Below are 144179 nucleotides of genomic sequence, written 5' to 3'. Positions count from 1 at the left end.
TTTAAGTTCAGCAGCCTTTTAAATCAGCCAAGGATAATCAGGAAGATAGATAGAAAGAAAGAAAAGAATCCATTGAAAGTTGATCTGATGCTTTAGTTTTCAAAATACAATCACTTGGTGATAGGACCTTAAAGGGCTTGGAATGGCAATGCTAAAATTCCCACACTGTGGAATTAAATGGCATACCTACTCAAAAGGAACTTTCAACCCCAAATCCTCTTACATGTGAGTGTTTGAACTGGAAAATTATTTAGGAAGAATAGCCTTACGTGGATAACATATCATTGGAAATTGCAATAATAGTTGATGTGCAGTGATGAAAGAAACTATCTAGTAGCATAAAACAGACCTGGTTAGAAAAATATTTCATGCAATCTGTTTCCTTGGTTTTGCCAAAATCACATTTCAATAAAATGTTAAGGAAGGCATTTTGAGTGGTGAAAGGAATTATTTCCCTGAGTGGTATTTAGAGCAGAAGAGTGGGTGTAAGGTCTTGTACCAAAAGCGTGATCTTGAGAAGAACTGAGAAACCAAAATTACCTTTCTTTTTAAATAAGATTCAATGAATTCAATGAATTATTCTTATTCAAAGAATAATAAAAAATTAAGTTAGGTTGCCTAGATCTGCACCAAAACCCCCTTTGCATTTCAACGTTTTTAAAAACCAGGTCACTTAGGCAGTGGCTAAATGTAGACCTCTGGACAACAAGGGTTTAATGCTCGGCCTTAACTTTTTGTTCTTATGCAGTAGAAAAATGAATATAATCAAGGCTATTATAAGACACAAATAATGTTCATAAAGCATGCTGAGAACTCTTAGCCAGTAGAAGTTACAGAATAGCAAAGTAATATCTGTCATTTAATTTTTATTATATGAAGTTCATTCTTGCTGTACTTTCCCAAGGTGTATATATGAAGAAACTGCCTTCCACAGTTGCATTAGAGCCACATCAGTGTATTAACACATTTTCTCTGTTCTTTATGGTTTTTAAGAATACGTTTCTTGTTCTTATGTATCACGGAAATAAAAAGAAAATACTATCTGCAAGATGGCACCTGCCTGAAGTTGTAGAGAACCTGAAGCAATGGTTCTGAGGGGAATTTTTACCATTTGATGGAAATTATTTCATGCATTTATCAAGACATATTAGTGAGTAGTGTTGTATTATTTACCACTCTGAGATCTTGATGCTTTTTTAGGCAGAGCACATCACACACATGCAAGTACTTTATACGTTTCGCTTTTTCATGTATGCTGAACTCAATATGCAAGGTATTTCATGTTTCTCTAGTCCATGAAATACCCAGATACTTTATAATTTACTTCAAACTATTTGATATAACATTTCTGGACTGTTTTTTACATATCTCAGTAGAACTCCGTCTACTGACACCAAGAATCTACAGGGAAATGATTACCTTGCTGCAAACTGCCAGATACCTTTGAATTGAATACAGGGTCTTGCTAAGCTTAATTGGTGAGGATTTTTGCGATATATCTTAAAGAGAATATAGAGGAAGATTCTATGGAATTGGAAACAACACAATGGATGCATATACTCAGTATGCAGATGCCAACAGTCATAGAAAAGAGAGTAAATATTTGGAGTGGGCAAAAAGGCATGTGGTTCAATTTTTTTTTCTGAAAGATGTATCAGTTTCAAATAATTGGCAAACTCTGCTTTTTGGGAAACTCAAGAGAGGAGCAGGGGAAGCAATGTCCAGGAGCGTTTAAACGCACTGTATATCTTCATTAAGCGCACTATATAAATCTAACTGCCAGCTACCACAATGCCTTTTGCAGGTTGTATTAATCTCAGTGACAGTTAACACAATGCCCTCAGTATGAATCTAAATGCCAGTTGCATTTCTCCTGCTTAACTTTTGAGTAGAGCTGTGCAAAAGATGAGAATTCTGTCTGGGAAAGGATTGAGTTATCAGCATATGTCTTCATGCCAGGTAGGACAAACTCACTAATTCAGAAATTCTCTGAAAAAGAAAAGGGGAAAGAAATTTCAGATTAGTAAGTGGAAAACTTTGATTAAAAGATGACAGCAATAGTAATTTAGATAATGCTTTAATCTTTTATTTGGTTGTACTATATAATCTAAGTAAATCAACTAAAGTAAGCATATCATAAAACAAAATAGGAATTTTTCATTCCAAAACAGTCTAGAGAGTTTCTTTATCTTTTCTACTACCAGTATTTTTCCCTTAATTTTCCCCCTAATTAAAATTTATAACCATATCATTACATATTTTAACCTTAGCAGTTACTAAGTCCTTCTTTAAAGGTGATTTAGATGAAGATCCACACTTTATGAAAGCGCTAAGATTCAGAGCTTTGTAAGTTTTCAAAGCCTCTTTAAGGGAAATGGGAATCACAAAATTAGTCCTAATTGAACAGTAGAAATTACAGGCAACTAAAACTAACTTCCCTACCTAAACAAGATCACTCTTTACCTTTTAGCCCATTATCTTTTGCTTTGTGTGCATTGGTATTACATTAGTAAATAGATGGCAATCCGATGCCTCTTAAAAGAATATGGGACAAATTCAGTGACACCCCACCTGCCCCCATCTGGCTAAACACTACTCAGTGTCAAAAAAGACAACTTTTTTCCAGGGACTGGCCAATTTTGTGCAAGTTTGAGAGCAGGCCAAGCAAAGTATGTATGAATTTTGGTATATTAAATTAATTCTGATCAATGATTGCTAAAGCTTTTCAAATACATGTATGTGTGAAAGCTCAGCAGGAATAGTTATGTAACATAGTGCTTCCTTCTGTAATACTCATTTAAGAAAAAAACGCTGTTCTTCTGAACAGTTTTTAAGCATGTCTTCTAGAAAAAGAAAATTGTGCATGGCTTTTAGAAAAGGCACATGGCTGTACATTCCCTATTCTGGTGTTAAAAAGGTTTATACTAGCTACTCAATGTCTTTATTTAATCACTTTGAGTAGTTTGGGAAGATAAAAGTAGTGACGAGAAGTGTTTTAATTAGTCTCCAAGAAGCCTTATAAAATAAGACTTCCAACTGTTCTTGAGCTAAATAGGAAGCCCTTTAATATGAGGTGTACAAAACAGTTTGTCCTATTTTTTTAGACTGCATTGTTCTATTCATTTCCATAAAAGACTTAACAAATATAATTAAACATATTGAAGTAGTTTAAATAAACAGGCATTCTTTTTTGCTTCAGTTTGATCAAGACTTCTACTGAGAAAAGATGTACTTTCCTTTAGATAAGATCCACAGTGTAAATGCAGAATGCTATATTCTGAAGGTCAGCTTTGAATCACATGAACTTTAGCTTAAAAATGCAATCCTAGTTCTAACATAGTAATTAGTATTAAATTCTCCATTTTAAAATGTGTGAATCCTATGAGTTAGATGCAGAAGATCAAACAGGGGAATGCTTTTGTCTTCCATGGCTGTTTCTTTCAATTTTTATGGTGTCTAGACCAATAGGTCAATCTCCTTGGAACCAAGTATGAGAGGGAAGGCACATCTCATGGAGTGTTTACTTGATTCTCTCATTTTATTTCTGTTTCACAGCATGGGATGTTCTTCTTGTCTGAAAGTGTATCTACATCTATCTCTAGATATAGGGGTGTGTATATATATAGAGGTTTATATTTATATAGGTATACATGTAGGTGTATATGTATAGGTGTGAGTATATATAAATACATATTTTTTTGAAGGCATTGCAGTGCATTGTGCTTTCGTCAGTGGATAGGAGTTTTCTGCCTCGTTATTCTCACTGTCTTTCAAATATTCCTGGCCTCATTGTGTTCTCACTGTCTAGCATGGGGGGAAAATGCTGCCATGAGTGAATGTGCTTTTTTTTTCTTGTCTACAGTTTTCATTATAACTCACTCAACATGAAAGCATTTAATTTGGAGAGTACCCCCTGTGCAATGGCTGTATTGTAAAGTTATGCTTATAAAATAGGAGTGCTGTTTGGGTACTGACTGATGTTACAGTTTAAGAATGGAAGAGTGGTGAGTGCCATGTTGACTCTTTGTTCCTCAGAAGCACTCCGGACTATGGCCAGAGCTGCTCTGAACTATAAACCATGAAAGCATTTCCACAAATACTTAAGAACTGCCATTTCTCTTTTATATCTCTTAGATTTTACATCATGGTCCGTGCCTGTATTATCTGAGCATCTTCCAACATTAAATGCGGGACCTTCATTCTGACTTTTCTTCAAAAAATAGCTCTTTGAAATGTTTTTGGTGGTGGATGGAAATCTTTTTCTTAAAATATGTCTTTATTTCAATTATCTTTCTTCATACAAATGTCTGTAATTCCTGGCATAAGCCTCTTCCATAGCATACTGAGTTGATGAATCTTGTTTCACGTTAGGTCCTGAAAGTGATGAACTCTGACAGCTCAAAGATGTGATGGTACTCCAGTTTGTAGTTGCTGGGCAGCTGTCAAGGAAGGCCTGTCTCCCCTGGGAGAAAGCAGGCAGCTCTCTTCTCCCCAGGAAGCAGAACAGTCCAGGACAGATAAGACACTTGATACCGGCTGCAGCTTCTTTTAAGGCTGGTGCATAAAACCCCAGATATGTTGTTTTGGACTGAAGAAATCTAAGGATAATTAAGTTCTAAATTATGAAGAAGTTATAAATTGCATTTAATAAAATTGTCAGGAGTTAGGAAAATCTGTATTGTGTAACAAGATTGACACAGTTAAAACATATTTGAACACACACAGAAACACACACATGAGGTGTCTGTGTGTTCATACGAGTATGTATATACACAGTAGTCCAAGCTACATGGTTACTATCAGCATCAACAAGAAATCCTGAAATTTTTCATGGTAGTTAGGTGGTTTGCAAACAGATGTTCTCCACTGAAGGAAGCACGCAGTGCTGTCAAGTGTTTCTTTCTGAATACTAACATTACCCATGTCTTGCTTAGATTTACCAGCAAGATATTGGACTAGCTGGTGGTACTTCATATGGTGTGAAAGATAAATAGAACTGACTGCTACCTCCATATGGTTGGGATTTGACATCAAGAAATCTCTCAAGTGCAAATAGAATTTGTGTAGGACAGAGAAGCAGCATAAACTTAACTGAAAAAGTAAATTTGTAAAATTGAATACTCTGTCCTCTGAAATATTTTCTGTGAATAAATGACTTATTTTTTAGACAGGGGCTAGCATTCAGATGACTTTTGTCAAAACCTGATAGTGTATGTGGGCTGAATGACCTCTAGCTGAAGTTGATTCATTAGTACCATTATCTGTTCATATCCAGGCCTACTCTATGGCTGGAAGAGATGTAGAAGGTTGGCAGAAGAGTATATTCTTCCATGTGATTCTTGCCATGGTCATGGAAAAGGCATTTAATTCTGTTTAATAACTGACAAGTCCAGTTGCATCAGACAACAGTTTCTTAAAAACTATGTTCTATTGTAGAACTGTTTTTATTAATTGTACAAGATTGATGTATTTCCCATAATATTTGCTGTTCCATAGCATTTTTTGTAATGCTAACATTGCATAAGATACCACATACATGAATGCCTAGTTGCTGCAAGAGAACTGGAATTAACTAAGCACTATAAAAGTGAAATATGAACAAAAATCATATCAGTGTGTACTCTAATTGTACTGAATCATTTACTAAATCAAAGACTGCTGAGTAAATTGGTCATCTCACTAGTAATTCACTATTAAAGGAAAATGTCACCTAAAAGAAAAATGGAGAAGTTTAAACATAAAGATACCTTTGGCATCAGTAAACCAGGACTGATATGTTCACCAACAAAGGGAATTTAAAAATTCTCTTACAATTTGTGAATGGACTACTTTGTTTTATTAATGATTCAAAAGAGATGGAGTGTTGGGGAAATAAAAATTTCATTTTAGTTGGAAGAAGTCTTTTCAAAACAGGATTCTTCAGCTATCATGATGATCTATCTTCCATGGACTTACTTATTTTTTATTATAATGTAGCTTTGGAAATGTTTATGTCAGCTGTAGAACTGAAAAATTTTGCATCAGACATTTTCACCAACTTTCATATAGGTTAATTTTATTCTCTGATCTTTTACTGCGTAAAATAAAGCAAATGTTTTTCTCACCTTTATTCTTTTTATTTTTTTTCTGGAGGGGAATGGTTGTAGATTAATGAAGCTAAAGGGAAACAGACCCTTTAAACCTTTGTTTAGTATTTGATCTTCGAACATATATAGCAACACTTTTCAATCACCCGCTGATAGTAATTCTTCTGAAAGTTTCTGTGTAACCCAAAAATCAATATTAACAGATGTTGTTTGCTTAAGTCTGAAAGTGTTCCAGAAAAATGCTCGTCAAATGCATCCCATCTATGGTTTCATAAAGTTTAGGATTCACAGAATCAATATCAGCAGATGTTCACTACTTTTATTTTATTTTTTCCCAAGGCATTGCAAAGTGCTTCTTCCAGCATAATTTTGAAAGAAAATTGAAACCACCGAGTTCATGACAGCTTTCACTGTTGCCAAAGAATATGCACTTGTCAACTGCTTGAGAAATACATTGTCTTCATCTAATATCATTAGAGACCAATCATTAAACAGAAAAAGATGGTTTTAATTAGTGCATCATGAACGATTGTCTAAATCAATCCATAGTGTAGTCCATACATGTTAAATTCTATATTAGGGCTTGATTAGGATTTCTTTATCTAGTGAGAATGTCAATGCAGAAAGGAAATATTACAAAGGTAGGTAGGGGTAAGATAAGAAAAACCTCGCTTCAGTGTGCATTGGTTTGTAACAGTGGGTTTTGGACATTTTACAGTTTAGCATTTGTTTTAAAGGGCTGACGTGAAATCTATTAATTTCTGCATAGAGTATGATAAGGCCTCTGTTTCAAAGAGTGTGTCAAAAGATTCCTTCTGCCTGCATAAAACAAAATAATAATAAAAAAAGGAAACAAGCCCCCAAATCTTTTTATTGGTCAGTTTGGAGAAAAGAGTTCTTAGCTTTTTTATCCCTCTTTCAGTATGTTAAAAATGGAGTGGTTGAAACTTTGAAGTTGGCCTATGTAGTGGAGAAAGTGTAATCCAGTGAGGCTTGGGATTTGCTGTGTGGGGTGTTTTTTCTGGTTAAAATAAAGTACGTATACCTCAAATCAGTTTTATAAATGTGTATGTGCCTCTCTACGTATACTTATAATAATTTCTGATGGCAATTAGGCAACTTCGTAGAAACAACAGCATGTATCTACTGCAAGTTCCGGTAGAGTGATCAGCACTAATTATAAAATATATTTTATATTAATAAATATTTTTGTTGCCTATCATAATCTTTATGTGTGTATTAAATATGCCTCATTCTCAGTACTATATTAAAATGACAATGACTTTTCGTAATAAGTAGGAATATAATAACACACTGACAAATTGCAGCAAGAGAAAGCCTGCAGACAGATCTGCTTCAATATGATTATGTATCTCATGTCAGTAAGTTTTCTACAAATGGCATCATTTCAGTAGGAATAGCAGTTGGTTTGTGGAATTGTACATGCAACATCTCCAAGCTGATTACAGGTTCTAGTATATCATGGTTGTAAAAATGTGGAGGGTTTTTTTTGGTGAATTTAAACCGTTGGTATGTTTATACCGTACATCTGGGATTATTCTGTGTGAGCTCTGAGCTAAAAGAAAACTGTGCAACTGTGTTAGCACAGCAGCAAGTCTACACAAATAAAGCTGACTCTCAGCAGGGTTTATTAATGTAGGCATCACATCATGCTACTGCAGTTATAGCGCTTTTTTTTTTTCAGGCTCAGAGGGTAGGCAGAGTGTGCTTACATCTGCCTGCAATACATAGCATAAACATATGCCAGGAGACTTGGCCCTGAGTTGAATTTATTTTAACAAAATTGTGGCAGTTATGATGCGTGTTTATTATATTCAGATTTAGCACTCATCAACAGGGAGCCAACATTCATAAATTAACTGGGTTTTTTGTTGGATGGAGTGTAATAACAAGTGTACAGTTTTACAGTAGCAACTTTTTCTTTAGACCCTTTTATATATTTCTGTCTGTGGCAGCTCCAGTGTGACTGTGGGTTCTAGTATATGATGTGTTTCATTTTCATTGTTTCTTGTAGGATAGAATAAAAAGAGAAAAAATATAAAAACCTTTTATATTTCCTCGGTATTCCTCAACTTGACTAGTGGATTATTGATTATAAAGTTTCAGTATTTTTAGGACACTAATCAGTGATTTTTTTTTTTTTTTTTTTTGTTTTCCTCATAGATATAGTTCATTTCCATAATGAACAGTATAATTTTTAGTATGTACATACTTGTAAATAGTAAGAACAGGAGAGTAGGATGTGGAGAAGCATAAAAGTATTGCTACTCTTCGGACACATTTTGTTTTTCTATTTAAAAAGAAATAAAAAGAGAATTTCCCTCATTTCATTTCTTACCACAAGAGGTAGAATTGAGGAATTTTCTGCAAAAAAAGAAAAATCTGCAAAGAAAAAGAAACACCTGATCTAGGCTGTAACCACAAATCAATGTCCTTCATCAGATGGCTTAGCATCTCCATACTGTGACTTTTCTGACTGTGCTTAGCGCAATGCCAGCATAGCCTTAGTAAAACCATATGGGCAATTCCTTCCAGCAAAATAGGCTTTTCTGAAACAAAAGGGAGCCACAAAACCTTGTGCTGTTGTTCTTAGTCTAATTGCTACTGGTTTGGAGAATAATAATGTATAACTCCAGAACTTCTCTCCATCCTTTCACCTAATGCAAGGAAAGCTCTCTCCATCCATATAAGGAAAGCTGTATACCCTTTTTCCTATCATAACTGTCTATCATGTTAGTAAAAGAAATTAATTTGGAATGTTTAATAGTTCAGTGGATTTTGCAGGTGCATCTATGGCCAAGTGGAGGAATTTTCGTTATATCCTTACTCAAATATTAAAATAGGGATTTTTTTAAACATTAAAATACGTAAAAACCAATGATTTCACAAGATAGCACCTTTGAGCAGTCAGTCCATATTTAGGAAACAAGAAATGTTTAATATCTATTATTAAAATAAGTGTCAGCACACAAGAGAAATTTTAACAGACTGGTAATCTATGACAATGACAATGCCATCCTGTTTTCAGCCATGAACCTAAAAAATAATGTTCATTAGTTTCAGCTGATGGATGACTGCACTGCATATGATTATAAGAAATAGAGTAAAAGGTTATTGAGAAAAGTATATAAAGTATATACCTAGCTGCTAAAAAGTAGGAACATTAGGATTAGCTATGCATGTAGAGAATATTTGAACTGAATTTTATTTTTCTAAGCTTAGAAAAGTATGTTTATTAAGATTCTAATAATAGTAACATAAATGGATTCATTGCCTAGAAATTCAAGCACTTATTACAGTTCTTCTCACAGTCACCTCTGTCATTTCTGTCTGGTTTTCAACCTGTCTTAAATTTTGCACTGCTGGCCCATTTCTAGGATAAATAGGTATAATTCACATTACCAGCTGCCGGGGACTACTGTATTTGCCAATAAATGGGTATCAGGAATAGCTGAATGAAGAGATCTTTGAACTGAGAACAGAAAGTTTAAAATTAGCAAACAAGATGAATGCTATCAGATCTAAACTAATTTCTATCCAGATTCATCAAGGACACAGCTGCTGGAGTGTGTGACATGAGAGAGAAAGTCAAGGAATGTTTACTTGATAGAATGAAATATAGCAGGAATTTGCAGATTACATTAACTGAAATAATGTTGCATGAATTTTTTTTTTAGGGATTGTGAAATAATCAGGAAGAAATGGAATAAATATTTCACAAATAAACCCTCTCTGTGACAAGTAGCGTAAATATAATGTTCTGTACTCTAAAAAGGTGCTGCAGAGGAGAGGATTAGCTAAGGCCAGTTTTGTTTAGAGAATGGATATCTTGGGACTTTAAATCCAGATTAGTTGTAACACACAAATAGCAAATTTATTCTTTCAAATAATTTCTATAAAGACTATTTTTCCTATTTTCACAATCAGCTGAAATAATCAGCTAGGATTGCAGATATCAGAAAGTTTTAAGTCCTTGACACTTCAGATTTGCCTTCAAAATACTGAACCTAACTGTCAAATTTTGAACTTCACAGATTTTGAATAGTTTCTTCTAGACTAAGAAATTACTTGAAAGGAGGGGGAGGGGAGGGAAAAGGAAAAATGTCCATCTTTAGTTTAAAAAAATAGTAAATTTTAGAGGACAAAGAAGAAAGTCCATGAGACTTTGTAATATTACATAGTTATGGAGCCTCTCAAATCAATGGGCATCTGCCTGGTAGTATTGTTGGCAACATATCCTCTGGCTTAGGAGAATAATTTTCAGCCACAGAAGAGAGATCTGTGACTGACAGGCTTGGCCTCCATTCAGTGGTGAGCTACAAAATCAGACTCTAATAGAAGAATTTTACTTTGCATGTGGATCGGACAATACATTGAAATTAATTAACATTGAAACTGAATATGAATGATGAGTTTGATCTTTCAAAGGAGCATGCCCTTGAAATGGAAGAGATTGAGAGAAAAATACGTTTAGGATTAAACAGTCTAAAATGGATTATGCAAAAAGCATGATTACTTCTTAGATGAAATTATTAGTTCTGGAACTTGAATAGTGTAGAAATGAAGTACCCAATGGTGGTGTGGGAGTCTGGGGCTGTGTTGACTTCAGAACTTGCATAACTTTTGCAGGATTCTCCATTATGTCCAATTTCTAGTGACTGTCATTTGGAAGATTATGAAAATTACTTGCTTTGAATAATGGACCTTTTGATGGTGATATATCAGGAAGTCCTGTAGAATTCCTACCAAGCAGGGTTTAATCATGAGAACAGGTAAGGAAAAGTGATGTAGGCCACAAAATTATATAGATATAGCATATATATGGTGTAGCCTTGCTGTAACCTATGAGGCGGATCCTGCATTATGAAGCAGGATAATCTTGTCAAGATGGGCTGATGAACCTCACATTTAAAGAGCTGAGGAAGAAAAAACTGTTCTTTTGGGTTTTGGAAGTGAGAATAGGGATATTTCTAAAGGACAGGAGAGAATAATGAAATCAGTAAAAGTCAGAGGAATTTGCGCTGCTGCTTTGTTATTTATCAATTAACTATACGACATATTTGAGAAAAGGATATATCTTTGAAAAGTTATGAAACAAGTAAAAATAAGCTGCCATCTCATTTTCTTTTTATTTTGTTACTGCTGAATAGCTCAAATCACAGGCCAGCTGCTGGCCAAAACAAAACATCCTTTTTTCAAAGAGCTTATCCAATAGGCAAGTGATAGAAAACTATTGATCCATAGTGTCCTGTTGCTTTTCCAGATACTCATTTGAAACCATAAGACTCTTCCTCATGTACTTTTAGTATTTTATTATTGGATTTATTCAGGCAGAAGTTTTGTGTTTATTCAAATTGTGCCCTGAGAGAGGGGAAATGGAAGTTCAAAACAGCTTTGGGAAATGAACAACTGCTCTGTGTTTGACTTTCTTCATATTTTTTCTTTTTTAGATGAGAATCCTTGATCTTCTATATTGAAGAGACTTTTCAGATACCTGTTTACGTGCCTAACAGAATTTAGTGTTCTATTCCTGTCTTTTCCCCTCCAGGACACAATTCATTCATTCTGGAGGGTTGTACATTTGTTTAGATAGGGTGGTATTTTCAGCATGATGCCACAGCTGTGTTGCTCACAGTCACTCTGAACCACAGTTTGCTGAGGCTGTCAGCTTCAAATCATTCATTTAAACTATCTATTCATCTCTGCCACAGGTCTCAAAATGAGATGTACAGAGATTTTTACATTTTTTGGGTGTCTAATAAGAATGATAAAAATATGCACATGGTGGAGAATGACCACATATTTTAAGTGTGATTCATTACAGACTCTTGTCCAAAAAGACTTCTCACTTCAGCTAGCATCTTCTTTAGTCTCAGCTGCTGCAGCTGAAACTGTATGGTTGGGGTATGTAAATTCAAGGCAAGCTTCTTATTTAGCATTTCTGCCTTGCCAAATGAATCATAGATAGGAAATCACTCAGCTTGCCAAAATTTATCATACTGTGTCTCCAAAAGTGAAAACAGGTTTTTCATATAGCAAAGCAAATGCTGTGTTTTGCCACAGATAATATTTTGAAAGTTGGTACAAGGTATCTTTGTAGCACAGATATATTTTTTCCCAAACTGATTACATACTTCAAAGTACCAAGCTTTTTGAGATCCTCTTAAAACTAATTAATCAACTTTGCAAACTGCATATCTTCCTTTCAAGTAGAACCCACAATCCCTCTACCTTGGGGAATAATTTTCTTGTTTTCCTAGCATTTTCCCAATCTAATTATTGTACCTCTATAATAGGAGATTTGTTATTACACAACATGATTAATTAGGTATGTTATTTCTTTATCAGGTGAGAAATCACCAAAGGATTGATGATAAGCTTATGAAATCAACAAAGACTGTATAAGGCAAAATGCAATTACTTCTCAATTAAAAATCCATTTGACGTATTTGAGAGATTAGTAAATAAATTGGATTTGTTTCTAACAAAAATGATTGGATTTTTAAAAAAGATGAATCATATTTGATACACCTCTTCTGAATCTAAAGCATAAACCAAAGCAAAAGTATAAACTTGGTCAACTAGAGGTAGCAGAGATTTAATTTTTCAAACGTGAACTCTAAAATGACTGAGTCATAAGTCAATATGTAACCCGGACTGTGCTACATTCATTAACTTGCCATTTAATCACATTTAAACTCTTTGTTTGAATTAGGGCATTGCATTCTTCCCCCTTTAAATTCATAAAATGCCTGAAATACAAGTAGTCTTTACTACTTTTTCTACTTCTGGGTCATCTATATACATGGGATAGAGGTCTGTGAAGTAAAAGACAGTATATTCAGTTTAAAAATATAAGCCTGAAAGTATTATCTAGTAAATAAAGTATTATGTTCATTCTGGAAATTAGGAGTTCTTAAGATATAGGAAATCAGCTGTTTGCCTTCCTAAGCAGCTGCAAAACAATCCTAGTGATGCTCAGTGTTACAAAATAGTACTTAAGCAGTTGACAGCGTGAACATTTTGTGTTCTCTCTTAAAAATATATACAGTAATGTCAAAGATCCTCTCAGCTTCATCAGACAGCCTCCTTCTTTCACCCTGAGTTCCTACATATAGCCTGATTGCCAGTGATTTGCTGTACTTGCAACTTCCACTGACTTCTTTTGTGCTATTGTGTCACTAAAGTGTCGAAGTAGGGCCAGACTATGCCTGTTTTCACTTACAAAATCAAACAATCCATTTGATATGTCATTTAGGAATCTTGAGGGACTTTTAAAACAAATTGATTTTTGCCCATTTTGCAAAAAACGGTAGGAAACGGAAACCCCTTTCTATAGGCCTGGTGCTTAAATCTGATGGAACATATTTCCATCATATTTTAGCGGAGTTGAATCTTTCTTGATTCCACACTGTGGCTTTTCCAGGGAGAGGTGATTCTTACTACAGGACTAATTTCTTGACTTATGAAGAGCCTGGCAAGCACAGATGAATGTTATGATAATAATTGACCATCTTCTGGCCAAATGAGAATGTGTTTTGCACAGAAAACTTGTCCTGAATTGAGTCTTGTTAATGCAAGTTTCAGGGTGTGAGGAGAGCATCTGAAACTGTAGGCTTTTCAATCAAAGAAAACTTTCATCATATTCAAACATTATCTGGAGAGCCATATGGATGACTCTCTGGCAATCTACCATTTATCAAGCATCTGATCTATCAGTTTCTATGTCTTCTCTTGAAAGCCTTATAGTAAAGGCCCGCTGATTTTTCTTTTCAATCCTTAGCGATCAAGTAGGCTTTAAAACAAGAAAAGACATGATTTCATTATTTTGGATTCATAAACTCAGAGTTAGTGAATAGCTTCTCCCAGATTTTAGCTTTAAAGAATGGCAAAAGACTTTAATCAGAATATAGAAACCATAGCATGTGAGGAGAAAAAAAAATTATTTGGTAGGATTGCATCCTAAATTTTAGTCCTAATTAATCTTTAAAAATACTGTACTACAGAAATGCAGTAGTATTTGTTTCCAACATTTTCTCTAGGGTGTATAGTATGTGGAATTATTGACTTTTTAATTAAATATTTTATTAGATTAAAAATGAAGATATGAGCAGATCAAAACTATTTAAAAGTTTCTGTCAAATTTTTTAAACTATTCTAGATGAAAAGGATTTTTGCTGTTGTGAAAATCCAAATATTCTGATGCTTTTAAGTAAATATAGTAATTTTAAAAGGGTTAAAAGAATAAAAAAAGGAAAGGTGGGTATTTACTATTCTGTTACTTACTTCCTAATAATAATAAGTAGAACTTCAGTGATTTTACTTCTATACAGACTGACTGATGTGGGTATTTGTATAGCTTTTTATGTGCCAGTTAGCAGGCTGTAATGTTAATAATCTCCCTTTTAATTTCCATCTTTGTGCTGTATGAAATATTTTATCTAATGAGTTTCAAATACAAATGAGCAGTGGAACCATTCCCAACTAAAATCTAAAATGGGGTACTTTTCAAACTTTTAATTACTGGAGCGCCAGAAATATTCAAGAAAACTAAATTATTTCCACATTGTGAATATCTTAGTTAAAAGACAAGTAAATAACTCTAGTAGCCGGCTGTCTTATCAAAATATAAATGTTCTAGTAGAAAAAGCTTCAACCTTCCAGATTTAAAATATATTGCATAGCATTCACACTTAAGCCATTGATAGAATGCTTTAGAGAGACAGACACACAGTCAGCAGAATAGATAACCTTGGGAAAAAACTTGTATGAAATTTCTATCCCTCCACACCAATCACACTTTCTGAAGATACATATCCAGCAACAAATGCCCACATATTCTCTGGACTTAATCTCTCCAATATGCAATAGCAATAATCCAAGGCAGTCCAGGACAATAGTCTGGGACATTCATTACATAACCAAAGTGGCCGTAACGGGGAAAAAAACACGAGTGCAGGAGAACACATTTTTTTCATATGGTGTTTTGTAAAGGGACCCCTGAATACTTAGCAAAAGGGGTCTTGTGCTCTTTAGGCTAAGTAGAGATACCTGTTGGGAGGAATGGTGGTGGAAGCCCAAGCATGATTTTTCAGACTAGCAGCTCCTAACAAGCAAGTATAGGAATCCTGTCTGAGTGGCATGTGTTCTTCATTCCTAATTCCTAAATTCTTGTTTAAATGGAGAAAATTTGCATGTCTTTGCATATTTATTTCTCCAAGAGTTCAGGTTTTTCCACTGGGACCTGATTGTGGTTTGCATGTGTTACATTCTTACATTACTTACATTTCCTCCATCAAAGGTGGGTGACAAGTAGCCTATAGAAGTAAAGTGGAAATTATCTGTGCATTCAGCATGGAAGAATATCTCAAACTAGTAGAATAAGGAGATTTAACTTTTTTTGGCAAAAGGGAATTTTGTCTAAATTTCTTTAAAAGGTATTGGCTAATCTTGAGATTAAAAAGATCATAGTTCAGTCTAACAGCTGCCAGCATCTGACATCAGAAAGTATTTTGGTTCATTCAAGGGTTTTATATAGGATAAGGGCTACATATTTTCCCTGTATGACAATATTCCTGTTGCTTCTAGTATGCCTAGCGCTATGGCATATTTTTTCCTCTATTGTACTGTGAGTGTTTGAATTTGATCTTGCATTCCACTTGGACCATATTTCACTGGACATGATAGAAAGCCTGTGACTCTGAGTGCTGTTGCAGTTTCAGCTGGCTGTTTGATAAATGGCAGCATGCATAAGTGTTCTGGGATTTTGTTTCACTTCAGTTTACTAAAGGCCTAATACAAAACCTATGGAGGCAACAGAAAAGCTTTTGTCTTAGGATTGGGCCCTAAAGAATTGCCAATATCTATTGAAAAACTGTGTTGTACTTTTCAAATTAAAAGATCAGTCATGATTTCTAACTGACTGCAGCCAGTTAGAAACATCTCTATTGAAATAAGATAACTTAGTATTTTCTATTATTAAAAAATGACTTTTGCCTTTGAAATTTCATAAGAAAGTACAGACTGAACTTGAATTTTCTGCATATGAGCTAATCACATTTTCTTTGTAGTCTTAATGGTCTAAAGCTCTGGATCTTTGCTCCTCCGGTTTCAGCAAATGAATAATACCTGGAGGGATAGAAATTTCATATACTTTTTTCCCCCAAGCTTATCTATTCTGCTGACTGCATGGCTGTCTCTCTAAACCATTCTATCAATTGCTCAAGTGTGAATGCTATGTAATATGTTTTTATCTGGAAGGTTGAAGCTTTCTTCTCCTACTGGGAGTTTCATATTTTGATTAGACAGCCTTAGTTTCTTTCTTTTTCTACCTCCTAGGAATTCCTAAAAAATGATCTTGTTGTACAAATAGTTTGGCAACTGCAACTTTATAGTCACTTACGTTGTATTTACTTTCCTCAGTAAAACAATAGAACTACCCACCAATTTGAATAATCTTCCAGATCAGTAATGGCAGGCTACAAGTTATTTGTCGTTGCAGTAAATATTATACGCAAATATATATTTTTAAATACTATGTCCTTTAAAGGTTTTGAGCTTATAAATATGTTAACTTGTTTATTTATAGTACATGCACACTGTTATACTATTTAAACCTTCTCTTGTTCAGCAGCAATCTAAGATTAAAGAAAATTGTCTGTAATTTAGAGTTCCTGCATTGCAACTGCACAGAAGCAGATCTGGGAAGTCTGGTTATTCTGATTTATACATACCAGAATAGAGGAGTCTTGGTCTACATGAGGACACAATTATTTGGGTGCAATGCAAAGAGTAATGAATATGTGAATAGATGTAGCATTGGACTTGGCACTTATCCAACCAGCAGGAACTATGTTACTACTCTGGTCACTTATGTGGTGAGTAGATTTCATTAATGATTTAGTCATACTTAAATGCTTTATATCCGTGTAATCTCAGAAGCTATGAAAACTATCATTTCTGTTTTCTGGCTATGTTCATAGTGGCTCAGAAAAGACCAGACAAGTTCATGGCAAGGAATTCCTGAGAGGGTTATTAAGAGATGATGTGGAGCCGAGCAGGTCGCTGAGCTGAAAATGGTTGGAGGCTGAGAGTGCATGAAAGGAAAGGACTGTGTATGTTTGGCCTGGCCTTACACTCATCACAAGACATTCCTTTGTGGCTGTTTATGGAGAAAGGAGAATGAGCTTGGTGAACCTTTGCTCTGACTCAGTAATCCTGTCCTTTTGTTTATCTGTGATAACGGGAAGTAGAAGGAAGATAGGAACAGTTATAATATTTAAATGAATTCAGTTGTTGGGACTTGTTTGGCTCCTGACTTTTTAGTGACTTCAGGGGCTTATCTGTGGGCATTAATTAAGGAAGAACTCTCCAAAAGTGTCTGTTTCCCCAGAGTGCTCACTACCTGCTCAGACAGACTAACATAAGAGCAAGGAGATCCTTGTTCCTGGAGTCAAGCCAGCCTTGCCCAGAGTCCTTCTGTGTTGCTGACTGGGAGATATCCTAGTAGAGGAGAGGCTATGTCACAGCACAGAGGGGTTTTTGCCACCAGCAATGTACACGGTCACTATTGCAAAGGGAAAGTTTTGTCTATGGACTGCTGACTTTGGAGTAAGTAGTGTAATCTGATAGAGGGTTAGTTAATGAAACTGGACAAACTGCACTCTTAAACTCCCTCTTTTGATTGTTACTGTCAAAAAAATATCAGATTGAAATGTTATTTTTAAAACTGAAAAGACTGTGTTTCAGTTATTGACCAAAGGAAAACAATTCGTCAGTTTCCATAGCAGCTGAAAAACAAGGGTGTTTTGGCTTTCAGTGTCTCTCTTTTCCCCCTGCCCTCCCAAAACATAAGTAGTCTAAGTTATGTTAATTATCTACTAGCAGTGCCTCTATTTCAGTGCTTTGTCTGGCAGTGGCCAGTACTATGTGTTTTAGAATAAACATACTGTATAGCATGAAAATAGCACTTAGGAAATCTTTTGTAGTCACTGAATGGATGGCTTACATCTTTCAGCAGGAGTTTATATTAATATACACATTTGTAATTCATTCCATTATGATTCTTTTCTACCCAGTTTGAATACACATGTACTTTTTTCTAGCTGGTCTTACACAGGCTTATATGGCAATTAGTTCCACAGGTAAATTGATGTAAGATGGAATGAAAAAAATTCTTTTGTTTGATATTTAAATCAGTTCTATTTACTGCCTTCTTGGCCTTGCAATCAGAGAAAAGAAACAGAAGTACCTGAAATTGCCTTTTTGATATCTTTTATTTTCCATGACACTGTGATTTGTTCCATGCCGTATATATTGTCCTGTGCATAGCACCCTTTCTTCTTTCCCTGGGTTTGGGTGGGATTTTTGGTATTACTTGTAATTTTTAAATGCTGTGTAATTTACAGAGTTTTAAATGTGAGACATAAGAAAGATGCTTTCCATGAAACAACAGCCAAATGTCTCCTTTGACTGATGTGATTGAGAGCGGAAAGACGTAATTCCTGAAACACAAATAAGCTTTTTAGTTTGCTTTTCTGAAGAAAACAGATGTCAATTTTAGCACTATTTAGAACTATTGCTTTCATATATAGTATTGGAAATAATGTGATTTTTAAGGACTGTACTATTTGTAAAGAATGAAAATTTGAACTCTGAGGAGATTAAATCCACTCATTTATAACATCTGCCACATTAAAGGAACTGAATGTAAATTGATTGGATTAAGCAAATATAATGTTGCATTCTTTTCAAATGTGTTACGTAAATACTCTATTTATCATTATAAGCAGATTTTTTACCTTTACAGTGTTTGCAAAAGATAAATTTGGTTTAAATATTTTTTGTATTCAAAATGGCACACATATTATAAAGAATATCTAGTGGGGAAAAAAATCTAGCTGCTTAGACTGGGTCAATATATATTTTAACATAAAGTGAGCAGTATATTGGGTCCTAAGTGTGATTTGAGTTTGCAGACAAGGAGAGCTATTCATCCCAGAAATATTAATCCCAAACATACCTTACTCACTCAAGATTATCTGACCTCATCAGTTCTTGAAACTAGTTCTTGAAACTATTTTTTGAAACTATTTCTTTGCCTCTTCCAAATGTCAATAAATCCAGCAAAGGTCTTATCTGGGTGCCAGCTGCCACAATCATGTGGCTCTCTAGTCACAGTTTACCATGAAAGCTTTTGCTGATATGCCTACACAAATGAAATGCATATTTTGAATGGTATCAAAAGACTCTCAAAAGTGTACAGGGATTTGAGAGCAGAATATTTGGCCATGAAATAAGTGGGATGGAGATGCTTAGCTATAGCTGTTTAGGAAGCTAGCAGGTTAGATTCATTTATGTCTTTTGGGAGAGATGGAGAACTTAGTAGTTGATGCAAACCTGTACTTTTCTGTGGCACATAAGGGGGATACTGGCATTCAGCAAGAATGCATTGGTATGGTGATGCTTATTTTTCTGATGCACAGAGAACGTAGGATTTTTAATGAGTGGTGGTTAGGAATAGAAAAGCTAAGAAAATGCATCACAAAGCCCACAAATAAACAAAACATCGTTGTTGTTGTTGTTGTTGTTTATGCAGTGTCTGACATAGCGATAATGCATATTGTGGGGGTTTTTCCCCAGGACCGTGCTGGTTTACCATATTGAGGACTTCTGTAGTAGTAAACCATCTGCAGGGTTGCTTCCAGATCAACCCCTTGTGAAGCCCAGGTAGTGCAGTAGGAAAATTATCATGTTGCTATAGGGTTCTCAGAAGTTTCAATCCCTCTGCTTCTTTAGGGTAAAGCTCCTTAATGAAATCACAATATTTAGATGGCACAATCCCCAGGATATGTAAACATGCTGCCTAAACAGCTGTTAAATAATTGTCAATGTTTATTCAGGCACTCAATCAGGGAGAGGTAGATTTTAACACACTTTATGGTGGGATCTCTGTAGAGAACAAAGTTAATCCTTCCTGCTATGGATGTATTTCAGAGCTGCAGAGCTCTTTTCTGATGTCACTGATTTACTGTGTGCCGAGACAGTGATTTCTATCCATTTGCACCCTACTTTGTTCAGAACTTCTGTACTAATGTTGGATTTAGCTGATTATTAGGTATATTCAGAGAACTCCATGAAACTGTGTGGTTTTAACAGAAGGTGCAATCAAACCTGACGTCTCAGCACAGTGATCTCTAAACAAGGCATATTTGAACCAGTTTGTGTCCAAAATTGCATGCAAGAGTTTGCACTTGTTCAAATGCCATGACACAGCATGTAATAGGGATATTTGCTGTAATACATCTGTACAGTTCTATGCTGCTAGATGCCTAAGGTTAGGCTTGATGCTCCATACAGAGCATAATTTATTTTCAGACAGAAAGATGTTCCAAGAGATAGAGCATGAAGTTAGGAACAATGTGTGAACCCACTAAAAGAAAAACAGGTTTTAGATATGTATTGTGTGTTTATATCTTTGCAGCTTTGCACTTTATATTCATGTTTTGTCAAGTGAAAATAAGGACAGAAAAAATCCAAACCATTCTCTGGATCTTGTGGGGAATTCCTTTATAAGTGGAAGATCTAGTTTCCACATTAATATCAAGTATCTGATCACTACTTATGGCAAGGTTTTGAATTGGTATAAAAATTAAAGGTTTAGTTTACCTTGCGCTTGTGAAGTTTTCATTAAGAGTTAAATGAATACAGTAAGGTAAGACATGCTTTCATGTCTTAAAAGTCAAGATCCAAAAGGGTAAATATAATATGAAAACTGTTACTGCATATATGATCTAAATATATGCAGTGTGATTGCTCTTTTCTAAATATTAGCTGTCTGACTTAGTACTTTGCACTGTGGCATCGTGACAGCATGAGGCCTGATGTGATATAAATGATGCCAATCTATGCACTGTTGGCATGAGCATCTGTCTCCTTGGCAGACTCCAAAGGCAGCTCCTGGCAGCTTTGGAGTTGCCTCTAGGTCTATCATATGGTTAAGCTTCTGACTTTTCCTCTTTAGCTAAAGTCCACTCCATCTGGAACATAATTAATTCTCTTTCACCTTTGATTCTGGAGAAACACGTATGGTAACACTGTACGTTCTGAACTGAGGACACAGGAATTATTTAAATGCTTATGGATGTTACACTTCTGCTCAGATCTGAAACAAACTCTGGATGTTACACACTAGAACTGAAATCTGAAAAAGGATGAAACCAAAAACACCATTTTGTGTAAAACTAACAAGGACATTTCAGTACAATTTCTCTTCTCGTTTTGGGTTTTGTTGGTTTTTTTACAGTCAGTTCAGTAGTATTGTAGTGGTGTTTTACCTCTCAGTGCTGACTAGGCTGCCAATCTGAAATATATAGTCAGCATCAAGGAGTGGGAGGAGGGTAAAACCAGGCACAGTAGGTCTGATAGAGTTCTGGATTGACCTAGAAGGTTGTTACAGATCAAGGCATACTGCAGCCCTGAGATTTAACCAACTTACGCAATGGTTTGGTTCAACTATGGCCATTCAACCTTAAAAGTTCTAGCGTTGATCAGGGTCATATTGTACCACATACCACAAAATTAAATTATTCTCTTCCTTCTTGCTTCTTGGAACAGTTTCTTTGGTCTAAGGACCAACTTTGAATAGTTTCCAGTCACAGCTGTAGTGGGATCTGGCCTTCTTAGAGACAGAGATATACCAAAGAAAGTTTTCCAAAGAGATTAAGAAACTGTCAAAATAAAATGGTCATTCATTTTTTAAGTCCTTTTCTTTCTTTCATGCTCCTATATTTCCATTTAAACAATCTTGTTCCCTTGCAGTCTCCTGGTAACATCAATGTCTAGCACATGAAAAGGGGAAGGCACATCAGAAGTGGAATGTTTTGTACTCATAGTTACTGAAATACGCTACCTTTGGTCAGAGGTACAAAACCAACAACAACAACAAAGTCATATGCATTGGAAAAAACAAAGAAAACAGAGGATGGGAGGAAACAGAGCTTCTTTGTGGTAAAAGCAGACAGCTTGTTCACTCATCCTCTGGATCCCAGCACACTTCTTAGGGTCTCTGTGACATCTGGCTCACTTGCTTTGGTTTCTCTTCACTCTTTCTCTCACACCAGGAGAGGGCTGTACATGCTGCTCCATCCTGCCATGCCAATTACAGCAAGGGGATAATGACACTGACTCCACTCCAATGCTGTCTAGGCTTATAGCCGATTAGACAGATGGGCAAAAACATGGGAAAGACTTGACTGTAACTTTGAGGACTGTGATCTGAAAAGCTAGAAACTTTTTTCCCTCTTGCTTAGGTGTAGCATAGACTTTCACATGCTTTTCTATGGTAGAGTCAGATCTTAACCAAAATCCCAGTTAGTGGCTCTTTTTCTGGCTTGTCTGACATATCCCGGTTCTTCTGTCTGTGAAGATGACTTATGTAGACCAAGAAAAATGCTTTTGGGAGCTACCGTGTTGATAAGCCTTACCTAAAGTTCTTCATTATGTCCTCCCAGGCACAAACAGTGCTTCTCAATGCTCAGACATCAATTTTCTCAGCGCAACTTGAACCTCATTTGATTCTGTTAGTCTCAGGATAGTGCAAATCAGTCCAAGCAATCTGTGAACCCTGACATCAATTTGTCTGCCAAAGTCACCAGTTTAATAAATAATGGTATTAACCAGGTAAAGGTTATGTCCCTTTAATATTCATATAATACTTCACTATGCATTTTTATATCTTGTTTGAGCAGTCACCTGGAAAGACAGCAAGCTTGAAAAACTTCTTTTGAAGAGTGCAGTGTCAGATGCCAGGTTGTCACACAGTATGTTGTTTCCACTCCTCTGCTGCATATCTAGGAGGTGAGCTTCTACGATGGAGATGACTGAAGAAAGACAGTAATTTAGGGTTTGACATTTGACAAACAAAAATAGATGCAAAATGAAGAATGTTGTTACAGGTATAAAAATAAGCAAGAAATAAAAATGATCAGAAACAGAGAGAAGCAGGTGACTCATTGTGAAATAAAAGAAACCATTAAGGATAGCTTACTTTTGAGTCTTCTCTTGATTTACTTTGGGGCTTTCAAACCAGTGCTGATTCCTCCTCTAAATCAGTGCTGATGATCTTGATACTTGGTAATGAAAACCTTTTTCTTATCCCTCACTGGGTTTAGCATCTTATTTACTTGTAAATGTAGCTGCCGGATTATATAACTGCCAGATCATGCAACGCCTACACAAATTCCCAACAGAAACAGGATTAACTGAGGAGGTAAATACTTCACCAGTCCATGTCTTTGCAGACCACGATTGGTAAAGGTAAAACAGAAAACTTAGTCCATAGTCTTTAGTCTCTGTATTGCTGTCTTGTCACTGCATTGTAAGAAATGGTTAGAAAATTAGAATATCTGTAAAGTTATCATATAAATTAACTGCCATTTGTAGATAATTGTAAGATCAGAAGACACATGGTTACAAAGCGATGTACGCATACCCTTTGAAATACAAAGTTGGCCTGTTTTATGAAAAACAGATATTTAAGAAGGGAAAAATACTTCAAGAAACCTAACAAATATTGTTTGAATACTGATTACTCCCTTGTACACTCAACCTGGGAATCCTTTGGTGTAGATCTGTCACTTTTTTCTTGATGGATGTATTTTGTTTAAGGCATGTTCTGGTAATAGATGCTGTAAGCGCAGCCTCCTGCACAACACCAAGGGCCATCTCAGAATAATAGAAAGTTTAGAGCTTGAATCCATCCATCACAAGGAAAGACTACCTAAGATGTGTGAATCAAATAAATGTCTGTATACGACTCAAAAACTGATAACAACTTCATTTCTTTTGTGCTTTAAAGAAGATTAGGATAAATTTCACCCTAACTTCACCAAAATAGCCCTAGCCTTTAAGTTCGTATCACAAAAGTCAAGAGTGAAAGAAAAGGGGACATTTTTTGCGCTTCATGGATTGATTTATGATTGAGATGAGAGTCTCCCTTTTTAAAACAAAAAAACAGCAGCATGAAATATGCAAGCAGGTTTTTTGTTCTACAAATGATAGTCCTTTTATGTAGCAAGGGGATAAGTCAATTTGTGGTATTTGAAATAGGAAAGAGGAGGAAAGGTGCCTAAAGATTTAAAGGTTTATTATTTTACAATATGGGCCCCTGGTAATTTCTATGAAACAACTAAGAAATGTTAATGGAGCATGCTCTTCAGTTTGTATTCATTTGTCAATATTCATCTTTTGCCATTTTGCTGGTATTCTAAACTAGCTAATTTAGAATGTTCAAACCCCTGCAGTTATGGCCCAGTTCAGGTGTTTTGTGTTGTAGTCTGTCTAAGACTTAACTCCATGAAACTGCTATCCCATTAGAAGGAAAGGCACATTCTAGCTCTGAATTATTATTATTTTCCCAAAACAGATGACGAAAGTGCTGCATTTCTTCTATGTGGAAATATTTTCAGTTCTTAAGGTGGCCTAAGAGAAGTAGGACATATTTCAAAACACTTAGAATTTATTAAGTAACATTACACATATAATAGCACACATCTAATTAGCACAGAGACATTTCTACAGAGATGGCAATAGAAAACCTTGTGTAAAATGCATTTAAGCTACATGGACTTGTGCAGCACAAGAGCAAGAAGGTATAACAAACAGACTATATACTTTTTCAGACATTGTTTTCTGTCCCGTTCGTTAGAATAAAAACATGATCATGAATGACTTTGAAGCTCTATGAGTTGCCAATTTAAAATCTAATTATTATTATAATTTAATACTTCTATTTTAAAAGTCTGCAAGGAGTCAACAACTACCTTGTTCTTGCCCCACAGATCTCACACTGTAGATTAAAACCAAATGAAATACACAAAAAGGGCTCAGTGAGAGTAGGGATACAAGGAAGACACAGCACAAGGATAACTTCTTGGATGTTCTGGCTTGTTGATTCTCTTGTGGTTTGAAAACAGGGGAATCTTAGAATAATTATACTTGGCAAACTCTTTTTTTGTCATGGAAAACCAGTTTCAGTCTAAAAAGTAAAAATGCCACAACACACACTATTACCATTCCTTAAATATTCCTGATAATTTGAATGTCCTTAACTATTTCTGATAGTTAGAAGTACTTTACATTTCTAATTTAAAGATGTATGAGGTGAGGGAAAAAAATATAAAAAAATTAACCAAAACAAAATAAAATTACAATATCCTACCTACTATGTGTTGTTTCAATTAATAATGTAATTGAATGAATGTAAACAACTGGGTTAATAGCTCTCTTCTCATCACTAAACATGTCCATAAATAAAGGGAGAGAGTGAGAGTTACGACCTTTACATGAAAAGCCTTCTTATAGATGTTTGGGATTGAGAATTATTAAAAAAATCATGACTCCGACAGGTATACAGCATTAAGTAAGGTGGATGTTCGAATGTTTTTGAGTCCATGGCTCAGGTCTTCTACATAAGAGGGATGTTCTATTCTACCAACCTTTAAAAAAAAAAAAAAAAAAAAAAAAAAATTGTTTCTTTACACTAGAAGCCAGTGGAGGATGTCTCTAGTCTGAGTTCAGGATATAAACAAGTTTGTTCTGTGATCTTGCCTGTGCTAGCCTTTTGGAAAAAAAAAAAAAAAAGAAAAAAAAAGTCTCCTTTTATGCTGGTTGAGAATGAGAGAGTAAAATATATTTTCTTGGGGAGTAAAATCTTAACGCTTAACACACGTTTTCCTTTGGCAAATGATCCTTTGGCTAGTGATCTATTTTGAACACATTTAGAAAAAGTAGCTTCCCAGTAGGAGACATTTATAGTAGAAGACAGAGAGTTCCAATTTTGTGAAGTGTTTGATGAGGGAGAACAGCATATATGAGGAAAGGAAAAATACCTGAGTGTTACCTCGCTCTCTTAAATGCTTAGATAAACAGCAAAGATCCTACTAAGCCAATGTTTCTTTTTAGATGTGGATAATACACAGTTTTGCTTTCATGTTTCAAAGAGGTTATGCTGCTTGTACAGGACCATGCAGACAGTCGATACTAGAGATAGAAACAGAATTCCTGATTTTTTATCCGACAATATGCTCAAGTCACTATAGAACAGGGTTGTACAACAGGGCCATTAATGAGCTCTACACTCAAAATACAATAAATCCCTTGGGATACATCTTTCTTTTGAAATTATTTTGATTTCCCTTGAATTAGCAATCCTTTTTCATAGTAATTTCTCTAATCATTGCTTTATGGTTTTTTTAGAACTTATATCAAAGATGGAAGAACCATAGGAATAAAATCCATGTGTCTTTGGAACTTTTATTTCTTTAGATTTAAGGTAAGTGAATATCCATGTGCCTAACCAGGTCTGAGCTCTAAAAATTAGAGTAGAAATTAAAGTGATAATAAGAAATAATTGAAAGTGTGGAATTTGAAGTGAGATGAAGCGTGTATACTAACATATGGGAAGAATTGTATGCAGAATGTATGGCAGTGAACTTTCTGCTAAGAATAAGAGGAAAACTCGGCAAGTTCTGCAGAGGGGGGTATTAGAGTTTACTGAATAAATTTTCTCCATGCAATATCTCAAAAAACAAATCCTTAATCAGCTATATAACCTGCACAGCACACAGTGGCTAAATGCCCTGCAAACTCCCTGTCCACCAAGGACAATGGTTTATAGAAAGCTTTGACTGAGACCCCAGTCACTGTTCTCTCTCTAGCTCACATACTGTTTTGTGTCACCTTAAGCAATGAGTCCAGTACTAAGCTTGCAAGGAGGAAAAAGGAGGGCAGATTAGGAAAGGTTTGCAAGAGATGGTGAGGCTCTCTCTGGCCCTTATATCTCCATTAAAATAGGACATTAAAGATACTTTCCAAAGTAGAATGGTGCTACAAAATTATCAGCCTTGCCTTAAGAATAACATCCTGCAGCACCAGGTAGTATCTCTAATATTAAACTAATTTCCTCCATTATAAGAATTGGTGACCACTGATTGGTGGTTATTTTTGCTGTCCCATGTTTCTGAACTATGAATTCCTTATTAATCTGTGAAAGAATAATAGTTACAATATAGGAACCAAAATACTTAGCTGCCATATGATGGAACATGAAAAAACCCCGCACAGGTTCACATCATCTATATGGGCAAAATTTAACTTGTCTTTTTAGAGAAGAGAAGGCTGTCCAGGTCACATATTATCCTAACAAGTATCTCTTGCCTGAAATACTAATGTCAATATAATGGATCAGGACAGCAGTGTCAAATTCAATTACTCATTTAGGTTAGACTCAGTTTCCTTGATGTCGGTAGGATCATTAGGGAACAGAAACTTGATATGATAATGAAAATAAGTTTTGATATAGGGAATAAACTGAGAAATCACCAAAAGATTATTTTGTGGCTAGTTGACATAGTGGCCTGTTAGTAGCTTAGTGGCCAACTTGATACCTTTTTTAGTAACTCAACATATTTGGAAATTAGAGAAAATTCTTACAGACAGGTAGGATTTTCCTGCAACTCTAGAATTACTTAGATAACAGACATTTGGGGTTATAAACAAAGAAACAGTGATGTTATCACAGGAAATAGGAAAGCACCATGAAAAATCATCCATTTATTTCCAGTGTACCAGGAACGTTAAAGGGCAATGGCCAGGTAAGACAGGGATATAGATATGGTCTGGCCATTTTGTGCTGTGGAGAGAACCAACTAGGTTGGGAAAGTAAAAAGAAGGGCTCCTAAACTTCACATCTTAGTCTGTGATCTTTTATCAGATTTTGACTGAGTAGAAGTTTTTTGTTGCTGCATATTTATTACTTCATTTCTTTGATTCTAAGGATTAATGTAAGTGCTTTTTGCTTGCATGGCAGTCTTTCAGCCAGTTAGAAATTAGGACTTCAGAATTGAAGCTTATTGGAAAAATGAGCAAATCTCTAGCTGTTTCTGAACTGGCTATTTTTATGTCGCTGAAATATTGCTGGTTCACACTAGCTGAAGTATTTGGGCTGGAACTAGCAACCGAGAAGCTATAACTAATGTGACTTATTTCTTCTTGACTCTGGGAAGGCAAATTGTCTTCCTAGCTATTTGTGAAATATATACATGTCTGGGAATTAAGTAATGCTGTTTGGCCTTACTTTGGCTGTTTCCAAGAACTCTGGAGTCCTGAATGCTTTGGGCCTATCCCTGACACGCTCATTACATATTCCATCTTTTAGTCATTGAAGGACAACCATCTAACCATCTTACATCATTCTGGTGCCAAACTGATCCACCCTTGATCATAACGAGGGCTCACAAATATTCTCATTTCACAAAAAGGATGGTAAGGCACTCTCTTTTTGGATTCGTCGGTTCAAATCCTATTAGTATTTGTATATCCTGGCATTGCATAGCATAGAAAGTAGAGATGAGATGACCCGAGAAAGGATATTGAGAAAACAAGGCAAGAGATGACAAGATAATGTGTAGAGTCAAGGTCAAGGAGACATTTCTGTGTGAATCAGAGATGTTCTGAAGCATGAATACATGGAGGAAGAGTGGAAGGAGGAGGAGGTGGAAATAGCTGATAGATTATGCCTTTTTTTCTTTCAGGAATTAGTGGGCTCTTGAGTAGTTAAAAAAAAGGTGGCTATACAGAAATAGCTGAAAGCCATTACGCTTTCCTGAACAAAGAGTTAATTGCTTTGTGAGAAATGCAGTCTGTGAGTGTATACACTTTATAGTTGGGGCATATATTTTGCTTGAGTAGTCATTTGCAAACAAAAGGAAGTTTCAAGGGAATCAAAAGAATCTGTGAGTTCAAACTGAATTCAGGACATGGTTTAAATCAAAAATGAAGGAAGAAGGAAATTGAAAACATATTGTGAAATAATTATGGTTTTATTTTGGTACTGCTATACTGTTCCATTTCAAAGTGTTTTGCGATTAACTTTTTCACCTGCAAAATAGTATTTTGGTTTTAAAGCTTAACAAAAAGAGCAAAAGCATATACTGTATTTTTTGGTTTAGATCAAAAGAAAAGTTTGGCTTGGTCCTAAAATTCCATTGTATGAGATTTTGTTTTGTTTCTCTTAAATAAAGTGGGAGGAAAGTACTTCAATTTCATGCTCAAACTGTTTTTCTCGGACACAGCTCTCATATTAAACTTCAGCATGTAGTTGCTTATATGTACTATATGTACCTGTGGCTGTCAAGGTAGGAAATTCAGGAAAAATGCCTTTTTCTGGGAAATCCTCTGAAAAGAAAAGGAGGATCAGAGTACTGAATTGTACAAAGAATGCTAAATGCTCATATATAATATTCTGAGTACGGTAATAGTTATCTAGTATTGTTCTCAATCTTCCACAGTACAATAACATACTTAAAATTGTGAAAAAGGGAAGGAAGATAGGTCATATTTCTGAAAGTTAGAAAGTATTAGGAAATACTTTAATCCTGTCTTTGTACTGAACTTTTAAACTTCATAAAAAAAATGAATCTTCTTTAAAGGAGTGCAGACTGTTCATACATCACTGTAAATGCTTCCTGGTTTCTGTTTTCTCAATTATTCTAGCTCGAGATGTCAATTGCATACATGTTGGGAATAAAGATAGCATTTCCTATTATGATTTGCAGTTTATTCCCCATAAGCTTACATAATTGTCCAAGTCATGTATGATGTATCATTGTCATTGAATTGAATTGGGGGAAAAAAAATTTTCGTGAAAATACACATAATCGTGAGGAAGCCACAGACTCAAAGAAATTGTTTGATTTTCTGAATATTTTACAAGTATTTATAGTGAGTGTCTCCCCAGCGTCTGAATGCCTGACACACAGCTAACAGCAGAGTAGGTAACATTTGCTACAATTCTGAAAGATATTTTGATTATATCTTCTGGTGGTGAATGGTCTGTTTCACCTAGTCAGATCTGATCAACTGCCAGAGCAGTCCTCTTCTCACAATCAGTGCTTTTGGGGGCTTCCTTCTGGAAGGGACAGGCAGGATTTACCTGAGAACTCATACGTCAATTGAAGAGTGAGGAAGTCACTGTCCAGTATGTTTTGAATTAATGCCTTGGTAAATTCTTTCTTTTTTGTGTTGGCTTCTTAATTAGTAGCAATAAATAGTAAGAAGAAAATGAAAATCCTTGTTTCTTCCAGTAGTTTTTTTGGATCTTTTATAACTTCAGATTTTCCTTAACAGTAAAAATAAGAAAACAGATAACTATACCATTGGAATTATATGTGCTCTCTTACAAACTGAGCATGTACACTCACGAAGTCAGAACAAATAGAAAATTTTATGATAAATCTGTCAATTCTAGTAGAATAGACAAAACTAGATATTCTGATATTTTATTAAGCAATTAAACAAATATTTTAACCAGTGTAGTTTAGTGGCAAAAAAATAGCAATTAAAATATTTTAATTAATATTTTATTAAAGATACATAAAACCAAAACTACTAAAACATTAGGACTATTGTATTAAAATCTACACTTTAATAGCATCTCTCTTTCTTAAACTAAGGCAAGCTTTTGTATGGACAAAATACAAAACACTCATTGACTCTTTTGTCCCATGTTGACAGTAGTGGTGGTGGTAGAATTTGCTCTTCCAGTGGAAAAATAAGAGGAAGACTGGAGTTTCTTTGTTTCATTTGAAGCCTTTTACTGCCAAGCTAAACATACACGAAGCAAGAGGGAAAAGAACAAAGCAGATGAAAGTGGTTTCTGCTTCAGGTAATCCACTTCCTACATCCACTGCTGTGGTTAGTAGATAGGTGGAACACACTGTCTTTTCAGGCGTACAGAGACCTTCAAAACTTGTTGCAGAACAAACTTGTTTGAAGTAATAATCTGTATTGCTTTTCTTGTAAGGAATTCACAGAGGTCTTGTGAGAGCTGGCTTGCTAAGCCATTAAAATTAGACTGAGAAGAGGGAGGAGTAGAAAACCTTAGAAGAAAAACATGGTGTAAAGAAAAGAGACTTAAGGAACAAGGTGTAAAAGTAGTATAAGGCTTATTTCATCTATTGTTTAGAAAGACTAGGGCAGACTAGTTAGCGATGTTGCTTGTATGATATCTCTGTACTTCTGTGAAAAGATCTCTAAAAATCATGTGATAAATGCAGCAGTAAATTCCAGAGTCACAAAATGATGATATACCGTGCTCTGTTAGCCCGTTCCTTCTTTTCCTCCTAAATGCAAAGAACAGTGGTAAGGGGGAGAAGAATATCCTCTATGTAGTATGTATTTGTGACTCACACGTTTTGGGTCACTGAAATCCAGCTCCTTATTCCTTACTTTCAGAAGTTACAATTTTAAGTCTTCTGATGCACATAGCAGATGGATTTGGATATGTTATCTAGGACAAAATATCTAGGACAATTTAAAATACAGACTTGCACTAAAAAAAGCAGACTATTTAACTGGAAACAGATGTCATTAGCCTTTTTCCCAGTCAATTAAAATTTACCCTAGAATGATCACAGTATATCAATAAATCTGATCAATGGAAATCTCTTAGATTTCTGATCATACTTCTGTATTCCAAATCTTATTGTACAGATGTGTTTGTCCATTAAACTTGAATTTCTAGCATTAAAAATATATTAAGGTAACCAAATGTTCATCTATGTGTGTATGTATATACATATTTGTAGCAAAGTTGAAGTGTGTTATGGAGGTGTATTGCCTGGATGAAATGGCTGGTTTTACGAAATCCATTATACAAATATGATAGAAAAATTCCAAAGCAGAAGGAACACAAAAACAAATGTCCAAATGTTAAATGCTGTCATGAAACAAAATTGTAATAGCCATGGGGGAGAACGGCATTAATCTCCCTATCAGTTTTCTGTAAACAGATTAGAACTTTTCATTTGGAAATTCATTGCAAAGTAAAGTAAGGATGATTCCCAAAGTGCAAATTTAAACTCCTATTATTATCAGTGGAGAATGTGCAGTGAGTAAGAACTTTAGCTCAATCACACACTGGAACGTGCAGCTCTGCTGTTTGCAAAATCATTTAGACAAAATCCTGCAGAATCTCTGCAGTATGCTACAGAAACAGCGGTGGAGCGTGGGTCAGAATGTATATGATAAAAATGACTTTGTTTAAAATTCTGTGATCATGAAGAATGAATGGATTTTGGACTGGAAAAGCAAACAGTCAAATAATTTCTATCATCTTTGCAATATGTATGGTGCAGCTTCTAACGTTTCTAATGTGTCACAGATGGTCTGGTTGGGCAGAAGGACTGCCAAAAGTGAATGTATGAAATTAATCTCTTTTTCACCATATCACACCATCTGTTGCCAGTTCATTGCGTCTGTTACTAATAACAAATAATTAATAATAATTCCAATAATTTAATTAATAAGTTCCTGCTTAATTTGAAACTATTTTTATTGGGGTTTACTGTTTTAGTCCCCTTTTTTCATATGTGTAGGTTAAGTAAAAAAGATGTAACCTTTTTTCTGAGTGATAAAAACATCTGCGTTAATTGGGTGTCTACTCTTAATGCTTGTATATAAGCTTTAACAAAGTATCTTTGTCTAGAAAGTCACTGTTGTCACTTAGGCTGAAGAATGGATTCTAGAGTTTTGCTGGATTTTGATTATAATGAGCGTACTCTTCTTGTTAATATTAGGTAAAGCCTAGCTTCATGAAGGTGATGCTCACTAACTGGCAGTGTCATTGTTCTAATATTGTTCTTTCAGAGAAAGAATTATATTCAACTTGTAAAAGATAAAATTCTCTTTGAGATTATTCTCTTTCCACAATGTATTTCTCCAATATTCCTTTTGGTTTTCTCTTTTTTTTTTTGTTTCTTCCCACAAATACAGATTTCTCATTCATTTTTGTTGCTTACATTATGCCCTTTTCAGTGTTTTCTGATTATTACCATATTAACTCTTCACCTTCTCTTAGCAAATCATTGCTTAAAAATTTCTGATACCATAATTTTTTATCAGTGCTACAGGTTTTCAGGCATCTAAAATAATTTATTATGGGTAATAACTACAGTTTTTACATCTTTTTTCTTGTAAGTGTGTTTTCAAACTTAATAAGGCATAACCATATTTATAATGAGATTAAAGGTTCCAATAATAACCTCAAACACTGTTCTTCATGATTTGACTTCTTCATATATGTATGTTAATTCAATAATTTGCCCTGGGCATATTTAGTTACTTATTTTATTTCCTTTTACATGAGATTTTTATTTTTTCCTATGTGAGGCTTTATGTCTATTTGCTCCTTCTAATACCAAAGCATTCACAGTTGTGTCAAACTGTCAAGCAGGCTAACCCACTGCCTGGGGCAGAGAGAGAAAGGAATATGGCTTGACCTAGCTGCTGTTCTTCCCCTCTTCCTCTACTCTACATCCCACTCTCCCACTCCGGGCAGAAGTTGAGAAAAAATAACCCCTCTGCTTCCAACCTGGGTGCACACCAGCCACCACCGTACTCATATGATTACTTCTGCTTTTGTGTTCTTTTATGAGGGTTTGTAGGAAAGGCCAGGATTGAACCTTTCCCTCGTACTTTACCATCTTTTACACATTCACAATATATTACTGTGGTATCAGTTTTTAATGTATGAGCATTGTTTGCTTTTTGGCATATATTTAAAAGTGGTCTGATTGATGTCATGTGAAACTGGGAAATGATTCTTCTTTGATAGCAGCATCTGCTCCTTTTTTTGACAAATATTTACATCCAGGAATCATAATCCCATAAAAACCCCCTCTTTTTAGAAAAGATAAATTAGTAATTCTGTGGTATATTCAGTGCAGTTTACTTTATCATAATCAAACTCGTCTGTTTCAGGTTAAGATGAAGGAAATGCTGAAGTTATTTGTCAGGTAGTATGTCTGAAGAGAAAGTTTCCCTTCCTCTCTCCTCCCCCACACCTGAATTTAGCTCGTAACTTGGGAAATGACATGGAGGTTTATATGCTGCCTATATATTCCATATCTGGCTGGAAGTTCTTGCATCAGAATGATCAGTAGGTGTTCTGCTTTTGAATTTAGAAGTCCCCAAAGAAAGGTTTCCTGGGATTGTTCTTTTTAACCTTCAGCATTACATCTGCCCTCAGTGTAAATACTCACTTTTAAAAATCCACTTAACGTATGGCCTAGATACACAGCAGCAATGGATCCCACATGTTACTTATGCATAAATCAACACAGAAGAAAATTGATAGGTGTTCTAGGTGTCTTTTGCATTGTTTCTTGGCCGCTTTTTTACAGTAGTATATAAAGTTTGATGCGGTTTCCTAAGAATGATGCTGCAGAAAAGTAATATGGGAAAAGGGCATCGACCAGCAGGCTAAACAATTCTTGGTTTTTATTTTGTAGCAATGTATTCTTATGAAATTTTATGACTATGTTTACAAGGATAGTCAACCTTACCCACTTTCTTTTAAAAATGTTTTTTCTACGAATATAAGATCATATTTGCAATATATTGTCAGTGAGCATCCTCAAACGGTAGTCAATTGTGCAAGGTTCAATATGCTTTAAGTTATTATGACAAATCAAATTATTAATATCTTTCTCTTTGAAAGTAGTTGTCTTTGAGAAAAAGTTTTGTGAGTTTCCATAATACAGTTCTCAGATTAATTAATATCACGTGTTTGTGTATGTGTGCTTTTCTGTATAGAGCAATTTCTAAACCCTGAGCCTTTCTACTTTATAAGATACATCATGGCAACAAATGATTCACGGATCGCATAGTATATGAACTAAATGCATGTATCAAAAATGTTCTTCAGATAATTACTAGAAAATGAAATATTGTAGAGCTGTCATGAAACTCACTATACCTAAATGAAGTCTCACTCTTACATGACACTGCAAGAGACTTTTGAAAAATCTCCTATTCTATAATGTCAAGTTTGATCATGACTGCCTATCATGTATTATTTCTGAAAAATGAAGCATGACTTTTATTTTACCAACAAAACAACAGCAAATAACATAGCTGGTTTTTGTAATAGTGGTACTATATAAAGGTTGTAAAGACTCAACAGTATGATTTTTTTTGGAAAAAGGTGGTGGAAGAAAGATTTGCATATATCCATAGGGATCTTCCTACTTACTTCAATCAGCTCTGAATTGTTCCCATCTGCATGCTGTGCTGAGGACTCTAGGACATTCTGGATGTCTCACTACAAGGGAATACAAAGAAGAAATTAATTTTTTTTTTTTACTCAATAAGTGCTTGTACATCCCAGAAAGCAGGGCACACCGGAAAAATGCCTTTTCTAGTTTTTTGCTTTTGGGAGGCTTAAATTTAGATACAATGCAGTAATCTGATTCAGAATAATGTAAGTGTGATTTTAAAAATGAGATCTCATGTTAAAAAAACATATTGAAGTCTTGTAAAATAAGTTTCTTGTCTCACCTTATGCTTAGGTTTTAGTAATACTGGTCACATACAGTCCTTGTTTTTGTCTTCCAAGCCAGCTGGATTTTTATCTGTACATACTCAGATGAACTGTGTGGAGGAGGGTATCAGAGTTGAGGAGCAACATGAATTGGATGTCATTTTCCGTGCCACTTGTATAATCTGTAGTAACAGAGGCAGCTAATAACCTGCATTTCTTACTGACAGCTTACTGAGCTGGGAATGCAGGTTCTTGCTGCTACCAAGGAGCTGTTCTGTTGACAGAACTCTGGAGAAGTTGTCTTAGATTTAAAGGTATGCTGAATTATAGCAAATTGTGCTGGTGGAAAGAAGTTAAGTCAAAGTCCTCAAAATCTGTCTTAATTATGGAATTTACCAATACATGAATGCAGTGAGAAAATCCCACTCTTTCCATTTGCTCACATGAAGGAAATGTAAAAAAGATTAAAGCATGGCTGATTCTTACAATTCTGGGTTCTTTCTCATGAAGCAGTAAGGTAATTGTTCCACAGCCTGTGTATTGCGTTTCTTTTCTGAAGTGGTGTGTCACTGTGCCAGCACAGGAAAATGTGCCTTATGTACTTTGTCATACTGTTTTAGTATTGTCAATGTTAGCTTTATTTTCTCCCTTAGACCTTAAGAGGAAAGTTGGAATTTTATTCCAAATCTTGATGGCAAGACCAGACAGTTGAATCACGGACAGAAGTCCCATCTTCTTACACAGGACTGTGTGTTTGGTGGACTGGTATAGCATCCATTCAAGGGAAGTTGATGGGAAAGTTATTTAATAAGATTTTTTGAAAATATGAGACTGGAACAGAATATAATTCGTAGCAATATTTACTTGACATAACATTTTCAAGCCAGGAAAAAATACCAAGCAATAGACTGTGACCTGTAAATGTAAATATAACTTAAGAGAGGCACTTAAAAACCTGCAACTTAGCAGTCTTCTGGCAATTTGAGCTTTTGTGGAGACATTTGAAACCCTGATTATTTTCTCTGTAATTTTGTGTGGTTTGTTGCACTTGTGATTTGATTCAGACCAGAGGTGCCTTTGAAACTTGTCGTTTTTGTTCATTCCATTGACATGGATGAATAGTTTGCTGCATTCTGAGGGCTGTGCTTGTTTTGTAAGTCAGTCAGTCAAAGGGCTGCCTGTCCCCTGCTCTGCTTCCTTACTTCACTGTGGACCAGATCTTCAACAACTCTGCAGTTGGCTGACTGAACTGTCATATATCCAACATCCTTAGGGTTTAAGTGATGAGGAAGTCAGAATTATGACTGTACTATAATCACTTCACCTGCACTCAATTTTTTTTTTTTTTCCCACACAGTCTTATTTGGTTGTTTTAATAGCTGAGCTCTTTTCTTCTTACTTGTTTTTCCTCTCCAGAAAAATGAATAGCTGATGATCAGTGCACTTCTCATTTTTAACTGTACTATGTTTTAATCTGTTTCGTACTTGCTACAAATATGAATACAACCTTTGGCTTCATAAAGCATGATACTTAATTTGTCATTCTCAGCTCCTACTGAGACCGTGTCCTGCATAGAAGTATTCTGCTAATGTTACAACTAGCAGGACTGCAGCAGAGTTTTACCAGTACTAATAACACATGTTCTATGGTTTGTTACTTGATGTGAAGTAGACTTGGCAGCAATCACTAAAATAAGTGATTTTTCATTGTATAATAATAAAGTTGCCAAGTATCTAATTGAAGTTTAGTCCAAAAATACATGTTAATTTTGGAGTTTAATCCAAAGATACATGTTAATCTTGGAATGCTATTTCGGGTAGCAGCTTTGGCTTTCATTTCAGCTGAAGGTTCTTAACCCATCTCAAGGTTAGGTGTCTACCTGAGTTAGTCATTTGGACTTCCTCATGATACAATGTGAGATGTGAGATATACTTACCTCCTGCAGGGCATCCATTTTACCTTAGACATTTACTTTCAGAAGGCGCTTTTCTCTCTCCATAGATACCAATATCATGACTAACTCAGAAGAGATACTTAACTTCTAGATAGCTACAGTTAGATGACAGGATTCATAGCCATTTATACTTATATATGTATGTATGTATACAGAGCTTTGCAAAATATGGACTCCTTGCCATCTTGCCCACCAGGGTGCTCAAGTTATTCAGGTAATGTTCAAGCAGTCTGCTACTGTTTGAAGGATTCTTGCTAGAGGCGCTGCCCTTTAGCTGCAAAGTATAGCAACTCAGCATATAAGTTTGGTCAGTTGTCAAGGGTGAAGAGCTCCATTTTTGGTATATGAAAAAGCAAACAAAAAGGAATAATCAATATTTCAAAAGTTTTCAATAGGAATAGATTTGCTGATGAATTTGAATTGATATTGCTGTTCAGTTTTTCCTTGGAGTATTAGCATTGCTCATGACTATTTTTTGTGTTCAGTCCTGTATATGTACATACGTTCATTACCATTGAAATGCTCTTGAAATGTTTGAAGAAAGGGACTATTGACTCAGGAAGAATGTGAAAAAGGTTTAGTGCTTTTCCAGCTTCCTATACCTGTTTTATATGGAAGTAATAATTCAGTCACTAATTCATAACTTGGTTCTTTATACACGCCACCAAAATAATAGATAAATATTAGTCATAAATCAAATAGCTTTGTGTCATGTAGAGTTTTTTCCAACAGTTTAATTGTTCTTATGTTAGATGTTGTCTTTGTGTCATTTTATCCTATTAAAATTTGCTCTCCTAAAATACATTCTTAAAAAGTTTTGGCAGCAAAACAAATACGAGACTCACTCTGTTTAAATCTATGGCGAGGACAAGCATTGCTCTCATGTTAATGCAGGATTTCATTTGACATGCTTCACTTTATGCCAAGTAACAGCAAATCAGTGTCTTGTTCCATGCTAATCTATGCTCATGAGCAACTTCTAACAGAATGACACAAATATAATAAAAAAGAAAGAACAGAAAGTAAAATCTACATTTGAGAGAGAGAAAAAATGTCTGTAAATAAGTAACTCTTGATGGACTTTGCATATCAGAAAACTGGGAAATTGCAAAGACAGATATAGTACAGATCTTACGTTTCCATACTTCATCTTTCTTATAGCAGGAACATGAACAAATTATTATTTTGTAGTTGCTGACTTAAAAGGCCTTTTTCCTAATTTTCTTTACTTTGAACCTGGTTTAGGTGCTATTTGAATAACTATTTAGTAAATACAACTGTTAATTTTTAATTATTTAACTATTATCCATAAATAACTACTTAAATAGAAGGACAACATAAAATGCTTTGAATTAGGACCTTTATGAAAAATGTAATTTAGCTAGAAATTAAGTTGCAGAGTGATTGCTGCCTATTTGATAGGGCTAATAGAATTGTGGATCTGGAAACTCAAATCCTATGATTCAGGCCATTACTTATTTTCAGTTAAAATGGCTATTCTTGGCATATTGACAGGATGAAGCTAACACCATTAAGTTCAAAATAAATGCTTTAATGGGTAAGTTTCCTACAAATTATTTCATGCTTAAAAGGATTCTCTTTATTTTTTTAGAAAAGACTGAAGTGTCACAAACCAGGCAGCTCAGGTTTGCACAGTTCCCATCTCCATATAATCCTTCATTACACAAAAGCTGCAAAATTAAGGAAGAACTAGGAGTTTTTAGTTTGAAATAAAGTTATAGAAAAATATCAAATCAGGAGGATATAAGGAAAGATTTTTCCCTTTCAAGTGACTTTCAGAATTAAATTAGTAGCCATAATCTGTTCTGCAGGATTATTTCTCACAAAATCCTCTCTAACATAACCTGCTAGATAGTATTATTTAAATATTATTAAATAATATAATTAATATCATTACTATTGTTAACTATTACTACTTATTTTAGTATTATATTAAGTTTTGCTGAAATACTAATCTGAATGTCCCTGTGCCATCTCTTCAGGTACTTAAAGGTGTTAGTATTTACTAGAACAGTTCTTTCCCTTGATACAGTATTTTACCTTTAGACACAAATACATGTGTAAGAGAAATCTTGTACCAACGTATGGTGGGTTCATCCCGTCTGGCAACTAAGCACCGGTCAGCTGCTCGCTCAATCTCCTCCCCAGCTGGGTAGGGGAGAGAATCAGAAGAGCAAAAGCGAGAAAAACTCATGGGTTGGGATAAAGACAGTTTAATAAGTGAAAGAAAGAGAAAAAAGCAAAACCAAGAGATGCAAAGGCGATCACTCACCACCTCCCACGAGCAGACTGATGCCCAGCCAGTCTCTGAGCAATTTTACTGCTGAGCATGATGTTATCTGGCATGGACTATCCCTTTCGTCAGCTTGGGTCAGCTGTGCTGGCTGTGCCCCCTCCCGCCTCTGCCCACCCCAGCCTACTCGCTGCAGGGGCAGAGAGGGAAGAGAGAAGGTCTCCAGCTGTGCAAGTGCTGCTCAGCAGTAGCCAAAACACTGGCACGTTACTAACACTGTTTTAATCCCAAATCCAAAAGAAGATTAACTCCATCCCAGCCAGACCCAACACACGGTGCCATAACTCACTCACAGTGGGACAGTATTTGTTTTGAAGTCTTTACTTTTGTATGCAGTATACAAAACTGACAAGTTTCATAGGTGCATTTTCAATATTAGGGAAAAAAAACCCAAACAAACAAGGAAATAAAATAAGGTTGAATGTGCAAAGTAAGTTTGTTTTGACATGTAATATTGAAGTTCTTCATTATTACTCTGAAGGAGAATAGTAATTTGATCCTTTACTGAGTAAATTACAATTTTTAGATTTTGCAGCAAATATCTCACGTTGTACAAAACCCATAATATTGTTTTTTGAGCATTTGTTGTGTCTCCTTGAAATTACACTTTTGAAATGAGTTATTGTCTTGTTTTGATGGAAGTAGAACATTTGGTTTCCTTGTTCTCGAGGCATTCTTTGAATGCTCTGCCAGTTTTGCATAGTTACACTGAAATATTGTTCATATATTTAATGTTTGTTTCTGACATTTCAAAAACCACTCTGAATATTCTCATTGTGAAAAGTTTTGCAGGCTTATTTGACCATTTGCACCAACACCAAATTAAAATATCTATAAGATTTTTACAGATCATCTTATTCCTTCTTATTTCTACATGAGGAAGCATTGCCTTCTAGAATGTCTGTACTTCCTGGAGACATCTGGGTGGATAATTTACATATACAAGTTCAAACTGATTCATATTTAGACAAAGAATATGGTTTATAACCTCTTTTTGCAAGAAGAAACAGTTTGTTTAGTACTTCTTGATATAATACATTTTCCATTGTCAGATAAAATTACCTCAGTCTGTTGCATGTGAGGAGGCCAAGGCTGACTTTTGTGTGCGTGATGCTGAGTATAACTTCATCTCTAGGTTCCTGGGGTCTAAGTGATTTACATGACTGAGGCAAATGTTTGCAGAAGCAAAATTTCAACAACAGGAATTTCCATCACACAAAACTGAAGCATGAGTAAATCATAGCTAAAAATTTGACCCTAAAGATGTAATAACCACTGATGAATAACCACTAGGAAATGAAAGCTCTTATTTCTCTGATATTTGTAACAGAGCCATTCCTATATTTTATTTTAAGACACTTTTAAAGACAATTTTTAAGACACACTTTAGTGGCATTAACAATGTGTGGTGGATGGAAGGTAGTGGAAGATGTATGTTCTTTTTCCTATGCAAAGTTTTGAATAATACCATGATTTTCACCTACTCTTATAGCTACTGGGAGCTTTCACTTGTATGTCCATACTGAATTGATAATAATAATGATGATGATAATTTTGTGCTGTTCACCCCTTTGACTTCTGCTTGCCTCTAGCTTTCCTTTTCCGTGTATCCTCCATTCACTATAGACATAAGAACTGTTCCTGTAATGAGAGGCAACTGAATAATCTTCAAACTGACACTCATGCATTTGGTGACTCTTCCTCTTTCATTCTGGTAACTTATGTAAGTTTTGATTTTAATTCTTTTCAACTTCATGAAACATTTCTCATGTAAAGGCAGCAATGGATAAGAAAACTGAGAAAAAAATGGGGTATGTTACAGCTTTTTGTAAATCATGTGTTTTAATCATCTAAGCCTGCAATCTGTAGAAATATGAATTTTAACTTCCCCTTTGAAAAAAGATTAGGAATTATTTAGGACTTATGTTTTATTGATTATTCCCAGCCTTTATCTGTTTTCTACGTGACTGTTTTTGTATCTGGATTTAACTATAATATTTATTAGAAATACAAATAAGCAAAGTGATTTCAACCTAAATAGCTCAGCACCTAAAAACTGGCAGCAACTGGCTTAAAACATCAACAACGCTGCTTTCTTGGGATACCTCCTCACCTGCGTGGGTATTTGTGACTAAATTTACTATCTGAGAGAAACAAATAAAATGGTATTCCATATCTTGTGCTTGCATAAATACATTTTTCAAAAGAGCATTCTTTCACGCCTAGCAGGCGTCCTGGGCCCAGAATCATCTATGTAAAGTGGTAGTTTTGAAAAGTATTCTAGTAAGTTGAACCAAATTCAGGGATGATTGGAAGGGTAAATTGGTGGAATTTGATCAGAATATATATATATATATATATATATATCTCAGTGCATGTAAATAAAAGTCATCTCCCCCATGCTGATGTGCAACAGTACAATTGCACAATTTACATGATGAAGACAGAATTGAGACTGCTACTGAGAGGTGCTATTGAGATGCTGTAATAAAGGCATGGAAATAGAAAAACACTGAAAAAGTTTGAATAGCAATAAACCTCCTTATTTTGTTCCATAAGGGAAAAAATACCATTAAAAGGGGAGTAATTACTTTTAAAAATTATGTATCATCATGAAGACACTGAAAGAGAAGTCTTATTAGACAGGAGAAGATTCTGTGGTTTTTAGATATGTCTGGATTTCTTTAGATAATCATCTACTTATCTGCTATCAAATAGACCCACTAGATTTTGTTGAATGCACTTAGTTGCTAATCAACATTTTAACCTACTCTTAACTTTCAAACATAGGAGTTGCATACAAGACTGGACCTTTGGTGTGTTTAGCCATTTTGTGATAAAGGTCTGAGATACAACAAAAGCATTATTAGTGAAAGTAGCTTTATATCCCTGCAGTTTTCTGTCCCTTCTAAGATTTAATTTCCTTTGGTTTCATTGTTGTTTTGCTTTGTTTTACAAATCCTTGCTCTATCTAATTTATCTTTGCTAGAAAAAATTTAAATTCTGTTACTATACATGAATTTGTCCCAAATCTAAAATGGGTCTGATTTTATTTTCTAAAGACAACTGTTCTTCAGCAATGTATTGATTAAAAAGTAAATGAGAGTGAGAATAAACAAAGTTATGCATGGATCGACAGTCTTAGTTCATAGCAAAAATATACCATGATTGCCCTGTTGTTTATTGAACAGTAACTGCTACAAAGGACAATAAAAAAATACGCCTTCCCACATCTTCTTCTGTTATGATCATTTAGTTGAGGTGCACTAGTGTAATGATTGTACTAATACTCATTTTAATGCAGTCTAGGATTATTGCATTGTTTCTCTTGTGTGGTGAATGACTAGTAGCTTATCCTGAACAGTCAGGAGTTGTTTCTGTTTTACCCTTACTTATGCGTATTATAGAAATCCACACCAGCTATTCAGTGCTCCCGTAGTTCAAAGGAGAAGCTATTCTTCTTTATGACCGTATCTTCTTATTGCCTTACTTTACCAATTTTCCCATCCAACATCTTCACTGTGACAAACTCTAAAGGAGAATCTGACATCTTTCTGTTCTTCCCTCTGAGTGGATGTTGAATGCTATAAATATCGCCTTGTTTTTTAATGAATTCTTTACTGTTGGATTTTTGGAAGTTGAAGTGTAAATCATTGTAATTGTTGATTTTATGGGTGACTTACCAGCTTTAAACGAGTTGAGAACATTGTCCAAAGTCTTCACTTAAATTATAGGCTTATATTTAATGTGTACGTTTTTCAACATTTTAGTGCCGAGAGTTGTGATAGTCATTCATTTGGTATGCATTTTAGAAGTTCCAAGACTGTTCCTATCAAAGCAAATGGGAGAAGGAGTGAGCTCCTGGTAGGTCCAGCATTAAAAGATCAATGAAATCCACATTAGCTCTTATTTTTGCTTTTTGTGGTAATGGAACTCCCTCATTTTAGTTATGTGCTAATTTTATTTGGAGATACTGTAAATATTCTCTACTGAAATTTAAAAATCCATTTTAGTCCTGAAGAGGCTTACAGTGTCTTTTTAGTGGAAATATTTCTGTTAGCTAATGCTAATACTGAGTCAGCTAACGAGTAGTCACAAAGGATGAAACTACCAATTCTATACAGAAGGGAATTACTAATATTAGGATTAAGAGAAACTGATGCCAGCAAATACATATAAGAAAGCCTGTTCTTTTGTTAATTTCAACAAAGCAATCTCTGGGTGAATAGAGTATGAAGATTTAGAGCTGAAGAGTTCAATCTTACCTTACTTCAAGCACTTATAAATATGCAGTATGCTACAAAGACTGAAACTGTAGAGAGAGGTGATAAAATGTATTTTGTACTGTTTTGTCCTCATGTTATTGCGCCTTGCTCAGCAGATTATTTATTATGTTAGTTCTTAATAAATAATTGATGGAGAACTGATAATACAAAATTTACTGAATATGTAGAGTGTTTTATTGTAACATTAATATGCTACAGGTGTGTTTTATTGGTCAATTAACATATGCCTCAAGGTGTGGTATGATATATGAGGCTGCTGGTTAGGTGCTGTGTGAGGTTTGGATTAGCAGGTTGGTAAAGCACATCCTGGAGGGTCTTAATGGTGTTGTATAGTGAGGAAAGATGCCCTATATAGAAATTGTACTGTGGTTTAGATATGCAAGCTAACGTTAAATGAGGAAGCATGAGTTCTGGAAGTAGGCTAACAATAGCAATGTGGATCTTTTATGTAAGTTAATTTACTCTGCTATTTGGGAGAAACTATCTTAGGGCTAAGGTGGTTTCCATTAATTTCCCAGCTTTCCTGGAAAAGTTGTAAAGGTTAGTTTATCACCTCCCTCATACTTTATTTACAAGGCTGTGTACCACACAAGCCTACTTGTTACCTCTGAGCGCTACTCTTAATCGAGTAATGGTGTGAATATAGCCCAGAAAATTTAAATTGTATTTAAGCTTCTTTTAAAAGTCTTCATCTAGTAATAGTTTTCATTATACAAAACAGATAAGCATTGTGAGGGTGGGTTGTTTTGGGGTTTTTTTTGGGGGGGGGTTGGGTCTTTATTTTTGTGTTTGTGTGTTACTTGTTGCTTATTCTATACCTTTTGGAAAGGCTGACTTACACAGTATCCCTTGACTATCATTAGTCTCTTCCTTCCTTCTCTCTTGTCTTATTTTCATTCCATGCACAACTGAAGATGAGTAGCTTTAGGCTCGCTTTTTGAGAAGAATGGTTGTGAGGGAAAATGGAAAACTGCAGTGTTGAATGCCTGTATATTCGTAGGTGAAACTGTCTTAACTGCATGCAAAGGGCAGAGAGCTCCAAGAGCAAAAGGATATCCGCAATAGATCAGACCAAGAGTCCAGCTGACCCTGGAGAAATCAACAAAGACAACAGGCAATAGCAAATGCTTGAAGAAAAAGTGTAAAAGCAGAACAAGAGTATTGATATTTCTGTAGGTATGGCTTTTCCTGTTTTTGTCTGCCGTATAAGAACTTCTTAACCAGACTATTATATTCAGACCATTTTGCTTAATAGCTCTTGAGGGAGTTCTGTTCCATTTGTCTAAAAAGTTTTTAATCTTTTTACATATTAACATCCAACCTGTCATTTTGGAATGTATTCCATCATTTTAATTCTGAATTGTGTGGGAAAAGTTTGATTTACATCTGTACTCTTTATTTTAAAAGTGCTGCCACATGCTCTCATTGCACACCCTATGGGTCTTGTGCTACAAGGTGTGGTGAATTACCAATCTATATTCAGTCATCTTATGCTCCCTCAACTGTGTTCTTATCCATGTTGAAGAAGCCTCAGCTGTTTTCTGCTTTAAGCAAATTTTGTCACCTTATTCTTCATTCTTTTCAAGTAGCTTATGAATATATTCAAGTATCAGGGGCTCCAGCATGAACTTCTATGGAATGTTACTGAGTTTCTCCCTCAATTTTTAATCCCCATTTATTCCTAGCTTGTTTGTCCTGTCTTCTACTAGTTTATTAGCATACAAGGGAAACTTCCCTTTTACCTTACACTAAACCTGTCTTTATTCTCTGGTATAAAGTAGGATTTTTGGGAATCCAGATGTTATCAAGTGCATGAACTTCATTTAAGGTGTAATTGGCTTCTTTGAAGAATGCCCTTAGGTTTTAAAAGCATGGTTTGTCTTCAGAAATCAGGCTGGCTTTTTGCCTCTTATGTTCAGCCACATCAGTAATTTTTTTCACATATTCAACCACTTTGGCCAGTATGGAGTCATGTTTACTCATTAGTATTTCTACACATTCTGACTAGAAACTTTTCAAACAACTGATTCCATCTTCGCCATGTTCAAGTGATATCATGTTGCCATATTCAACTGCAGATGAGAATGTCCTGGACACAGTCACCAGGTGTTCTGACAGTCAGCACTGGACATTGCTGCATGCTGGAGCAAAACAATAGAAATATCATGAAACACAGTGTTTATAACCTTTTTTTCTCTAGAGGAGTCCCCAGAATTTCCTGTCTGCTCTGTAACAGAATAGGAAGCACCACTGGAGGAAAAAACAGGTTTGTTTTCAAGTAAATCTCTTCACTCAACTCCCATTCAAACAAGCTGATCATCGAAGTAGAAGCACTGCATTTGCACTTCAGCCTACCTGCTCAAAGCTGTTTCTTTCTGTGCTGCAAAGGCAAATGGACTGCTTAAAACGTCATTTTTTACTTCAGCAGGTGATTACCTGATTAAATGCTATACCTGATTAAATGCTGTAAAAAGTGTTTAAGATCATTAGGTGTAACAAGACTAACAGAAGAGTGGTAGCATGTGGTACCATGTAGAATAAAAAGAACCTCATCCCACCCCAATGACTCTTCTGTAAAGAGGCGGGTTGAAAATGGAGATTGTGAAGCAAGAAACTGGACCAGTATCAAAAGCAGTATGACTTGCAGAATTTCAAATCAATAGCTTAAGCCAACAAGCGAGGTAATGAATGGAAGTTAATGTAAGCTGATTCTCCTTTTTTGTGAGAAGTCCAGAACATAAATATTGCTATGACTGAAGTGCTCACTTAGTGTATAGAACTGGACTCTCTACATAGTGATTTTTCTGGTTTGTTTATTCTTACTTTGCCCTGGGCTTGCCAAAATCAATGGAATTATTTAGCAAAAAGAGGTTCTGAGTAGAAACCAGGGGACCTGGCCCTGGAGTTTGGATGGGAATACTACCTAGCAATTTCAGTGCATATAAGGCTGAGTCCTTCTTAAAATTAAGGTAGCTGGAGAGAAAAAAAGTGCCTCAAGGTTCGATTGAATGTGGTTGGTTTGGGCTGCAAGCTTGTGCTCACCTACTGAGCACTGAATTCTTGCTGCCACAAGGATGGCAGCTGCTGCACTTCTCCAGTCAGCTCTTACCAGCCTCAGTTCTGACTCCAGGCATGAAGACAGTTTCTTTTATTTATTCATTCATGCATTTATATAGTTTTGTCTATTGTTTGGTCTTTTCTGGGAGATAGTTTTGTTTGCAACACTTCTGGTAATAATCCAAGTTGTGTATATGTGACCACCAATGTGGGGGGAGCTGACCTCTCAAAACTATGTGTAGTTTGCCCTCACTGTCAAAGGTTTTGTTGTTACTGTGTGGCTGAAATTAACAGGCTATCTAGAATGCAAAAGTCTCTTATGAGTGATCTGAGTTACTCCATTCTTCAAGGTCAAAGCTCTACTCAAATAAAAACGTTGTATTCAGATGATTATTTGAGACTTCTGATATTTTAATGGGGGTGAAGATGTTTGTGCCAAAACAATGTGCTGTATAAGGAAGTACCTCTAGCAGAAAAAAAACTTGCTGCTGAACGTTCATACAAATCATGTTGTGACTGACTAACTTCTAAATGGAAAGTATTGTGGATAATTTATTGGGCTGGCAAGAACCTTTTCTGGCCCAAGACTGTCTGAAAGATGAAAGGGCGTGATGGGGAAGGTGGCTTAGGAAGGAAATGTGAAATCTAGACCAGATATACCAGTACTGCTCTTGACTACAGATGAGCCAAAGTTGTTTATAGCAGATACCACTGAGCAGAAAGTTTTTTGAGGAAGGCTGGTATTTTGCCTGTCAGAGCTGCTTCAGGTCTAGTGATTATCAACATCTTAGCTGCTTCAATTCCCTGATGAACTGCCTTGAAAACATGAGTTTTATAAATCACCTCACGACACTGTACTACAAAGCCGTGATGATCAGCAATGCAGTGACCACATTTATGGGAAGAAAAGACATAGTTTCTGGGAATAATATGAGAACGTATCAACTCTACACATCTTGATTGCAGACTCTGCGGGTAGCCAAGGTTTCTGTGGCTTACTCCTTGACCTTCACCTTCTCTTTCACAGACTGCAGACTTCTCAGACACATCCATAGTGTGAACTGCATCTTAATAGCTAGACTGCCTGATGGAGAGATTTCCTTCCATTCTTAATTGGGTGATACCTGTAGCTCTGTCATCCAGGATCATAAAAAATTGCTGTTTCCTATTTGCAGTTGCGTAGTATCTCTGGGAAAAGTATAACAATGAAAAGTGACTTTAGGGTGCATATTTACGTTATAATATTCTATAAATATTCTGCCACTTTTGACAAATGCTAAGTGAAGCAAAAGTAACACAACTTTTATTTTATCTCTTATCTCTGTACTCTTTTAAACCTGCAATAATTTTTGCTGCCTGTTAATGAATAATAAATAGTAAGTTCAGTCCAGGTTGTTCTCATAGTGTGCTTTCCTAAGGAGAGGGCATGGACTAGGTGGCAGATCGGATTCCTTTATTAGACACATATCTTCACCATGACAGGAGGGACCAAGTAACAGATTCCAAATCAGTCTGTTCCCCACCCTCTCCTCTCCAGCACCCTTCCCACACCATAGGCATTTCTGTAGTGGTAATCAGAGTCTGGTACTGTGTGCATTACTGGTTATTGGTTATATTGCCACTGATGCCTCACCTGCTTTCTGCGCTCCACTTGTATTTGTATATTCTTGCTACTTTTTTATATTAAATTAGTTACTGCACTTAGTTACTTAATTGAATGCACAGTTAATTCCTTTTTCTTCTTGTGTCTTCATGTGGATGTGCTGTTCTGCATGTGTTTTGACCAGTTGTGACTCTACAGCTGTAAATTTTGGTAATTTGAGAACTGAGATTTTGCTGTAATTCACCTGTCAAAGCCAATCTCAGAACCTCATAGAGAGAAAAAAAAATCATGGATTTTGGAGAAGAAAAAGATGACCTAGGCCTTCTAAGTCATCTTCATGCTGAAGAAAAATTAGGCTGCTTTATTTTAGTAGTTTGGCTCTGGTAACTTGAAATACCCCAGGAAACAGCCATTTCCTCTGTTTTCATTTTCATACAACATCTCCCATTGAAATTACTGGGGAAGTTGGACAAGTTGCTTTGCCTTTTGTACTGGCTTTGGCTGGGACAGAGTGAAATTTCTTCATAGTAGCTTAGATAGAGCTGTTTTGGATTTGTGACAAAAACGGTGTTGATAACACACGGATTATTTTTTTTTAATTATTGCTGAGCAGTGCTTACACACCATCAAGGCCTTTTCTGCTCCTCACACTGCCCCGCCAGTGAGCGGGCTGGGGGTGCACAAGAAGTTGGGAGGGGACAGAGCTGGGACAGCTGACCCCAATTGACCAAAGGGATATTCCAGACCATATGACGTCACGCTCAGCAATAAAATCTGGTAGAAAGGAGGAAGGGGGGACAATTGGAGTTATGGCGTTTGTCTTCCCAAGTAACAGTTACATGTGATGAAGCCCTACTTTCCTGGAGATAGCTAAACACCTGCCTGCCGATGGGAAGAAGTGAATTAATTTCTTATTTTCTTTGCTTACATGAGCAGCTCTTGCTTTACCTATTAACTGTCTTACCTCACTCCATGAGTTTTCTCACTTTTACCCTTCTGATTCTCTCCCCCATCCCACTGGGGTGGAGTGAGTGAGCAGCTGTGTGGTTCTCAGCTGCCTACTGGGGTTAAACCACAACACCTTTAAAAATCTCTGCTCCCTGGAAAGAACAGTAGCTGGCTCCTTTGTAAGAGGCAATGAAAGCTATTGATGAAGACTGTGTATTAATGATAGATATTATTACTGTACAGTTTATGAATGTGTGCATCAGAGGCCATGAGGCTGTAAGACAACCTAAATAATACTATTTCCACTGTTACGCAATTTGTTTTCTACTGTTTTTCTTATTTCTACAAAGTAACATGAAAGAATACAAATTTTTGGAGGTGCCTTGATTAGCTCTGCTTAGTTATCAGTATGGTAAATTCCATTCTAGAGGTGAAAATACTGCTGGGCTTCCTGTCTAAATTTAAAGGAAAAATTTCAGTTTTACGTTCTTGTGCCATGTGTTACTGCACATACATATCATCATGTATGTCAGATTTCAAGATACTGTTGAAAAAGCGGTGTATTACGTGCATTACAGTAGCTGTCAGTTCAGTAAACGCAAAGATTAACAAAAGGCAATGCAATGAAAAAGCTATATAGATTAATCTGGGTCCATTTAATTTTAATTTTTTATATCTATTAACACTTGTTAGTGACACTGTTGCTACTGGATCAATTTTACTTTGAAAGCAATGATCAAATTGCGTAGATCAATGTAAGAAGATTTGTTAAATCTAGACTATTGACAGGAAACTCTATATTTAGAAGTAACCTATCATCTTGTAAGTTATCATCTTACAGGTGGATTGTTACATTTACTTGCTATGATTTTCTGTGTAAGAGATCTTGGGAAACAAATGTAGGCTATCAATCTGCAATTACTGGAAAAGTTCTTTGACATCAGCATTGAGCTTTACATTATCTCCTTTTCAAAGGATACTGGATCCCATTTCATTTTCATAGACCAAGACTTTAAAATTCTTTGTTTGGGGGCAGAATACCTTATTTTTATCAGTTCCAGCTGTTCTAATGTCTGTATCTACAGCTTTTCTTCAAGACTCAATGAAGCTTTATTAATGAAAACTTTTAACGAAAATTATTTCTGCAGAATTCTTTTAGTAAGAATATATGGTGCACCCATATTCCTCACTAAAAATATATTTTATAAAAATAATGTATCTACACACATTATGGTGTATTTTTACAAATCATTCTGATACATGTGAGTTTACCTGTAAGTATCTGTCTCATATCAACTGTACAGGCTGATGGGTTATTGTCCTCTTGAGTTACTCTGCTGTTACTCCCGTTCCCCCCTTTACGTGTAGAAAGAGAAAAGGCCTGATTAGACTAAGCAGAATCATCTGCAAATGAACCAGGTAGAGTGACAAGAGATAAACGAGGCTATTTTATCTTGATCCTAAAAATAGGAACCTGCAGAAGGAGCGGAGACGGGGAAAGGAGAGGGTTGATGCAAATGTGGTTTGAGGCTGTGAGAGCTGTTCAACTTTAGACTGGGTAGAGCTATTGAGCAGATGTTAGTTGAATTATACTATCTGTTCATCCTAAAATTCATGGGATACAGCAAAATTCAGGAAAATGTTTTAGTCAACAAATGTCAAGAAACTTTAATTAGGTATTTGGACAGCTGTATATTAATTTTTTCCAACAGCTTTATTCTGTTCTAAATTGATTGTTTACAACAGAGCTAAATATCATCTCAGCATTAAAGGACAAATAAAAATTATTTTTTTAAAGGCTGAAAAGAAAGGCAGGGCTAAGGATATCTGTAAAGAAAGAAGCCATAAACCATTAGAAATGAGTTGTAAAGGCAGTAATAACACGATAAAGTGACTTTAGTTATGTTGTACTGCAGTATAAGGCTAGCGCATACTTTACTAGAAGTTACGTTAGTCATTGTGGTTCTGCACAGCTGCTTTTCCTCCTGAAAGCTAAGAGAATAAGACTGAGTAAGCAGGCTTCCAACACTGCAGTACTGCAGTGAACATATTAAACAAAGATTTATTTTCAAAAGAAACTGTAATGTCTCACCTCTTTCAGATTTTTTTATTACAGGAATCTGTAACTTTCTTAATAGTACAGGTCAAGTTACAGTTTTTTGGATGGTTTATTTGTACACAATGAGCAGTTAATCGATCTTTTGGCTTAATGCTTCTAGCCTCTTTTACAGCTCATCCTACCTCAAAGGTACAGTTCCATATGTTAACTAGACATCAGGTTAATGGACTCTGGCAATCTGCAAATTACATCTTTAAATCTACTTTAAACTTAACTAAAATACATGATATCTACTTTCTTTTTAAAAAGCTCTGTTAAATCCAAGTAACATACTAAAATGACAGTAGTGTATTTCGAATGTTCATTATGTTGGTGATATTTTCTGCAGGGTTTTCTATTTAGGTAAGCTACAGGCAACTCATTCATACCAAAAAGAGAGTCAATCAATCATCGTTAGATGTCTGTCATTTCGCCCATGTTCCCATGGTACTTGTTGCCATGATGAAAACTAAAGTCAAAATTAAACAAGCTCCTGAACTGACTCTAAGAAAGAGAATCTTCAGAACTTAGTGTTTCTTCATTTTATCTGGGTTTTTTTAGCCTGAAATGGTGAAGTTGCAGATGAAGTTGCTAAGCCACTATCCATCATATTTGAGAAGTCGTGGCAGTCCAGTGAAGCTCTCATTGACTGAAAAAGGGGGAAACATTTTTACCTCCATTTTTAAAAAGGGAGAAAAGGAAGACCCGGGGAGCTACCGGCCAGTCAGTCTCACCTCTGTGCCTGGCAAGATCATGGAGCAGATCCTGCTGGAAACTATGCTGAGGCACATGGAAAATAAGGAGGTGATTGGTGACAGCCAACATGGCTTCACTGAGGGCAGATTGTGCCTGACAAATTTGGTGGCCTTCTATGATGGGGCTACAGCATTGGTGGATAAGGGAAGAGCAACTGACATCATCTACCTGGACTTGTGCAAAGCATTTGACGCTGTCCCATGCAACATCCTTGCCTCTAAATTGGAGAGACAGGGATTGGACAGATGGACCATTCGGTGGATAAGGAATGGGCTGGATGGTCGCACTCAGAGTTGCGGTCAGTGGCTTGATGTCCAAGTGGCAACCAGCGATGATTAGCGTTCCTCAGGGGTTGGTGTTGGGACCAGTGCTGTTTAACATCTTTGTCGTTGACATGGACAGTGGGATTGAGTAGACACTCAGCAAGTTTGTTGATGACACCAAGCTGTGTGATGCACACTGGAGGAAAGGGATGCCATCCAGAGGGACCCTGACAGGCTTGAGAGGTGGGCCTGTGTAAACCTCATGAAGTTCAACAAGGCCAAGTGCAAGGTCCTGTATGTGGGTCGGGGCAATCCAAGCACAAATACAGGCTGGGCAGAGAATGGATTGAGAGCAGCCCTGAGGAGAAGCTCAACGTGAGCTGGCAGCGTGCGCTTGCAGCCCAGAAAGCCAACCATATCCTGGGCTGCATCAAAAGAAGTGTGACCAGCAGGTCGAGGGAGGTAATTCTCCCCCTTCTGCTCCGCTCTCGTGAGACCCCACCTGGAGTACTGCATTCAGCTCTGGGGCCCCCAACATAAGAAGGACATGGACCTCTTGGAGGGAGTCCAGAGGAGGCCCATGAAGATGATCAGAGGGCTGGAGCACCTCTCCTATGAAGACAGGCTGAGAGAGTTGGGGTTGTGCAGCCTGAGGAAGAGAAGGCTCCAGGGAGACCTTATAGCAGCCTTCCAGTACCTGAAGGGGGCCTACAAGAAAGCTGCAGAGGGACTTTTCACAAGGGCATATAGCGATAAGCTGGTGAGGGGTCTGGAACACAAGTCTTATGAGGAGCGGCTGAGGGAGCTGGGGTTGTTTAGCCTGCAGAAGAGGAGGCTGAGGGGAGACCTTATCGCTCTCTACAACTACCTGAAAGGAGGTTGCAGAGAGGTGGGTGTTGGTCTCTTCTCCCAAGTGACTAGTGACAGGACTAGAGGAAATGGCCTCAAGTTGCGCCAGGGGAGGTTCAGGCTAGATATTAGGAAAAAGTTCTTTACTGAGAGAGTAGTGAAACATTGGAATAGGCTGCCCAGGGAGGTGGTAGAGTCACCCTCCCTGGAGGTATTCAAGGAGCGTGTGGATGTGGCATTGTGGGATGTGGCTTGATGGGCATGGTGCTGTGTGGTGTTGGGTGGGTTGGTTTTGGTTTTGGTGGTTTTTTTTGTTTGTTTGTTTTTTTTTAAGGTTGGACTTGATGATCTTACAGGTCTTTTCCAACCTTAGTGATTCTGTGATTCTCTGTGATAGGCCAAGGCGTAATGGCTTTAAGCTGGAAGAGGGTAGATTTAGGTTAGATAAAAGGAAGAAATTCTTCACCATGGGGGTGGTGAGGCACTGGAAGAGGTTGCCCAGAGACGCTGTGGATGCCCCAACCCTGCAAGTGTTTCAAGGCCAGGTTGGACGGGGCTTTGAGCAACCTGGTCTCGTGGAAGGTGTCCCTGCCCATGGCAGGGGGCTTGGAACTAGATGATCTTTAAGGTCCCTTCCAGCCCAAACCATTCTATGATTCTATGAAATACATTTTTCTTTTTTTATATTTTAGTAATAATAAGGTATATTCATGTTTTGTTATAGTATACCATTGGAATTGCTTCACAGGCTATTTCAAAAGTGAAATAAGCAGACCTGCCACACAACAAATCACCTAATCTAGGATATTATTTTTCATCTTTTGCTAGCCAGTGATTCTAGCTTGACCAGTAAAACCATATTTGTACCTAATCTGAGGAACACTGACAGCTCTGAGGGGAGTCTCTGAGCCCAACTTCTGTTTCCTCCCTGGCACATGGAAATGTGATAACCAGCAGTACACTTTCAGGCCAGGTAGCCTTACCTTGTGCCTCTGCAGGCTGCTGGTTGGAAATTTCTGCTATATGATCAGAAAAGAATGATATAGTGTTCTTTCTTTGGTATTTGTGAGGGGCATTGTATGTATGATAAAGTCATTGGCAGCAAACTGTGATGGAGCCAGGGTAAATGATTTAAGATATGAGGAAACTCCTGTAAAGATATTTGTAGCTTGATCAAAAACACTTGTGATTTTTGGAACCGACCTTTCAATCTCAGAATTGTGCTGCGCCAAACCAGAGGGCACGATGAAGAACAGTGCCCTGACATCAAACTGAGCACTTCCCATTCCACTCAGACCTTCATCAGGTATTATCAGAGTATGTCTCTAAAGCCACATTTTTCTGTTTAAAATGTTGTGTACCTCTACTGGCACCTGCTGTGATCAGAGAAAATGGGATTATGTGTAATCCTAACTCCTGTGGTACAGACAATGAGATTACGCATCTCCTGGAGCTGTATGTTCTTGCACTACCACAAATTATAAAAGAGCCCAGGGACTAATCAGTCATCAAACTCATACAAAAACTAGGGAGAGAGGAAAAAGAAAATAACAAAAAGATTTGTGCTGCTGTCTTAGTGATAAGCATTAGTAGAATAATAGCTAAATTCTTCCCCTAATAAAATAGACAGAGAGTAGAATAACTCTCTCTGTGAATTTTTCCTGCGAACAGTAACTGCAGTATTCCCATTAAAGAAACAACCCAGACCATTTTCAGAGGAAAATTTCAACTGCATTTCTTTCTTTCCCTGAGGAAATTTTGTTTCCTGGTTGTTTATTCCTGGTGTTTAATTTGGAGTTCTAGAAAATAACTATCAACCTGTATATCAGATAATCAGCTAGCTTAATTTAAGTATATGAATCATTCACATATTGTTGTGTGATGTGTACCAGCACAGTAAAAGAACACATATACACATCATGCTAAAAAGAAATTTAGAAATTTAATAGGTAGATTGGAAGAAACTCGATGCTGAAGACTGCAGTAAAGATGAGGCTGATGAGAAGTCTGTCCCTTTGAGATGCCGGGTGCTCTTACAATGTGTTTGATAGGAGCTGAATATACAGAATTGGGCACTGAATGATTTATTCACTGGCTTGTTTTCTAATGAGGCAGAAGAAAAGATCACAGATGAGAAAAGTAAAATATTCAATAGTTTTGTGATTGCTCTCCAGAAGATAATCCTCACAGTTAATAAAACATGGTGATTGCTCCCAATTTAGGTTAGGGTTTTTCTTTTTTTTCCTAGGCTCTTTCAGCCATTTAGCATGAAAAAGCAAAAATTAAACATTAAATAATGGGGTTTTTTTTAATAAAAAAAGTAAGATTAAAATTCAAGTTCATTAGGTTTTCTTATAGAGCAGAGAGGCTGTGAAACTTCTTTTAGTAATCAGTTTCTTATCTCTGTTCCACTAAACACACGTGTTGAGAAGAAAAAAAATTCTCTTGGGAGAAAAATCTTAAAGTAATCTTAATTTTTACTTTTCCTCCCTAATAATGTCACAATTTACAGTTTTGAGATTATATATATATTCTGCTGGGACTATGCACAGAAGGGACTTGATAAGTATCTTGCTGGATCCCTTCATAAAGTTCTCAATAAAAGGTAGTTGGTAGTTGGTGTTCCTTAAAGCAAACGTACTACTGTAGCCGTGCTGCCAGCCATCATCACCCCTGCCCTAGGTAGTCAGCAAAGAAGCCTCTGGGCTGACAGTACCTCTCTTCTGGTTTTGTTTTTGTTTGGGTTTTTTCTTCCAAGAGGTATTAATTTTAAAGACCTTCCTAGTGGTAAATCTGGCATTAGAAAAACCAGACAGAAAAAATACAGAGAGTTTTGTGATAATCAGATTAGTACACACTGTGCTGTATAGTTTTTCCTTGTGCATTTATTGAAAGATAGGTATAGATATTGAAATTTTTATCAGACATCATTACATTGCAACTCTCATCCAAATCTTTTTTTATAAGGCCATTGTAATACTAGTAAAGCCATGTTGCATTATATAAGCAAAACAGGCTGCTTCTGGTTCTTGCAATAAGCAGTGGAGATTTTATTACAACCCTACTTAGCAAAATGATAAAAATGAAGTCGGCTTTTTCTTAAAGGTTCTTTTTTTCCCTAAATTCTGTGTGCGATTTGCAGCTGTTAATGTTGATGAAATACAGATACAGATGAAGAATTGAGGAGAAGAAGCTGCACTGTTACCCCAGATAATTCATTGAACATGTACTTCCAGGTAAGTTTTCCTATGATAGGAGTGAAGGCAGCAGCACCTCAGGAACTCATGCAAAACTACAGAAGGGTGCTTTCTTAGGCAGTCACACATCAGCACCAGAAATTCAAATTAATTAACTGCATTTGTTGAATAACAAGTTCTATGATAATAAATCAGATACCATCGTAAACATTGTTTTGTCTACCTTCCTGCTGAAGAAGTTAAGCTCCACCGGAGAAGTGCAATATTAGACATGCGACAGCTGAAGTATGAGAAATTGAGCAAATGTTGGGCCAAAATACCTGACTAGCATGTCTACATTTCATTCATCAGCCTGTTCTGTCATGCTGAATGCCTTTTTTTCCATATGATTAAGGTAAAGAACAAACTTATCAGTACTTCTGTGAGGATTTACAAGCTTTCTCAGAATCTCCTCAATTTTTTGAAATGCCAACCTGGTATTTGCACTGTGCACAGCTAATCATCCATCTGCATTCTGTCATAGAGGCCACTTTCCAGCAAAGGTGTGTGATTGCTGGGGGAGAAGAAAAGGAGTAAAATGTCTTTTATGTCAATCTGGTAGCTGCAAGTATGATAGCTTGGTCAGTCTTGCACAATTCAGTCAGGTCATGCTCACTAATCTTAGCTGGAAACTCAGACAAACGGGAAACCAATCCACTAGGATACATTTCCTGAAGGCTTTTAATGTCTCATTCTCTTCTGGATCCTTCCCTTCAGAAGAGCATCTAATAAATACTTCACCAGTACAAGGCGATCATGTTCTGTGTTACATGCACTTGTGAATATGCTAGAGACACTAGGTTTATCCAAAATTTGGTGATACATGGGATGTAACTAGGGGTGAAATCTTTCTGTCTGCTAGCTTTGATTTAAACAGTTTCTTTACAGCTAAAGATCTGACAGATTGCAAAGTAACTGTAGAAAACCTGAAGGTGCGTGAACAAGGGAACGCTTGGGTTGCACATCCATCATTTCCATTGCTGCTATTCCCCCAAATCTCTATTTCTGCTTTCCATAAAGTATGTTTAAATTAGGAACTCAAGACTAGGATGATAATGATCTGGCTGACCATCAGCACATCCAGTATGTGACATGTCAGATCAGTTATTCCTGTACTGCTCCTCTCTCTCCCAGCTTATCCTGGCAACTGTCACCATCATAGCCACTTTACAGAATGTGCATGTCGGGAATAAATTTTGCCCTTAGATAATATTCATATCTCCATGATCAGACAATTGTGCATCAAAATGTTTAAACTAGATGCCAAAAGAAGAAAATAAAGTGTGTGTGACTGATGAGCCAGCTGAAAGAATATAAATGGAGAGCTTTCAGGATATTACGTAATGTGGACTTGTCTCAAAGCCAGTTTCTGTTAATGACGGAATAACATCTAGTAATGGCAGCACGTTATCAAGTTAGTATCAATTTTTGTGAAATCATTAACTTCACAACCAAATTTTCAACTTTTGTATGTCATTGGGAAAGCCTCACAACTTCAGGGGATCCTGTTTGCAAGGAAGCGAAGAAGATTAATTGTTCTGGGAGACAGTTGCTACATTGTTTCATGTGGATAAGACTAGATTATTTTGGTTTTGTTAGCCACCAACAACAAAAGATTGTATGGATATATATGGCTGAAATTAAGATGTAGATTTTCAGAGAAAGGAGGAGTGGTAGGAAGGAAAGACTGACAGACGACTTGTGTCATGCTCTCCTAGGGAACAAATTATTCATGTTTTCAGATTTTCTTTATCTGTCCTTGGGATAATTTCTTCGCTATTGCATACCTGGTTTTGTTTTCTTAATATTTCTCTGAGAAGTTTCTGAGCCATCAGGTTGGAGTTTGTGAACATAATGAAGTTTTGTATCTGGCCAGTCAGGAGGATGTTTAGGCTTTGTTAGGTATAGCAGTCTCCTTGCTGCATCCACCTGCTCTTATCTTTCCTTGTTAGCTGCTTGCGAAAAGAACCATTTCCCTTAAAAACACGTATTTACTATATTGCGGTACAGGGAAATCTGGTGATTGGTGCCTATACAGACAGCAAATTCACAGACAGCTAAGTTTATAAACACTACTGAAAAATAAAAAATAAATTATAAAATAAGAGGACACTGTTAAATTTTGTTGCCCTGGAAAACGTGTCTTGTGCATAACGTGCCTTTAAAAATGCTGTGTCTGATACCAGTCTTTTCTTTAGATGTGCATTGTTTGCATGTAAACATATCACTAAAGTAAGCTTAAAGATATTTAGTGATAATCAAACAGCATTCCAATGTAAACACTTTGGCAAATCTTCCCAATATCATAGAAAAATGGGAGGAGTTTCTTAACAAAGAGATGCCCTTGGAATAAGGCTGCTAGAAGATCTCAAGGATTCTACAGTTCTTTGTCTTTTTTGCACAACGTAAGTTTGGATTTTTCTTCTTTTCAGGCATGCATGTTGCATGTACATCATCAAAATGTCTGTCTGAATAACTCCTTGATACTATTTCATATAGCAAATATTTTAAAAACATAGGGGTTTTAATTGTTATACTTTTTAAGGCTTGTGGCCTATTCTAGGGTAACTACTGATTATTCTGATCATTAAATGACAGGAAGTATTTCACTCCCTCCCTTCCTCGTGGCTCCTTCACTTAGCTAGATTTGCAGTAGATGCATTTAGCTAATAGAACAAGAAATTGCAAGTGTTTGAATAGTTGTATATAAATGCTATTTAAAATACCACATACATATAGCATGAGTTTCCTGGAAATCTTTCCGTATACTCTTTGGTAGGAGATAGTTTCCAAGCAAGTTACAATGTTAATTTGATAGCTAAACTCTACCCAATAGTCATGTACTCGATTTGCTTATAAAAGAAATCTCATTATAGGCTGAGTGATTATAATCAATTTGCTGTTACCAAGTTATCAGAGAAAGGAGCCATACCACATAATAATATGAAAAAACCCAAACAATTAATGTTAGGAAAAGCACTCTTAAAATTCAATTTTGAAATGCACAATTTAGGTTGGTTTTTATCACATCTACTCAGTAAAAATCCAAAGAGAGGTTAATATGATAAAATACGGGACTACTTAAGCTGTTAATTCTCTAGCCAAGTTTAGATGAATATCATGGACTGGGATGCTAAAAGCCATTTAACATAAATGTTTAATGAACAAATAAAGCTGTCGAAGGCAAATGTGCATTGCACATTATGTATGTATTTGATCTGGGTAGATTGTGCAATTAGAATCATTGTCTGATCTAGGCTTAAAGGAAGTCTGTTTTCCACAACTTAGAGCTTTACTATTTTTTAATAGTCTGCTCACAGTCTGATTTTGTAGGCATCTGCAGTGTTGTATGGCCTGTTTTTCAGGCCAGAATTACAGAACCAATGATCTGATTCTTCAGGCTTTCCAGGCTTGCAAATATTTTTATCAACTAGACTAAATTTCAGGTGTAAGCCTTCTACTGAACTTCTAAAAAAACACAGACAAAAGGACAAAAGTCTTCTTTTGCATCTAAATGGTGAATCTCAGTGCTGAAACTTCCCAGCCTGGAATATTTTAAAGGATTTAACAGCAAGTAGCAAATTCATGTGTAGAAGAACATTTTGTTTCTACTTCAACTGCTTCCAACAAAATCCACAAAACATCACTGCCACTAACAAATACATAGAAGATCTGCATTCTCTAATAAGAAACCTTGAAGTGATTTCTACAATGTTTATAACTCCCTAGAACCCCATGTTTTCATTTTTATTTGGATCTATTTCATAGAAGGCATTACTGATTTTTCAGCCAGCAGGGATCTTTGGGCAAAAAGGATCATGATAAAATCTTGCACTATGGATTCTTCTCATCTTTTTTAGAGGCATGTAGAATGCTTTATGGAATGCCGACTTATGAAGTTTTTTCCAGGGAGGTCTAATCCCTAGCAAAAGCCTTATGTAGTAAGGAAAAAAAAATTTTTAAAAATTGTGTCCTGAGTGAAAAAATTTGTGATAAGCTCTGGTGAAGGTGATTATATGTATATTCTTCAACACATCAGTAGAAGTCTTAGAAACCACAGTAATTTCAGCAATTCCTTCTGTATAAAAGGGCATCATTTTTATTTCAGCCCTCCTACAAATGTTTTAATCAAAAGAGGTAACTTTAAGCCCAAGGACTTCATTTAACTAAGACCTTCTAAAAAGAAATTGAACGTTTCTTTGAATAGAAAGATAATGTGACATTAAAGTCTGAGAAGTTGATGTTCAATGGTATAGAAATAAATGGCCAAAACCTGGCAAACAGCATGTTCTACAAGAAAATAAATTAGACTGGCATAACTATAGTGACTGCTGAATTTGTACTAATCATTTGTAAATGAAATCCTCTTTTCATTAGCATTTCCATGCTCACATGCATAATTTACGACAAAGGTTTGCAGGCACTAACAGTTTTCATAAATTAGTGGTAATTTTGTTGTTGCTGAAACCTAGGAAACTTTTTAATGCAGTAGGATTTTTACATATGAAGAAAACCGTAACCTTGATTGCCTTAAAGTCAGATTTAGTGTTTAAAATGTATGTAATGGGCCTGATTTCCATTCTGTAGTCCTTTTTGTACCAGTCTGTTTGAATGCAAAGTAAGTATGAAAAAATGACCAGAGCTACCAGAGCAAAAAGGTAGGTTTAGGCCCATTTCTCTGTAAAATGCTGGACTAATTTGCTAGGTGGGCATAGGCTGAGAGTTTAATTTATTTATTTGATGGCTGCTACAAAATCAATTAGAAGTCTCATGTGACAGGTGTCTAGCTAGCGAACGCCATATATCTCTCTCACTCACCTTGACCATGTCTTTTTTTTTTTTTTTCCTGTCCCCCGCCATCCCTCAGTCCCATCCCATTCACTCCTCAGGAATGTTTCCTTTCCATTGGATTGGGGCACACTGACACAACAGTGTAGGGAGACTTTAAAGCTTCTGCTAGCTGATAAACTGAAGACTAATTTCCAAGGCAGATCTGACAATGTTTCATCTCAGTGAAACACTACAAATTACAGAAAAATCAACTCTGTGAGTGAAGAAACCAGGACTCCAGCTATCTGGAGGCAGGAGAGAAATATGGAGGAAAGAAAAAATATATAATCCATTTGTTCTTGGAGTAGTTACATAGCTATTGCAAAAAGTTTGGAGTAGGTAAGCAGCTCCAGGGATTCAATACAGCTTTACCCAATAGGAATAGGAAATTGTACAAGCCCCTGAGATTTTTTAAAAGTTCACAAACATTGAAATTAATGCTTTTAAAATCATCTGATGTTGAGAATGCTGATAGTTTTCTATTATTCCTGTAGCAATTTTAAAGGGAGTAGTTCTTTTAGGGAATCTCGCCAACTTTATATTTTGAAAAAATTGCATTGCGGTTCTAGTCCAGAAGTGCTGGATTATGCTTCTAGAAATAGACTGAAAACCATAACTATGAATATTCATTTGACCACTTTTTGCAAATTAACTACATAGTTTGTTATCATTTTTCGTGGTCCCTTTGCACTTGCTTTCACTTCTACAAAAGTCCTTGAAATAATGGGGCAGCTTCTTGGAGCTGGAGTGCTGCACTGTCAACATGGTCGAACGTGGGCAGGGTGGCCGGGTTCTTCTTTACCTCTTTTCTGCTCTGCTATCTCTTTCTGCTCCCAGTATTTATGCAATGGAGGGGAACAGAAAATCTTTTTCTGTGTTTCCATCTTCCAGCAAAACCTACAGCAGACCAAAAATGGCTGGGACCAAATGGCTAAACTCAGTCAGAATACGATGAGATAGAATTGCTTTACATTAGAGAGAACGTCTAAACCCTCTGTAGTGTTAGTAAGAAATGGCTGCTCATGTGCTTTATGTGATTAGAGCACTGCTCTGTGAACTGCTTGGGAAAGAGTTCATTATGTATTATGCATATATGATGCAAAGTCCATTTAGAATTTATAGGATGTCTGCACTGTTGGTTTCAATGGATTTTTGCTTAGTAGGAAAAACAAAATAATACAGTATTATAATAGCACTGTGGCTGCTTCTGCATCTTACGAGATAAGAGCAGTATTCAGGCCCTTATGAAGTTATGTGACCATTAAAACACAAAGGAAATTAAAGACTGGAGAGCCTTTAAAATAGCATTATGATTTGATTCATGGAAGTGAAAGCACTTTGGATTATGGAAACAGCAACTTTCTGACAAAAAGTGCTTAGAGTGGTGTACAATGGATTTTGTAGATTGGGAATGTGCATGACATGAGATATAATACCCTGCACAATGTGATTTTTTTGAGAACAGATTTAGATCCTTCTCATCTGCTTCTTTTGACTCTTTATTTCTTGGGGTTGTTTGTTGGTGTGAGTAGAACAGGCATATTACTCAACAAAGAAAGCAGATGTATTTATTCCAAGAACATTAGAATTTTAATTTCATAAGGAAAGCTGGAACAAATCCCTCTCTAAAGCTCTGATTGGGAGCGGGGCGAGGGACAATTTCAGTGCCCCTTTGCTATCAGCATTAGCCTCAGTCCACCTGCGTGATTATCCATGCGCTAGGAACCAAACCTTCCTGCCAAGCGATGCCCTGCAGTAGTGGTATAAGTCAGACTGGGGTTTCTCCCGTTATTTAGTGCGTAGTGCCAGCTGACTTAAGATGCTGTGCTGATGCTGTGTTAGTGGTGGATGTAAATTGAATTGTGACAAATACATAGAGAAGTGTATTGCCTGAAGACTAAAATCAATCTTTGCGTGTTCTCAGACAAAGTTATTTTTTACTTGCACCATTTTTAAGTGAAGTCATTTTAAAGGGACTGCATATTTTATGTTTTATATACATTGTTTTTTTCCTGCAGATGAATATCAGAATAATAAATCATCACTAGAGGAAGTTTTACCATGCTTAGTGATTTCATTAGAAACATTTTTCTACCTATATAACATGCAAATATTTCTCAGGAATATAGGAAACAAGTAAATTGGCTCATTTTATACTGAAGATGTGAGTGTAAAAAGTCTCTTTCTTTTTTCTGGACTGACTTTACATACTGAATTGGTTAACAGAAATGTGTAAATGGAATTTTTATAACGTTCAGAACTTATATCACCCATTACTTCCAGTGAAAGATCTGTCTATGTTTTTTGAACACCAAATTTCAAAGTGTTATTTGGGCAGCCTTAATATAGGGTAATAAGGAAGGATTTTAGTATAGTGGTAAAATCTTACATCTAAGATAACTGCTTTATGTGAAAGACTAAATGTAGGTTTCTTAAGCAGCATAGTATCATGTAGAATGCTTATAATGTTTGTTAGAAAATCAAACTTAAAAGACTGTCATTTTCTTTTGGGAGACACTTCAGATCACTACATTACAAAAAAAATATATCTTATAACTCTAGTTAAAGTTAGTAGAAAGAACTCCCCCTACAGTGTTCAAGTAGTTTAAACCTATTCTCTTTAAAATTTGTTACTTAAGTGGAGATGAAACAAAGCTAAAAGACCTACAGCCAGATATTAAAAATCTGAGAAATTAAACACTGAATCCTTCCTCTTGCTTCCCTTGAAAGAATACCAAAGCCGAACTTCAAAACTGTTTAGGACCAGTTTAATTGGCCTCTTAGTATTTTAAAGCTTAAAATACCTGTATGAATATTATACAAGATTAGTTTTCACATGACACTTGGCAGACATTGAATTGAAGTCTGTACTCAGAATGACACTACTATACCCAGTGAAGCTGTTATGCATTAGTAGCAGTAGACCAGTTCGGCATACCGACATTTCCTATGGAGGCATCCTGGAGAATTTATCATAAGATGAAAGTAATATTTTTAAAGCATCTAAGTAATTCAGAAGGAGAATGAAATGCAAGACAAAATCTTCATACACCACTTTTGAGAAGTATTTTTGTTCTCTGCTTGGAATGGACACAGAATCTTCTGTTTTCATGGAAACAGAATTGTCTTCAAGTATGTCTGGCTGTGTTAGCATGTCTGGACTCATTGACTTAAATTTTTGAAAAATTTGCCCAAACCAATATAATTCCACTGAAATGATAGAATGGCTGTATAACAATACCTGAGGTCAGCCTTAGTACTCTGAATCAATCTATGCCCTGGCAAAAGGCATGAGGAAAGGAAGTGTGTTCAGCAGAGGTGCTGCAACTACATCTCTTGGCCACAGATAAGAACAAGGGCGTAGAGAAGTACAAGAAGTGAGTCAGTGTAGCTAGTACTTTGCAGCATAAATATACCAGGATACTGGACAACAGATACTGTACTAGACATAAAGTCATGCATTTAATGAGTTTGATGACTGCAATGGGCATTGTTGCGCTACATCTTGAGTAGCGAGATTCAGGCAATCACGATGTAAACTTAGCAAGCTGGCAGTCTAAAAGTGACTCTGGTCATAAAATGTGTACTTTCTGAGAAAGTTCAACCTAATTTAAACATAGTACAGTAAATGAACTTTTCTGTTCAAATCTGGACAGTACTGCAGTGGGTGGGTACTGTGGGTGTTTGCATATGAATGACTGCAGAAATATTAACTTTGATATCAAAGCTAGTATATGGGAAATTACAGCCTTAACTTGGAAAGCTCTCCCCACCTCATATTAAATTAATTTGCTAAGCCAAAGGCTTTTTTTCAACATACTCTTTTAGGCTTAGATGCTCTAAGGAGGGGAATTGCCATGATTTTTCTTAATATTCAGCTTGTAATTCCTTACATTCTACTTTTCTGGTTTTCTAATGTGAAGAGTTTAGTGGTTAGTTAAAATGAACAGGACAGTCCCACAGTAATAATAATAATAATAATAATAATAATAATAATAATAATAATAATAATGAAAAAATATGGATATTGAAATGCCTCTAAATTTGGATGCCCAATTTTAGACTCCTTTAGAAGACCTGCATTTCAGTAAAAAGCACAATTGCTTCAAAAATCAAGCCTTTAGGAGAGGTCTCAAGGTGCCCACATTAATCCAAAGCTTGTTTTTATGATTTAGAGCTACACCCCTTAAATTAAAAACTGGTGTACTGGGCTTCAAAGGCACTCTTTTTTCTCTCATTGCTGACCTTGTTCTTAAGTAAGAAGAGTTGAATGAAATTTATTGGCAGCTTTTATAATTGTTTTGAAACCACTCTGCCTTCTTGCTTTGTAATTGAATAAGTTGGCAAAGCTTTTCAAAAGAGCCTAGAAGGTTATTGGAAAATAGCTGGCCTCAGCCTTACTTAAAACTAGATTTGTTAACTTATGTTACATTTTCTCTTAAAAACAGATTAACAATTTAAAACAACGGTACACTGATTGGCCAATTATAATGGAATTTCTGTGAAGTATATACAGCATTACCACCTCATTAATAACACATTAGTTCTTCATTATTGCATCATTACAATGAACATCAGAAGGATTAATAATGTCTGGCCATAGCAAGAGTTACCAAAAATCATTCCCAGTCTCTGAATTTATTTGGCCCATGGTCATTCCACACATGCATTTTTTTTCAATGATGCAGGCTGCTCTTAATAAGGCAAGAAAAAATTAAAATGCTACAGTCACGTACCTTTTGAGGCATTAGCTATATTGTATCCAAGGAAAACAAACTGTGAATACGTGCTGGGTAACCATGAAATCTCTTAGCCCCTTCCTTTTACTTTAACTGAGGTCCACAGAGCTATGTGACTGGAGTTTAAAGTGCACTAGAAAGTATTTGGCCTGTCTTTTTCTAGCAGACGATTTTCATTGGTTTGTAAAAAAGTTGAAGGGCATGGACAGCTGCTGAAATCAATTCAGTGCAATTTTTTAAAAAACAGCAATTGCTGTCAGTTCCTATTTTAAAAAAGAAGTTTACACAAGCATCAAACCAGTTGAAATCTCTTTTGCGTTCTACAGAATTGGAAAGATGATTGGGGAACACAATACTGTGTTTGGAAATAATACAAATTATAACATGTTTTGAATTTAAAAAATCAAAGCATTTCTTTTTATGTCAAGATGAAATGTTTTAACCTTTTCAGCATTATTTTGCCTGGTTTTCTTACAGGGATGTTTTAGCAAACGATTTTAATCACTGCATCTGCATTTTTCACTGCAAGTTTCTGATCAAAACCCCCCACACTACTCCTCATAAATCTACATTCCCCTTCATCCAGCTGATGGATTTGTAGGCTATGCAGTGCTCTTAGAAATGCAGTCTCTGCTGCTACTGAGGTGAAACTTTTAGGATACGACTTTATCCAACAGTGGGTGGCAGAGTTAATACAGATGGTAAAAATGACAGGGCTAAATGGGTTCCTAGGAATCTATAAAGATGTCCCAAACAGTCAAATTTGCTATCCAGGAGCGGAGGAAGCTCAGTTTGATTCCTTGCTACCACCTCGTTTGGTAGCCTTCGGTGCATCACCCAGGGAGCTGAGGCATGGGGAGACTCTCTGCAAAATGAGGGAAAGTGTGTGTCCCTGCCTCGGGCATTAGCATAATCGCTTTACAGTCTGCCAGTTCACTTACTAAAATACTGGGGTCTGAAAACATGCAGACAGAAAGGAGAACAAAGACCACAGATGAGAGGATAGGAGACCCTGTAAGTGGGGCACAGGACTTGTAACTGAAAGACAGAAACGATCTGCCAGCTCTGCGACAGGCAGGGCGAGCTTGGCACGAGGAGATGAGAGGGAGAATCAGCCTGTCATCTGAGAGGGAAAGAGAGCTGACCTGGCAGCCAAAAGAGAAAAAGGGCAAAAGACCTGCAGATGTAGCAAGCTGCGGGGAAGAGAACTGCCCAGCTGCCTGCCAAATAACACTGCAGAGGGAAACAACCCCAGGTGATCTGTCTGTTTGAGTGTCTGAGATCATTTGTATTTTTATTCATTCCAGGGACTGGAATTTATGGAGTTCATGGGGAAAGGATAGTTATCATGACTCCATTCTCCAGGATGCCTCCTAGAGAAGCTTCTTTATATGAAAAAGAATGAAAATGTTTCCTAAAAGTGCTCCTGAAAAACTCTAAAATAACTTTTTTGCTCCCAGCTTCCCTCCTAGCAAACAATCTCTTTGGGTTTTTGGTTTCTACCTTCTGTATCATGGAAATGCTAAGCAGTAAAGCTGAAACCTTATCAAATTCATGAAATAAGAAGTACAGTGCACAAACACATTCTCTTACCTGAGTAAGCAACACACAGATGGAGAATTTCTGCTTAAAAAAAACCACACAGAAACAAGCCCAAGCCAATGAATAGCTAATCCAAAGCAAACTACTCTTGCTAGTCAGATGTGTTTTCTAAAATGTTCCAAACAGACCCTGAAGGAGTTATAATTTATAAGGGAGTACCTGACAGAAATACTTGATGTTTGGGGTTTTTTTTTAATAACTAAGCACACTCTGCTTTTTTTCAGATCTTGATTTAATTTGTCTCAGTTTTGATATAAATTATTTGAACTTGTTTGTAAATAACAAAAGTGTCAGAACTGATACATTAGTTGGAAAAAAACCCTGTATTTTTTCAGTGGTAATGGGGTTTTATTGTTATTATTTTTCATTTTTTCAGAATGTGTAGCAAGAACCAACAATATTTGGTGTTGTTAGTATAGTGAGGCAACTATAAAGGAAATGATGTCTGTCTTGCCTAAAGTTTCCCAGGAGAAGTATTAGGAGAAAAATACTCACCCTAGGTAGGGAACAAATCAGACTAACTCTAGGCTAGATAAAACAATTTTGAGTGTTGTATGATGCATAAGCTTAATTAGGTTATGGAAAAGACAAACTGCAACACCATCCCAAAATCATAATAAAAATGTAATTTATTGTCAGTTTATGCCTAGGAAATCTAGTGACAGAAATACTAGATGTCTAATATAATACGGTTATTTGTATATGCCATGATTATAAGCTTTAAAGTTTCATGCTGCTGCAACCTTTTTGTTTGTTACCTGAATTACACAGAGGAATTATGGAATTATTCAACTATCTGAAAGACCGTTGTAGAGTTTTTCGACTGAGTTTCCTAACTGAAAGAGCATTTGCTAAATCTTGTTAGAATTGAGCACAGCCATGAACATACTGAAATGCCATCAGTTTGCAATATTTCTCTTTTGAAGCCTCTCCAGAGGTAAAAATAGTTGCAACTTTGAATGCCTTACAGAATCCTTGTTTCCATATGCCTAATTCCTCTAGAGCTGGGGGTCGCATGCACTGAGATAATTAGGATTATTTCAGACTAGATCAACATTGCCAGTGGAAACGAGGAGAATTTACTCAGATAAAAAGGCAGTACTGATAAGGTCATAAAAATTGGAAACCATAGGGAGCATAATGGTGTAAAAAGGGTGATTTAAGACTAGGTTTATGTCTGAGATTTTTTTTGGTGCACAGTAAGAAGTTTCACATAATGGCTAACTTAGTCTTGCAGTTAGACATATTTATAGACCTCAAAATCCTAGAAGAACAAGGATTACTCCTTTAGTTCTTTCCTTTAGCCTATGGGAGAAGTAGAGACTAAATAGATAAATCCCTTAAAGGCAATGTAGAGTTTTGTGTATGCATGGAAATGATTCAGGAAACAATTCTCTAGCTTCATATGAGACAATGTACGCCATCCCTTTCTATTGGCTGGTGCCTATAAAGTACCATTCAGTTATTGTTAGTAACAAATGATCCAAATTAGTAAAAAGTCCTACACAAATTTGTGCTCCTTGATTTATTTTTTTCTTTGTGAAATAAGATGTTACGATCTCTAGAGATGTCCTGCATCATAGCATCGGTAGACTTAGTGTGAGGTCATTTCTAGGTTTCTTATAAATCTGTGGGGGTGAAAAATGTATAAAGACACACTTCTGTCTATCTATACATATGTATATGTGTGTATATTTTCTTGCAGAAGGGGGGGATATGAGAAATGTTTATAGCAAAATTGCAATGTAAAACTTTCAGGTTTACTTACTGCAAGCCTGGTCAGACTAACCATATAGTTACACTGGCAAGCTGGACACTGAACTGCCGTCTTTTTGGCTGAGGATACTGTCAGCGTAGTAAGAACAGATGGAGCAGATGTAGCTGTAAAACCACTCCAAGCGCTTTTGCCAAGATGCTACTTGCATATGAGGCCTTGGTTCTAGGATGGCCAGAAAGGAGAACTTCTTCCCTTCATTTTACTGGAGTGGTTTAAGTAATTTGTAAACTGGAGGAGTACAAATTTTTCAGACAGTAACAGGTGCAGTAGACTTCAGGGAGAGGCCAGAGTCAGCAGTAAATGGGAATGAGGATAAAGAAGCTGGCAGACAAATCTTAGTGTATTGATTTTAGCCTGCCAGAATGTATATTGGATGAGGCTGGAGACCTGCTGACTCTGTCCTCTTCTAAAGATTGCTGAAACATTTCAGATTATGAGGCCTGTGAAGCAGCAAAATCAGAAAGCCAGATTCTTATCAGTAAAGCCATTCTGATTTTAAGTGATAATCACATACGCAGAGATTTTCATTTTTTAGAACATAGGACGGTTTAAGGAGTACTTAAACTTTTTGTTGTCGCAGATTATTCTTGATGCTACGGTTTAAATAATGATGTTGTCTTTCTGATTAGCTGCTTGGGATTGCAATTTTTCCCTGTATGTGACTGTATAATTTCCATTAATGCAAATGGGAAAAGGATACGTGTATTGCAGAGAGAACAGTGTTCATGGCTTTTAGCTTGTTATTGTACCCTGCTGTCAAGAAACAAGGTGAGTTTCTGGTCCAGGTCTGTTTTTTGCTGTTTAGTCAACCACACCACAATGTCTTACTGGGTCTTTTTCAGAATGAATATTTTCAGTGACTGAAGAGAATGTGAGTCATGAAACTTAGAATTCTGTCTTGATTTCAGATTTATTGACAAATTTGGTCCATGTATCTGAGAACAGAGAACAGTACCAGAGATTTTTATGAGTAATTATGAATGGGAACTTACCATTTTAATTAGGGTTTTTTTTTCTTTTTTTTTCTGAGATATCCCAGTTTAAGCTATCCTGCTTTATTTTAGAAATTAATGTATTAAACTGTGGGATTGTAAAACAATATGTGCTTATTTAGCATGCCTTAATGTTCGTCAGTATACTAGGGCTGTAGTCAGAACGTGAAAGCCACTTAGGTGGCTTTCGTTAGGTGTCATTATCTTCTTAACAAGTTAAGTAAACTGTCAGATTCATGTTTATTCATGACATAATCAAGTGAGTGATTCAGAACCATTGTTTAATTCACATAGTAAGGGAAATTTTTGCAGTAAGGTCCTGAACTGCAAAATTGCAAAGGTATTCTAGTTCCATGGATTGCTACAGAAATTGATGCAAAGCTAATGTTGACCTCCATAGGAGCAGGCTACCTGTGATTAATGTGTTTAATTAGGCTTAACTGTCTTTCCTGTCTACTCCAGGTATCCTCCTTTTTTCTTGTTTTTAAGTGTTGAAAGTTCTGAATAACATGCACATTTCATCTTCCACACTGTCTTTTAAACAGCCTTTGTAACATAATCTTAAATTGTCAGTCATGTATATTCTCCTGTTTAGTAATTTCCCTCAGGTCAAGTGGTAAAACATGTGTTTCCTTTTAAGAATAAAAGCTCATTCACCATTCCTGATTAGGTAGTGTAGGTAAGAACTCTTCGAACAGCTTCTGGTTTGGTAGTTTAAGGTAGTAGAGGAACTGGAGATCCACACTTGATGTCTGTGTCTGCTTTATACCGTCAATAACTGTATTTATTGATGAGAGGAACCTATATTGTCTTCTGAAGTTATTTAGTTACACAGGTATGATTACATATGTGATTCTTTCTTAATAATTGTTAGTGTTTTCAACTCAAAAAGTGATTTCTTTCTTATTTTACTACTATAGACTTATGATTAAATACCAATGGTGTTTTGTTAATGAAAGATAGTTTTGTATTTAAAGGGTCATCTAAGTAGAATAGTGAAACTTGCATGCTGATGTAGCTGAGGTTAGTATGCCTCGCATCAGAACAAATGCTGTGTTGCTGAATGAATGAAGTCTCTAAAGAACGATTTAGAGCTCATCTCCTTGTAGCAGACTCTGAATAGTCCCCCTGATCAGAAAATCCAGGTTTCTCTTTATGTCTAGCGTTGCTGCCCTACCCAGAAGGAATACAGGTTTGTGCCACAACTAACAGTTGCAGTATCTTGTTCTAAGGAAGCTCTCTCCTTCACAGAGATAAAATCATGTCTGTATGTTGTAGTTGCATTATATCTGAGACCAGAAGCTGGAAAAATGTGCTTTAGTTTCAGTAGTATCTCTTAATCAAACCTCTGCCACTGAAGTACAGATTATTTCTAAATTGCGTAGTAACAGTTTTGTTATCCTTTAATGAAGAAAAAAACTATATACATATGGGAGTTTCAATACATGTTGTGCTTTTCAATTTAGGTATAAATCATATGCAAATTTTATTTCTATTACTGGACCTTTGTGGTGGCAGGGGTACTTTTTCATAAGTATTGGGGAAGTGTTGTAATAAAACAAGTATTTCAACCTAGTTTCTAGTATAAACAGCTCTCTCTTCTCCTCCTCTAACTCTGTACTAAGTAATTCCTAATCATCTGACTGCAGTTAAATCATCTTTTGAGCTTCATTTCTCCTTGAAGATGTCTGTGTATTGTTTAGTGTCCTACACAGTAAATGGTCTGTAAGGGAAGCATCTCAACAGGAATGTCCAAGTTGCATTGTCACAGGTTCATTTGTTTACTTATTTCTGAGAAGGGTGTTGTGGCAGCTTTTCATGAAAGGCACCCTGCAGTATCCGTTAAGTCATGGAGATTCTCCCACGTATGTGAAGACACCAGGAGGGAACGACAATGGCAAATTAGACTGATGCTATTGAGAAATGCTAGCTGGGATAAGTGGCTACCTGTACACAAGGGCTATTTGGTGAACTGCTGGTCATGCGGTGCTCGGGATACTGAATGAAACTCAGCACTGTCCATCTGCCTGACTTTGCTTGATCGTAAGGCAACTCATAAAAGACTCTTTATGAAAGCACAGAGAACTGCAAACACTCCAAGTATTGTGGTCCATCTGAAAAAACTGGGGATTTATTTTTTTCTCTGTAAATGTTTTTCCTTATAGAACATTACTCAGAAAATTATTGTAGAGAATATTTCTGTGGTGTATAGAAAACTGTACCTAACTGAGAAAGTAAGTAATTTAATTTTGAATAGAGGATAACAGAAAAGAAATACAAAAGCAAAATTGAAGTGTTTAATAACATCAGAACATAATGGTTGGTGATCAGCAGTTAAACCAAGTTTTCAAAGTCAGCATGATTGCACTCTGTGACAGTATGTCACAGCATCTGGAAATCACCTTAGAGCAAGATTTGATGAGAATTGATTGTAGCCTTATCATTGCAAGTTTGTTATCAGATGGGTGCTAACTCATGGCAGGTGTTTGTTTATCTTGATTAGATAATACTGCAAAGACTTTGTCACATAGCTGGAAAAATGAGAAGATTGCTTCATGGCAAGAAGTGTATGCTATCAGAGCTAGTTAAAAGAGAAGGGAAGTTGTGTTTTGATGCATTTTAAGGAGAAAAAAAGCATACATTTGGAACACTCACATTGCTGAGGAGTTTTTTTATCCATGCTTTCAACTTAAGTAGGTTTGCTATTTGTTTGTTTACTGCATGCATCAGATATAGGAATATTATATACTTACATTTCTGTGAATGTCTAGCAAATATACTTGTGGAGGGGATTAGTATATGTACATTAATGTTATCAAGTTCTTTTACCGCTATCAGCATAATAGAGTCAGAAAGATGGAAAGAGTTGAGAAAAAGTGGGTAAGTAAAATGATGATTTTCTTTTTTAGCTTCCCTCTTAAAGGTTTTTATTCTTATGTCATAATGGTCAGTATGAACCTGATGCAGTAAATGATAGGAAATAATGGAAGATACTCTGCACAGTGATGGAAAACTAATTTCAAATCAAGTTTCTGGCACTGTAGATAGCTGTATTGCAACTGTAATTCAGTGCCCCAATTACACTGCAGTAGCTATTCTAATGTGGTTGGTGTTTATATACCATAGTTTAAACAACTGTCTTTTGACAGGTAGAACCTAATTAGATAAGAGGTATTCCTTATCTCCTTATAGATTGCCTCATTGTCTCAGAAATGAAAACACAAACAGTTTTATTTGAAAGAAAAATGTTATTTTCCCTTAAATAGAAATGTTAAAAACTGAACCTGTAAAAATCAGATCTATTTAGATTATAAAACTCCCATTACTTTATTTTTTAAGAACACAAATGAAGCCATAGAGAGCTGTACTTTATTCTGCATAAATGGTAATGATCACAGTTGTTCATTTAATAACCCCAGCCACTAGCCAGAGATGTCTATAACAAAAAAGAAGTATTTTAAAATATCCCATGTGCTCTGTAAATGTAATTAAAGATAAAGCCTTGTAAATTAGTTCTCTAAACAGATTTTTTCCCCTATGTTTATGAAGTATAGAGGACTAGAATTTGGTAAATTTTTATTCATAAATATATAAAAATGAAAACTTTTACAGAGATTATATAAATATATCTTTATAAAACACTTATTAAAGTAGCAGTTAGGCTGTATTATGAATATTTGAGGCTAGAAGAATTACTCCCATCAGACTACTCTGGATTTTTCTGAGAAAATATCTTTTAGAAAATTTAATGGTACTTGAACCTACATTATTTGCAGAAGTATTGCCTACTTCTGCCTGCCTGCTCGCTCCCTCGATTGCTTTCTCATACATATACAGGACAAAATAATGTTCTTCATTAGTTAAGCTACCACAACACATTTGTCTTAACACTTCGGTCTTATTTTCCAATCTCGTTATATACAAGTGCTGAATGATATGAGCTAGGAATTGTCGATATTTCACTCTGTGTACTGTCACAACCCATGGAAAGGGAAGAATGGCTTCTCTTGAACAACACCCCAGAAAATAAAGCAGAAGAACCTCAGAAAGAGGTTTGGTTAACTGTATGTTAACCATAGATTTTCTCAGGCAGTCAGTTTGTAAAAATAAGATGTAAAGGAATGTGTTATTTTAGCTCTGATAGCAACAGAGTGCAAATCTGATGCTTACTGTGTCCATGGAATAAAGTGCCGAGAGTCCTACCAGATACATCTCTTTGTGCCCTCTAGGAATATGTTTGAAGAATGTATTAAAATGCAGTAACTTAGCAGACTTCATAGGCAATAGAAAGCAATGGAGATACTTTGCTACAGGTCATGTTAGTTGCAACACCAGCAATACATACTAATGGTGATCTTTGGAATCTCAAGTTGACATAAGAGCCAAAAGAATCAAACTATAGAAACCAGATTCCCCTGTGTTGCAAACTGGCGTAATCTGAATGGCTAAAAGCAAAAAGCATACAAGTGAGTGATGAGATTTAAAAAGGAATGGTGGGATATCTCAAAGACCTGTCAAAATGGTCTGGAGCTAAGAACAGAGGGACAGAATAGCCCTGCTTTGTTCACTGGTCTATTTTCTGGTTTTGTCAGCCAAGGTCTTTATGAACAAGTTAAGCACTTGGCAGAATGCTTTGGATGTCAGTGATGCTGCCTAGTCGAGCTTTTACAAGTCCTTCCAGCTTTACTGTGGTGCTTTGATCCTTTAAAACAAAAACAAAACCAAAAGAACCCAGCTGTTTCTCCTCAGTTAGATAGCACCCCTCCAGCCAGTGACTACCTCCCTCTTGGGCCTTCTGAGTGCAGAGGGCAGTCTGTACTTTCTTATTTTTCCTTGATCCCTTGCATTTCCAGGATGAGTTGACTGGGTAGCCACCGCTTTGTTTGTGGAGCAGCAATGAGTGTTACGGATTCTTTAGTTAGGAATTTGAATTATTGATTCGTCACACATAGAGCTATATCCCAAACAAAACCTGGGTCTGAAAGCCCCCTAGTTTTGAGGAGGTTTATAAACAGGTTCTGCTTTTCAGATTAGCTACCTTGTTATTAGAGGTAATCAAATCCCTTAGCTTCAGAATTTTTTTTTTCCTCCTTTCTAATCCACAAGTAAGGGCATTATAACCTTTCTGACCAACATGTTTTCTTCCGTGTGTCTCCCCATGTGTTTTGTCTATTCGCTTCCCACCAAGTTTGCTTTGCTTCTATTTCTACACCGACTAAGAAAGTCAAGAACCTGGTAAAGTCTGGATTACCAAGCAAGTGTAACTTGTGGCCCCAGAGCCACCTTTAAATACGTCAAGCATCAGCAATAACAATCTTGACCCACGTCCTCCAGAGAGTGAAACATAATAGTATTCACAAAGACTACACTTTGATTAGGAAATATGCTCTTTCTACAGTCAGCAGGGACTGAGAATTTCATACAGACAAAAGCTAGCTCCCAAGTCATCCTGAAGGAGATGATCTCTGTGACGATTTCAGCATGTCCCCAGAATTTATTTTTCTTTTTTTTCCTCAGATTCTCTCTGTAATCAATGAATGTGTTTGCTTTTCATTAAAAGATACTTCCTCTGAGCACAGTAATATAAGAACAACTGTACTGGGCAAACCCAAAGATTTGCCTAGTCCCCAGTATCCTGTCTCCATCCATGGCAATCGCAGGTGACCGAGGAAGAGTGAGGACTTGCAGTGCTTATGTCATACCTTCTGCATTCGTGTTTTCATGGTGACTCAGGGAACACTATATCTTGTACTGAAAGGCTGCAGGCCTTAGAATGAGCTTTAATCAAGTAGGGTAGTATTTTCCCTGTTTATCCATCATGGAAATCCATGCTGCCATAGTTCATGTGACAATGAATATGGCTTACAGCTTTAAAAAATGTGCAAATTACATGAAATGTCACCATACCAAGATATTTTGTCTGCCGTGTTTATTGTTTAGTTACTGATTCAGGATTTTGCATATTTTTAAGTCATTAAATTTGAATAAAGCTTAAATATACCTAATGGCTAACTAAATTGGTTATAGGGTTATTTACGTCAATAAAGAATAAAATTATATTACAGAACAACATGAGTAGACTAAGACAGCTCAAATTGTCAATATGATGAAAATTACTCAAAGAAAGCAATTAAAACTCAAATCCATGACTAAACTACTATTGGTTCTAAGTACAGTGAATCTAATTACACATTGTATTATAGTATACTATATGGTCATGGGTACAGTAGCAGAGTGTCTTGTCAATATACTGTCAATAGATAATTAGAAAAACGAATCTATCATTGCACTGAAGTAATATGCAGAACCCAATCAGCATTCTTACAAGCTATTAAATGGCCAGAAAAGATGGAAAGGAGCTGAAATCTGCATATGAGCTAATCTTACAGTCTGCGCTTTTATATACATTTCTGAGATGAGGACCAAAGATAAACTTATACACTGCAGTTTTTGATTGTACCCCACTACAAATGAAAGTACAAAAGAGAATATTTGTGAGAAATTATGTCAAGATTAATATGAACTTAGTATATGAGCCTTTAATTCAGGGTCTTGCAGAAGGATGCTTATATTGTTTAGTATAACTACAATACTGATATACCTATATTCCCATGGCCTGATAGAAAAAGAAGAAAAACCAAAACCATTCATGGGCAAGGCAAAACTGAGTCTCAGATTGCAGCACATACATTTTGGTGTTTGATTGTACTCTGTCCATATTGATGGAAAGTACTTACACAAGTATGTACTGCCAGCCCTGCATAAGGCATGGCTATCAATTACACAGTGATTCTTCTCTTTCAACAAAACATAAACCACATTGCTATCGAAGTCCTACAGATTTAGCGAGCTTGAGCTTTTCGGGGTTGGAAATGATATCAAATACTGGAACCTGAAGTGAATGATTTAAAATGGCCTTCTCAACTAAACAGCAGGGTTATTACTGATTTTGCTATCATGATAGGCTCTGGTTTTAGCATTATTTTCTTTTACAATCCATACTTCAGTTCAGTGTCTTGAGATTTCTGTTTATCTCTTTTTCTTTTTTCCTGTGCTTTTTCAGAAGTAAACCTTGCAGCCCCCAGGTCATTCCCGTGAAAGCTAAATTCCATGTTAGCAGTGATTGCAGTGGATGGAATTTCATTTCATAAATGTAAGCTGTAAATAAAAATAATGATGTGACTACAGCTTTTATATACTGAAAGTCTGAAAGCAGTGTGAACACAGCTGCTTGTCATATTTCTGTAAGTCATGAGGACATACAACATAATGCACTAAAATTAGTGTTTGTTACTTGATTATTTTTTTTTTATGGATTATGGCACTGAAAGAGAAGGACCATAGAGCAAAACTGTTAAGTAAGCCCCCAATCGCCTCTTGATTTATTTATTTTCCTTAATGAAAATTTAGTAATGCTTATGTTTTGATTGCATCTATTCAAACATAGCAGGATATGAAAGGATAGAATCTGCAGGAATTTCATGCAATATCCAAATAAATTATTCTATAAATTAGGCATATCACAATAAGTCTTGTATTGATTTTCCTTTAACTAGTGATGGTATAAAATATTGGGAAATCTGGAACACAGGCTATATGTGTCAGAACATGCATTTTTCACCAACTCACAAGCTGGTTGAAAACTGTGTGCATCATTTTAGATCTTATTATGACAAATTAAAAATGTAACAGAAAAATTGCAGCACTGTGCAAATCAAAAGGGTGACTTCATATTAGAGACCAAAACCAACATGGAAATTTGTATACCACGGGCCTCTGGGTAAGAAAATGTTTCTGATAAATTAGGAAATCATATTTAGCAAACACAGATGCCTAATATTTTTGTTTAAACAGTAATGTGTTTTCTGAATCATTGCATTACTTTTACAGTCTTGCTTAAGATATTTCTACAGTAATGGAACAGATTATTTGCATGTTATGCCAAGTAACCGATTATGCTTACTTGCAGATTGTATGTTATGATGTAAAAACTCTTTTGATATATGATAGAACTCTGTATTATTTACCCTGACTTGTTTGAATACTGTCTTTTTAATTTTAGGGTGTGTGGGGCTGGAAATATGAATAAAACATTAAGCAATACTAAGAAACAGCTGCTTTTTCATCTTAGTATTTCCTTAAAAAGGGCAACTAACACAGCAACTGTAGCATCAGATGAATATTCTCCATTTCTGTAAATAGACACAGTATACTTAGTTCATGGAACTAAACCAGCAAAGAAACTGGACTGTTATTTCCTTTTTTCAACTTTCCCTTCAAGAAAATATATTAATGGAAAAATGTCTCTTTCTGCCGTTCATCTCGCAGATGATTTGTAAGTAATGTCTCACATCTGCCAAGTATATTTTCCATTTTTCCTTAGCTTGGTATTCATATTTCTAATCTCTTAACCTTTATTTCTGCAAGGTCTTTCCTTGATAAAAACCATGTCCTATTCACATCAGCTGGAGTAATACGTGTATGTCTTGGGGAGAATACAGCTTACCCTAGTGTTCAAGGGGAAGATATAACTGCACTAAAATTTTTATCTGCACAATTGCATGGAAACCTACTATGGTATGAGAGGATAAGATACCTCTTCAAGAGACATCACCTCTTTCAAAGAAACATGTCTTTGGTAAACAAAATGAACATTTTAAAGAATTCTTTTTTCAAAAGTGGTTGGCTTGGTTATGTTTATATTTAGACATGCAAAAAAATAAATCATGCAATTTGTCCACTACATCAAGCAATCTTTGGTCTGTCCTATCTACACTTCTGCATATCACTGACATCTCTAGAAAATATACCCAGTCATGGAAAAGTGAAATTTACAGTGTTAAAAAAGAAAATTACTTTATGAAAATAAAAATGATGACAAAAAGTTGGACTTCCCATGCTGTTCTGTTAAGACAGAAAATATCATCTTCCAAAATAGAGGTTGCTGTGATAATTCAATATTCCTTGAGTGGAATGCTATCAGGTAATGCTATTAACTTGAATTCTAATCTTGGTAATCTTCTTGTGTTGTGGCTTTCCTTCAAAAAAGCTTATTCTACCATTAGTCTGATTCTTCTTATACTGCCCTGTGACCAGTCTGTATTGGGTTGCAAGAACTATGTTTCTACTCAGTTTAAATAAGGAATAATTGTGTAGTTCTTAATTTATTTTTTATTATGTATATTGAATATATTGGTCTAGGGGATTGACATTTCTTTGACCTTGTACAAAATGTAGCATCTGAAGGTTTTGTGGCTTTTTCAAGCAGCACAGAGCCTAGATGACTAGTTCATTTTGTAAATCAGATTTTCTGTCTTGCAAAGATTGTGTCTGGACATAACCCTGGCATTGGAGCAGTTCTGCAGTAAGTGGTTACAATGTTCTAGCCTGTCTGCAGGCCAAGTAAAAAGAACAGAGATATTCGGAGTATTCCACTGACTTGCATTTACAGTAATATTTGGAGGGATATCTCCCTATTTGTTTGAGAAGAATTATAGGAGAAAGCTAATTAACCTCTATAAACCTAATTCATTAGGCTTGCGAGGCACAACAAACACTTAAGAAAAAACAAGCTACTGGTAGCATGCAAAGGATAGCACCTTTCTTTTTTTTGTGATCTGCTGAAGAGGACAAGCTTTAAAAGAAAAGACGTCTTTACAGCTGTGGCAACAAAATAAGTCAATGCTTTATTTTGATTATGTCTGCCTAGTTTTCATTAGTTCTGTATAGGTTTTTTGAATCTTGATTTTTTTTTTTTTTTTGACTCTGCATTTGATTTTTCCTCCAGTATGGAAAAATTGATTTATTGTAGAACAAATTTATTTTCTTTTCACCTGGTTTACACAATGAAACCTGGGCAAATTGGATTTCACTCATAGCTCAGTCACAGGAACAAATTGATGTGCACCTCTATTCATAATGGTCATGACTACATCTCCTGATATCTATTTCCTCTATACCTTTTTTATGGTTTTCTCCTCATTACCTGGATTCCCTCAGCGAAGTCCAGAAAATAATACCAGCAGGTTCTATATTGTGCAGGTAGTCCAAGATAAAATTGAACTCCACAGAATGTGTATGACAGAGCATGAACATAGAACAGCATTTTGACATCTGTGAATGAGCCTAATTTTGAAAAACAGTTCCTTGTATGAAATGCCAGTCCTTCTGACTCATTAAAATAATGGAGACAGGAGTTCGGAGGTTGTATATGCAGGTGTTTTACCTGTAATAATGACTTTTTAAAAGAAACTAATGTAGACTCTGATTCATCTGCACTACTGAAGTTAAAAGTCAATTTTATCTTGCTTTAATGTGTCATCTCTCTTGGAATTATGTTTCTTGGCATCAGGGAGAGATTGGCCTTTAGACTTTGCATCTGAAGTTGCTGGAATTGAGTTTTCTTTGTGTGCATCCTCTAACATGAATGTCAATATGTCACTATGTAGGCTTGCACAAAGTGAATACACAGTTTTTGAGCATTTAGTGCTGTTGGAGCTTTTGTGTGTCAGGTAAGTGAGAAGCCTGTTTTAAAGTATTGAGGGTAATAAAACTTAAGAAAGGCATTCTCAGAGTATTTATTTTACTTATTAATGAAGATAGCAAGTCTCTTCTGTAGCTTTTTGCTTTGGCCTTTAACTTTTCATTAATTTCCTCTGTGTAACTAGCCTGCTCAAAGAATTAGTTCAAAACTGTCTTAATTTAATTGAATTTAATATTAATATATTTTTACCTTTGATGTTTAATGTACTACTGCTATTAAAACATTGACCTTTGCTGGGGGTATTAGCAGACTGGCAGTTGTGTGATAATTAAGGGGTGTTTTGTGGATGTACAAATAGTTTGGAGAGAGGGAGTAATAAGATTACATTGCTATTCCCTGGAGTCCTCCAAAACTGTAAATATTTAGCTGGCAGTAGATACCAAAACAAAGATTAAGAGAATTTGCTGTCCTAAATCTCCTGATGGGTCCAGGCCTACCATTCTGGTCGTTGATCAAGAAGTACTGTCCCAGCCAGAAACAGGATGATTTGTCAGTGTTTATATCCCCAGTGATCTGTTATATATGGCTCTAATTAAAAATAATCCCAACCTATCCAAAATGCTTTTTTTCCTGTTACTAAACATTCACGACTACATTTAGGTGTCCACTCTTGCCAGCTGATTCTTATAATAAGAGACTACATTGGATGATTTGCCTTAGGGTACATTTTCTCAGTAGAAGAGCAGCACAGCTTAAGTCTAATTAGCTGGTTAGGTTTTGCATTCTCTTTCTTTCTGTCTACCACACACAAACTATTTTGTGTGACTACATCAGTTCGCCTCTCCTCATAAAAGCTTAGATATGAGGTTTGCTTCCATGCTCCCCCTTGAGAAATGTACTTTTTTTTTAAAACCAGAAAAGGGTCTACAGCCATGTGTGGCACACAACCAAAATCCTTTCCAGTAGCACATAGCTAAGTGACCAGGCTGGATTTCAAGGGCTTCCAAAGGGACTGTGGAAAGTGCCAATGCACCCTTGTAACTGAGGATTAGTGAGTGTTGTCTAATGTTTAATACCCTGAATAGCTATCTGCAGTCCCTCTGCAGTAGGTTATGAAGTCCTGAAGCTATCAGATGTGATAAAAAGCATGTCTGGCCACAATTCTGTGCCTGCTCTCTACCTTCCCCCTTTCATTTAATATGAGAAATGCAAAAACTCTTCATAAGGCACATAGAGGTGTGCAGGCGCCTCTGTCTAATGCCCTGTGACCCCTATGTGTATAATCTTTTCCTTATACCGGATGTCCATGATTGCCTGATTTTCATCATGCATTAATGGCACTAAGCTGCCCATGAGTTCATTGCTTGATAATAACATTTCTGCTTGCTTGAATTCATGATATTGCCACTGTTGAGTGTGTGCAGACATGCTGTTTCACTTGAAAGTAACTAGGTCTTTTAAAAAGAAAATATTTGAGGGAAGGAGATTAAATGATACAGGGTTTTCTTCTACAGATTTAACACTGTTGAGTAACAGTACATCACAGTTGAGGCTGTTTATAGATGCATTATGCATTAAATGCTTGATGACCCTTCTGTTTCATCCCTAAAATGTCAGCAAATAATCTAATTTTGTAGATTAAAAAACATGGAAAACCTATGCTACTATACTGGTTCCACAATGGTCAGAACGGAAGAACAGACCTCCTTTATGGCCATGAACAATATAGCCTGGATATAGTCTGGATTATGCAATGTGTAATGTATAGGAGGGTACTTCTCTCCTATACACTGTATAATCTCTCTTACATTACAATAACCATGCAAAAAGTATGTTTATCTTAGTTTTATATTGATAGAGGCTGTATTCTTGTTCAGTTCCTTAGACATTGGCTCTATTTGGAGTCATTCTTGTCAATGGTGTTTGATTTAGTGTGTATGTTGAGGTTTGGAGGGTGTTTCTTCACTGTAGAATCACTCCAGATCTTTCATCTTCAGCATTGGAGGCTACCTGCGAGGACAGTGTTTTGTTGGTTAGACGCCCTTCTTGATGGAGCAGAAACTGAACTCGTCTTTCCATAGCTATGACCATTGGATAATTCATTCTCTCTTTGTGATCCTTATTATGAAAGTGCAGGTGAGGGAGGGGTATAGCAGGTGGGCAGGAAAATGTCAGCTCCCCCCGAAAGAAGCTACCAATACCAGAAGTAATTTTGCAAGAGAAGGTAAAAATCTTGTGGAAGGAAATGAAGCAAAAATAAGAGACAATTTTGACTTGTGCTAGAATTCATGTGGTTTGTCAAACATTTTTATTGCCTGCACCGTAATAGTAGATGAGCAGTCCTCAATCTATTTCGGTTCTACATGAGTCTTGTACAGCACTATCTGACATCACATCCCCGCTGTAGGGATGAATCTACTTCCTTCATTTAATACTTTCACATAGCTTTAAAATGTTTGGATTAATATTACATAAAGCCAATTCCCTTCTGTTCTGAAGAATGGTATCCAAAGGCAAATATTTCATTTTGGTGCATTCATGTATATATTTAAAGTGCATTTAAAATCTGTAACTGAAAACATTCGTGAAAAAGCTGAAACTTGGTACGGTCTGCTTGCATGTATATGTATAGTAATTGTAATATATGAATTAATGTTCTTAGAAATGCAGCAGTGTGGAAATTTATAGCATCTGTTCAAAGGGAAGATATGATTTCTAACAGAAACTAACCTCAGACCCTGAGTAGTGTGAGGGATTAATATAGGAAACTACTGCATGTCGTATAAGAAAGTACAAAAGACTGGAAGAACCTGCTCTTTGAGTCCCATACAAATGAAAAAAGCTTCATTTAAAAATGAGCAAGAATTACTGAAAAAGAAGAAACTGGCAAGAGATGAAAGAGACTGATGTAGGTGTTTCCCTTTTGAAGAGAGTGGAGTAGTGTTTTCTGGGAATGAGAGAAGTCTGCCTTTCTGCTAGGAGGAAGAGGTACTGTGAGTGTGAATCTTTGGGAAGGATGAAGTGATACCCTAGGGGCGGTGACCCTGACGCATGTCTAAAAGGGATGTGCTTAAGTTTCAATAGGCATGCCGTCACAGGGAAGTGGATGTGTGTATGTGTTCATGAACCTAGCTAGGCTGGATGTCCACAGTGTTTTTATGCTGAGCTGAACATGGAAAGAATCGATGAACGAGCTGTTTGTATCTGAACGTCTCACAGAGGAATTCTAATCCAAGGTGCTGTGTAACCTTACCTGAGCAGTTCACAATCTATGAATTTCTTCATGTGTATTAACAAAGCTCTTTGAAAGTGAAGGTGTAATGAGAGGTGAGAACTTCATGCACATTTTATTTTTTTAATTTTTAATTAATTTTTAACTTTCGGAAGTTTTTACTAACAGCTCTAAAATGCTCTCATTAAGCTATATTTCAGAGGTTTAAGGTTTGTAGCCCTAAGAAAACTGTTTGCTACACACAGGTTAAGTTTACATAAAAAAAATACAGGTTTCTTCTAGATACAGCCTCTATTTTTTTAAATTTTGGAAGGTGCAGGGTGTTCTGAAAACACTGAAAAGCTGCTCTGATGTTACATGTTAGATTTTTTTTTGGGGGGGGGAGGGAGTGGGTAGATTGTAAAGAAGAAATTGTTCTTTTTTATTATTATTTTGCATGTCAGACTGTTTAATTCTAGATGCCCATGAGAAAAACATGGAATTAAATCAAAGACATAAGATGCCAAATTCATTTTAATAAGAGTTCACTGAAAGCCTGAAGGTGACAAACTTCAGGAAGTGTTAGGGAATATGTGCAAGCAAAAGGAAACTTGTGACTTCAATAAAGAAATCTCAGCAACATGCCCTCCGAGGAATCTATAACAGCTTCTCCAAAGATTTATACCATCACATTGCTTTAGCAGAGGCATGCCATACAGCGTGCTGTACAACAGTCATACATAAGCATTCAAGATGGAAGAATCTTTCTACCTGTGATCTCCCTGTGACCAAAATGTGCAGTTTGCTGGATTCACAAATTCCTCTCAAGCCAGATTTTTTTTTTAGTGTGGCCACTGTATGGTTATTGCACTTGCACTGCAGCTGGCTCAAGCTGTGCATGAGAAAAATAAAAATTCTGTCCTGTGGTTCTGCTGGTGTTAGATTGCGTGGAAAGAGGGATTTTTGGCACGTGTAGCTGTCAGCTCACCACATGGGAAACTTTCATGCACTGATGCACATTGTATGAAGGTTAATGTAAAAACTCCATGCCGAATAGCAAAGTTTAAGTCTGGTGGAAAACCTTAGGGCTCACTGTTGTTTGATAAGGCTGATGTGGATAAATGAATGCTGAAAGACTGCACTGGGGTGGGGGGGCTGTATGTCATGTACAGTCTTTCTGAACATGAGTCAGCCTGCCTCTCTGTACCAGCTGACATGGGCAATGATTTAAATCAGCTATAAATTTGTATAGAAAAATAGCTGGAAACAAGCAATTGAACACTCATTTCAAAAGAGTTTGTGTCTATTACTACAGATTCATTGTAAAATATATTTAGAAGGCTTGTTTGGTAAGCAAAAACATTAGAGCTACTCAAGGGATTCTGAGCATAGAAGATCTGTAATAATGAGGTTATACTCAGCCCCAAATGCTGACTAAATAAGTCTTCACTTGCCTACTTCTCCTTCCATTTGAAAACCAGAATATAAAAAAAAAAAAAAGTCAGTATAACCCTTATATCTAACCAAGGCTTTCAACAGATCAAATGTATTTCCCAAAATAAAGATAAAACAGAATGTTAGTTTGTGAAGCCTTGAATCATTCTGTATTTCAACCACTTAAAATACTTCAAACACATATACACAATCAGGACAAGAAAGCTGGCTCGGAAATTATAAGCAAATTGCAGCTCTGTGAGACATCCTATAAATTTTTTTCCCAGCTGTATCTAAATAATAAGAGCTCTTCCTTGTTTGGGCCATCATTGTTTTCATGTCTGTTTTGAAACCATTTATTCTAAACATGAAATTGAATAGGCTAATAATTAGAGGATTTCAAAGCTGTGTCTTAACTTTCCTAGTAGTCCTTAGCTGCAGAATAATCTTTGCATATATCTTGCTGCATAAAATTCTAACCAGAAGTTCACCAAAAAGTTGGGCACATGCCATCTAGTGATACACATAGGAATTAAAACTTTGACTCTTAGATGTGGACACATAATATCCACTGAGTGAGTACTTCTCAAATAAAATAATGTGGTCATCAATATATATTGAGAATGTGAAACCTGTAATTTCTGTTAATTTTTCTTTAATGAATGATAAACTGTGCAAAGGCTTTTCAGTCAAATGTAACTTTTGGTTACTCAGTAGCTTTCCCTAATGTAAGGGGCAAGGAAAATTCTTAAATGCTCAAACATTGTCTGTACATTTGAAAAAATTTTGCCTGCTGTACTTAAAGTGATAATTGCATTCTTTTGAAGGTAGTTCAAATTTTATGACACGCTGTGCCAGTTTTAAAAACAATAAAATGAGAATTAGTTTGTGAAAAAAGTAGGTTTTGACTGATGAAAACTCTCTTTACAACCCAACTATAAATCTGTGCTTCTTCTCTTGGACAACTTTTGAAAATAGTTCTTAGTGGGTTTGGTATCAGGAAGTGTAGACTGATACACTTTGTGGTGGCAGAAATGGACATTGCACGGCTGAGAAGTAAGGTGAGATTGCTTTGAGTTGACTTTGTACTTCTGTTGCTTCTGGATCTCCTGGGTTCTTCTCTGAAGTCCAGCAAAATTAGTGTTCTTGTAATTAAATTTGTTCTCAGTAATTCCCAAGGCCACAGTAGCACTAAGAGAAATCTTTTCACATTGAGTTTCTCTCCGCTGCCCCATGACTAGCAACTCGTATAACTTCTCACAATGAAAATATTTATCTTTGAGGAAACTTCCAGGTACCAATTAAAACTGGACCAATTTAAGGCTTTCCTTGGGCATTAGGCTGCATACCTGTAGTAAGAGATCCTGTGCTTAGGCAAGTGTTTTCTTTTTAACCTAACAAATACAGCACCTTGGAATTTCTAATTTAAATTCCTTATTATTATTATTTCTATAAGTTAAACATATATTTACAAATATATACTCAGGTAGAACTATTGTTCAGTTTGGAGAGTTTCTAAAGCCTTGTGATATAAAAGCAATTTACATGGAGAAGCTATACAGTCTTTTTCTTCTGTACACTGTGAAATATATAACTGTACAACTGTGAATTCAGTGTGAGAGGTGTGAAAGGGGAGAGAATCATTACTTACTGCAGGAGGATTTTATTAGGCAAAATGCAGTTATGCTGCTGGACAAAGTGCAATAGATCCCTATTAACTATTTAACAGCTATCTACAACAGCAGACACCTTATAAATTAATAGGCATGCTCAAAACACAAAGTGGCTCTAGAGGAAAAGCTTAGAAGAGGGCATAGATGAGCATCCAATTTAGTGGCTACTGTTTAATATTGGATAGCACAGTTCTGTTTTTTCTAAGTAGCAGAGAAACATGTTTTTGTGGAAAATGCTAGAGATGATCCACTTCCAAGGTCTGTTCAGTAGCTCATTTTACTAAATGATGAATGTCTATTATAAAACTCAGACATAAATTATTCAAATGAAGAATCCATCACTATTCTGCAGGGAAAGATGCAGCTACTGTGTGAATGGATAGTGTAAGTGGCTGATGTAGATGGGATGACCTGATTGAAAACACATGTGCTGCACCTGGCAGTGCTAAAGAAGAGATGACAGCCAGTAATTCCTGCCTGTTATTTAAGGTTAAAAGTAGGGACATTAAATTGTCAATAATTAATTACAGATTTATTGAGAAGTTAATTATTATAGCCTTTCTGGATGCAGAAGGCTGCATGAATCTTCCATACTGCGGTTTAGTAATTGAGATGCAGTTTAGCATTCCCATCCTGACACAGAGCAGAGTGGAAGATACTGCTTTATAAACAGAAATGCTGATACCTTCCTGCGCCCTGCATTAAAATAAATATCCTGCTTAGTTCCAGTGACTACTTCCTCGGGGAAAAGGAAAGGACTACTTTCATCAGGAAAAGTTGAAGCAGAGCAAAATACATTTCTGTCAGCACTAGTTGGAATGGTTCTGGGTGTAAGAAAAAGATTAAAAGAATGTGTGCATTTGAACAAACTGAGGAAATACTGAAACTGGGACACTTTGTATGGATGGAGTCTCTAAAAACATATCTAATCTCATAGGAGGCAAGGACTGCCTGCGGGAAAAGTGGACCCAAGGCAATGGATATTCTGAGAAATCAGAAAATTATTCTTATACAATTGAAGGACTCAATCACTTCTGAAAGGGTGATACAGCTTTAATAATAAGGTTATGATTAAAAGCACTAAAGCAAATTGGTGGTAGTACATTTCCCATTTGCAATAAAAAATGGTACAAAGATGTTACTTGGTTATGTGTTAACTTGTCTGGAAGGGTTTAATTTACATTTCTATTCTTGATCCAATATGTTGCACTGTGTCACGTTTCATCAGCCACATCATCTTACACCACAGAGAGCACACGGGTGTGATGGGTACAGCCTGGCATCATTCATGAGATAGCATGAGTTGTATAGATTTTTAGTATGAGGGTTTTCTTTAACTTTGTTACCAAACTGGCAAATCTATGGCTTTATCACTTTATCAATCCATCAATTATACCACTGCCTGAGTTTCAAATACCACCTAAATTGAAGTCTTCTGTAGACCGTTGAAAAATGTAAATATATAAATGAAAGGGAAGTGGACCTGGAAGTTTCTCCTCTGGGGTGGTTTCAATGATGTTAGTACAATTTGATAAAGTACTTGTCTTGAGTATTTCTGAATTGAGAAGCTGCTCTTAATATTTTAATTTCATGGGAATAATAGTGAGTGGCTAATTTAAGTTTTAGAATGATTGCTACTTTAGACTCCCACTTGAGCTCACTTATGTCAATAGAAAGACTCCTAATGACTGTATCGTTCTTTCTATTTTTCACTTCTTCGGTTTAACTTTCAAGCTATAATTTTCTGGTTATGACTCATTCTAAAGTTGAATTTATTTGATTTTATTCGTACGAAATTTTATTTTGGGAGAAAATGTGTCCTTTTTAAGGACATCAGCAATCATCCTGTCTTAGACCGGAGAATGAATACCTTAGACCTGAGAAAAATAAGCCATTGGACATAATTCATTAGCTAGTGGAATTTATTCTGCGAAATAGTCAAGTACTGGGATATTTGTTTCTTTCTGAATGACAAAAGAAAGCCAAAATAGTAATTTTTTCATTTCACTGGAACTACATTTCCAACAGAAAACTTGACAAGTTAAAATTTGAAAAGCTCTGTTTCAGAAGGAAAGCTAAAGTTTTCTTAAAGTCAGTTTTCCTAAGGGAAGGAAAGTCCTCTAGACACAGTGAAGCATCTGCACTTGCTAGGAGAATAAAACTGGTTTAGAGGTGTTAGACTAATTTAGCAGGGAAATTTAGCTAATTTTGTTTGTAGTGAAGCATAAAATTAGATCAGACTAAATACAAACATAGCTCTTTTGTTTCTTATGCTCTTTTTTCCTTCATACTTATTCCAACCTCTGAATAAAAGCACTTGGCTTTAGTAAAACTGATGAGTTGCATGATCACAGGCTTCCAAATAGGGAAAAATCCCTCTGTGATTGGCCGATGGGAAAACAGCACACTTAAATCCTGAACTAAGAATACAGTGATTTTGCTGATCTGCCCCCAAACAAGTACTGGGAAGAAAGCAGCAGCCAGGCAATGGTCATGAGCATACCCAGAGACTGGTATAAGTCAGGCAGGTGTGCCAATAGCTCTGTGAAATACCTCTGAGGCTGTTGCAAGGACCAGGTCTTAAAAATTGATGGCAGAAAGCAGGGTGGTTCAAAAAGTTTGGATGTGGAATTTTAGTGAGTGTGTCATCCACGGGTGCAGGTCAAGCTGTCTAGACAGAAAGAAAATTCTAGCTCTCTATTCCTCCGCTCCTCATCTTTGAATACGGTGTTTTAAGGTGATCATGAAATGCCAGAAAGACAGACATTTTAGTCTGGGCAGATAGATACAGGTCTAAAGCAGAGAATTAGATCAGCAGATCATCATCGTTGAGATTAAAGTTGAAATTGTACTTATGAAAAAAGATCATTTGATACAAGATTTAGAGCAAAAGAATCAGGGAGCTGAGCCCGGAGCCTGCAGAGCCCCAATGAGTACAGTCATTCTGAGGGCCCTGAGGGTTCAATTAACCTTGACAGCCTGGAGTCTCTTAAAAGGAGCAGAGCTTACGAATGAAATGCAATGAAAAATTACTACTTTTAAACTATTGGCAGTTTAAAACCTTGTCTCGACAGCAAAACCTACTCGGCAGACACCTCTAAAATGCTGTACGCTAAATGTGCTGTAAATTTATTCTTCTGGCAGGTTTATTTCTTCATTAAATATTTATGTTAGATGGGTTTTAGCATATGCATGACGTTGCTGTAAATTGAGTTAGAAATTTATCAGGTTAAGTCATGTTTGAGTCTAAAGGTCTCATTCTTGAATGTTCAGTCATGCAGCAAAGAAGAGGGGATCTACAAATAACAGTCCTCAAAGCAAAATGTAATAAATTTGAAGAGGCAGCTCTTTTTTCCAGTCAATTCATATAGGTATCTGTTTGGGGATTATTTTTTTTTTTCTTTCTTCCCTGTTCCTATATGTTACACCTGATTGGGTACATTTTTCTTATCATGTTCTGTGATATGAGGTTATTTTTTAAATTTTATGGATGTGCAATTAGTATACAAGAAGATCCAAATTTTCAATAGTGTGTCTCTTCTGTTAAGTGGAAAGGAAGGAGCTATTAGCAAGTTGTTCTTGAATAACTGTTTTCTTTTATGTTAAATGGAGGACTTTCCAGCATCTTGACAGATGATCTCTTTGGCTTGCTATGATATATACAGAGTATTACGAAACATTTACCAGATAAATAGTTCTCTGTTAGTGGGTAGCTCTATGAGTTTTCCTTTCTGTTGGATCTATTTTTGTGCTATACAGCTGCCATCACATCTATAGCACTGTACTGCTTATATTTCATGATTAGAGAAATTAAATTCATCAAGTACTGGAATGACAAACAGGAGAAATAGTACACAGCCAATTCTAATACGGAGCTCTTGCTAAAAAATCATAAACCATTTGGAATATATGAAAATCTTCTGTAATGACCAATAGTTGTATGGATATTTGTCAGTAACAAGTAACATGACCACATGAGTTAAAGCACATAAATTTATGTTTTTATCGGGGGGGGGTGGGGGGGGGTGTGCAAGGGGGAAGGAGACATTCACGAATCAATGCATTTAATATTTGACCAGCTCTAGCTGACATTCTAGTGAATAAACTTTGCAGCTGGGCAATTCCCTACAGGATCTTTGCAGAATGAAAGAATTTTGTAACATCTTCTAGAAATCCCATCTGTGTTGCTGATAATATTCTGGAACAACTTCAGTAGTGATCTTAAGATCCGTATGGATCTTATTATAGTCTTCCTGCTTGCTATGGGACGTTCTGGGAACTGAGGTGAGTTGTAAAAGATCATTAGCTAAACTCAATGTGATTAATTAAAACTTCAGATTCCTAGCTTTAGTGTCCTAAATGTATCTTGTTAATTAAAAGGAAAAAAAGCTTACTTGAATTCTGATAATTTTTTTAAGAAATATGTGATCTTTGTAAGTGGCACAATTTTTCCCTCTTCCTTGATAGCTAGGTATAAGATAGCTAGAATAGAATAATGGAGCATTCATGTTTATTGATTTTTTAATTTTTTTTTTTTTACTTTTACTTTAACAGAAGAACTTTTACCTTCTATATACTGGCTGGCATTGCCAGCAGAAAAATTATGCCAGGGTTGGGGTTTTACCAAGGTAGTTTCTCCCTGCTTATGATTTAGCAAATTAGTAATGTTAAGGATGAACTAAAGTATGAATAGGAGGAAACAGCTGTAGAAGAAAAAAGGTTTTGTTTAAAATTTTGTTTAAAATTACTATTTATTGAAATCCGTACATTTTAGTTGTCTTAATTAAAGTTATTAGAATATAATTATTTGCAGCTAGCCTAACCAGTACCTCCTGTTCAACTGCCATGCAAAATATTCCTGTTATCTTCTTAATCTCTCTCCCTGACTCAACCTCTTATTCCCTGCTAGATTCCCACAGGCTATCAGAGTATTGTGCCATAGGAGAAGGAATAGAGAAATTATTATTGTGATGTGCACTATAGCAATTCCTTTTCTGAAACTTCCAAACTCATTTTCTGATGAGTATCTCAAATTGTGGCATTCATAGTTACATTGAGGCTGAAAAATCCAAATGTAGTGTCTTTCTTGACTTGTCTTTCTTGGGTTTTTTTATGTCATATGAGATGTCACAGAGCATTTATCAGGCAATAGCTTTTATGGGAAAAGGGACAAATGCAATAGAGACATTGGGTAATCTAAATGCCTAGTTCCCATTCTGGATGTGCAGTTACCCCATATGCAGTGATTTCCACCCAAAGAAAACCTTATTCTGCAGGCAGGAGGTGGAGGAGGGGTGAGTGGGCACCATAAGCACCAGTTACATCCCCCAGTTTCCAGGGTTCATAGTGTAAATGGCAGAGTATACCTCTTTCCACAGTTAAAATACAGCTGCTCTGCTTGTTTAGTCTAAACTAGTACATTTATACTATTTAGCAACTATCATAGTCACTATTTGTTGTTAAGCCAGAATAATTCTACTGGAAAGACCTCTAATTTTTATTTCAAAGAATTCATGGGATAGAGAATCCACTGTATCTCTTGATGGTGCTGTTCCAGTAAGAACAGGAGAATGGCCAATGCTCCATCCCACTTTCCCAGTATCCTGCCCCTGACAGTGGCCAGGAAAACTGTAAGGACAAGAGCATCATATGATAAATCCCTAGTACTTTCACATTTTTTATGTGTTTGTTGTTTGGGAATTTCCTAAACCAAACAGGAATTTGTGGTATGTATGAACCTCAGAGGTTTTGTCTGATCTCCCCAGGCATTATTAGTCTCCTTGGTGTTTAAATAGATGCCTTAGTTCCTTTATGAATCAATCAAGATATATAAGAGGTATTGCTTTTGATGTTTGAACATTTTCAGACCTTAATTTTTAATACATTATACAAATCTTAATACATTAGCATCTGAAAATGCTGTATTGCTCTTCTTTTTTTGTTATATGAAGCCAAGAAAAGCTTATTTGATTCTTGAGCCTTCTGAGGAGATTAGGAGAGTAGACAAAATCACAGATACAACAGTTTTCCCAGACAGAAAGCATGGAGAAGGCACTTAGATGAGTCTTTTTTTGGAGAACATGGAGAAAAGAGGTAGCAGGACCAAGAGACGAGTGAAATACTCTCTATTTTCCTTTTAATAAATGTCCTCTGTTGTAATTACACTATGTATGTGACTTGCATAGTGTAAAAGACCAAGTACCAGAAGGCAGGACCCATCTGCTTCTATAATACCTCATGCCTATGTGCATCACTCACAACTTGTTTTTCACAAGTGGCCGGAAAACAATGGATATTGGAGCAATATAGCAGGCCAGAAATGTTAAATTCTAAGAAAAGGAAGTAAGGAACAGATAGTGCTAATAAAAAAAGTCTTTTTCGGGCACTTAACATTTTGATACTCTACTCACAATGAACACTTAGAAAATGATTGCTTCATAGAATTTAACTTATCTGAATGACAAGTGCTAACAATGAAAAATAAACATAATAATGATCTTATGTGTGCACCTGAGGAGGTCTTGTATGCATTATTTGTTCCTAATCTCTGTTGAGAAGATAAGTGTTATTAGGATAGTATGCCAGTCATATTTCTCCACTTACTCTAAACTGTTGATATTAAATAGGCCACAGGCAAGAGGCTATTGAGTGTGATACAAACCAAATCCATAGTCCTCCTATCTGGAATGGAATCAAAGATGTGTTTATATGCATTCTTCCAAAGACACCATTAGTTTTCAGAATTAACCCAACATCTAAAAAACTGCTACCATTTCTTTTACCAAAATGAGTGTTTTCCTTACAGCACATCTAACAGGTTAGGGGTATTTGATGTCTTTCTGGCAAGCTAGTGTTAAAGTCATGGCATTTATGATCTTTATTTAAGTCCCCTGATTTTGGTGACTTCCTGCTTACGGTGCCAACGATGAGATACAAATACTGTGCATAGCCTTATAAAGGAAACTCACATAAATGTATCATTTTGGGGTTTTTTTTTCCATTTAGGTAGGAGTTTCAACACATCAGAATGAATCTAGGCTAGGCATTGTGAGTCCATAAGCAGTTGCATAAATTTGTATCAATAAAACACACTTGATTTTCCATTATTTTCCATTATTTTACCACTTATAAGGAATGAGTAATAGTAAGAAATAACACTCGATATTTGTCCTTCTCATGCAATTACTGTTAAGAATTTAATAATGTCCTCATAGGCAGCATTTTTGGGGGTTAAGAGATTGGAGAGGAAATCCAGAGACTTACATTCTGTTCTGTACCAGTGATTTGACATTCATTTAAGCTGTGACTACTTGGTTTACCTCTATTTATTGCTGTGTCACCATCTCATTCTTTCTGTCTTGCCTATCAAGTACAACCTTTCAGCAGAAGTGCTTTTATTGCTGTGTATCTGTTCAAAGGAAGCAGGGTGACAAATGGAGCTTTCAGCTCAGTTACACTCACTGTTATTATGCAGGTAAAAACATTAAAAGACTATGAAATGACTGTATGAATGTTGGAGAATAGCATGTGCCTCACACAATAGCTGTTCTTCATCTCTTTCTTACATTTTCCAGTCTGTACTTCCTATACTACTTAATGGTGGTACATTGAAAAAGTTTTTTCATATTGAGGTTTTCCTCTGCATGGTTATCTTTGCCGTCCCTATAGGTTCAGTTCACTTTCTGAAAAGTTCTCTGCACCTTTCACTTTCTTTCTGAACAGCATTGCTTCATTTGAAGACTTTTTAACTATACTTAGAACTAGTTCATTGTATGAAACAGTCATGATAGTAATTCGTTCAGGGGAAATTGCTTTTCCAAAGGTGGAGAAGTTAATTAAGTGTGTAACAGGAGGAAGCTAAACCTTACTAATTAGTGAGAAGGGTAACGATTATGGGAGAGAACAGATGACACTTGGCTGAAGACAAGCTCAAGAAATTGCTTTAGCCAAAAGGAAGTTAGAAGAGTGAATAGAAGATGAGCTTTAAGAAAGCAAAGAGTCTGTCACTGTGTCCTGATAAATTATACCTCATTTATAGTGTGTCTGCTAGGTGTTAATCAATAATATGTCGGGATGATTCTTCACTCTTACACACATAGCCTGCTTTCTGTTATATAGAATTTCACTTAAATCCTTTGGGTTCTCCCCAGGAGTATGTACTGAATAAAAGGGTGACAGCTCTTACAAACAACTGCAAGAATGTTTATAGGGAATTTGAAATTCTGTGGTGAGGAAACTGCAGCACCGGTGCTCTGCTCTACTAACCCCTTGGAAAGGCAATGGCAGTTAGTCCTGGGAGGTCTACCAGCAATGAGTTACACAGCCATATTGGCCGTATCATATCAAAATCAGAGGCTATATTGTCCATAGATTGCTCATCTCCCAGGATGCTACATTTACTTCTGAACAATAAAGATATTTAACATTCAGGAAAAATAATTACAACCCTCCTACTTAAGTAGGTCCCCATTCTAAATGCACTCTTGCTGGTTTTAGCTCCAGATAACAACTACTGGCTGTTGTATTGCTATAGTCAGGATAAAAATATTTTACTGCTTTGATTTTGCTGTTGGGAAAACAAACAAAAAAGACTTTTTCCCATTGTTCTGCTGCATAGAACTCAAATGTTTGACCCTTGATATCTTACTGTAGTTGTTCATTGGGAAGTATTAGAGGATCATCAATCCATATGTGTCCTGTAAGGGAGAGCTGCATGTGTAAATGAAATGCTTAATTGGTTTCTTCGTGCATCCTCCAGTGCTGGATTAAATGTCTATTAGTGAAGAGGACTAATTCAAGGTTAATATGCTGTTAAATTCTGATTTTAGAATGTAAGTGGGTACTGCTCTTATGCTGGAATGCAAGTTGATATCAGCCTTCCTGGCTTACGTTAGTTAGACTGCAATAATATATAAGCATGTGTATGTTTGTCTCTATATAAACATTGATATGTTTGAGTTTTTTTAGTAGGAAAGAAAGATTTTCATGAACTTAGGCAGAGCTGTCTAATAGCAGAATTCCTTAGTAAAGTTTTAGTAAGCTAGGGAAAAAAAAAAAGATAAATTAAGATAAATATTTAACTAAAAGAAAATGTTTTCTTTGCTTTAAATAACATTTGCTATTTCATCATAAACTTCAGTGTCTTTGAGGCAAAAACTTATTAGGCAAGTCTTCAAAAAGGTTAAATACAGAAGAGTGTGATTATCCATTAAACACTTAAAAATAATGAATAAAATGTATTCACTTATTACAAATTTGCATGATGCTGTTGGTAAAATCAGAGGGAACTTCAACACTGAAAGACATAGTTTTCAAGCTTGCAGGAGATTAGTTGTCAAATTATAAACAAATCTAACCATTAAAGGAGTGAGAAATTCCACCTAGAAGTTGTTAGGCATTGATATTATCTCTCCACATTTTTGGACTGGTTTTCCCAAGTGTTGTCCATTACTTTCATCCTGTTTGTTCAGATTGGTGGGGAGGATTGCTTGAAATACTGGTTTTGTGTTTGGTCTAAAGTAAAATTTTTACTTGTGGTGTGAATTCAGAACTAGTCATCATTCACACCTCGCTTTTAATAGGGTAGTTCTGTTTAATACTTTTTGCATATTGTATGCAGTAATGTAAATATTGAACAGGGAAACAATTTCTTCAGTTGCCAGAGGATTACCAATGACATGCTCTATGTACAGCAAAATCAAACCGATAGTCCTAGATTTCATCTTACGTGTTTCACAAAAGCTATTTTATAAAAATAATAACATTTTACCTATTATAATCAAGTATAATAAAGCCTTTCTCAGCATTTTCTTTCTGTTCTTCACTTAAAAGAACTCTGTTCTAAAGCTCTGTTTCTCAAACGCTATATCCATACTGCATTCCCATGCCTATTTGTATAACAAGATGAGACAATTATAATGTTGACCTACATTGTTATAATGACAAATCAAATTCAAACTGCTCACAAATACTATTTTATCTTGTTGGTGCATAGCATCAAGACTATGCTACAAGAAACTTGTAGCCTGATTTTTGGCCATGGGACTTCAACCTTCTTTAAGGCCAATGCTCAAACTCCAGTCTACTGTAGGCAAATACGACCTTTTCTGGTTTCATTCTGTAGCCAAGGACAAATAGGTGCAGTTCACCTTTTGGTTTCAATATCTCTTTCCTTTGAAGCGATAGGTCTGGCCTTTCATCAGTCTAGTTACTGGTACCTGCATACTGCAACCAGTTCTTTGTTCTTTTACTTGGAACAAATTGATTGTCAGTGTCCTGGAATGAATAAAAACAGAAGGGAGAAAAGTTTTTTCTTCGTTCAATGTTTAGCTTGCAATAAGAGAGTTAGTAACATTACAACATGGAAAAAACAGATAAAATGTTTTAAACTACTAATTTTCAATCATCTTTGTTTAGAGGGTGTTTTAGCAAGTACTCTTTTACAGCATTGTCTGTTCTGGATTTAGTAAATTTGTAATCTCTGCTAAATGAGTAGTTTTTAGGAGAGTTACTAATAAATGCCCAAGGTGGCTCAGCCTTGCAAAGGAGAAAGAATGCCCTTAGAGTTCTCAGCATTGCAGTGCTGTGAGGCAATTGCCTTGCTGATGTGAAAAAAAGCTTTTAGGAAACACTTATAATTTAAGTCTAAACCAGTTTCTTATTAGGACAATTCCTAATGGAAGGTGGGGGGGGAAAAAAAAATGGAAAAAGTAATCAGAATATATTAATAATTTAAAATTCCTTGGAGTCTGGAGTACTATAGATGTAAATAGTGATGCCAAATAATATAAAAAAGATTCTCCATTTGGTACCTATATATATACCTGGAAAATTTCTGCATTCTGCCAAACATTACATATAGTTCATGTGATGCTTACTATGTCAAAATAAGGAACTTAACATGGCCTGTTTTATTCCAATCAGTACATTGTTAAAATGAATGACAGTTGAAAGAGCTTTTTAAGCAGAGAAGGTTATCTAAGTTTTTCTCATTTTCTGAGGGTTTGTAAGAATTCATATTTACTCGCATTAGGTTGTGTGGGCTACTATTTATTTGTATTACTGTGGTGCCTGGAAGCTTTTTTACTTTACATAGACAATACTTTTTGTGCTAGATGCCTTATAAATAATGCTTCTATGTAGAGAAAAGGATTGAGTGTATGTGTGTGTATATATACACACGTGTGTCTGTGAAAAATTAGTCATTAGTGAAGACTGTCACCTGTGTGGATCTGAAATAGATGGCTAATGGAATAATTCGTGTTATTTCATTTCTGTACTCATCTTTATAAAACTCTTTGAACAGTCCTTTGCCTGAAGACTTAAGCAATGAACATGCTTGATAACATGCCAGTTTGATGAGATAAAAAATGCTTTAGGTACAAAGTACTGTCAGTAAAAGTCCATGGGAGACAGCCTGTAGTAAGGCTATCATATTTAGTAAAGGAGACTGTGACAAAAGAGGTACAAATATAGAAAGTATCTACTCTTATCAAGCTGAATGGTCATTATAAAGAACTTAAAAGTTATGTTGCTTTCATCTGGTGGAAAATGAGCACCTAGAAAAATGGCAGAAGTCATCTGTTGCCTTAAGGAAAATGGTTGAAATTGATTATGAGATCTGTATTCCAGATGAAGAGGAAAGAGAAGCTAAATTTTAGACATAAGTATGAAATCAAAGTTGCAAATCAGAAGGAATATATTTTCTACAAGACTTTAAAGATGTTATCACAGAGGTCTGTTATAGGATGAGAGTTTACAATATAAAATTGATGCCTTTTACTCTATGCCTACATGGAAGTAAGGCGTAGAGAATTGCATACTATTTTAAAATCCTTTGCAGTCATTTCTGTCATCAAAATAAGATCTAAAAAGTTTCTATTGCATGATGTAATAAGGAACAGTAAAACTGATTATTTTAGAATTTATTTAGGGGAAAAAAGGCAGAGGTCGGAATGAGATTAACAAAATAGCCTAAATTCATCTGCAGATAATAGGATTGCATCAGGGATAAATTTGGCCCTATTAGTTTCCTAAGCTTTTTATATCTGAAGCTTGAGTTCAAATCAACAAGAGAAGAAGGTATAAGATGCTTGTAAGTGAGTTACAGGACGTTGCAATGCTAAATGAAATGTATTTAGATTTTTTTTTTTGTTTGGGGATTGTGTTATAACTGTAAAACATCCTCTCAGAGTACTTCACCTCTCTCCTTCTGCTCCTCTTCTGCTTTATCACAAAACATTTTGAGACTCTAAGTGCTCTAGTCAGAATTTTCTTCTTCAAGAAAATTCTTTAAGGCTAGTATAAATGGTTCATGTCTAGCCTATTACTGGAATAGTGAACTGGAACGGTGAGTAAAAAGACCATAAACAGTCTTTGCTGCTCTATCACATTCCCTGGCTATTGGAACATCCCCAGAGGAAGCAATGCAGCTTCTTGCAAATTAAGGGAAGTCAACCACAGCTCTTATTTTGATGGCCTTGACTGATCCTAGATTTGTACCTGTAAATGTTACATACCACTCTCATTCTCTGCCTTTCTTCTCAGGTCCTCCAGAAGGCAAAGAGAAGGAAATATTGAGTTTACAGAATGTAAGATAAACACATCTTTCATTTGAACTATTCAAAGTTTCTCACTTAGTTTTGATCTTGGTAATGTGTCGATTTCCCTGCATGTTCAAACAAGCTCTTCCATCCGTGGCTGATGAGGCAGAGTTTCACTCTTTGTCCATTTTTTTAAAAAAAAACTGATAAATCTCTAACAATTTGTTTCATGTTTGCAACACTTGCCTTTTTCTCTGGCTACATTTATGCAACAATGAATTTGCAAACATTGGTGAAAGTAATTCACAATACTCTGTGGACTTGCCTGACCTCAGGGGTTTTTGTGCTTGTAATCTGAAGACCTCAAAGTCATCTTCCTTTGAAGTGAAACTGGGGACTTGATTGTTTTGATTAAGATGGGGGTTATTTCATTTTGTTAAATGTTGCCATCTACAGCTATTTGTTTGCAGAGAAGAGACTTCTTTTTTTTTTTCTTTCCCCTAGAGATATCCAGGAACTTTGCTCTGGGTTAATGGAACATATTTGTCTAATACACGAGGGCATAGATCTTTAGCTGTACTGGAAGAATGCATGTTAATAGAAGGGATGTATTTGATCTAATGTCACCTTTCCTCTCAAACGTCACCGTTACATTGTGATATTCTCAGAGTGGTTTGAGCTATTTGACAGGGTCTCTCAGATAATTCCTTTCAGCAGGTAGTTGATTAAGCATACTCCTGCCACCTCCAGAAATGGGATGGAGCAGTTACGAAGAGTACAACCAACTGACAGGTTCTTTACCTGGCAGAGGTGGAAGACAGAGGCAAATATGCTCAAATAGGCTATATCCTCCATCATTCAAGTTGTTTTTCAGACTCCTTCTAAGACCTTTAGAAAAGGTAAACACTTACAGCAGCTCTTTCAACTGTGTTGAAAGCATCTGGCTAGGATTTTACATGTGAATATGTGTGAAAGAACACTTTGTCATCCAACCTTCTACCCTTGCCAACCTTTCTGTGAGAAGTAGGCAGCTTTCAGGATTGAAGTTCATTAATTAGGTAGAGTAGCTTTGGGTAAACTTGCTCCAGTTCTGACTTCTGTTCATAAGAGCCCAAGGTTCAGAAGTTCAACGTTATATGTCTTGCTGGAGCTTCTTCTGTTACATTCTCTTTTATGAGCATTATGTTTACCTACTGAAAAGAAAGCAATGGCAAATAAGAGAGAAAAATGAAAAAGAAGTTTGACCTTTTCAAAGCTAGAGATGTACAACACATGCTCAGAGCTTTTGAAGGTTATAGGCATTGCTTTCAATAAAGCTGTAGGACATAATTTAAGCTTTCTTCATTGCATCACACAAGTTCTCTATGCTGGAAAGCTGAATTCCTCTTTACCTGAGGCATTTGAGACATGTTGTTGTAACTGCAAAACTCAGAAGTATGAGTATGTCCTATAATTGTAATTGCTTTTATGTTGGATTTTCAAAATACCATTTATCACCAGTGAACTTGACAGCCTGTCATTTTTATTTGAAGAGGTATTTTTACATTTAAATAATCATTACAACCACTGGAACCATAATGACTTAAAAGCAGCCATACTTCCTTGGGAAAGTTGGCTAGAAACTAAGCAGAGAAGTAGATGAAATAAAATGTCTAGGTTCTTGAATCCTTAGTATTTATAACCTTGGGGAGAAATCTGGAATCCTCCATCAACTGGCCAGTGAAAAGCAGTGCTTCAGACTGATAGTCAAAAAAACCAGTGCAGGGAAAGGTGTATGAAGACACTTGCATCCACATGATATCTGGAGATCAACACTTTCTTGAACAGATGCACTAATATAATTTCTGTGAAATGATTGAATGAGGTTTACTGCTGTCTTCTGAGTAATGACCAGAAAGGACAGTGGAGAAGATGTCATCACATGCTATTTTTTAATGACCAGGATCTGGAAAACCCGTGGTAATCCTTACTCTGGCTGAAGGGGTTGACATTTTCTACTTGTGGCTTCTAAAAAGCGTCCTAGCATCCTGCAAAAATTGCATGAAAGTATTTACTGCACAGGAGAGGAAAAAATATTGGGCCAGATAGACAGAGCAGGAGGCAGCATGTCTCTGAAGGCTAATGGCAATGGCGCTGCCTAATAGTCCTGGCTCCTGTCTTAAGACTTTCTGGTTTAGCTATAGTAAGTAGATTGCAGAAAAATATCATATAGCTTTGTAGGTTAGTAGATGGCCATTATCTGTCTCTTGTAATGTGTATAATACTTTCAAACATATTTCTTCCAAAATTAATGCCCTTTCACTGGTTTGGAAGAATTTCACCCCTTACAGTTAATCCTCAGACCCTCAGCAAATTTGGTTGTTTCCACTCATTTAAAATATATTGCAAAACTCCTATTGTTATCGTGTAGCTCAGGATAGGTTCCTGGTTGAAATTATGTGATGCTCTGTCTGAAAAGGCATAAGAAACCAGGCAAAGAACAACTTTGCAGCTTACTTTGATGATACTGTGTCATGTTTAATCAGTGAAGATTGAACCAGTCACCCTGAGATTCTGAGAGCATTGTTCAATACTATTTAAAACATTGATTTTCTGTAACTATGAATCCTCTCAAGTAGTCATTAGACAGGAAGCAAGTTACCTGGGGGTTTTTTAATACAGAAAATGTTAGAAAGATAGAAATCTAGCCTGGAGGAGGCAAGCTGGAAACTGAGGAGCAGTTTGTCAGACCTGAAGCAAAGGTATATCTCCCAGGACTGGCAGGGGTGATGGTATTCAATTGATCCTCAGAAAGAGCTAGAACAACTTTTTGACCTTACCTCACCTGACAACAATACTTTTTAGATGACTAAAATTGCACAGAAAGTGAGTAAAAAAAAAGAAAAGGAAAAAAAAAAGTTCTTGGTAGATATGAAGAGCTAAGCCTTGGATCTCTCTTTCAGAGCTAACATTAGTCGTGAATGTTTATTGCTAACAGATGTTTCAGTGTTAAGGCAATTACTTGAAAACATTGCCCAAGACTATGTGAACCTTTACTTCAGCAAAAAGTTATTTTCCATAATCTCTCTTGGTGCTTGAAAATGTTGAGCTAAAAAAAATGGTTATTACAGGTGTTTACTGTCATCACTTCGCCTGTTGGTTAGAACGATAGAGAAGTACAAGTAGTAACATTGTCAGATGATGTTTAAATTACAACAGAGACATACGAAAGCAAAAATATCAGTAATAAGGAAAAAAATACATATATATTTCTCTTTTCTAATATAACTTCCCTTAACTCTCCCCTTCTGACAAGCACTGTTTACCTAAATTACGGCAGTACCAGAACTTGCTGGAATCCTGCTAATCTAAGAAAAGCCCCTAAATAAAATTGTCTACTGCTATAATTAGAAGTAATTTATAGGGATATCTGTGTACATATATCTAAGCTATTGGGATTTTATATTGATCTCATCACTGTGGTATGAGTGTGGTCTGAATTTGGTATTCCGAAGTACAGCATCATTGACAGAAACTACTATTGGTTAGTAGGCTGTCTTGTATTAGGGAAGAAATAATGGAAATTACTGAAATAGTACATTTCTGCAAAATCAGAGGACGGTTTTGAGGGACTGCATTTGAATGTACTTAAGCTTTGTATTTCACGACAAATGTGACCTGTTTGAAACTTATTTTACAATAGCTTTAGTCATCAAAAAAATAAACAGTTTGAAATGTAACAGTTTTGTTTCTGTTTGCCCTACCTGGCTATACAAATACGATACTGTATGGACATTTTTGTCAGAGTGGAAGAGGAGTTTTGGTGGATAACTTGTGGTTATGTTGTGGGTATCTCAGCAAGAATTGCCTAAGCAGAATAAACACAAACTGCATAATAATAAATTCAAACTTTTCTCTGTCTCTGCAGTCAACACTAAAATATTTCATATGACTGCAATATTGAACTGTAGCAAATGGAACCAGTTTGTCAGTGTTTCTTGCATAAAATTTGTCATTAATTTTCTTTGCTGTCCTGCTTACTCTCCTGTAAAATCTACAGAGCTTAGTGAAGATTGTGAATCATAATTGATTTCTGCATTGTTACAAATGACAAAAATTTACTCCAATCAATTCATTTGTTAAAGCTTCCAAACACTTATTTCCCTTATCCACTGTGATTTTACATTTGTCTTTGAGAAGTTGCTTCTCTGCAGCATCTTTTGTTTTAGTGTGACAGAACATACTTGAATGAAATAATCTGCAAGTAAATGGAGGGATTAAAAAGTATATAGTTAATTTAGAAAACTTTGATAATACAAGCAGGTTTTTTGATGTATACTTAGATATGTCACTGGACAAGTGAGTGAAGATACTGACTAATTCTAGCTTCTTAATCAGAGAGAGGCAAAACAGCTTTGCAAAAGCTACTGGTTATGCAGGGTCTTTGCTTATTGTGTGTAGTGACTTCTCTGGCACCAGGGGAAGACGACATTTCTTTTTTTCTACATCACTTTATCTGACAATGACTCTCTCTCTGTACCTGCCTGAGAACATACTAGAAAACTATTTGTGAGCAAATATAACTGACCTCAGCAGGGACTAATTGCTTCATTAAGACAAAAATCAAGGGAGTACAAAAAAAGAGGGCAAAAGAGTGTTGCAATTAAAATTGACAGCTTTTTAAGTGTTAAAAAAAATTATATTACAGTCTGATGGGAAATTTGGCAGCAGAAAAAAGGTTTAAGTTGAAAAATGAAAAGGGTCTATTTAGAAAATATTAGAATGGAAGGCATTGTAAGTTCTTTTCATCAAAATGAACAGCTTGGTGACAGTTGCATGATTTCATATAAACATTTCAGTTTTGTCATAGCTTTAGCTTAAAAAGACATATTATGAGAAAATTGCACTTCACTGTAAGATGTCCATCTGATTTATTTTCCCCCTTGTCACAATAGGCCTTTTACTCTTATTTTCTTTGGACAGGGATCAAATTTTTCCTCCTTGTCTTTTTACCTGCTCTGATATATCTCGTATTATTTTCTGTTCTAGAGGTTGCTTTGCTGGAATATCAAGTCCATAGCTCATTTTAACTAGCTGGGAATGAAGGGCCAGTCATTTTTTCACTTGTAAATGTATCTTGGAGAGCATATGATTAATCTATCATTAACTTTGATCAGCAGCTCTCAAAGGTACGTGTATGCAGAAAACCCAGAAGAGGCCCCACAAATCTCTCCATGAAGCACATGCTTGTTTGTCTTGTCTTCTGGAATGCCTTTAAGAGCATCATAAAGCATGTCTCCTTATTTTGAATAATGTTCATGGAACACTGCTGAAGTTTAAGTGGTAAAATCCATGTGTCTGGGATCTGGCTCAGTGCTTATTTTCTTGTGGTTAGCCCCACAGTATGCAAGTATCCATGAATAAAATTTAATAATACATATCCCCTCCTCTACAAACTAAAACTTAATCTAAGATAACAAACATATTTACCATGTATGAGTCAAAAGATATTTGTATATTAACGAAAATCAGAATTCCATCAGTTATTAATACTTTTTAATATTTAAAATGAAATTAAATATTCATTTGAAATGAAATATATGCAAAGAAGGTGAGCGTTCCATATTTTTGAACTGCTGTGTTATTCCTAGCTATTTTTTTCAAATGAACCACTATGCTTGTGTACGTGAAATGTTTCTGGCCTATATCATACTGCCTTTTAATTCATACATTGTTTTTGTACCTTGACACTTCACTGAATAATTCTAGTCTAGTCATCAGTATTGCCTGTAGTAAGTCTGGGTGTCCAGTCTCCAGGCTACATTGCTTGGATGGGAGGTGGATGCTAGAGAGAATGTTTGAATCATGTAACGCTTCAGCCTTTCCTTCCCAACATCAGTCTACTTTCTGTTTCTGTTCGTTTTGTAAAACTGGTCAAATGTTGCTTTTGGGTGTAGTCTTCCAGTGGGAGTAGCAGAATTTAATATTAGCCCTGTCCTCAGTTTTTCCTGTTAACTAACTCTTTGATGCTGGTTTGTAAGTGCATTCCCCTGCAGGGTTGTGGTTATTTTGGTTCTTATTAGACCCTTTTGTACTTTTTTGGAATTGTGGGTATCTCTCTCACTGTCAGTGGCTTGGTTCTATGCCAAAGGCTGTGTAACTACAAATTAGAAATAGCAGTAGTTTATTTTTAACTGTTTAAGTCTTCTTTGGTTTCTGCCATTCTTCCTATTGCTGAGTAGTACTTAGGCAGCAGTACTTAGTAGGCATTTCTCTTTTAATGGTCATTAGGAACACTCGTGCATGAAGGTACATTTTACAGTTAGTAAGGAGCGAGGGCAGGACCTTTAATCATATTAAATAATTCTTCTGGTTCAGGATTTCTATAGAAACAAGCACACTCATTTTCAGAGTAAACCCATTTATCTTAAGGATATGTGGCAAAACCTGGCCTAGATGTGAAGTGATGCTAGTATTTCTTGGAGATGCAGATAGTTTTATCCAGAAATGTGTAATATTAATTAGATGTACAATTATTTCTTATATTAAAGTAAAATATGCACATTGACCTCTGTTCTGTTAAAACGCAGAAGTTCTGGTGAGACCATTAGCATATTGATATGTCATCAGCTGTTCAACAGTTTCACGTACAACATAATTAATTCTACCTAAGACTGTTTCTAAAAATGTGCATTTAGCACTCAGCTATATCTGTGGCAGACATTATAGGAGAGTCACAGAGCTTTATGACTGTATTTAATAATTTGTATCTGCCAATTGTTTCATTTTGTTGTTCTTGTTGTTATTTTAAACTGTTGCAAACAATGCTCTTGAATTGTCAAGCTACATCTGCCATACCATGAGTCATTGAAAAAGCAAAGAGAATTAGTTTGGCTGTGCTTCATTTCCTACCAGGTTTATAACTCCATTTCCAAGCAGTTTCTAAAACGTTCTGTGAAATTAACTGATGCACAGCTTATGTTCACATTTTGCTAAAGACATAGCTGAAAAATCAATAGATGCCAAATGATAGACATTGAAACCTAGTCTTAGAATACCCAGCTACGAGGTTGTACCCTTGAGATCACCCAGAACTATTGACAAGGCTGGGGGAAAAAGTAGTACCAGGACTCTGGCCTGGAAGGTGAGACTACTGGAAGGTATTTCATTATTTTACTGGTGATATGAAAGAACTATAAACCAGTCCGTTTCTTTACTGATGCTCGTTTAGCCATCTTTGAAGCCTGGTCTGCATTATAAATAGTCGTGGGTGCAGCTACATCTGTATACTGTGCTGGCATGGTATTCCTGGTATGACAGCAGCTAATACAAGTTAAAACCATGCTTAGACAAATATGACTCATTCCAGTGCCCTGCTTAGTTTCCTTTCCCACAAGGCACAGCAAGCCATGCTAGCAAGAACGCAGTATTTGCCATTATGACTCTCTACATGAAAAGCACGGTTACTTTGGTCACAAATCACACTTCATTACACAACTCTGCCAGGAGAACTTTTTAGGGTAGAACTTGCCTCAGGCACAATGTCTCCCAAAGCTATTTCTGGGCTGGTACAGTTTATATAGCATCTTTTGTTCAAGGCTGTGCCTAAAACTGCAATGCAGCCCTCGCTTCTAAATAAGTGGACACCTTTTTTTTTTTTGGTAACATTTCCATTTTCAGCTCTGACGTTAGTACATTTTGTGGCTTCTGGGAATTAATATTTAAGTTTTAATGTTGTTAATAGATCAGCCTTTACTTTACCTGTGTTGCTAAAAGCAATTAATAATACCTTACTGATTCCCCATTAATAGCATAAAATATTGATATAAGAGCAGAAAGACTATTTATACTCCCTGAATTATATACCCTCATTCTACTTGTCTGCAACAGACAACTTCTTCAGTAAGACTTTTGGAGGGAAGTTATCTTGACTTCTCATATATTCTCAGCCATATCTACTAAAATATTTGTTTTTAATCTAGAGTGTTGTGTCATTAGCTATTCAATATGTTTTAGTCAAAGAAAATATATTGGGTTCACCAAGGTGAAAATGGGTAAAATTTTTTTTAACCATGTTCTGTAGCAGGTCATGCCAGATGATCTTAGCATGTCTCTTGTCCTTAAAATCTACAAGTAGACAGTGAAGCAGGGCAATTGGCAGACTTTCAGTTCAGTAACCAAGCTGAAAATTCTGCAGAAGGAATGGATGTAAGTCTATTTTGAACATAAATTGTTTGGGGGAATTTGTCAATCACTATAAATTTGGAGATGAATTTAAGTAAAATGCATTTTTCCATAGGATAATGCCTGTTTCTGTCAAAGCTTTGCAGGTAAGGACTAACTGAGAGCAAGAGAAAGGTGGGGTACCCATTCTACTACCACTGCTATTGAATAATATATGCCCATTTGACAAGCAATGTTCACAGATCATCTTGCAGAACAGAATATAATTATGATATGAATATTACTTGGGAAAGGGGAAGACAGATCACCACATCATTCTGAATAAGTTATCAGAGAGGGCAAAGGGAAAGGATTACATCCTGAAGGTTTGTCTCTATTGTTCCATGGCAATGAGAAAAATGCAGAGTACCTTGTGATTCTGGATTTTAAAAATCCCTAAATGTCTACATTTCTGTTCCACAAGCATCTGGCACAAATTTTCTGTTTTCTTCAAAGCTCCTTTGTAAATATATTTACTATTAAAACCTTTTCATATGCATATGTACTTTTTTCCCCCTATCCCCTGTTTGAATTGCAACTGGAGACCTGAGGTCAAAACCCAAAGTTGTTCTGGACGAACACTGTTTTAGATATGAGTCTTCAGTTTTACATCTAGAGCTCAGTTAAAAGTGGGGAGTTGAGAAGAAGCATTGAAGTCATAAAAAGAAAGCCAGGCACTGTTCTTAAAACTCTTTGTTATTGCAATGTCTGTTTGCTAAAATACTGAGGTGTAATTATACCTCAAAAACATCAATGGACAGATGACACATTCAGTCATTTTATTATGGTCCTCAAAATATTACTATATTACTAATCTAGTTGAAATAAAAAATATCCAAAGGAACAAGAAACAGGACTATACAGCCTCTGTGCACTTTATTACCTTGCCAGAAGATTAAGTAAGTCTTATGTAAGACCGCTGAAAAGCTGACAGTATATTTTGTAATATATTGCAAATTTTCATAATCTCAATAGCAGGGGTTTGTGAGAAAGGATGGTCCAGCGAGTATGGAACTAGCCAAAGGCTTGCGATTGCCACTTCTACATCTTTTCTCAGAAACAATTTTGCATGTGAAATTGCAAAGTACCTCAGTCCTGTATATGTGGAATGGGGCTAATAGAGTTTTTGTGTCTCACAATGACAATAAATTATAAATGATCGTGAGGTGCTCAGATTCGACACTAAATGTGTGTGAAGTGTGAAATATACCCAGGCAGGGATAGTTAATGTTATTTCAATAATATCAAACCAGGAACCTTCAGTATCGAAGCAGGCTGAAGCCACATGTAATAATTGTACCGATGTATCATTGATTGCTGTTGTTTCAATTATCTGGTGTTTTACATTGCCAACACATTTACATCAGTTTTATTTTGCCAGAAAAACAGTTACACTGAATTATGGCAGGCTGGGTTGCTCATGATTTTTGTAAACATTAAAAAAAAGTTTTGTTGCTTTTTGAGCTTAAGGACAATAGAAAAGAAGAATGCTATTTTTTTATATATATAAAAAACCATTGTGATGTTTTAAGCTATAGAGAAAGATTTCTCAATAAAGCCTTTCTAAGGAGCTACAGGGGTCCAGGAATTACATGTTATCTTATTGAATGGTGCAGGTCCTACATACATCCTTCAAGTTAAAATTTCCTTCCTCTACCTCCCCCTGGAGCAGATGGTTTCAGTGTTTTCTTTCTTTGTTTTCTTGTGGATTTATTATTATTACTTCACTCAGCTGCCAAGGCTTTGTTTGTGTGAAGATTGGAACTTGCCTTTTTTTTTTTATCAGGCTTTTTTTAATTTAAAAGGCACGAACATACCAAACTAAATGTGACCTCAGAAAAATACTCATTTTTTTAAATAGAGAATTACGGAGTTTATTCTCTTATGATTTCTACAAACAAAAATTGCATGCTAGCATGACTCGCTTTCAGCATCTGTGGAGTTAAATCATGAAACCAAGCAGAAATGGAAGGAGGGCATGCAGAAGAAACTGTGAAAGTGTAAATGGCAGATGGAAGCTCAATTCCCTTGGAAAGTGAAATATCTCACCCAATATCTTTTAATTTTTGTACCATGTTTGATAGAGTCAATAGGAAAGAGCCATGTGAATAACAAAAATACATTGGGAGTGAAAGGTGGCACAAGTAGGACTGTGAGGCCCATAGATACAGTATTCCTATCCTCTGGAGTTAAAACTTTATTTCTCTGCTGTCAGTGTGGCAAATCTACTGTTCACTCTGTAGTGGTGTATGTGTCGGCGTCTGAAGAGTGTGTCAGGGGTTTTGGATGATAAATCCTGCTGTCTCCAGCAGGCAGCTTGGGGGTTTTTGAAATCTGAAGAACGGTAGTTGGGATCCCCTGTTATTTATAAATGACTTAATCAGAAGAAAACTCAAGTGCAATGACATTGAGCACCCATTGTAAACATTTGTGTGAAAACCAAGACCTGGTGTTAGACAAGTTGCTGGACTATGATATCCATTCAGTCTTTTGCTTCTGACACGTGCGGGATACTTAGACTACTATAAAATTCTGTATAAAATATTATATATGATACTCGAGTCAAGTAGCAGAGGACACTTGGTGGTTCTAAACCCCAGTAAATTAATTCACCTTGTCATCCCTTTTGGGCAGAAATGCAGGAAGTGATATTTGAGTAGATTTTAAAACAGCAGCAGTATTTTTCTTCATGTTATTCCCTTACACTGTGTGTCAGATATGATAAAGAGAGAAACATCTTGTCTGTTTGTGAATATGGCAATGTCTTTGAACAAATCCAGATAACTTCCAAGCTGACAAGTAAGATAGACAAGTGTCAAAACCTAATACACATTAGACTAGCAGGAAAATGTCATATTCTGCTCATTTCCACATGACAGATTTTACTATATGCTTAGTTATTAGGAAAGCATCAGGTATATTTGGGGGTTTTGACAGAAAAGTTTAGAACAGATGGATGGATTACAGTTGTCAAGTGAAATACTCCCATTTTAATTTGCTGCTATTCAGCCTATGAGAAGGGCAAGGTGAATTTATTTTGCTTTTTCTACAAGGAAGAAAATTAAAGGCTAAGACAAAGGTTATTTAATCAGCTGCATAATTCTTAGTAATAAAACAATCAAGTGCTAAACATGATAGCACAAAAAGGTGCTATGTCTTGAGAATAATCCAAATGAAAAATTCACATTTTTTAAGGTTTGAAAATATATAACAATGTCTATTGAAAGTAACATCATTACTTTACTTTATAGCCTACTTACAAATATTATGGTATTGCCTTTCTAAAACAAATGAAAATGCTTATAGAAGTAGTGTACTTTTCAACTCAGGAATATCCTTAGTTGCGTTTAGTCTTTGATTTTTCCAGATAAGCCATAGAGACTCTGTTACGTTACTTTTCCACAAACCTTGCTACATTCTGTGATGGTCTCAAATTTTCAGCTGACTTCAGTTAATATTGGAGTAGGTCCCAAAGCCAAAAAATAATTAGTTCTTGAAATCCTAAGAATAGTTTTGTAACAAAATTCTGCTGTTCTCTTTTGGTATTTATGAGACAGCTTTGTAATGAAACATGCAAATCACTCAAATGTATTCTGCATTTTTTTGCAATTTTTACAGAAGATATTTCTCTTTTTCGTATACCACCTGGAAATAATTACTAAGCTTTCAGTCAAAAATAGAAGTGCTTTCAATTAAATTCAGTTTTTCCTTAAAATGATGACAGATTTTCACACCAATATGGTAACAATTGTACACTCAGGTTCCAAACAGATGTTTTTCCATATTAGTGTGTTTTGCAGCATTCAATTGTTTTCTGTGATTGTTTAAAGCAGTTTGTTAAAATTACACAGAAATGTGACAGCAACACTTTGTAAACATATTTGCAAAACAGAGTATATTTTGCATTTTTTAGAATTGCACACATGCAGCTTTTAAAAAAGACTCTGGCTTAGTTTTGATTGTGAAATGTCTTTTTCATAGATACTCCCTTATGTAACCTGTATAACGTAAAATGGATTTCACAAGTTAAATGAAATAAATCAAAGAGGCTAGCTCAGAATTTTATTAATTCATATAGAGTTTGACTAGTGTCTGTTTGATAAATCCTCAGGTGTAGATTGAATGTTTGTTTCTTTATGGATTACCATTTAGTTTAGATAGTCATATAATTTAAATTAAATTTCATGATACAGTCATCTGTATTCACAGAGAAGGTGTACAAGCCAGCCTAAGAATATCAGGCTGCCGTATTTTGTGCTAGGACTGACAAAGAAACCGCTTAACACAGCCACTCTTGCAAAACACATTGAGAGAGTACAGTCACAGATTCCCCCAAGGTTATCTCTGTTTACAGGCATCAGAGAACAATGCAGCCTTTAAAAAAAAAATACACCTATGATTACTTTTATTGCAAAATTAAAGATGGTGAATTTGAAAGAAAATAATGAAGCGTGTTATAGGCTATGCCAAATCCTTTCCTTTCCCTTTACCCTTTAGGAGGGTACATAGAAGCAGTCAGTTAAATTAAAGCCTAATAAAAATCATGAAATACTGAACTTTTGCATGACTTATCGAAAACCTTTCATTGAAGAAAACATCATAACCATATATGTAAAATAGATCTCAGAAAGCAAATAGGTGCACTATGTGATTGTGAAACAAAGCATATGTGAAGTCCTTTTATCCCTTTTTTCTATGGATTTGAATGTTATTTAGCGTCGTATCCTGTAGTCTTCCACAATCTATCTTTACTACTCTTTTTGTGCTGTCATTGTGCTCCTTATAGATGCATCTACATTCTGACCGTACAAGAACTGTAAATGACCTTTGATTTCAAGAATAGCTATATCTATATCAAGGGCATAAAGGCAAACTGGGCCAGTTTTGGAGCGGTATTGAATGGAGCTTTGCTCGGGGACAAGGCCTGACATAGTATGCTGCCCTTAATCTTAAATATATGAACAGGAGAATTTGAAGCCATTAAGGAATTCCTGCTGCCATTGCTATGAACATGTCTGGATTAAGGATAGTTGGAGATAGCAGGCTACACCTCTGTGCTTTTAACCACCCAAATCTGCTGCTGTACACTTCAGTGAGCTGTAACTGCGGGGTGAACAACCAGTTAGAAATTTGTTTGAATTCATCAAGAACTAAAGGGGGAAATGGTGTGAGAAAAATGGAACATATTTGGAGTTATTTTTTGCGGAAATGTGTCTGTTTGAAGGAGCTCTTGCCAACACTGCGTTTGTGATCAAAGTGTGAAATGGATGGAGTCCCTGTGTCCCCAGAGTAGAGAAGCCGGTGCTCCAGGCTGTGGCCGCATCAGAGAAAGAGGGTCAGGCATTAGGCAGCCACCAAGTTGTCCCCAAAAAGTCACTTCAACTTTCTACTGAGTGAGAGAGACCAACTCTATTAGTGAAGGCAAAGTCTGGATGAAGAGACAACTTCTAGTCCTCGCTTCAAATAAAACAGAGAAGGGATTTAAATCCAGACATTGCAGATGAACGCTCTCACTACCCAGCCTTCTGGCTCTGCACGGTGAGCTTCTCCTTCCCTCTTTCTGCAACAAACAATCTTGGTTTCATTCTGACAAAATCTAAAAACTTCAGTATTGTTCCTATGATGGAATTCTTGTTTTGCAGCCAAAACATATTCCATTGAATAGGATTACACAATTTTGAAAGCGAAGGTGATATGTTATCTCTGATAAAATTCCATTGATATCAGAGGACTAATATTTGATCTGGGTGAGTTGCAGCAATGTATATATTTTCAATCCAAAAAGATAGTCTATACCAACTTCCCTCTGAATTTTTCATTGCTTTTTTAGTGCTGGAGGGGATAAGCACACTGCTCATCCCTGCAGAGAAAGACCCATTTTAGAATCAGACTGGAGCATGCATATAAAGAGAGCCCCTAATGTGCAGCTATTGCTAATGGGCATTCAGTCCTCAAAACCACATCAAAACTAGTTGAAATAAATTATCTCCAGCACATATTATGTGGGCATTTCAACACTCTTCAGACCTGATTCTATTTTATCGCAGTACTTGCTCAAGTAGATAGATCCTGAATTGACTGAATTTGTGTCAACTCCCACTGTAGTGGGAGTTGAGACATAGAAAACTTTTTGAAGATACGGTAGGTGCATTTTGAAGTACTGGGAAGGATACAGACAATTATAATGAAGACGGTTGTACAGAACAGAAGTCACCCTCCAAAATTTGAAATATGAAGTTTTAGCTGGACAAGGTCAGTATTATTTGTGACACACTGCAGTTCACTGCAAGACTCTGTCGTAAGATGGTATAATGGCATATGCTACAAGTGTAATTGATAAATACAAATGTCACGTATTTGTTAAGGATGCATTGAAACTAGTTCTGCACATACTGCTAGATTTACATGTTAATAGGAAGAGAGGCATTCTTCAATGTCAGAGAATCATCAGTGGAGGGATTCACTTCAAGAACCTCTAAGACAAAGTAATTTTTGTCCTTTTCTGTTCCTTTGTGAGTTTCTACATTTTGTATTTTTACATTATAATTTAGTATTACATGTCAGATGAAATGCTCAGAAATAAACTGTTGTTTAAAAGTGAAAAATCAAAATGTCCTAATAGTGATATGTTTCCATTAAAAAAAAAAATATGCCAATTAGCGATTTCCGATAGAAAACTGCACTTTTCTTTATGGGCTATATCTATCTAGTATTTCAGCTCTGCTTAGATTTGACTCATTCACTTTTCACTAGTGCACTGTCAGCTAAAAGAGCGTGTGTAATGTTTTTCTTGTCTATATTATTATAGGATTTTCCTTCTAGTATACTGTGTGGAAGAATTTTTGAGGATCTTGTACTCTGCGCTTGGAAGGTACCCCAGTCTGAATACAAAATTGGTGTTCCATGTGTCTGACACCAATAGATATGAGAGGAGATAAAAGGTTTCAACAAAATGACTGCAGATTGTGCCTAGCCTAGGTGCTGGAGACACAAAAAATGTGCAAATCCAAATAAATTTTCTGCCTACTTCTGTCAGCCACTTCTGTAATCCCTGTAATATAGAGCAGATAGAAGGAAGATTGGAAGCATAAATTGGTAAGTGGCAGCTTTTTAACCATGTTGTCCAGCAAACCAAGCAGGCGTTAGTTCTTGGGACTGGTTTGCAATTGATTTTCCTCTCTGACTAAAAGCTATTTTCTATTTTAATATGGTTTTCTGTTACTGACTTCTCAATTTTATTTTTCACAGAACTTCCAGAAAATAACTTTATTTTACTTTTTTTTAAATGAGGATTAACATAAGCTCTTAAGGCATCTCAAAAAATGTCACTGGCAGGAAATGGACAGGTGAAAACCAGCTTGTTGTTTTAGGATTCAATGGGTTTGTGTTTAAAATCCCTCCTTTCCATAAGATGTCGGATCTTGTAGTGTGGTCTCAGACAAAGCAACCTGGGAGTTAGGATGGACTGGGGAAGTCTGGCTGGTCTCTTTGTATGTTGCAGACAACAGGAAAATGAAGAGCTATGGTATACCATGCAACACAATACAAATACACGGAGTGAAAGTGCTGAAAGAAGGCAGCTATTTAGACTATGATGCTATACTTTTAGGACAAGATTAGTCAATGAATGTGTATCATACAGACATAGTGTTGATTATACTGTCAGAAAAAAACCACTTTTTGGGGAAGGACCTGCTGTTTATATCTTTTTCTTTTTCGAGTAGGCTACAACACTCTAAGTCACCAGATTCTGAATGACTATGAATTTTAGTGGAGTTAGACAGAGACTGGATTCCTCAAAATCAATTGATTCAAATTTCAAATATCCTAGTGTATTTTGAGTACTGACAGCCAGTTACCCTTTCTAGTACTCTGTTCTTTCTAAATTATCAGTCCTTGCTTGTTTTGAAGAACTCGTTTAACATGTTTATGAGAACACCATGAAAAAGAGCAATGATACTTTTACACTGTGTTTCTTCCTCAAACAAAGTTTCAGGGGAAAACTTAAAAATACTGGTTACCAGAAAAAAAATTTGGGGGACTGGTGGGGTCTACCTGTAAATTTAAATTTTCAAAGTGTTGCTGTAAAAAGTAAAAGCTCATTTTTTTTAGACAACACATTTTTTAGGTAATAACATTGTCATCTCCATGCTCACCCACTAACCTTATACCACCTGAGAAACTTAAGTGGGTGTTCCCTTAACAAAAAAAAGTGGGAGCTAATATAATTTATGTATTTTTGAACTGTTAAATACTAAAACTATTTCCATTTTCAAAATTTAGTTCTCTTCCTATTCTTTTAATTGGAAAAAAACAATTTGAAGAATATATAGGTTTATAATTTTAGCCTCATTATTAGCACAACAGCAGATCTTAAACTCATGTTGTGAGAATATAATCCCTGAGAACTATTTCAGTAAGGTCACATACCTCTTTGTATCCTGTGATGACAGGTGTAGTTTTTTGGTCACAGTTTACTGCGTGTACATGTTCGATTGCTGTTTAATTATAAAAAGGATTAATTGATTTGAGTTTTAATCTTGAGAGATGATACTAAAATCTTGCAAGCCTTCTAATGAAATTCTGGTGAAGTAGGTCAGAAATCTTTTTCAAAATATCTATTCTTGTGAAAATCTTTAGATCTTATCTGTAGTTCTGGTTTCATCCATCAATGTTGTGCATGGTTTTGTATTGATTTCATGCTTTAGAACTCTTACAGCTCTGTTTCAGATCTGTTTTGAAAAGAACAAGGCTAAAATGTAACTGGATACCCTTTCTGTGCTTCCATTTCAGAAAGAAAGAACTTGGACAAATAGAGGACTCCAATCTACTGCAATCTAAATTGTGAGAGTAGCTGCTGTTTTATGCAACATTTCAGCTCCCTTAGAATCAGAAGAGGTGAAATCATAAGCTACTTGTATTCTTAATGACATCATGCGTATGTGGCTTGTCAAAGATCACCTGAGACAGAGGAATGCTCACAGGACTTCAAAAAGGTAATTTCAGATTGATTCCCATCTCATTACTGCAGAGCGAGGTTAAAAAAGAGAGGGAAAAAAGAGAGAGAGATTTGACCATTAGCCTTTCCATTTTTGAGTTCTAAATAGTTCAGTATTTTTGAACAATTGGAAACCAGTTTTTAAGTCAAGAAAATCTGTTCCTTACTGAATTTTGATGGGTTTGTTTATTTTCTAAATTAGGGCTACTGATTTAGATTTCAATCACATTTGGTGTTGATTCATTTTAATGAAGAAGGAAGATTTACTGCAAATACCTCAGGAAGGCAAATGTTTACTTGTCGGCTGCAACTGTGCCAGTATGTAATGTAGTATTTTTAATGTTAAAATGGAAAGTGATAATCCCTTCCCAAGATTCCTTAATCTGCTTGAGAGGTGGGGGTTCCCCTTTAGAATTGTCCGAAACTTAGAACTATTTTGGAGCACTGGGTTTGAACCTGTATTAAATACCTGTCACACCAGCAGTTATTTGCCAAAGGACACTGTTCCATATCAGGTACAGAAGGGTTCACAGAAATGTTAAGTTAGAATGGTCCTGAAAAACTTATCTAATCTGTCAGAGGCAGAGGATAGGAGGATCAATTAGGATAGGATCAATTATATCTAAATAATTTCTGACAGATGTAACTACCCTGTTTTGCAAAAATATCAACTGAAATGTTATAGGGTTGGCTGTTTGTTTTTTTTGCTAAGTAACTTATTCCAAGGTTTACCTATCCTCAAAATTAGCAAGGATTCCCTAAAATCTAACCTTAATCAGCAAATAAAGCTGATTTAAATGTATCCTCAATAAGGTAGATATATATTGTACAATTGGTCACAGACCTCTTACTGGTGGCATTTTAAATACTGGAAGATTGTTATTATGCTTTTATGTTCTTGACCAAAAAGGCTGGTGTTCTTTCAATATTTCCATGGTGGCTGTAGCTTAAACTTTTCCAGTTGTCTGTTTGTCCTTCTTCAACTTTCTTAAGTGGACCCACTTCGGTGATATTGAGGGTTTATCTAAGAATAGGGATAAAAGTTTATCTAAGGATAAACCCATAATAGTGAATAGATGATAAACAATTTCTTCTTGATAAAACATTGTCAAGGTGTGTACAAACTGTTTAATAGATTGTTCTGGTATCTTTCCTCAAATTAATTCTCTCAATTGGATTGCAGTTTCCTGATACTTTTCTTCTGCCCTTTCACTCGATACCATGTTCGACCTTCTCCAGTCTTCTGTAACTGTACTTACTTTCCCCACTCTCTGAGAAAGATCAATCTGCTCTTTAAAAGGCATTTAGCTGCTTCTTTGTAATGAACTTGCTCACTTCTTAAGAACTTGTTTATAGTTGATTCTGAATGTATTCAGTTACTTTGTTTTATATATCTCGGTAAATTCGTCACATAATTTTGTCTGAAATTACCTCTATGTTCAGTGTCGCCCCAAGTACCATTATAGGAAGTTCATAGTAATATTGTTCTGTTAGAAAAATATTATTCCACTTTTTAGCACAGAAGAGTGCAAGGTTTAACACCGGCCCATTACACAAATCCCAGGCCCCATAATGCTTTTGTCAACCTGCTTATAAAATAGATAGGGCAGTTGCCAACACAGTAAATCAAAGGATTAAATATTTAATCTTTTAGAGGCTTTGCTTCTTAGGATCTACAGTCAAATGATAAAGTCACTTACTTTTGCTTTGAATGGTGAGTTCCTTAATTGTGAATGTCAGGAGATGTAGTTTGGAGAACAGGTGAGAAATAACAGGTATAAAACAAGGACATGCTTAATATATGTAAGCTTGATTAAGGTAGCTCACGGATGCAAGGCAGGGGACAGCTCTGCTTCTCTCTGTGATACATGAAGATGAAATTAAAAGCCAATTATACACAGGTCATGAATTAGTCGTCCAGCAAGGACAAAAACAAAAATAAAAGGCTGTATACTCTCTTGATATCTGTGCTTTTCTGATAAACTCAGTTTTGTCATTCCTAATTTATACAGATTTACTGATAAAAGAATGGCTCAAAATACTTAATGCCCATTCTAAAGCCTTTACATTTGTGTGTGTGAATGTTGTGTGTGTCTGAACATGCATGAGATGGGCATGTTAATTTTTAATGTTCGCATAACAAAGCTGGTCAGTTCTTGCATTTTTCATGGTAAAGCATGCTCTTTTGGAATGAGAGATAAAACCAAGGTGAAAGAAAATAGTTACGGGTATAGCAATTTGCATACCAAAATGCCCCTGAAGCCCCTGCTGAAGCATCTGTAGTTGTTGGAATGGGCTGCAGTCGCATCTGGGCAGGAAAGGGCACGAGGCTCTAAGAGAGTAAGTGCAGTGTGGGGTTTGTTTCCACACTGCTGTGTGCCTTATAGTGGGTGATAATACCAAAGCCTATGGAAATGATAAATAAATCCCTCATGTCAGGTTAATAGGGGTAGAAGGATCTGCGAGTCTCTAGTGAACTGACCCTGTTTACAACAGGGTTGTAATGGATGTGTGTACTCACTTCATTCCTCTAGGGAGATAAAATAACACAAATGAAAAAACCTAACCCTGTAGCATTCTTGAAACCTAATTTGCCTGAGGAAAGAAGCTCTTCTGGGTGGTAAATCTAGATATTCATTAGCATTTAGCTAACCAAGTTAATTTATGAAACTGGAAAAAAAAAAAAAAAAAAGTGAAACACAAAAGCAGAGCTAATTTAATGACATCTCTATTGGCATTGAGTATTTCCAGTCTGCACATGGGCAGATGTTATGAGAGTCTACCAAACCACTGCTGAGATCAGTTCAGTTCCTGAAAATTTCCATCTCATTAAATTTCTATGTATGGAAAGCAATTTCTTCACTATAGATAATAATTTTATTAACACAGCTATTAGCACTACAGACGCTGACAAGGAAACCGGAGTGCTAAAGAACATTTTCTAAAAATAAGCACATTTACATATGTTATAATAAACTCATAACTAACCCTTCTTAAAAATGAGAAAAAGGAAAAAAGAACCCCAAATGAAAATAATCAAAATGAAATAAAGAAATAAAAGAGCTAACTAGAAGAAGCCCAAGCATATTAGGATGGCAGTAAGATTTTTCATGCAACTGTTTATGAACCTCAAAAGTTTCATGAGATTCAGTATAAGTAACCTGTAGCTCAATAACATATCCTGTAGGTACTTTATTCTTTTTCACCATTCTTCTGAATTCCGTATATATTTTTCTCCTGTGTAAAAAAACCAAAACAAAACCACACAGAAAACCCCCCTCAGAATCCAATAAGGCATGACAAATAATGTCTTCAGGTAATCCATCATAAACACTTGATGTGGAGAGTTCCCAAATTATCCATACTGTCAAATATTGTTAATACAAACAATTCTGCAAATAATAATGATGCATATAACCACAGAAATTTGGATATTTCATAAGTAAAGAAAAAAGGTTTCTTTCCCATAGAACTCAATCTGATCTGAAGGTAATGATGAAAAGCAACCAAAAATGGAAAACATGCCTTCTCAGGGCCTGATTCAAAGCACATGGAACTGAACAGGAGCCTTGTTTTTCAGGTGGCCTTGGCTGAGAGCTATCAAAACCAGAAAAGTGCTCCTGATGAATTTATACTTCCTTCATTTCCATTCAGGAAAACACGGTGGCACGGAATGGCTCTTTACTTCACATCATGCCCATGCTTCATTAGTGACTAAAGTTGTCTTCCCTACAGCACCTCAATGCTGGGCAGGAGGTGCTTTGCTCTTCGACCTCTCAAGCAAAATGGGCTGCTTTCCCCCCTTTTTTTTTGGCAGAAAACCTTAGGTAAATGTGGAACAGTAAAGACTGGTGGGAGCAGATTTCGAGCAGTAGACTGAGTGGTGTAAATAATAGATATTGGTATGCAGTGTATACAAGTGGAAAATCTGGGGGGACAAACTTTCAGAGATAAATGTAAAATAATAAAAGGAAACAATATGTCCCTATTAGTCTCAGCATAGGAAGAGCAGGTAAGTCTTGATACATTGAATTACCCTTATAATTACTTTTTTTCCTCTGCCCTGCAGAGGTTTCAAATATAGGTCCAGGCAAGCAAGTCAGATGTTGGCAATATGACCTAGGACTTGCACGCATTTTTGTATTTGTAGAGGAATGTGTGCCTTTACATTTTCAATGTAATATGGAAGTTTTCTTCTACTTTAAAATTTCTATGTGTATTTGTTTCCTACTCTTGTATGTACTGATCAATAAAAAAGTGGGGCTAGCAAATGCATTTCCCGTTTATTCTCATTTAACACTTTATAGCAGTGCATTTTAAAGTTATAAAACAATGGTCAAATATTCTGATTATAGGTATTGACATTTGTTGTTATTAAAGCTCAAGACCTCCACAAACAAGCAGTATATGCTAGGGACAACAAGAGACTATAGAAGCTGAAGACAAGCATAATTTGTTTTTTCCAGTTCTGACTGAAATGAACAATGCTTTTTCTTTTCCTAAGGAATTCTAGAAATTAAAAGCTGATTGCTCAGAAGGTGTTCTTTTATGATACGTGAGAAATATAGTGAAATGACACTATATGTTTGTTTATACCTATATATACACACGCACATATGCATACACACACAAACACAGAGACTCCCAAATATATATTCACATGGTGCTAACAACCTAGGCTAAATAAAAAGCAAGGAAATACAAAATTCAAGCTGTTTGCTTTGCCTTATCTATTTCCATTATGCATGGTAAATATTGCAGATCATATGGTCTACAAAATCGCATGCTGTTTGGAGACTCCTTCAGAGCTTTGCCACAACAGGGGATTGTGAGGATAGATGCAGTAGCAACTCTGACTTTTCCAGACTTTTTTTTTTATTTAGTTGGACTCTTCATGATATCTGAATTTATTTTTTGCATGTGGAGCTCCTTTATTTCCTGTGTTTTCTGATTTTAAAAAAAGCCCACAAACAAACCCAAAATACGTTGAGGGCAGGCTGCATAGGGAGGAAGTTAGTTTTTTCTTTTAGGACGTTTGAGTTTTGAAGGAAATAGAAAGCACCAGTGAATAATAGTGGGTGATTAGATAAAGAGGTTTGATATTGCTCATTGCTAGGAACTGTCACCCACTCAGAGTCTGGGCCCTGATGCGCACATATGAATTCTCTCAAGTCCCAGGGCAACTCCCAACTTTTTCATATTATAGCATTTAGGCTTTAACTGACTATCCAAAATGTCATAAAAGAACTCTCTTGTAAAATGAAAAACAACTTTTCAAACAGCTAAGATATAGAAAATGATTCCCTGAAATTTTGTTTGTGTGCAGGGTGTGTTTGCTAACTAGATGAATAGCGATATGTAAGGTAGGAATAAGAACTTGGTCTTTTACCTAATGGTTACTTAATACTCCCAAATCAACACAACCAGTCACCTTCTCTGCCTAAGATATAGTTGTTGTCTATAAGCCTATACAAATGTTGGTGTTATCATAGGGGATCTTTGCAGTAATATAGTTTTAAATGATTTAAAGGTCAAGTTTTGATTTAAAGCATGAAGTTGTTGTAAATTGTGATGAGTTAATTTAAGGTCAGCATTTATACACAGGAGGCCTGTTAAGAACGGCAAGTTCATCTGATGTGTTAAGCATGTTAACATTAATGTTATTTGTTAAAGAAAGCTCTATTTGATAATGGGACATAACATTTTTAGGCAGAGTTAATAAGATTATGATGCAAAAGTAGGAATCTCCTTTGGCTTGTTAATTACCTTATACTATTATTTTTGTTGTATGACCTTAAATTCAGATGAGATTAAAATTAGCACCAAGTATCACAGCAAGAAAGAGTAGTATATATTTTTGAGATAATTTGTCAATGGGATAAGTCCAGCTGCATGCATAGCGGAGACCATAATACTGTGGGCGGTCAGATGAATTGTTCTGGCTGCTGCTTGGGCTTAAATAAGAAATTCTGTCCTCAGCTGGTTACTACCGTCTGCTCTCAGAAGCTGTGTGAGTTCTGGTGATTTTACTCTTTGTTTGATCACTCCCTGACTCATTTTAAACCTGAGCCAGTTTGCAAAGCCACCACTGATAGTAAATTTACATTTTTACTTGGGTTCATTGACTCAATCAGGCTAGCTGCTAACAAGATATGAAATTCAACCTCAGAACTGAGATTCCATCTCTGCCACAACCAGGAGGGTTCAGCTAATAATTGCACTATATTTTAAGTGGTGTTGATAGTTGCTAAATACAGCTGAGGCTTTCACTTTGCATTTTGGGCTCCTGTATATCCTTAAAAAGCTAACTTCATACCTTGTTTAGATCCTGCACCTCTGATTTTGGACAGAGAACAGTACCATCTTCAGGTGGTTGCACGTCAGTCATCAATAGTCCATCATGTAAAAAGTTCCCCTCTTCATGCTGATTGTTCATTGCACAATCAGTCATTTTCCATAAAATATAAATACGTAACATTAATATGTTATGTTCAACAAAAGAGGAAAATGAATTATTAAAATTATACCTACATAATTTTAGGAAAAAATAGAGATCATTGTCTTATGGAACAGTGAAAATCAGAAGAGTTCTCAATATATGTGAGTAAGGCTGGCAATCTCAAGAGAGTGTTTTTTTTAATTAAAATTCTGTTTTATTTTAATGAATCAATACTAAAGGTTCCTACAATTACAGTTCTTTAATCTTATGGATTACGGGAAAAGGAGACATCTCTTTTCTACAGCTGAATTTAGCTTATCATTACTGCACACGTTTTAAAAGTTCTTGTGGTTTCCCCTCTATCTATAAAACTTCTTTCTATTGGTTATAAAAATATTGAAGCCCCTATACATAAATTAGCAAGTGGTTTGATTTTCTCTGTCTTAAGAGAACATTCTATCCTTTTACTAGGAAAAATATCTACATATTCAATTTTCTTCTGAACTTTCCAGCATTGCACAGCCGAACTCAACAAAGGGATTTTTCACGGAGTTAGCTTCACTGACTTCAAAAGCTGTATGTCAAAGTATGCATCAAGTCCTTTACAAATAGCTAAGCAGAGAAAACCTTTATTTCAGTGCTGTTTTGAGGCTGAAAGTAATGAGTTCTATTCCTACTGTGCTATTGACTCCTGATGACTAGATGGTGATAACGCCACTGACTACACACTCAGCTACTATACTGAAGGAGGATTGCCATAGTGCCGGGATGGGAAAAAAAATTGCTAGAATTTGAAATGGTGCAAAGCTGTTTACACTACCTACTGTGTATTGTATTCACGTTTCCTTTGCAACAAACTCATGGCGGGGTGAGGAATGGCTAGAAAGTATTATAATTAATTTTTAAGATTTTTATCTGGCTGAAGAGCTGAAGTAGACTTTTCTAAGCTTTGGTATATTTTTGGTATCTCAAATTTTTCAGCAAATGCTAAAAATAAAGGATATTTTCCAGCACGCTGCCTATAGGCAAACCAGTAGTGCTAGTTCACAGTTCAGATCAGCAGCCTTCATGCGAATCTTGGAAAAGCTGTCCTTCGAAGCATCAACAGCTGCTTTCAAAGCAAAGTTAAAAGTCTAGTTCAGAAGAACAGCACTGATTGTTCACTCAGAAAGTATGAAAAGGGTTTCTCTTTGCAGTAGTTTCCTGCGTCTCATCCAACATAGGATTCATTAAGTTTTTTTTATCTGTGACAATAAAAATATCGATAGTGGTATGAGGTTAGAGATAAGTTATCCTAAAGATTAAAAGTCAGTGATGCTGATCATCAATGCGTGCTCTTCAATATATAATTGCAGCAGATGTAGCTTAAAAGGAAAGTGTGGCAACATGTTTACTGATGGGTTTGCATTAGCAAAATGATGCAGAAGGCTGGAGGCTCAGCTGGCATTCCCAATTCTGGTTCTGGATGGCTGGTAGAGAGGACAAAGTGCTCACGAGGACGGTTATTGTATTTGTTGCCTATGTTCCAGTTTCTGTTAATGCCACTTATGATAAGACTGTAGCATCTGCTCAGCCTTTATTAAATTAATAAAAGCCTGTTCTTGCTTTGATGGTTCCACAAGAAACAAAGATGATCTTACCATCCCTTGGAAAGCAACATGAATCACATCGCTTGAAGATGTGTTACAATGTACCAGATGTGAAGGACAGCAATTTGCTCATGTGTAAGAACGTAAGAGCAGGAGTCAGTTCTCTGAGTTCTGCTCCTATTTTGGAACGGTATCCTATAAAATGAAAGGGAAGCCATTCTTGCAAAAGATACAGTGAAAAGAAAAAATGATGGTGGGTATTATTGTTAGTATTTGCTGAAAATTTTAGCTCCAGTAAAATACACAGAGCACTGCTATGTGCTCCAGCACATCTCATAAGTAGAAAACATTCTGAGTAGTGCTTTGATCTTGAGCAGCATTTGCCCTTAATGGGAAAGAAGAACAGCAACCCTTTATCTTGCAGACAATTTTAGACATGTAAATTGTGTGAGAAATCTGGGGATACAGATGATGACTTTGAAACGTTATCCTGCTAAGGATCCCTTTTAGCAAGTTCAAATCAAACTGAAAATTACTGTTAATCTCCTCACTTGGAGGAATGGAATCTACTTCAATGGATGAAAATAGGCAGATTTTTAAAAAAGCTTTTTTTTGGAAGGCTTAAATCTTGTGGTCTGCAAGTGGGAATGAGATTAATACAGCATTTTTTATGAAAACTTTTATGGAGGTTGTTCAAAATTTTACCCAGATACCTACTGTCCGAACAGTATAGAACAGCATAGCACAGACACTGTAAAAATTTGGAAGTGCACAGAGATTACACAACAGTGACTAATCATAGCTTATTCTAAGAATAGCCTTAATTAATTTTTTCCCCTCATTATTAATATGTTCTAACTATTTTTAGAACAGAGATGAGAATGCAGTTCGTGTAACCTGATGACAAACACTTTCAAAGAGAAGCTATTTTTCAGTACTAATACTTGGACTTTGCCTGGGTGAACCAAATGTGACATTTGGTGGGTTTGTTCCACCTGGAGCCCCAGCTTTAGACTAGCACATTATTCAAAGGTAATGGCATTTTGTTTATATTTGGCTACACATTGTTGCAGGCAAGGTGCAAACCTGGAACTGGGAGCTGGTGTGCCCAGCAATCGTCGATTTGATGTCGCTCATTCTTTCAGAAATGCAATTTGTATGCCTTGTTTATGTGCAATACCTCTTGGATATTCCATGATGGAAACTACTTCCTCTACATCAAAAAGTGGCTTTTTGCTATCTTGGCTGCTGATTTGATTACATGTTGTACCTGCTCTCAAAACTGGCTCCAGCCGCTGGAGTGTCAGGGTAGGTTGTTGCAGAGAGAAGGAAACAGACGGTGCAATCGATCTTCATGACTCCTGATGCACATGACTACATTTCTCCCTGCCTAAGTGGCGCATACAAGGTGATTAAATAATCAGCGCTATTACCCTGGAGGAATATAAATCCCTGAAGCAGCCACTCAGAACGCCACTCTCTGGTCTCTGAAGCAGAAGAGGTGAGAGGCAGCAGTGCCTGTTCCACGTACAAGATGAAACACGAAATGAATTCTTGGTCCCTGTGTGGGCTAATGTCTTTCAACTCTTATACTTGTTTGTCTCAATTACTGCTTAATCAGAAAATGCTTATTTTTCTTTTGGTATTAAACAAAATTGACATAGCAGTATATCTTAAAATGGCATATTGTATATCCCCTAGTTTAGTAGGGAAGAGATGGATTGACAATTTCCTTAACAAATATGGGTTTATTGGTATGATTAGCAACACCCTTTAAAATTTACCGAGAGCATGTTTTAAACTTTTACACTATTTTTAAAAACTAATCAGGCACAACTGCAAATCCAAAACATAAACTGATTTTTAACACGCATGGATCAAACTGCTTTTATTAGCAACATACTGGGCAATAAAAGTAAATGCTTTTTTCATGTTGCTGTGTGTACTTCAATGTTTGTAATGTCTCCTATAATTTTATTATAGATTACAAACCATAAACAGTGCTAAACTGACTTCACTGATGTTCATTACCCAGATTGCAGAAAAAGCAGCTTCCTTGTACATTCAGATAATATGGAAGTCACAGTTATGTCTTCTCAAAAATAGACAATCCAGTCAGAGTTTTATTTAAGAAGAAAAATGAACTCTCTTATCTGGGTCTCTTAATTGCTTAAAGCTGTAGGTTTCATACTGCCAATATGAAAATCCATTTTTAAAAGGAGGGAAAATATTTATTATGGAATAAACTAGCTTGAGAAAAAAGAGGGTTAAGATATATTTATGTCTTTCTATTGTTTTAAAGAAATTTGATTTTAAAATTTAAAGTGATTTTAAAGTAATGTAACAACAAAGTCATACAATTGTCTTACTTGTATAGTCTAAACTACAGCATAAAATTAGCAGCTGAGGGAAGATGGAAACAAAAGTGGGGTTTTTGGCTTACAATTATTTTATTGTCTCAACTGAGCACTTTTAGAAAAACAGAATTTAAATTAAAGGTCCTTGGGAATCTGCTTGAATTATAGCTGCGTCTCAGGGCTGCTGTACAAATAGTATGATACCATAAACTCATACATATTATACGCTATGTTTTTATTTCAGTATGCACCTCTTAAACTGAACCATAGGTGGAATAAGATAATTTTTAGTCTTTCTCATATTTCTGCCTATGGCAAATTCTCTTCTGTCATTTGGAGGCCTCTATATCCTTTTGGTGCTTGCTGGCGTGGAGGAAGCATTTGGGCTAAGACCATCCTCCACAGACAAGAAGGTATGAGATAAACTTCCTGAAAATACTTGTGCCAATATAGCAGTTACTTTTAAAAAACAAATCCCCTGTGTTTTTCCGCATTGGGATTGCTGGTATTTGATAGTCAAATGACTAACATTATAACACATTTTGAACTTTAGAATACTTCTGCTTCCCCCAGGCAAAGAAATCGTTCTGTGGCTTTGCATCCTCATTTTCCTGTGGTATCTATGCAATTTCTTGATTTTTATTTATTTTACAAAGGAATTGATTGCAGAGCGTGTAACTAAAAATAGAAGTTTCTGAAAACTCTTCAGTTAAAACATTGTGAGAAAGCTGCTACCAAGGTAAATCAGTTACTTGTACTGACTTTCTCTTCTAGATCTTTCTCTCTCTTGTGGACTAAGATCTGCTACCTATGAAGATAAGTCTCAGTTTGCAATAACGTACTGGGGGAAAGCAGGATTAGCCTCCCCACATGGCATTGTAGGTAGCCGTTTTCTTTTTTCCCCCCCAAGGTGGGTTTTGCATGAATACAGCAGATTATGCTTGCTTTTGTCTTGCAGCTGCAGTGCTTTGCTGACAAGCCAGTCTCTGGGGACCGTAGTCCCAGGTGGGAGGCTCATATAATGGCCCTGAAAGCTTCATCTTCTTTTGGAGGTCAGTCCCTCCAGTTCTGCGTCATTGAATCACTGTTTGGCCACGTTTCCCTTTTAGGAATTTGCATGTATTTATATGTGTGATGAAATATGTGCCAAGGGCTCCTGTCAAATTGTCATGAAGGTATTTGAAAGGGTAGGTAGAGGAAATAAAAATATAGACAATTACACTATTAAGAATAAAGGGGGAGGAGTGATTTCCTTTGTTTTGTTTTCTTCTTTGGACTTTGGGATTTGAAGTGCGCACCATGAACTATACGTATAACCTGTGGTACAATTATCTGTTTGCTTATTTTGCCGTGAGTTAAATCATTAGCAATATGTTTTAATCTCTCTGTTGCTCATGGATGCTTTTCTAGCATCATCTCTCGTTGTCTCAGGATATTGAGATGACTGTTAGAAACATGGGTTTCAGTTGGATTTTGTATGCTGCTTTGCACATTTTGTTGAAAGACTCAGGAGTGAAGTGGTCTTTATTCAAATAACACAGAACAAGGTTGGCAGCTCTACAGGCTTTTCCAACTCAGCCAGTTCGTGCAGGAAAAAAACTTGTGAAGATTAAGCCTCTCTAAGGTAAAATACAGGGTGGTAATCTTTCAACACATTTCAGGAAATTGGTCCCTAAATAGATTAATTATGGAGATTAGTAATTTTAGATCTATAAGTTAAATTCAGCAAATAATTGTAGTCACAATGCTTACTCTTTAGTTAAAAAATTGAGTAATTTAGGATTTAGAAAAGGTTAATTATCAAAAGAACAGTGGAGATTTCATTATTTAATTGGTTAAGACATTTTGGGTTATTTATTTCTGTTAGCAGAAAAAATAAATAGTGTTTTTCTTTGGCTCAAAAAAAAAAAAAAAATATATATATATATTTGTTTTCCTTTCTGGTCTGTCAGCAAACTAAGAAAAATGTTATTTGCCTGACTTTACTCTGGAGGTAAGAGACTGTTTTGTTCCCATGGCTATTCCCTGATCAGCTGTCTTTGGCTGAGAGTGATAAACACGGGACCTAGCTAGCACCTAGAATTTCGGCAGTGTAGACACTGTTCATTGGAAATTGGATGATACCATCAAACTAACTTCCAAGCCATCAGAAAGAATTTATCAGGCCTAATCACATGTTCATTTTTGTGGACATATCTCCGTTTCAGTGCTTACCAAGAAGTGAATGGCTCCATCAGTCTAGTCAATACCATAATGCCCTGTAAGGAAATACAACTTTAGAAAAGAATCTCTATGTGTTTAGCATGTACTTATTTTTCCCTTTTGTGACAGTGAGCCATAGATCATTAGTAGCACTGAAGTCAATGAAATTAGAGTAGTGTAAGTCCAGTATAACTAAGCAGGTTTCTGTACCTAATATTGTAACATCACAAAAGTCTCTTTATTCTACAGAGCTCTGTCAAAGACACTACTTCAACTTGCAAGCAGGGATATTTCTTTTGTTTGTCCAGTTATCCTGTTAATTCAAGTGGCATATTAGGAAAATATAGTATATAAAAAGGAATGTTAGTGAAGCCTGAAATTTGGTAAAAACTATATAGACTTTCTTAATGCATATTAAGAACTGAGGAGTAGGGATATGTTTAGTGTATTTTTCTAGTTTATTAGTCAAGAAAAGAATTGTTGTTTCCTGAGAATAAGGGTAAAATCACTCAGCTGGTGGATAGCTCTTGTCACCTCAGTTACTAATTCCTATTTACATTGGTTTTATACCATAGTCTGCTAAGATTTTTTTCTGCAAAATCACTTTGGAACTACATGTCAGACTAAACTGTTTAAGGTAAAAGAATATTAGGCAGTTGTAAATATGTTTTTCATTCTTTATTCTTACAATGAAGAGGTAAAGTGGAGTGAGTGCTCATCATTTACATACTAGATTTGTAATTATTTTTTTGGAGGTCACCACTAAAATGTAGTTATATTACAGCCTCCATTGAGCGGGTTAGAATTTTTACTGCATTTGCAACTTTAGTCATTGCTTTGATATGCATTGTGCAGTGGCAAATAGAAAACTAACACTAGAATCCTATTGAAAGCACTGCTAAAACTCCCATTGACTCCCAAAAGAGTGGTATCAGGACTCCACCTCACTTTGTATATGATTAAGAAATGCAGTGTTAATGCTAAAAGATAAACCATTAGAACAAAATTCATCAGTTGCAGTCTATTATATGTGCCAGAGATCTAAAAAAAAAAGCTCCCAAACAAAACATATAATTTAGCTATGAATGATAGTATTTATGCCCTGGTACAGCATAGTATATCACTGGACTGATTGATTAATGTGACTTTGTGTTCTATTCTGAAACCCCCTGGACATTTAAGAACCTGTTATTGCCAGTGTCAGTACCGAGTGGTGCTGCAGATTGGAATTGGAATGTTTTAAAGTCCACATCTTAACACATTATGAAACTATAAAGTTACGTTCCTTCAATGGCTCCCACTTTGGGTCAAGTTGGAAATAAAAGTTGAATATTTTCTGCTGAAAAGGACTACTGCCTTCAGCTCCTTCACTCTGGCTTCTGCTATTCCAGTTACCCCTGTTTCCACAAGAAGAAAAATTCTATTACCTTTGAGTGTGCTGAGAATAGAGAAAATTTTGAGAAGTTCTTAGGAATGCTAGGTGTTTTCTTCCCATTAGAAGTCACATTAATGTACTCGGAAGACAACAGCTATAATTCTACCACTATATCTGCAAGATTAAAATATAGTATTGATTTTCTTAAAGGAGACATATCAAAACATAGTGCTCATTACAAGGAGCAATTATATCTAGATGCTCTTCAAAAAGAATTGAAGAATTCAATTCATTAAAACCAAGTTGACACGTGAAAATAATATCTTGGAACTGATTAACAGGATAATGAATAGAAGCTGCTGATCATGTTAGATTTATTTAAAGATCCAATAGCCTTGATAAGACTATACTGAAAGTTTTATTCTTCTAAGTAAAATTTCTTAGCCAGAAGCACCCAGTTTACACGCACCAGATTTAGCAGGAATGGAAATAGTAGTGATAAGATAAACAGGGGAAACCTAATGCCCATTCATCCACACCCAAATGGATTGTGGATTAAAATAACATGTAACAAATTGCATTCACTAGATGCTCGAATTTCTGCAATTGTGTAAATTGACACCAAGCGAAGTGAGCACAATTTACAAAGGAGAAAAAGGGAGTTACTGTTAAAAAGCAGAAAAAGGAAAGAAACTAAGAGAATAAAACAAAGCGTATTTCCCATACCTTGCTTTTCCAGATGCATATGCATTATAATTGTCCATTCCCATATGACATGAATTATTCACTTCTAATATATTATGCTAGACCTGTGTGAACATATTCATTTACCACTGACGCATACATTCTTACCAACCTAAACTTCATGGTTGACTTAGCCAGAATCTACATCCGAGTTTGATTCAGCGATTTCTCTGTCAGATCTACTAAGAAGCCTATAGAGTGTCACTCTATTAAAACAATTCCTGCTTTTGGTAGACTGATTCAAACTGAATCCTGGAAAATCTGGCTGTATATATTTCTGGAAAAGAAAGAAAGTGGAAAAAGAGGGAAGTCTTTCATGAAACCAAAGGAAATCATTAGCAGTATAGTATATCATGATATCTTAGTGGTTGGCCTAGCGATGCTACTGTAATGAGTTATTTACTATGCATATAAATCAGTGTAATTCCAGGAAGAATTAAGCATTACACAGAAAGCAGTGACCCTTCAGGATTTTTTTATATTTCTAAGAGAATTATGTTTCTTTCATATTGCGTGCCTTCCCTTTTTTAAAATGAAAAGCCTCCTTCGGTTGTGGATGTGAATCAGAACTGTACCACTTTCATCAAGTAAGTAAACCTAGTAATTCATTTTTATATAAAAAGTCTGTGAAGATAGTCTCGGGAATTGCTTTGTGGGCAACAATGTTTTTTTTGCTGAACTACTATTGCAAACATTCAGTTATCTAGTAATGAAAATGTATGTGCACACTCATGATTAACAAGCCAGCACACAGTGTAAAAAGTTAAAACCAAAAAAACCCTAACCAGTTTATGCACAATAAAAAGCACAGAGTAGAAAAACCTTTAGAAAAAAACCCTGTAATCTCTAAAGGCTGCAACATGCAATTAGTTTAAAAGCGTTTTAAATGGTAGTCCTATTTTCTTGGAATTGGTGAAGAATGGTCTCCAGGTGTGATGCATGTGAGGCCAGCAGAACTACCTGGAGCTCCGTCACTTACATCAGCTGACAGTTTTGTCATACAATCATTATGATGATAGTTTATAAGAAGCGGAGAATCTTTTTTAATTATGGGATTTGATAGATACTTGGAAAATGTATATAAATACACAGGTTGATATAGATATATATTTAATATGCATAAGAAAATACAGATTTTTAATATCACATGATGTCATGATTCCATATTTGTTACATATACGGGGCTTGTGTATACACTAAGTGTTTCAGCAAGAAAGTTTCTTCTCCTTAGAGTCTTGGAGCCAGTTGTCCTTCTGTTTTTACTGTGTTTGAAAGCACTTCTGACTGAATAAATCCTCATGTCAAAACAGTATCTGTCAGAAACAGAATATGAAAAAAAATTGGTGTATACTAAAAGCAGGCACACGGAGGAAACAACTGAACCACTGTACTTTTTTTTAAGTGTTTTTTTGCATCATTGTTTCATGAAGTAGTTGGTAAATTAATTTTATAAAATACAAATCCTGACCTCTCATTATGCTAGCAGAATATACATTTAGACCTTTTATTCATTTTTATGCAACCAACTGCAAACTAAATTTTTTTGAATAACTGGTGCTTTTTTACTGAACAGAAATAGTATTAAAAATAACCAATATTTTCAAATAGATAATAAAAGCGTACTATTAAAAACTATCCACATTGTCTGGGAAAACTCTACCTCTTACGTAAATGTAAATAATTTCAGTTTGTCTTTGAACTCTATGAACTAAAAGGTTTACAAAGTTATAAACATTATGTGGAAATTTTATTGTCAGAGGTGTGTAATGCTGGGACTGTAAATTGTTTTTATCCTAAGAGTAAAGTGATTAGCATACAACATGCTTGGAGATGTGGGAGTGTAGGGCTGGGGAAGGGAGAAGTTGGTGAGAAAATTAATAGTTCCAGCTTTTAGGATGACTACAAATTTCTGACGAGCAGCAGTTAAATAGTATTTCACAGACTAATCTCTGTTTTGCTGGTATGCAGGACACCGAGCTATTTTTTCTTTAAAATGCGTATGAGCATTTGTACTTCATGCTCTGTTTGCAGACATGCGCTGTGGCAGTAGCCTGGCTCAAAAATATCTCTAGATATTCCAGAGAAGTAAAAGGTCAGCCTGTGAGTAACCAGGCTCACATTTGGATCCAGAACCAGGTACTCTCTTAAATAAGCAGATTAAGATACATTACGACTAAATACGTGCATAATATTTTAGCTTTTAGAGGAAAAGAATTAGTAACAGTGAGCCCCTAGTGTGCATGTAGACATCCTTTTAGTCAAGACACCTTCTGTGAATTAGCATAAGAATTATGCAGATAAGCTTTTTATCTAGCTTCTGTATAGTTCTTTGAAGTCTTTAGAAGTTTTGGAATTAAGCTAAAGGAAACTGAATAAATAAGCGGCATTTTGTTTGTACAAGAGATTAACTATGCTAAATATAGGTATTGATTCATATCAATATCTAGTGACAATCATTTTTGCATGTGCCCGTGTAAAAATTAATTTTATATCTAAGATGAGTTTTACAATTCACAGTACATTGTGAGTTGAATTCAAATTTATTTTTAATTTCTTAATAAAGGTATTGTCATGATAATTTTGGAATAGTGTTATTACTCATGGGACTCCCAGAGACAAGAAAGTAAACGATAGATTCCAGCAGCCGAACTTTACATGTACTTACTTACCAGCAACTATGATTTGGAGGCAGGGAGGGAAATCAGAGATGCCGACAAAGAAAGGAGTATGGGAACCTAAATTTCACAAAAACAAGAATTCCAAAAGATCTTTGTCCCAGCAGGAGAATGCTTCCACTGTTGCCATGCAAAAATTACTTCACTCTTAAATGCATGTTCAGATTGTCTTAGCTTTGGACACAGCAGGAGGCCCATATAGAATGACACCCACTGGTCAGTTCCCTGGTGCAGTCCGCTCAGCTCGTCCCCGTGTCTGTCTCCCGCAGCCAGGATCTTCCTATCATTTCATGAATTATTGACACATCTGCCATACGTGTTACAACTTCATACATGCCAAAGCGAGGGAACGCTGAGCTACTCCAGATTTCCCCTTTTCTCCCTGGAGTTGTTGCCCCTTTGGAGCCTTTGTTGCATGTTCGGTCTTTAACACGGTCTTCCCCAGCTGGTAGCATTTAAGTGCTGGTCTTCCCTGACAACATTTTTAATATGTCAGAGCGTGCTGCTATAGTCTTTCCATATAGACTTGTAACTTTATTGTAAGTTCTTGTTCACTAATCTATTAGTTATTTTTAAAGCAAGTCTCACTGATTTTACTTTATTCCCTTCTTGATCGTGTATCATAATGTATTTTTCTACATGCAAATAGTGTTTAGCAAAACCTTCCATATGGGAAGAGTTATTAAAAAGAAAGGGTAACCTGATGCTTACTCCAAAGTTGGCTTACCTATACCACAGGCAAATGATTCATCTCAATAATTGGGTAGGTAACTATCTGGAAAAAAAAAAAAAAAAACAACTTAATATAATTCTGTTCTAGGAACACACATTTTCCACTGAATTACATTTATCAAAACAGATTATCAAAGCTTTATAATTAACTTCCTAGCAAATAAGAATTAGCATATATTATATGAGTACTGTGCGTTAATCAAATAATATTTAGTGAGGCACCCACCTATGCATGCCCAGGAATTACAAAGTTAATGAAAGACGGCAGTACATGAATCTGTAACTAATTAAGCAAGACACAAAAAATTCCATAGATGTTTGACTGAATATGTTAGAATTTACTCATTATCATATTTACATGGTAAGTTTATCGCAGTATTTAAGTTTGGCAAACTAAGCTATTTCAAGTTAACTTTCTGTCTTCTATACAGATTTATAATCACTGTATTTCTGTATGTATTTTTCAACTTCTGTATTTTAAATTAAAAAGTTTAAATACCTAAAGGGTTTTGGCTTAAAAGGGGAGAATAAGAGAATAAACAATGAAACTCTGTACTAGTGTTCTACTACCACTGCTATGCAACTCCCTTAAGGGTTTGTTACTGTGTGACAGGCGCAAGTCGTACTGCAGAGTCTCTAAAGTTAATGCTACAGCCCAGCAAAAACCAAAGATCTGGTGCTGGGCAGTGCTGAGGACTCGCTGGCTCCCTGCGCCCAGCAGTAAGGTGCAAAATAAGGCTGCATTCACCCTGCTTATTTTCAGGTGTCAATGAGGTACCCTATGAAGAGTTTTGTCCTCTTTAGAGATGAAAAATGTATTGAGAGAAGATATCATAATGTGTTTAGACCCTAGGTAGGCTGAATTAACCTGTGAGGCTGTTTCTATTTATTGCAGACAGAAGCTTAGAGGCAGTAAGTGCCTAACGCCCAGGCTTCGGTAGGCTACTGCAAGTTAAGTGAGCTAAAACAATAGGGCTGGAAGAACCACAGCCCAGGGACTAAAACATATTAGAAATGAATGGGCTGCACTTAGAAATCTTTTTAGCAATAATTCAGCAATTTCATGTAATGCAGTTGCTGTGATTCTACAATTTAGCCTTTTCCACTTACTTATACACAAGCAGGCATACTTAAAATTAATTTAAAGGTGCAAGTAATAATTCCTCTTTTTAGAGGAATAAACAATGAGGATGTAAACATCCAAATGGATTCTATACCATTTTCCAAGGAAAGAAAAGTGGTTGTTTCAGAGGTGTGTAGAATAAAAAAGGTCTAATGTATCTCTGTAATAACAAAGTCTAGGTTGCAAAGATCTTTAAAAATAAAAATTTCTTAAGTAGTTCTGTAGACACTAAAGTAGAAATATGAGAAACCACTCAAATTTGTACCTCTCACAAATAGTACGTTCTCTGTCTTTAGGCTGAGTTGTATTATACACTCCAACACAAAACAAAGATATAATTTCTGACCCTAGGTTACCACTTTTTTGTATGATGCCTTAAGTAGGCATTAAGAGAATCCCATGAAATTATTGACACGATGTTTGTTTGTTTTAAGATAAAGACAGCTCGCTATATCTCCATTCTAGAAAATGCACAAGAGAAAGGAAAAGTACAATTATATAGAAAATAATTTGTGATGATAAAACATAAATACATGCAATGGAAGAGCAATTTAGATGAGAAACTAGGACTGTTTGTGTCCTTAATTTATTTCCATTATTTTCTAGATCAGAATGTGAAATGCTCTGGCTGTTTTTAATTAAACCTGCAAACTGAAGACTGTTTGCTTCTTTTCTTTAAAAAAAAATATTGTTGATTATAGAGCATGTGTTGTTTATTTAGAATGCTAGCTCTTGCTGTTCAGATGTATTTGAGTTTCCTTTGTATACACTTTGAGCTTGCGACGTTTTTGGGTTTTTTTTCACAAAAATATCTTTGGCAAATGAAGCCTTTCAGCTGAAATGCATCTTCACTGTTAATCCAGCAGAAGCATGGTGAGTGGCAGACTCATGTACTGACAATGAGAAAGATGGAACGTCATATTTGTTTCATCCACAGAACAAAACCGATTTTTAGTGTCGTCGAAGATTTGGGGGAAGAGGGGGGAGGGAGCTTTCAGCTTATTTTCTTATGGAAACAAAGGGTATGAGATTTTTGCTGTCTATCCATCTCCCTGATAACATTTTTAATCTGTTGGGCAGTTTAAAGCTAATTTGGCAGTGTTAGAAATGCAAAGTGAGTACTGGTTTACTGAAAATATTTTACCAACACATGGATTGACATCAAAATAGTGCTGTGGAGGAAAAAGCTGTAGTCTGAGCTCAACCATAGTATAGAACATTAGAAAATCCACTTGGCACAGCCATTAGAGTGCTGTTAAGGGTTTGCTAATACTTTGGACCTGGATAATCTGGAGATACAGTGCCTCCAGATCTTGTAGCTTTTAGTTTTATTGTATCATCTGAATGCCAAATTACTGCTGTTGAATGTAATTTCTGGCTAATACCTCATGTATTTGTGTGCAGGATGCTTTAATTTTATAATTTATCTATATTTTCACTCTTGAAGAAGTTCTCTTGCCTCCCATGCTCGTTAAGGTTTTTCCTGCTGACCACTGGCATATCACTTGTCCCATATATATGTAAAGTGCTTATACAGATTTTATGGGTCTACTAGCCACCTATTTGAAACTCACTGAGGTATAGTCGGAGACTTCTATTTTCTGTTGCTTTCACTGAGTTTTGGATCAGACTTTATGGAGTATTTACTGCTTTTTTTTTAAAATAATAATGTTTTTCTGGGGTCTTAATCAGAGAGACTGATTCAACAAAATCTGTTGACACTGAATCAACAAAAAGATTGTTAACTACCATTGTACTAGTAACTAGAAAAGGTGTTCTACTTACGCATGGTGATGAGCTATTTAAAGTAAGCACCATGGTAGGAATATTGATAATATAGAGATTTTTGTATGAAGAGATGTTTGTTTTCGTGCCATAGGTGTTTCACTCAAATTTTTTCCTATTCATTTCCTTTTCTGATTGAATCTTTGCAATTAAATGGTTTCATAATTTCACGCATGGTAGATGTGTTTGGTATCTGGTTTGGCCAGCTGGTGGATGTGGTTTTGTATCAAAAATCCATCCATCAGAGAACAGGTTTCATTCTTCCATTTTTGAACAGTGGAATGGACTTGGATATCCATTTTGCAAATGCAGGATTGTACCTTCTCTTTCAAAGAAGTACTGCATGTTGTTTCTCATTTTCTGATCAGATCATGCAGATTGAAGTAAAAATAAGTTAAGCTAGGACTACTCAGGAAAGAAATGATCTTCCCCTGGAAAAAAAAAATGAAGAGAAGTTGACATTTCAAAGATGTTCCTTTTCTATTAGATTATAACAAAGATGTTACAAAAAATCAGTAGAACGGAGATAGAGGAAAGGTGGCTGGAAGAGATTAGGCTGGTAATTAAAGTGTGTTTTATTTGGGGAACATGTAGTTTGAAATCTCTGCTATGCTGCCTTTCTGTACTCCGAGTGGTGCCTTAACAGTGGATTATAAAGGCAAAGCTCACAGCTGGAGATTCCATTTTTAATAAACTGGGGAGGGTAGCTCTAAAATACAAGAGACTGAGCTTCACGGTTCTGATCCTAAAGATCTTAATGATGTTATAAAATCACAACATTTTATCCAGCAAGGCCCTAGTGGTCAGCACTTTAATTGATAAGTATCATTACAGGGGAAAAAGGCAGAACAGGTACTTGGACTTGAGCATGTCACAGCTCAGGCAAACTCATTGTTATTACTACTATCACTATTTTAATGTATTAGCAGCAGTAATGTGTTAATATTCAACTATTAAATCTGATTCTTAAACAAGTTTTTTAATCAAGAGGGGTGTCCTTGGCGGGGAGTGAAAGGTAAGACTTAATAGCACAGTTATAAGTTATACTTCAGTGACTATCACTGGTTTTTGTTTTGGTTTTTTTTTAGAGATCAGGTCTGTCTTGTTTTTAAAATGCATAACTGCAACCTAAGAGAAGTAGAAAATTCATCCAACCATCAGCATGAGCAGCCCCTCAAAATTTCACGTCAAAAGTCTCCCATTCAGTTGAACGTTGAGTTTGGGGAATGAAATATTAAACACAAACAGAACTGAAGGCAGTGCTAAGTGCATTTTTTCTGAATGTTTTTTTGCTATACTTAAATTACAAGAGAAATCTTCCAAGTGCTTTTATTTCCATAGCTGTTTCATGTGTAGATCTTTCGTCTCTATGGATTGAACACAGTAAAGTGTTTCAAAAGAGGGGTCTAAGCACACAACTAACTCCTGTGACCGGCTGTTTTATTCTTTAAAGACTTATGTAAGTTAGTGTGTACAGTTTTTCTAGGATTTAATTGGAGTTATACTTATGAAGGCTGACAGGCTCCAAAGAAAGGGCCCATCATTAATGTGGCATCCCAGTGGGAAATGATGTAAAGGTCAGTGAGTACCTTTCTGCTTATTATATATTGGTTACTCTAATAAATTAGTTAAAATAACGACATATGAAGTTAAGAAAAGTTCCCATACAAGGGTCTCCTCAAGAATACTAGGAAGATTAAATCCTCAGCACTGGTCTTGGTACCTCAGTCACAAATAAAGATATCAAAGAGATCACTAAACTGTTAAGAAATTGTAGTGTGGCTGAAAAAGAGTGTAGGAGAGCTAGAAGAGTTTTTTCAAGTGGCAGTGTAATACTGATTGCTTAACAAATGGATACAGAAGACTGACAGAGAAAGTGCTGTTGTGGAGAAACAGATCATAATGATGTTAATAGATGAGTTCATTAGGATTCTATTTAAATAATGTCCAGTTACTGTGTATAAGTCCTTTCATTTTTTATTTTTCACATCTGAAGAAGTTAATGAATGATGTTTTGTTTTAGAAAGGTTGATTCTGCATCTTTTGAACTGATGTTATGATAGGCTGTTAAAGAAAACTGCCTGAACTGGGCCTGTGCCCTTAAAATGACTGTGCAAGAGCAAGTCCAGTACCAGGACAAAGTCCAGTAGCCATTTTGGCAGTAAACATCTGAAAACAGGCTGAGCTGCTGGGGAATGACTGAATGAAGGTTTCATGCCTGTGTTTATGAAGCCCTCTAAGTGACCAGATACATGCCTGCTGGCCTTTAAGGTTCTTGCAGTTCTGAACTGCTTTGATCTGAGCAGCCCTTTCTTCTGCTACAGTGCTTGGGAATCCCATAGTCTTCATTAGTACTTACTTTTGGATCCTCCTTGTGTACAGTTAAAAAAGAAAGTAAAACATTTGAGATTCATAGTCAGTATTGTACTGTGGACACCAGTCATAGCTAATGGGTGATAATGCCACCAAATCATCAACCGTCTGTATAAACCAGTGTTGCAGTTAATATCTGAAATTCAAGAATTCAGATTCTCCTCTGTCACATGTACTGTTTCCTACAAACGCACAAAGGTTATTGCTTCTATTTTAATTTAAAATCTTTTCTGTATTTTTTATAACTGCTTATAAGTAAGTTCTCTGTCAGCGCACAGCAAGGTACAAGTGACTTTCTTTATAATATCATTGTTCTGAACTTTACTTAGAAATGAAGATCAGATCAGACTGTTTTTCTTTCTATACTTTTTTCTAGTGCTCTTGGAGGGATAAAGCAAAGGCCTTTCAGAGCGGTTTGGCTTCATTCCAGCGTCAGACAATGCATTTAATTATGAGGTCCTAAGACCAATGCAGTTTCTTGAAACTAGCCTCAATTTCAAAAAATGCATGACTGAGATGTGCAGATTGATTTGATCTACATCTTTATGTATCTGCTATCCTATGTAGATTTTTTCCAGTGGAACAGTAGAGGACATTTTCTAAAAAGTTACTTTTCGAAGTTGACATTAGAATTAATACAGTCTTTTGTGCTTCACGTTTATCCCCTGTTTCTAGACTCTAATTTTTGCTGTTCCACAGGAATTAACACACTTCCTCAGTTTTGTAAAGATACAGCAGGAATGGCCAGTGATGATCAATTCCTAAAATCACAAATGTTGAAGATGTTAGACCAGTGGATGCAAGACCCTGATTTTTTTTTTCAGTAAGCGTCAACATTTTTACATCTGTTGCCAATTCTCTTGAGTTTTTTCTCATGACTTGAATGGGAGGTGGTGTAATACTTGAAACACCCTGCTTTCTCCAGGCACTTGATTAAGAATCTCAGCTTTTATATTTTTTACATAAAAGAGGCGATGAGAAGTGTACTTATCTTGCTACTGCAGTTTACCTTGTCATTATGCTACAAAAAATGTATATAGTATATAATATTTTGATTTTTGAATATCACTTCTTGCATATTTCCATTCTATTATAGTGAACTGGAAGCAAGCTGATGAAATAGAAAAGACTCACATCTGAATGAGAAAATGGTTGGAGAGACTGAAAGGTAAATCAGTGACGCGAATTGTGATTTCCACAAGATGTTAGATAAGACAGAACCAAGAAAGCAGGTAAATAAAAGTATACCAAAATGGAAAAACAGGAGGTTATTGACATATGATCTGAATTAAAATCTCCTGAGTTACTGAAAACAGTTTTTCATTTTTTAAGCATCCAGTTTTGCCACTTTCAAAAATTAGTAACAGTTGCCTATTGTCTTCAAAAGAATTTAACACTTTAGTGTCTGTATATTATTATTCCATATTCTGTCTTTTTTAAACAGATCTGAATAGAGTCAATTTAATGCTTTCAATATCTGTATTGCTAATTCTATTCTTCATGAATCAGAATACTATTTAACATGTTTTTTTGAAAGTTGGAGAATTTTCTGTTTAATGGTAGTATCAAAAAGACTGAAAAATGTTAAAATAATTATGTATGTTGAAGTATTACTAAATAATGCCCTATCACATCTTGCATCCACAGCACACGTACTGAGCAGAAGCTCTAGTCTCATGAGATTTAGCACAATGACTCTCAGACTTCAGTATGTATGCTTTGGATACAATCTCTGCAGATTAATAAAAATCAATGAAATATTTACCTTAATTGCACTTCAGGCTCTTTCTTTTAATCATGTTTAATAGATCTAACAGCAAGTACTACTTCCCACTGGCGGTTTTGTCATTAGCACACTATTGGAAATAAAATTTGAAGATGAAGGTTAGCCACTAAAGCAGCAGAGAATTTAAGGTAATGTTTCCTGGGTTTTTACATAGGACATTCACATGACCCTGGTAGTAAAAATTATATCACAGAATCACTGAGGTTGGCATAGACCTCAGAGCAGGGGCAGTTAGAGCATGTTACTGGACATCGTCCAGCTGGGTTTTGAATATCTCCGAGTATGGAAACTCTACAACCTCTTTGGGCAACCTGCTCCAATGTTAGACCACTCTCACCATATATAAGGGGTTTTTTTTTTTTCTTATGTTTAAACAGAATTTCTTGTATTTCAGTTTCTTGTACGAGGGAAGATCCTTGTATGAGAGATGCTCCAAGCACCTGATTATCTTCATGGCCCTTTGTTGGACACCCTCCAGTATGCTCATGTCTCTTTTCTACTTGGGAGCCCGCAGCTGCACACAGCACACCAGATATGACCTCACCAGGGCAGAGCAGATGGGAAGGGTCAGCACCCTTGACCTGCTGGCAATGCTCTTGTAGCTCAGACCGGGATGCCGTTGGCCTTTTTTGCTGCAAGGGCACATTGCTGGCTCATGGTCAATTTGGTGTCTACCAGGAACACCAGGGCCTTTTCTACCAAGCTATTTTCCAACCAGTTGCCCCACAATGTGTACTGGTTCATATCTTCTAAAAGATCCCTTATAAAGGGTGACATGTTTAACTTCATACTGAAGTCTATCTCACAGTGTGGACACAGTTGCAAGAAATTTTTTGTTTCCGATAGCCCTTTTAAGACTTTAATTGTGTTGCTGCAGTAGGAGTTTTTGTGCTGACCCACTGTGGTCCTTTTGCTGTCTTCCATCTTACGGCTATAAAATAGATTCTCATAAAGTGTTCAGTGTCGCTTCATGTCAAGAGGAGAGTGAATTTATTTTATTGTTCGAAAAGCAAAAGTGTAATACGTTATCCTGGTACATCTGACCATGTCCTTCTAATAGGTATATGAATAATTTTATTCTCACAGAAAGAAATTGGGTTTTTTCCTGCAGTTCAAAGCATCTCCTTTCCTTAATGTTTTGTATTCAGTGATAACCATACCACATTTGCTTGTGGACTTTGGAGACATGCAGGAAGAATGAGAAAGTGACAAGCACGAAAGAAAATTAGTATCTGGGTTTGATTCAGTTGTCTCGCAAGTGAAGTTGTAAACAAATGTGGAATTTAAAGGAGGATTACAATATTTTGATTTATTCCATTCTGCATGTTCAATATCAGTAGTTTCATGCCAGAGAGAATAATGTAAATATAGTAGACAGATCAGGATTAGATGAGGATCAATATTCAGATCAGGATACCAACAGCATGCACTTGTATTAACTCCTAGCATCCATTTTTTTATCATGTCATAGAAGTAATGAATTTTTAACTTTTTCTCAGTGTCTGCAGATTGCATGAAAAACTTACCAGCGTTATTGGGAGGTAAGAATGAACATCAAAGGGAGGTTACATCTTAATTCATGTGTATATATAGGGGTGTGTGTATATATGTAATTTATATATTAGAAAAGTGCATGAGGAGAGTATCTCTCAGTCTCTATCAAT

Source organism: Gavia stellata, chromosome 14 (assembly GCF_030936135.1).
Source record: "Gavia stellata isolate bGavSte3 chromosome 14, bGavSte3.hap2, whole genome shotgun sequence".
Lineage (NCBI taxonomy): Eukaryota > Metazoa > Chordata > Aves > Gaviiformes > Gaviidae > Gavia > Gavia stellata.
This window is presented reverse-complemented; position numbering follows the sequence as displayed.